This window comes from Lygodium microphyllum, chromosome 12 (assembly GCF_053477565.2).
Source record: "Lygodium microphyllum isolate KBCC chromosome 12, Lygodium_microphyllum_v1.1.10, whole genome shotgun sequence".
Lineage (NCBI taxonomy): Eukaryota > Viridiplantae > Streptophyta > Polypodiopsida > Schizaeales > Lygodiaceae > Lygodium > Lygodium microphyllum.
The window spans coordinates 84,033,309-84,177,487 of NC_141146.1; the positions used below are offsets into that span (position 1 = coordinate 84,033,309).

General features: G+C 40.0%; 1 protein-coding gene across 1 annotated transcript; it reads right to left on the minus strand.

The window, feature by feature from the left end:
• Positions 1–129,187: 129,187 nt before the first annotated feature.
• On the minus strand, positions 129,188–132,425 carry LOC148027991 (bifunctional nuclease 2-like). Its single transcript, XM_087689676.1, has 10 exons — positions 132,087–132,425; positions 131,445–131,615; positions 131,180–131,229; positions 131,027–131,083; positions 130,852–130,917; positions 130,100–130,177; positions 129,895–130,019; positions 129,709–129,800; positions 129,567–129,616; positions 129,188–129,481 (listed from the first exon to the last, which is right to left on the minus strand). Exons 1-9 carry the CDS (start codon positions 132,394–132,396, stop codon positions 129,567–129,569), a joined length of 999 nt encoding a protein of 332 aa, XP_087545802.1. The 5' UTR covers positions 132,397–132,425; the 3' UTR covers positions 129,188–129,481.
• Positions 132,426–144,179: the final 11,754 nt, after the last annotated feature.

Consider the following 144,179-nt stretch of genomic DNA (forward strand, 5'->3'; position numbering starts at 1 on the left):
CAGGAAAATGGGATTGAAACATGTGGATTTGTGGGTTGATGGGGGAATCTACCTAATTGACCCCTTAAACAATAGACCTCCAACTTTCTCAGGAATCACAAATTTACTGAAGTATGTCTGCAAGGGTGAAAATGGGTTACTTGGTTATACTAGGCGGCTCAATGATCAGGTGTTCAAAGTATTTACAACTTGTCAAGCAACCATAAAAAATTGCCATGATGTGATTGTTGCACATCAACTTCATAAACAAAAACTCATAGGACAAGTGGTACAGCTGAATGACACTATAATTCAACAAAATAATCAAATTATTTCAATGCAGGACACTATTCATGACATTGGTATCTCATATGAGGAGGCAAAGGCACAATTGGATGACTTGAGAAAGATCAATGGCAAGCTAACACAGGAGAGTAAACGAAAGAAAAAGCCAATCAATGAGTTAATTGTGAATAGTGACCAATCGAAGTGACGTATCAAAGCATGTAAGGTAGCTCAGAAAGAGAACCTATGTGAGGGTGAGGTTGGATCATGTATTAGTAGATTGATGAAGGCAAGTACATTGGAAAACACTTTGAGCAATCCTACGTTTCAGGCTGTGAAGGAAAAGGTGATTAAGTGCACATTAAAAGATGTGTCAAATGAGTTCTCAGCAGTGGATGCACAATCTATTTGTAACAGGGCCAGCATTAGCACAACGACTTACTCAAAGATATTTAAAGGTGTGAAGGCTGAGTTTGGTCATGTGCTAAAGAGAAATAGAATCGTGCATCTTCCTTAACCTTCAAAGTTAATAGAGGCCCGATGGTAACTTAATACAAAGGTTTTGGAGTTGATAGGAGATCCCATGCATGTTCTAAAGGTTGGGACTAAAAATGCATATGAGGTGAAGTTTACCGAACTCAACAATTACTATTTAGATTTGAATAAGATGCAGTCGGCAATGTTAATGTACTACAATATGTTTGTTGAGGAATGTAATGGTAAATTGCAGTTTGTTATAAAATTAGATGAAAGTGAGGTTGTCAAAGGAGTAAATCTTGAAAGAGTTAGTGTAACTCTGATGAATAGAGCTTTACAATTCGACAAGAACAAACCAGGGAACTTTAGTGTTCAATCTGAGTGCCATATGTGGTGGCTCGCTGCATTTGAAGTTCATAAGGAAACACTTGAGGTGCTATAGCTATTCTTTATACACACAAGCATTTCAAGCATCATTGATCATCAAGACCATGGTGAGATCCTCTCGGTTGAAGGGTATGGTCAATACTTGGTTGAATGGCATCTTGCAAGACCTGAAAAATTTAAAATGCATGTGTGGAATCTCCAATGGTGCAAATACAAAGAATCAATGCCTATATTGCTTGACAGAGAGGGTGGAAGGAAAGGACGGAAAGAAGAACTGGCGAAAGGTGACAAGTGCTGCACCGACGCACAATAGAGAAGATCCCACTTGGAAGCCCATCTTCAATATTCCCTTGAATCGTATTCACATTTTTTCATTGCATGCTTTTGTCAAAATCATTGAGAAACTTGTATATGAATACATTTTCTTTACTTATAGGATGCAACCAAAAAAAGAAGCCATTGCAACGTGTAGGAATGTGGAGCGAGTACTATTAGAAATTGGGCTACACAATCATCAAGTGACAATTGAAAAAGATGATAAGAGATCATGAAAATTTGGTAACTTGCCAAAAAAGCCTTGCTTTGGAGGAGCAAAGGCTAGGAAGTTTCTCTTAGTACCCATCAATGAGGAAGAGAATGTCATGGTTCGTAGGCTGTAGGACTACTATGGGTGGAAAAAGTTACATTTTGCAGTTCCTGATCAAAGTAATGGAGGAAAAACAAGATTGGCCAAAGCTAAGGTTTGGATAAGTCTTAACAAATTGGCTCCCTTACTTAGCAAGATGGTGTTTAACAATGAAGATAAGCAAAAAATTTTCAATGCTGTACATAGCTTCTACGAAAACATGGTGGAAGCATGGGGCAAAATCTCTATCATACATTACATGGTGCGTACTAAGTTAATATTTTAAAATTGTATAAATTGTATAAACTATTGAGTATAGTTTTACTCAGCTGTGATATGTATCTTTGTAGCATATCCTTGAGGCACATGGGCCATACTTTGTAGAAAAGGGAAGCATCAGAATTTGGTCCACACAAGGGATGGAAAATTCACATTGGATAGCACGTGGTGCGATGAAGCTAAATTCTCGCAAAAGAGAGCAAACAAAAGTGCTGATGAATCCACTGTAGACATGATGGAATCACGCCGTGACACTAAAAGAGTGCATTATGAAGCCTCAAGTGCCAAAGAAAACCATGCCAAGTGGCTAGAAACAAGGCTTCGACAAGGCAGCAAATGGGTTCCAAGAGAGCTAAGATAGTTAGATGAACAATGTGAGTTAGTGTGAATGCAATTCATAGTTTAAGAGAGAAAGAGAGAGTGTGCATCTATGTGAATGAGTCTCATAGTTTAGGGTTATATAAAAGAGGATTTCACTTTCTATCTTATTCATTGAGTTCTCACATCTCTTGTGCAGGAAAGATGGCTAGGTCTAAGGAAGTTGCAAATAAGCTTCCGCTCACAGCCCCATATTGTGTTCAACCCCTTGGAGCATCTACTAGCTCAGATGCACCCCCTTCTCAATCTAATCCACCTTCCTCAAGCCACCCTCACAAGGGTCCTCCTCAGCATCCCCACAAGAAACGCAAGTGGAAGCCAAGTATAGTGGCCTTGAGAGAAATTACAATGTATCAACACTCTTTTGATCCCATCATTCCAAAGGCGAGCTTCTCGAGACTTGTTTGCAAGATTATGCAAGACCTCTAACGCACAGAAAGCAGGAGGTGGTTTTTGGCACAAGGTCAAGATAGACCTAATCGCTTCACAAAAGAATGTCTTCATGCTCTACATTGTGTTGCACAGGCCTTTTTACTTTACTTGATGGACTGATGCTCAACGTTGTGCAATACATGTAAAGTGCATCACTATAACTCCCAAGGACTTCTAACTTGTAAGAAATCTTCAAGCAGTAAAGGATGCATTTGTTCCAATGGAATGAACACAGTTTGTAATGTTATCTTTTTTGGCATAGTGTTATCCTTATGCATTGAACATATGACTATGTCCCAATGCAAAACTATTGTATGTGCCCTTAAAATATGAATTAAAATTTTACACTTGTCCTTCACTCTCAACTTTGACTGTGCGTCTTCGCTGTATTTTCAATTCTTACTTATAGTTTTTGTTAGCATTGTCAATTTCAATAGGAATAACATGAAAAAAGTTGTCATTTCTTGTTGTAGACTTTACTCCTGATGCCTCTGTATAGTCTATGTGGTGCGAAGTTTCTAAGGGCCATTAGTTGCGATATTGATTTCTCAATTATCAATCCGTCCATAATTTTGGTGTGGGATAATTTTTAAAATACTAAACTATATCAGAATGCGACGAAACTTCACATGTGCACGTTAGGTGGCCAAGAGCCCTTTTTTTTAAAAAAAAAAGTGATTGCAGACCCCTGGTCCAAAGTCTGGCGTTTGGAGCCACTTTCCTTGCGCTTGGCCACATAACAAGTGTGTGTGTGAAGTTTTGTTGCATTTCGATAAAAGGTTATGGATTTACGATCACACGATGGACACTACGTATGAAGCTACATTAACCCAGTTTTGGGGTTTACATGGGTTAAAGTTCATTCTTCTTCTCATTTTCACATCTTGATTTCTTTGCTTCATCCATTTTCACATCCCCAACCTCTGTCTCTTCTCTGTCTTGCCATCCTTGAGCTTGCATGGCACACACCAAGCAAGCATGTCACCATTTTGGCCCTGGGAAGACATCACGCCAAGGCCCGCCACCTGAAGCACAAGGTGAAGCCTCCTTTAGTGCAGCAATAGGTACTCCCCATAGAGCACAAGGACCACCACAGAATAAGGGGAGATCGAAACCACACATTGTCGCCCTTCGAGAGATAAGGAGAATCCAACATGGATACGAGCTTCTCATCCTGAAAATTTCTTTTCATAAGGTTGTTCGAGAAGTCATGCAAGATGAGAGCGGAGTTTTGATGCCGAGAAGTTCTTAAAAATAGCTAAAAATTATGAATATCAAGGAAAAAATATTCAACGTCGAAGGCGGCGGCTCGATCTAGGACGATTTTAAGTGCCAAAGTGCTTTAAAGGCGTTGGAGTGACACTTGTTGATTTTTCATAATTTTTCAGATAGTCGTGTGGGTTGACACGAGTTACTGGCCAATGCGAGATGTCGAGTCGGACGCCCAGGATTTTTCAGAGCTCAATTCGGAGTCCGGACGAGGAAATGGCCAAGAAACCGGTCAAGATGCGAAGAGGTGGACAAAATTTGGCCAAAATGGGCAAGTGACCCTTGGGAGCCCAAAATTTAAATGTAGCATGAAACTTTTCATGCATATGAGTGAAAAAACGTGGAGAAAACGTGGAGGAAGATGACGCCCGATTTTTGCGCTTCTTGGATGGAGGAGGCATCATGGCTGCTGCAAACAACCCCCCCAATTGATCATGGGGCTTCAATCCCCCCTGTCTGTGGACTCTATCGCCTGTCTTCACTCCTCCAATGGTGGCCTAAATGCTGAGATGGAAATCTAGTCTTTCTCTCTCCTCCCTCTCTCTCCCCTAAAGGCAGATTCATGTGGTGAAGAGGAAGAAGAAGAATGGATGATGGATGCTTGTCCAATGAAGACCGGATTGCTCCATGGTGTATGAAAATGGAAGATTGCTGATTGTGGGCTGTCATGAGCATTAATGGTGGCTGGAAATCAGTCCCAAGTTATGGCAAATAAAAACCCGCAACCCGCAAAGAACGATAATCTCATTTTTACAAAGGAAAATGGTGTTTTTATGCAATTTGCTTCATGAATACTTGTTCCCATGAGATTTTTATGCATTATAATGTTTTTTGCAATGTCTTTCAACTGTTTATGATCAGAAAATCAGAAAATCATAAGTGTTGTGGATGAAATTAGTAGTATAAAACCCGTAAAACACACAAAATATGGAAAAATTGGGTGTTTTTGATATATCAATGGAAAATATAATAAGACACACCAACTAAATTTGTGTTTTTGCTGCAAATGGATCTAAGGGCCACAGCCCAAAACTCATTTTGAATTTTCATTCATTTAATATTGGAAAAAAATACAATAAAAATAGGGAAAATAAGAGAAAAATAGGGGGAAAATGGATTTTGAGTGCCGAAAATTAAGGAAAAATAAGATTCATGTCTGTGGATGTATGGGGGGTCTGAAGTATGAGGTTTAGCCTCAGTTCAGCCCTACCTCTATGTTTTAGTGAGTTTTTATGCATTTTTATACAATAAAAATGTGGAAAATGAACCCTAAACCTATGCACGATGCACAACCTAAACGGGTGAGGGGGTAGAGTGTATAGAAGGTGTTTAAATGCTGAATGAAATGATGGAAAGCTTGCTAGTTTTTATGCATATCATTTAGGTTGGTCGATAATTAAAAATCAAGAACCTAGTAGCACGAGGGTTTCTCGGTGCTGGGTTCGTGCAATGTCGCATACGAGTGATAGTCAAATTCATTGAAAGAATGCTTTTGCACTAAACACAAATGTTGATTGTCTGAATTTCTTGAGCACATGGACATTCACAATTTACATAAATCATAAAGAAACTTAAAAGTGTCAGACAATACCTCTTGGATGCATGGCAATTGCTTTCTAGAGACATGACCAACGTTGAGTGAGTAAGGTTGTCCAAGATGCAGGCCAGGCGTTGGGTCTAAGGGAAAGAAAGTGATGAAGCATGGTATATCTCCTAGAAATACGTGAATCATAAAAGAGAGGAGTTTGTGTTCATATGTGTTATATATGTTTAGCGATGCATCGAGGGGCCAATCCCCAAGGTGTAGGAGAGTCGCAGTGAGGTAGCGGCAGCCAGCCGTTGGAGGATCTCCTATGTTTGTGCTTCGTGCCATTTGGCAATGTGCTGGGACTCCCTCTGAGGAGTGTTAATTGGGTTAGATTTGGACTACGAGACGTGATACAAACTCAAGATGTTTAGGAAGATGATGTATGTGTCATCCACGCTCCTGGCCGCGAGGTTGTGGGGTTGTTGAGCGCATGATAGAGGTCCGGCTAGTGCATGAGCCAGTGCTGGCCCATTTTATGTCCCATCAATGGTGCGTCTGCCGGGAGCTGCCGATAAGTGGCGGTCTTCGAATCTTAGTCTCATAAGGGACCTGTTAGTTTTATTGGTCGATTGCCGCCTTGAAGTGGTGGCTATCAAGTTAGTTTGATAAAAACCTTGGTCATTAGTATGACGGTCAATCCAAGAAATCCCCAACACCCAAAGGATACTTTGTCTATCTTGAACAGCCTAGTGGGATCTTTGACACATCGGGTGATTGACTATTTTACCCTTTGCCCTGAAAGTGGTACCATGCTTGAGTTTGGGTCACTATGGGAAAACACCCATGAAGTTATCTCTAAGATTAACAGCCCATGGAGATTAGAGAAAAGGGAAAGTGAAAGTAGTGCTAAGATGACACAGTCATCTATGATAATTCATAATGATAATGTCATAGAAAAGACTGTGACAATGATGATTAATATGCACATAGGAGGACATGATGATTATGATCTAAATATACATCCAGTTCTAGTGCCCGACGCAGTTGGGTACCGTAGTGTGATTGCCAAGATCCATAAAGCATTGGATGATGTCCATGTGTGTGGAAAACCATTGTTAGTAAGGAAGACTTCATTAGGACCTATCCTAAGTTCTAGCAAAGTGGTGGCAGATGAGAATAGGCTTACTAGAACACCACTAGCAGATGATGGGATAGATTCCCTATTGCATAGTGTTGGACTCCCTAAACCACTTTGTGAGTTGGCGGAAAGGGAAGTTCATGGAATTAGTGACTCTTCCACACCAGTAAAGGTGGAAATGGAAGAGATTAAAGACCTTCACACACTGGTATTAGGTCAAGAGGACTATGAAGATTTTGATGACCCAGTCTTGATCCCAAAGGAGAGGACTAAATGCCCTCCTCTTTATAGGGATCTCCCAGTGTTTTATGGGTTGCCAAATGAGGATCTGATGGTGCATTTGAGAGAATATGACCTAACTTTCTTGGCAAGTGGATTCGACGATATACATTGGATGCTCGTATTCCAAAGTACCCTAAAGGGAGAGGCAACGAAATGATACTAGAGCCTCCCAAGAGGGTCGATCAAATCATTTGAGGAGTCTTGTGATAGATTTCTAGATGATTATGAAAAGAAGCTCCCTATGATTCAAGTCTTAGGGCGGCTTATGCAGTTTAGACAGGAGTCTTATCCTTCTATTAAAGAGTATGCTAGAGCCTTTGATAGGACTCTTAGGCTTTGGCCAAGAAGAGCTAGTGCACTACCAGATGATGTGCTATGTGAGCTCTTTTTGAATGGCTTAGAGATTAATACGCAAATCCAAGTGGGACTGCGGAATCCTAAGTCGTTAAGGGAAGAAAAAATGCATGCCATTGATTATGAGGGTCATATTCAAAGATGTTGGGAAAACTTTTGGAGTTTTCCCTGCTCAGTACAAGTGCATCCTAGCTTCCAATCATTTCTGCAAGGAGATAGCTCACTTGTTGATACCAAGGCAGCCTATGAGGGGAACCTTGGTGGCCAAAATCTCAAAGTAGAAAATGGCCATCCTATGAGTAGTAATAACATGCCTCTCAGTGAACAGGTGCCAAGCCATGTAAGTCCCATTAGCGCTTGCAACACTTCCACGAGAGGTAGTTGTGATGGCAACATGGATAGAACCAATGGGCCTATGAGTGTTGATAAGAATTCTGTGTGTGGTTCTAATTTTATTGCTAGTAAGGCTCTTGAGAGACCTTTGGTGTTGGAATCATGCTTCCGGGTGGATGTTGTTCCCTCCAGTGAAAGCATGGTTCTTATGGAAGAAAATTTGCAGTATGGACATAAACAAGTAAAGACATCTTTTGTAAAGAGGATGCAAAATGCTAAAAGTTCACCTGTGCTTCACAAAGTTCATAAGGATGTGAGGCCTTTGGCCATAGGGATAAGTTTGCATTGAGTTCGTTAGACCAGTGCAGCAAATTGAGAGAGTGCAAGAATATTAAGGGAAATGTGAGATGGGTTTGGAGACCCAAAATCTCCAAAAGTATGGCAGGAGTGTCGGATGCAAGGCCAAGGATCCCATCTGGATATATTCTGTTGAACCCCCAAGAGGATAAGACTGGATATACATCTGACAATATACACTACCTTGGGATACACCCATGTGATGTGCCTAGGCTTGAAGCTCTACCTAGTTTGGGTCGCAACACTGATTTATGTGAAAACCCAAATAGGGGAGGTTCGAATAAGTACAAAGCTATGATTCTTTCTGCCAAAGGAGCCACTCAGCCACTTGAACGACCAGTTTATTCGACTGACAATAAATGTGGGTCATGCGAGCCCATGGAGGCTGTTCATTCAGCTCATAGTGCCCAAGAAGGGATGGGCCTTATTGATGAGTTATTTGTGGAAAGGCTTGGACTTTTATCTCTTTTTTTTTAAAAAAAAACCTAAGATCAAAAAATACAAGATCAAGCTTTTAGCTAACTTGCATGAGTAGCATGGGGTTAGTCAACCTATGATATGCTATCCTGGGCACCTTGGGTAGTTTGATAAGGTGTGATGTATATGCCAAGGATATCAGTATTACGTGGACTACAATGACCTATCTAGTTTTAAGCTAGGAAGGCTAGTTGCTTTGGATATTATATCCAGATTTCGTTAGGCCAAGATGGCCATTTGTCTGTTTAGTGCGGGTGCGGTTAATGGTTTCTTGTTGTAGTTCTATGCTAGACAGGTTCGAAGAAGAGCTTGGAAGGAGCCTTTTGTTATGCGGAAGCTTCTCGTGGCCCTATCCAGGTGATATCTCTCCTTTATGAGTACCGTGTTTTTCTGCTATATGTGTCTGTGTAAATTTTGGGGGATTTTCTTTTCTTGTTGGGGATCGGCGTCCAATGCATGAAGTCCCAGGTTTAGGTTAAGTATGTCTGAAGGGAGGTCTGAGTAGTCGTTGCCTCCTGTAAAGACATTGTCAAGCATTGAAATACATGTTTTAGAAGGGGGTCCTAGTGACCCTGTTCTGCTAGCCTGCTAGGTAGCTGTTCCAGGCGTTCTTGTTAGTTGTGAGGCAATTAGAGAAGCCTGCCAAAAAAGAAAAAATGAGGATAAAGGAAAAGAAACCCTAAATATCCCAAAAGACAATAAATATATACAAAGGTGTGTAAAAAGGGGTTCTAACCCCTGCCAAAATAGAAAAGAAAAGAAAGGAAAATTTATAAGCAGTTGATCATCGCCTTGCGAAGGCCTGGTAGGTTCATGGGGCCAAGTCAGGCCCGGGGCCGATGCCTTGTCTTCCTAGGGGAAGCATCTTGCTGGAAAAGAAGAAATTAAGGAAGGTTGGAGCGAAAATAAAAGTAAGCGTTAGAAAAGGATTAAGTGTCGCCTTGCGAGGGCTTGGTAGGTTCTTGGGTGCCGAGACAGGACCTGAGGCCGATGCCTTGTTCTCCGTGGGTCACTACGCTCAACTCCCTCCTTTTTACATACCCAAGTATGAAACATAAAAACCCTAAAAGAAGCAATGTGTTAAAGAAAATACTTCTTGATCATGCTATAGGAGTCCTCGCCTAGTAGGAGCTCCTGGTTGTGTTGTCCTTAGTTAGGCAGGTAGTTCAGACCACCACTTAGGGCAACCTCTTTGATAGTTCTTTTTAGTTTGGCCGTATTGGAGCGGTTGGTTAGTGACTAGCTTCAGACCTTCTATCAAATTATGCTAGGCCTACTCGTTGTGGATGTTATGCCTTGGTTTTCTCAGGGGGTAGGGTGAGCATTGTGCTGTGTTTAATACGTATCTATTTTGTTCAGCTTGATGCTTCCTTTGGTTGTTTATGTGCAGATATGTTCGTGGATTCAACGGGCTGAGTCGCCCTATCCCATGGTCGCCAATGAGAGCGGAGTTTTGATTCCGAGAAGTACTTAAAAATAGCTAAAAATTATGAATATCAAGGGAAAAATATTCAACGTCGAAGGCGGCGGCTCGATCTAGGACGATTTTAAGCGTCAAAGTGCTTTAAAGGCGCCCGAGAGACACTTTTTGATTTTTCATAATTTTTCAGACAGTCGTGCGGGTTGACACAAGGTATTGGCCAATGCGGGATGTCGAGTCGGATGCCTAGGATTTTTCAGAGCTCAATTCAGAGTCTGGACGGGGAAATGGCCAAGAAACCGGTCAAGATGCGAAGAGGTGGACAAAATTTGGCCAAAATGGGCAAGTGACCCTTGGGAGCCCAAAATTTAAATGTAGCATGAAACTTTTCATGCATATGAGTGAAAAAACGTGGAGGAAGATGACGCCCGATTTTTGCGCTTCTTGGATGGAGGAGGCATCATGGCTGTTGCAAACAACCCCCCCAATTGATCATGGGGCTTCAATCCCCCCTGTCTATGGACTCTATCGCCTGTCTTCACTCCTCCAATGGTGGCCTGAATGCTGAGATGGAAATCTAGTCTTTCTCTCTCCTCCCTCTCTCTCCCCTAAAGGCAGATTCATGTGGTGAAGAGGAAGAAGAAAAATGGATGATGGATGCTTGTTCAATGAAGACCGGATTGCTCCATGGTGTATGAAGATGGAAGATTGTTGATTGTGGGCTGTCATGAGCATTAATGGTGGCTGGAAATCAGTCCCAAGATATGGCAAATAAAAACCCGCAACCCGGCGGTAATCTCATTTTTACAAAGGAAAATGGTGTTTTTATGCAATTTGCTTCATGAATACTTATTCCCATGAGATTTTTATGCATTATAATGTTGTTTGCAATGTCTTTCAACTGTTTATGATCAGAAAATCAAAAAATCATAAGTGTTGTGGATGAAATTAGTAGTATAAAACCCGTAAAACACGCAAAATATGGAGAAATTGGGTGTTTTTGAGATATCAATGGAAAATATAATAAGACACACCAACTAAATTTGTGTTTTTGCTGCAAATGGATCTAAGGGCCATAGCCCACAACTCATTTTGAATTTTCAGTCATTTAATATTGAAAAAAAATACAAGAAAAATAGGAAAAATAAGGAAAAAATGGATTTTGAGTGCCGAAAATTAAGGAAAAATAAGATTCATGTCTGTGGATGTATGGGGAGTCTGAAGTATGAGGTTTAGCCTCCTCTTTTTATAATTATACCATATGTTCAAATTAAAAAGAGAAAGAGAGAGTGTATATGGTTATGTGTGTTCAATTGAGAGAGAGAGAGAGAGAGAGAGAGAGAGAGAGAGAGAGAGAGAGATGATAATTGTACCCCCACTTTCCCTTCAAGAGAAAACCCTATTTATTTCTTGAATACCAAACTTCTCCTCCTTGTGCCACATAGGCTTGGAGCATTTTGGTTGGTTTGACATCCCCAATGCAAACCTCTAAATAATGTATAGAATAGATTCTTTAGAACTAATTTAGTTAATAAAGTAATCAAGTGTGCACTAGCATACATTAGGCATAGGATGCTCATAGATATACACAATCTTGTGTTTGTTTGAGTTCTCTTGTATGAGATTTTTATTCTTGTTATTGTTTGTCTATTATATTTGTTTGTCCATATATGAAGGGGTAGAACAAAGCTTTCCCAACATATATTAAACAACTTCTCTCTCTCTCTCTCTCTCTCTCTCTGTATATATATATATATATATATATATATGTAAGGAAAAATATTGGCTCTCTTACAAAAGATCTAGATTCTCTATTCACTCAAAGGGCCAAATTTTTGTGACTATGCTACTCGTATAGCCATTAAGAGGTCCCTCTATAGATATAGAAATAAAAAATAAATACTTAGCTTATTAATTTAATATAAAATCAATATTTATTAATTAGATTGATTAAATTTTCTTTTGTTAAAAATATTTCATATGAATTTTTTAAAATAAGTAGAGAGAGGAAAGAGAGAAGAGAAAGAGGTTAGAGAGGAGAGAGAAAAGAGGGTAGAGAGAGAAGAAAGTATAGAGGAGAGAAACTAGAGAGAGTTAAGAGTAGAGAGTAGAAAAAGTAGAGAGAGGATAGAGATTCTAGAGGGGAGAGAGAGAGAGAGAATGAAAGGACATCAAATTAATTATATAATTACTTGATTTTTAAATATAAATTATATTTAATCGAGAGAGTAGAGAGAATAGTGTGAGTTGAGAGAAAGTAGAGCAGGAGAGGAGAGATGGAAAAAAGAGGAGCTTAATATCTCAATTCTCCCCCTCAAGCTTAGCTCCATGATCTATACTCGAAGTAAGCTTCAAAAATACCAAAGTATTTTTGCTTCCATGGTCTTGGTAAGAATATTTGCAATCTACTCCTCTGTGCTCATATATATAAATTTAATGTCACCTACCAAGACCATCTCTATGATGAAATGGTAATGAATCTCAATGTGTTTCATACATGTGTGAATATATCCTTACACGCCTTATAAACAAGTCCTTAATGTAAAGTGGAATTCGCATGCCTCAATATGCATCTACCTATATCCAAATGAGGCTTTCTAGGCATCTGTATTTTTTGACTAGCAAGACCAAAAATATAACTCAAGTCTAGCCTTGTGATAGTCATGTAAAACAAACTCCTTACTATCCTCTTGAACATAGTAGAGTCTTCTATCCCATTCCCAACATTAACACTCAACTTCACATTTTGTTCCAATGGCACTAAAAGAGGTTTACAAGTTCTCATACCATACTTGGACAACATATCCAAGCCATGCTGCCTTTGGGATAGCCATATACCATCATCACATTTGATCATATCAATACCAATAAAGTACCTTAGCTCAACCAAATCCTTCATCTCAAACTTCTTCTTCAAAAGGCACTTGACTTTAACAATCCCATTGTCGCTATCACCTATAATAATCAAGTCATCCCACATAGATTACTATGATGACCATTGACATCTTTCTTTCTCACATAAAGTGAGTGATCAACATCAGAAACACAAAATCCAATGTTGATAAGATTCCTTCAATCTTATCAAACCATGCTCTAGGTGCTTGCTTCAGCCATAGAGTATCTTTTTTAACTTGTATATATATGTGGGATGCTCTAAATCATCATAATCTATTGGCTGCTCCATACATATCATTTCTGATAATTCACCATGTAAGAATGAATTTTTTATATCCATTTGCTACAAACTCCAACTTTTGGTTGCTACCAAAGCAATCACATATCTAATAGTTATCATCCTAGCACAACTGGACTAAATGTCTCTTCATAATCTATGCTATATATTTGAGCATAGCCTTTTGTAACCATCCTAACCATCTGCATTATGTTTAATTTTGTAGATCACTTACAGCCAACAACTTTCTTGCCCTTAGGCAATGATACTAGATCCCAAGTCTTGTTGGCCTCTAATGTAGCCATCTTCTCATCCATTGCTACATCCCAATGATCATGACCAACAACATCCTCAAGAAAAGCGGGCTCAACATCCTTAACCACCTTTACCATATAAGTATAATGGTAAGTTACATAACCTTCAAAACCAAATATTTTAACAAGCTATCTAATCTTGCTAGACCTACATACCACTAGATCACTTAGTGGAGCCTTTACATTACCATGTGCTCTCTCTACAATTGGTGCCTTGATTGAAGGAATACCAATCTCATCGTCCAAGCTCTTTGAACCACTAGAATCTCTATCAAACCCCAAATTATTAGTAGATGGCTCATTACTATCTGACACTTTCTTCTTCCTTTTTTCTTTATCTACAACACCGGTAGATGCATTTGAAGAGATGGGACTGCTACTTAGTCTCCTAGACCAAGGGAGGACCAAGGGCTAATTGTAGATGTAGTACCAAATAATGTTTCTGGTCCACTAAGGCTCCATGATTCTTACTTCTCTTTTTGCATATAACTATTATGATTGTGATCATCATCCAATGCATCACCACTAGATGCATACCAACTGCTCATCTCATTAAAAAAATATCCCTACTCACTGTGAACTCACCTGCAACAGGGTTACAACAATGATATTCTTTTTTTTTTAAAGAGTATCCAATGAAAATTATATTTTTCAACCTTTGGATCAAGTTTCTTTTGTATCTCATTTGTTACATGAATATATGTGATACAATCAAACACTTTCAAGTGTGATATATTAAGCTTCTTGCCTGTAAAGTATTCTTCGAGGGTCATCCCATGAACTACAATTATGGAAGTTTTGCTCATAATATAGACAATACTATGAAAAACTTCATACTAAAAATATTTTAGTAAATTTTTTTTAGCCATCAATGCCCGTGCAACTTTTGCAATGTGCATATTTTTCCTTTCTATAGCCCCATTTTACTGTGGGATATACTTGCAAGTAAATTTTATCTTTATCCTATGAGATCTTAAAAAGTCACTAAACTCATTAGAGAAGTACTCTCCCACTCCATTTGACCTCAAGTACTTAGCTTTCAAGCATGTTTCTATTTCAATAGTAGCCTTGAAAGTTTTGAAGTGCTCAAACACATCACTCTTTTTCTTAATGAAATGCGACCACCAAGAGATATTTTGTGTAGGTCCCCAAATATTTGTATGCACAATATCAAGTATATTCCTGCTCATATCTCCTATAATGTGAAAATGGTTATCTTGTTTGCTTACTAAACTAACATGCTTCACATACTCTATGAAATTTTTCAACTCTAAAAGCAAACAATCATGTAGCCAACCATTTGGACTATATTAATTTCAATATTTCCACATTTGCATGTCCAATACATTTATGCCATATTTCAATATCTGCAAACACTCCTTTGACTTTAGCATACATAGCAATATTCATTGTAGGAATTTTAGTATCTAAACTGTGCATGCAGCCAACTCTATGATCAACCTACACTTATCATTGGAATCTTTAGCAAAATAACCTTTTGTGTTAAATCAAACCGGCAACCCTTATTCTACTAAATTCCTTGTGATAGATGGTATATGTAATACTTTTGACAGACTCTTTGTCTAACCATCATGCAAGAACAATGAAACTTATTCAATTTGTGACCACTTCTTTTAGATGATTCACCCTATATGTTGATCTCTTTGGTGATTATGAGAGAGATCAACTCATCAAAATCTAAAAACGACTTCTGTACATACACAAAAGTAAGAAATATTTATTATATCTTCTCATTATTAAGGCCACCCAAAGTAGATGAAACCAAATAATTATCATTAGGCATTACATCAATAGCTCTTAAGATATGTGCACTGCTTTTGACTTTCAAAACACACTCATTTATAGATGTATTATCTTTCTTCAAAGTTTTCAACTCTTGCTTAAGTTGAATCTTTTATGCCTTTGTATTTACTAAAAACATGTTGTCCAAAATTATACAAGTTGTATGTGAAGTTTTTAGATTTTTTATATATCCTAGTATAGTATTATTAATAACTAAAAATAGCCAATATGTCACCATTTTGTCTTTTGCATTCCATTCTTTCCATGCCTTTAATTCTTATGCACTTGTAGGATTACTTTTTCTTTGGTTCCTTTTCTTCACCTCAAATAAACTCGTAGATGCCTTTTTCAATAAGGAAGTTCGTCACACAAAACTTCCATGAAGGATAATTGTTTATATCTAGCTTCTCAATGATGGGATTTCCACTCTTCTCTACCATTATCACAAAATTGATACAAAACAGCAAGCAAGTCTTCTACAACCTTTCACAAGAAGTGCACAGCAACACACCAAGTAGTCTTTTTCACTAATTACTCAACAATATGTGTAATTTGCAACCTGTTAGCAAATAGAAATTTTGTTTGCTTCTAGGAAATTCTTCCAAGAAAACACCTTAGATTTTACAATTTTGAAATCTATAACATATGCACTGACTTTTGGTCGACATAACTAAAATCGTAGTATACCTTGAAACTGCTATCTACAACATTGGTGGTCTAAAATGGGGCCCAAAATGGCCTCAAATGTGGCCAAAAAAGTAGTGGATGATCCTAAAGGGATAATTAGCAGAGTGTACTATCCTTTGCTTGCATACCAAATCTCACAGAAATCTAAGATTTTTACTTTGCCCTACTTTCAATCCCTCCATAGATACTATCCGAGAGAAAGAGTGGATAAATGGGAGAGCTACTTACCTATTGCTTACTTGCTCAAATCCTTACTTCTCCTTTACTTTAGCCGTCAAAACCAATCTTTCTTAGTGGTGCCACTTTAATACTATGTCACGAATCACATAGTGGAGAGACTTACTTAAGATGCTGCATCAAACACACACCATACACACAAGAGGAAGCTTACTCAAAAACACAAGAAAAGAGATGGAGGCTAAAACATTTTCTTGTTGGTTTCTTCTTCTTCTTCTTTCATACATAATACAATGTACACAAAGTATAATTAAGATACAACAACATAAAATAAAGTGGCCTACTAAGTTAAACATTGCATAATTGACTATACTAATTAATTGGAGCTATAACTATGCCAACTATAGGTAGGTAGACCAAACCAAATATAATAAGTGATAAGTCACTAGCCATGTGAAGATCATAATGACCATCAATGTCATAAGTATAGATATGCAAATCCATCTAAGTAGGCGGTCCATCATCAATATCCGCATGTGTTGAGCTTGCTATCTCAATAATCTATAAGTTTCTCTCTTAGATGAAATGATAGTGCACTTTAATACGCTTCATCCTTATTGCTAATGTTATCAAAATATATTATAACTCCACCATCTATCTCAATCCCCATATCACATAGAAGTAGTCTCAACCATGTCTCCTCACATGTTGCTAATTTTATATCTCTATACTCTACTTCTGTACTAGAAAAAGTAAATGTGGGTTGCTTCTTGCTACTCCAACTCATCATGGCTGAACCAAATAAAAAAGTATAACCATTTGTGAATCTCTTATTTATAATACTTCATTCCCAATCTGTATTTGTTTATCCAAATAATGTAGGCTTAATCCCTTTCTCATAAAATAACCCAAAGCTAACAGTCTTCTTTATGAATCTCAAGAGTCTCCTCATTGCATCCGAATGTGACTTACATGACCTTTGTATGAATTAACTTATCACTTCTACTGAATAACTCAAGTTATTCTTGTTATGGTTAGGTAGATCAAGCTATCAACAATCTTGACAACCATATTTTTAAACATAGTAACATCCTCAACAAATTGTCCATCATCCACCCTATTTATTTTTTGATCCAATGGTGTACCTAGTGGCTTACATGCTATCATCCCATACTTCTCTAGCATCTCCAAAGGATATTACATTTGCACAATTGAATTCCATGTGGAGTGTCACTCACCTAAATTCCTAGAAAGTGCCTCAATAAACCAAGGTCTTTGATATCAAATTCCTTATGTAGCCCATGGTTTACTTCAACAATCTCTCTTTTATAAATGCATGTAGTGATAATATCATCAATATAGATGACCACAACCACCATTCCATCCTTTGTATGTCTTACATAAAGAGAATAATCAACCCGAGAGCGGAATTTTAAGCCTAGAAAAAAGTGAGAAATGTGACAAATTTTGTTAATTTGAGGTGAAAATTGAAGCTTGCTAGAAGCAAATATGATGATTTTAAGTAGTCGTGGAAGGTGGGATTTAAAAGCACTTTTAAAGACGGGCCTTGTAGCAGCAGATTTTTTATAAATTTTATAAGTGACAAAATGAAGTGAAACAAGTTTCAAGTAGTGCAGGACTTCGAGATAGTCGTGCAAGAATTTTCAGATTGCATTAATTTTGACGTCGGAAGCTGGAGTTGCAGGTGCCTAGGCAAAAGAGGGTTAAAAATACCAAATGAGTGTAAAGTGAAGAGGGAAGGGGTGGTGATCTTTGGGCCCTCACCAACCCCCCAAATTCTCACATGATGGGGGAGGGAAAATTTTCTTTTTTGTGAAAAAGAAAAGGCCATGATGGTTGCATGACGATGGCAAAAATGGAGGGGGCATCATCCTCCTTCAATTTTTTGCTTTAAATCACTAGCGTCGACTCCACAAATGACAGTCTGCTAAGGAATATGGAAATTCAATATTTCTCTCTCCTCTCTCTCTCTTCTCTTGGGAGCAATTCATGTGGGAATTCTTGGGAGAAATTCATATGGAAATTCAATCTTTCTCTCTCTTCTCTTGGGAGCAATTCATGTGGGAATTCTTGTAAGAAGATCACGATAGGGATCGGTTGTCCACCTTGAATCGGATTGATGTGGAACCATGCCGACACTGAGAAGTGACAAAACCAATGCTATAGAAGTGAAAAAACCAATGCTATTTGGAAACCAATGGTGGGTTTTTTTGCTCTCCACAAAATCAATTCTCAATACCCGAAATATGAAAAATGGTGGTAAGCCTATTTTTTAATGGAAATTTGGAATTTTTTTTATATTTCATTGTGTAAATCTTGTTCATAAGTGATAAAAATTAGTTTGAAGATTTTTTGTGATATATTTTAAAGTTGTGAATCATAAAATGCAGAATCCATGTCCATGCATATCAGTTATTTAATTTTTAAAATCCTGAAATGTGTGTTTTAAGAGGAAAAATAATGTTTTTCCTGATTTTGGATTATCAAATCATGTTCATATGGGATGATATTAAATGTCATGGTGGATTATTGTTTAAATTAATTTTTTGAATCTAAAAATTTAGAAAATACAACTTTTTTCATAAATAAAATAAAAAATAGCAACAAATACGATTTTAAGACAAAAAATATGAAAAAAATAGTTTTTCACCACAAGGAAATGGGCAAATAGCAATGACCATTTGCAACGAAAAATAGCAACGTTCGTATTAGCATCGCCAATGCAAAGTAACAAAACCTTGAGTGTGGCATTTTCCACAAAAATTTTCAAGAGAGACCGACAGAGATCATGGCCTTGAGAGTGGGAGGGAGAGGAAGAGGGAAAAAGAGAGAAGAAGAGCTTCTCACCGCCGTTGCCGACACTGCCATATGCGAAGAAGAGGGAGAAGTGCAAGAGGGAGAACAAAGGGACATCACAAAGAGGAGACGAATAATCCATCTTGGGGAATTTGTAGTAGGTACATTGCCTCTTCTTGCTTTGTTCTTGTGTTTTTTTTCTTTTCTTTGTTTGTTTTTCTTTATAATGAGATGCATTGAGAGAGAAAGAGAGGAAAGGAGAGAGGGAAACGAAGGCAGAAATAGGAAGAGAGAATGAGAGAGAGAAAATAGAGGAAAGATAACAAAGAAAGAGAGAAAGAGAGAGAGAAAGGGAGGGAGAGAGGAGAACGAGTGACAGAAACAACGAGGGGGGGAGAGAAACAAAGAGAGAGGCAACAAAGAAAGAGAAAGAGAGGGGAGAGATAAAAATAAATACACAGTGAAGGGAGAGGTGGATAAAAGGGTGAGGTAAAGAGACAAAAGAGAGTGAAAAAAATAGAGAGAGCTAGAAAGAGAAGGGGAGAAAAATGGACAGAAAGAGAGGGAGAAAAAGAGAGATAGAGAAAAAAAACAAATAGAGAGCGAGAGAGAAAAAAACAAATGGAGAGCGAGAGAGAAAAACCGAAACAATGAGAGAATTAGAGAGAATGGAATGATAGAAAAATAAAGGGAGAGGGGGAAGAGAGACACAAAGAGGGGTGCGGAAACAAGGTCTTTCAATGTCTTGCTTTATGAGTTTTTTATTTTCTATCTTTGATTTTGATTATAACGAGATGCATCCAGTATGAATGGAGTGAAAAAGAGAGAAAGACATAGAGAAAAGAAGGGAAGGAAAAGAAAAGAGAGAAGAATTGAGAGTAGGGAGGGAAGATGGGGGAGAGAAAGAAACATTGAGAGAGAGGGGGGGTGAAGGGAGGCAAAATAGAGAGAGAGAGAGAGAGAGAGAGAGAGAGAGAGAGAGAGAGAGAGAGAGAGAGAGAGAGAGAGAGAGAGAGAGAGAGAGAGAGAGAGTGTGTGTGTGTGTGTGTGTGTGTGTGTGTGTGTGTGTGTGTGTGAGAACTTGAAAGGTGAGAAGAGAAATCAATAAGAAGGAAGGGAGGCAAATTAAAAAATGTAAAAGAGAGAGAGAAAGAGGGACAAGGAGAGAAATAAAAAGGGGTATAGATAAAGACAGAGAGACATGGAGAGAAAAAGAATGGATAAAGAGAGATGGAGGGAGGCAAACAAATAAAGGGAAAGGGAGAGAAAGAGGAGTAGAGATTAAAATGAAGAAAGATCATCAATGAGGGGAATAAAAATATGTTATTTGTCATAACATAGACCAAATGGATAATGATGATAGTCGTGATGTCCAAGATTGCGAGGCGTATCTTAATTAGCATGTCTCGTATCCTCGCTCTCAATGCAAGCTAGCAATCAGACAAAAGCATTGCTTGTCTGTAGAACATGTACGACACTTTAGTGAGTTTCAATCAAAGATCATTGATCAGGCGATCTCAAACTTTGAGCGAACGGTAAGAAAAGTGTGTATCCACCATGCCTTGCATTCGCAAAGTAATTTAATATCATATGCAAAAACATTAGACATACCCGTAAAATTTATACAAGGAGGTGACACCTCATCCCAAGGAATACACCTATTGCGGCCAATTAGAAGAGTTTGTGGACATGCAAAGGATGGAGTACCGAGTCATGGATGCCGAGTCATCTGATCCACTGAGAGAGGAAGCATTCATACCATTATATGATGGGTGTCAACTATGTTGCTTGAAGACATTGCTTGCGCTCCTAAGTGTACAAGCAAAGTACAAGTGGAGTGATGCAAGTGTGATCGAGTTGTTCAGGTACATTTCAAGCTCTTATGATTTTTTTGACTCCATTATAAAAAACACTTATTGTGCTTTTTCAAGGTGTCTTCTTATTTGTTTTCAAGTTGCTAAAGTATCATATATTACCACCTAGAATTGCGTATTGTTTTGAGGAGACTATGGGACTATGGAGACATGTCCAAAGTGTGGTGCTCACAAGTATCGACATAACTTGCAAGGGCAAACCATTCCTCAGAAAGTTCTGAGACACTTTTCACTTATACCATGTATACATCACATGTTTTGTACATTTGGCATGGAGAGCTTGACAACATGGCATGCATAGAATAGATCCACAAATGGAGTCCAACGAATATCAGCAAATTCACATGCATGGAGCCACATTGACTTCACCTTTCAAGGATTTGTATGAGAGCCAATGAATCTAGCTTGGTCTTGCTATGAATGGTGTGAATCCATTTGGTCTTTGCTCAACTTCTTATAGTATGTGGTCTATAGTCCTTGTTACCTAAAACATCTTGCCATGGTTTTCTATGAAGAAAGGACACATGATTCTTAGCTTGCTCGTTCATAGGTGCTACAAAGTCAAGAATGTGGACATCTGAGAGAAAGAGCGAAATGGAGCAAAATAAAAAGGGGTATAGATAAAGACAGAGAGACATGGAGAGAAAAACAACGGATAAAGAGAGACGGAGGCAAACAAATAAAGGGAAAGGGAGAGAAAGAGAAGTAGAGATTAAAATAAAGGAAAATCATTAATGAGGGAAATAAAAACCTTTGTTTGACATAACGTAGACCAAATGGAGAATGATGATGGTTGTGATGTCCAAGATTGTGAGGTGTATCTTAATTAGCGTGTCACATGTCATTGCTCTCAATGCAAGCTGGCAATCATATGAAAGCATTGCTTGTCTATAGAACACATACGACACTTTAGCAAGTTTCGATCAGATATCATTGATCAAGCGATTGGAGTTATACTGGGAGATTGACATGGGACCATAGGTTGGGTCATACTTGCATCTGCCTACTCAATTCGTTGATTATTTGCCTTTAAGGGTACTTTAGAATATGCATTTTAATTAGCATCATTTTTTTCAAAGTTATATTACTATGCTTTGTCTACATATTTATATTGATTATGCTAATATCATTTTTTGTTTGTGCAAGTTACCTTTCACTATACTTAGAGAGCAAGATAAGCAGAGGGATTAGCGATGAGGAGTTGCAAGAGATATTTACATGTATGTCTCCATATTAGATGGCCTGATTTAGAGATATGGCAGACTAGGAGCTCTCTTGGACACCATTCGGCCGTTCTATGAGATCTACTTTGGCATGCTATGATGCTTCGATTTCTAGTAGATGAGGTTAATGCTCTAAATTGGGCCCAGATGGAGGGAGTGGTTCTAAGGGGTGCTACAGAGATATGGATGCTATGAGCCTATGGTGGGTTCTAGATAGGGGTGCTACTCCTTGCTCTCATATAGGTTCCAAAGAGGGTGGCTTAGGTGGGTGTTGTGGAGGCACCGATGTAATGTATGTGTCTCATCATTTTGGTGGATACTTGTCACCTCTATGATTTGTCACAATTCTGGGAACATCTACTCTAGTGACTCCGGGTTTTGCTCAGCCATCCCCATAGGTGGCATCCCTATGGATGCTTCTCCAAGAGATACTATCCCCACGGGTGGATATGCCATATATATATAGCGGCCTCTTGGTTATGCCCAAAAATGTGGTGGTAGGTGGGAGAGGACACACCTTAGACATACCTCGAGGGATACAGATACCTCATAGATGATAGGATAGGTGTTGTAATCATGAATGATGATGAGAGGAGGGTGATATCTTGCATTAGAGAGTTGAGAAAAAAAAAACAATAAAACCCGGAGTGCAAAATTTGTCACAAACATTTTCAAGAGAGAGTGACAGATATCATGGCCTTGAGAGCAAGAGGGAGAGGAAGAGGGAAAGAGAGAGAAGAAGAGCTTCTCACTGCCGTTGCCACCACTGCCATATGTGAAGAAGAGGGAGAAAGGCACGAGGGAGAACAAAGGGATGTCATGAAGAGGAGACGAATAATCCATCTTGGCGCCTTTGTGGTAGGTACATTGCCTCTTCTTGCTTTGTTCTTGTATTTTTTTCTTTTGTTTTGTTTGTTTTTCTTTGTAATGAGATGCATTGAGAGAAAAGGAGAGGAAAGGAGGAAGGGAGAAGAAGGAAGGAAGAGGATGAGAGAATGAGAGAGAGAATAGAGAGGAAATATAACAGAGAAAGAGAGAGAGAAAGGGAGGGAGAAAGGAGAACGAGTGAGAAAAACAATGAGAGGGGAGAGAAACAAAGAGAGAGGAAATAAAGAAAGAGAAAGAGAGGGGAGAGATAAAAAGAAACGGGGAGTAAAGGAAGAGGTGGATAAAAGGGTAGGTAAAGAGATGAAGGAGAGTGAAAATAAAAAGAGAAAACTAGAAAGAGAAAGGGATAAAAAGGGACAGAGAGAGGGAGAAAAAGATAGACAGAGAAAACAACAAATAGAGAGCGAGAGAGAGAAAATGAAACAATGAGAGAATTAGAGAGAACAGAATGATAGAAAAATAAAGGGAGTAGGGGAAGAGAGACACAAAGAGGGGTGGGGAGAGAGGGTCTTTCAATGTCTTGTTTCATGAGTTTTTTATTTTCTATCTTTGATTTTGATTGTAACAAGATGCATGGAGTGTGAATGGAGTGGAAAAGAGAGAAAGACATAGAGAAAAGAAGGGAGGGAAAGGAAAAGAGAGAAGAAGTGAGAGTAGGGAGGAAAGATGGGGGAGAGAGAACCATTGAGAGAGAGGGGGGGAGAGAAACCAAGAAGGATGAAGGGAGGCAAATAAAAAAAGAGAAAGAGAGAGAGAACTTGAAAGGTGAGAAGAGAAATCAATGAGGAGGAAGGGAGGCAAATTAAAAAAGGTAAAAGAGAGAGAGAAAGAGGGACAGGGAGAGAAATAAAGAGAGGTATAGATAAAGACAGAGAGACATGGAAAGAAAAAAAACAGATAAAGAGAGATGGAGGGAGGCAAACAAATAAAGGGAAAGGGAGAGAAAGAGGAGTAGAGATTAAAATGAAGGAAGATCATCAATGAGGGGAACAAAAATCTATTATTTGTCATAACATAGACCAAATGGAGAATGATGATGGTCGTGATGTCCAAGATTGCGAGGCATATCTTAATTAGCATGTCTCGTGTCCTCACTCTCAATGCAAGCTAACAATCATACGAAAGCATTGCTTATCTATAGAACAGGTACGATATTTTAGCGAGTTTCAATCAAAGATCATTGATCAAGTGATCTCAAACTTTGAGCGAATGGTAAGAAAAGTGTGTATCCATCATGCCTTGCATTCGCAAAGTAATATATCATATGCAAAAACATTAGACATGCCCATAAAATTTATACAGGGAGGTGACACCTCATCCCAAGGAATACACCTATTACGGCCAATTAGAAGAGTTTGTGGGCATACAAAGAATGGCCTTTCTCCAATCTTGGAGCCTTAGATGGAGGCAATAATCGATGCATTGATGCCCATGGATGCAGAGTGATCTTATCCACTAAGAGAGAAAGCGTCCATACCATTATATGATGGGTGCCGACTATGTTGCTTGAAGACATTGCCTGCACTCCTAAGTGTGCAAGCAAAGTACAGGTGGAGTGATGCAAGTGTGATTGAGTTGTTCACGTACATTTCACGCTCCGTTGATTTTTTTGACTCCATCATAAAAAACACTTATTGTGCTTTTTCAAGGCATCTTCTTATTTGGTTTCAAGTTGCTAAAGTATCATATATTACCACCTAGAATTGCGTGTTGTTTCGAGGAGACTATGGGACTATGGAGACATGTCCAAAGTGTGGTGCTCACAGTTGCAAGGGCAAACCATTCCTCAAAAAGTTATGAGAAATTTTTCACTTATACCATGTATACGTCACATGTTTCATACATCGGGCATGGCGAGCTTGACAACGTGGCATGCACAGAATAGATCCACATATGGAGTCCAACAAATATCAACAAATTCACGTGTATGGAGCCACATTGACTTCACCTTTATAGGCTTTGCACAAAAGCCAATGAATCTAGCTTGGTCTTGCTATGAATGGTGTGAATCCATTTGGTCTTTGCTCAACTTCTTATAGTATATGGTATATAGTCCTTGTTAACTACAACATCTTGCCATGGTTTTCTATGAAGAAAGGACACCCTATTCTTAGCTTGCTCGTTCATAGGTGCTACAAAGTCAAGAATATGGACATCTACCTTCGTCCATTAGTTGATGAGCTCAATATTTTGTGGAAGGAGGGGATTGCTGTTATGGAAGACATAAGCAAGCACAATGGTTGATGATCCGCCAATATATGAGCCATTCTCATGTGGACCATGCATGACTTTTCGGGATATGGAGAGTGCTCAGGTAAGTAGGCTTCCATTCTGGTTGGTGATATCTAGCATAGCTCGTTCAAGTTTATGTTGACTAAATGGGGGGTGTTGGGATACGTCTAACATAGCTCGTTCAAGTTTATGTTGACTAAATGGGGGTGTTGGGATACGTCTAGTTACCTCACATTATCATGCATATCCATTTTGTGGGCCATAGTTAGACTCCCGAAGGTCATGAACCATGAAGAAGATAGTATATCAAGGATATGCTACTTTCTTGGTGGAGAGTCATGAACTAAGGAAAGGTTTTATTGGATGACCTCCCACATGAATGAATCTGCAAAGCTGGTACGAGTTGAAAATGGTCCACACGCAGTCACATCCAAACAGAATATGAAAGCTCTCAATTTTCTATGAGTTGTTGTATTGGACCCACTTATAGATCAATAATCTATTGAATCCCATGCATATTTTAAAGAACGTGAGCAGCTTATTATGGGACCACATCATGGGAAAGAGAGACATTGTGCAGGGGCACGAATGGATTTGAAGGAGGTAGGCAAGACGGAGACACTTTGGCCACAATCGAGCATTAATGGTTGCTTGCAACTACCTCGTGCTCATTGGGTCATGTCCACTAAAGAAGACAGATTATTGTGAAGAAAATTATCAAGTCTATTTGCACCGCGACAGATATAATTTGTTCCCTTAGGTCCACTTTCTCTAAGGATGACTAACTATCACAACTAAAATCCCATGATTGGCATAAGATATGTCATGTTTATCCTGACTACTCAGATTGCTTGTCTGTGTATTTTGCTATTTAGTGTCTAGTCGGTGTTCGTAATGCTTCTTCATTTGTGGAAAATTTGTACTACTGATCGCAATCGTAGGATGCCTCACTCTAGAAATACGTAACACGATATACAAGTTGTTGATATTAGTGAAATGGATTTCAAAGAAGGAGATTAAGACATCCTCTATTGAATCTCCAAGGCGAGGAGTAGTGGAGGTGATCTGTCTCTTTGAGAAGTACATGTCACTAGCATGCACACGGTACAAACTCGCCTCATAGTGCATCTTGTAGATGAAGTGGAGATTGGGGACCCATCCACACACAATGGATATTCTTCTTGGAGTGCTTCATAAAAACCTTGAAGGGCTTTGTGGGACAACAAGCTCAGCTAGAAGATAGCATGGCTAAAGGTTGGCTGGTGTCGGAGACATTAGTGCATATTTCATAGTGGCTACCAACAGTGGATTCAGACAAGAGTATGATATGGTCGTTGTGAAGGATGATGATAGACTGACTAGAGATATGGTGGTTGGAAATGGGGTAGAAAAAAGGATGGATGCTACAATGGAGGAGAAAGTGTATATGTTGGATCATGCATCTATGGAGAAATGGCTCACTAGGTATGAGTAGGCTAGGAAAGATCAGAAAGAAGAGCGGTCAAAATTTTAACACAGTACATACAATCGACTGATTCTTTATCCTGAGGATATGGAGGAGATACCCTGGTTTATGTCTATGTGGTGGTTACATGGAGCTTTGATCATAGCTTCTTGTGAAGGGGTAGATGTCTCTACTAAGGAGTGGGAATTCTCAAGGGGATATAGTTTGAAGGTGAACGCATATTTTATAAGCTATCGTATCTAGATTTTATATGTGTTAAATAATCTAAATGTTTCAATGTACAGTACAAAATCTACAGTGTGACATGGTCACATGGGTGACATTTTTGTATTGAGTGCATTGACAAAATGCGCTCCATAATGGATTGTGGTGTCATGGCAAAGTTCTAGCAAGAGAGCCAATGGTAGGCCATGGATCCAAATAGCATTACAGATGACATGGAGCATTTTGGGAACTTGCAAAGTGTTAGTTTAGTGGATTATCGTAGCATCTCCATGATCATATTCGATGTAAAGTGATTCAGAGTGGTATTGGAAGGAGTTGGAAAACCATCCGGCAAGGTCCATCTGGATTTCTAAAAATAGATTTTGAGAGAAAAGATGGACGGATCTACATGACATGTTTGTCCTCTTGGCTCATTGTAAACAGGTGCATGACCTTCTTTTTTTTAAATTCACAATACAAAATAGTCACAAATATTGATTCACTCTTATAAGTGATATTAAATAGGTAATTTTCTATCCAAATCCCCGACAACCTCGATGGTGGTATATTGTTCCATCAGCTCCTTAGAGTGTGAGACTGTATGATGAAAGAAATGTTTCTAGTGTGGATGAGGAGAATATGCAAGTGGAGGGGTCAATATTGTGGAGAGTGGAGGTCGAAGAGGGCTTGGAGCATGTAGAGGAGGCAAACATGGGTAACAATAACAAAAAGATATGAGGTCAGGAATTCTTTGAGAATGAAGTGGACTCCTCCTTATGTGATGACCTATCTATAGACCTTCTATTGTATGCAGAGTTATGCCAGGAGATTGACATGGGACCATAGGTTGGGTCATACTTGCATCCGCCTACTCAGTTTATTGATGATTTGCTTTTAAGGGTACTTTAGAATATGCATTTTAATTAGCATCATTTTTTTCAGAGTTATATTAGTATGCTTTACCTAAATCTTTATATTGATTATGCTAACATCATTTTCTATCTATGCAAGTTACCTTTCACGATACTTGTAGAGAAAGATAAACCGAGGGATGAGCGATGAGGAGTTGCACACGATATTCATATGTATGTCTCCAGATTAGATGGCATGATTTAGAGATATGGCGGACTAGGAGCTCTCTTGGATACCATCCGGCCGTTCTATGATATCTACTTTGGCATGCTATAATGCTTTGTTTTCCAATAGATGAAGTCAATGCTCTAGACTAGGCCCAGATGGAGGGAGTGGTTCCGAGGGGTGCTACAGAGATATGGATGCTATGAGCCTACGGTGGATTCTAGTTAGGGGTGTTCCTCCTTGCTCTCATATAGGTTCCAAAGAGGGTGGTTCATGTGGGTGTTGTGGAGGCACTGATGTAATGTGTGTGTCTCATCGTTCTGGTGGATACTTGTCACCTCTAGGATTTGTCACACTTTTGGGGACATCTACTCTAGTGACTCCGAGTTTTGCTTCAACCATCTACAGGTGGCATCCCTATGGGTGTTTCTTTGAGAGATACTATCCGCATGGGTGGATATGCTAGATATATAGAGGGGCCTCATGGTTATGCCCAAAAAAGTGGTGGTAGGTGGGAGAGGACACACCTTGGACATAACCCAAAGGGATATAGATATCTGATAGATGACAAGATAGGTGCTTTGTCATGAATGAAGAGGGGAGGAGGGTGATGTCTCCCATGAGAGAGTTGTGCCAACAAGTTTTTAGGCACAATGTCTTGGACCATTGGAAGAATATACCTAAGGGAAGCAAGGATTATATAGTGTCATCCTTGCACGAGGAGTTTCCGATATCTACCACAATAGAGAGGTTTTTCACTGGGTGGATGATGGAGTGTATACGTGTATACATATCGCATAGACAATCAAATGCACACAAGGCACTCAACAAAGACATCTCAAAGCCCGAGTGGCTAGACATAGATGATTGGCAGAGACTCTGGGAGGAGGCTATAGGTTCTCCATGAAAATCCACATAAAAATCCTCTCCATATTATCCTCAAGCCAATGGTCAAGCCAAATCCATGAATAAAATTTTGGTGGGTGTTCTAACAAAAGTGGTCTCTGCCTCGCACAGTGATTGGGACAACAAGCTTATGGTAACTTTATGGGCATATAGGATAGACTACAAAACAGTCGTAGAGAATAGACTTCGTTCAAATTGACCTATGAAACTAAAGTTATTTTGCCAATGGAATTCTTTATTTAAAGCTTAAGAATAGTAGCCCAAGAGAGATGGAAGGGCCAAGAAGCATGGATAAACCAGTTATAGTAGAGCTAGAACACCTATCTGAGACTCATCTCATTGCAACCCATGCTCTAATCTACAAAAAGGTATGCTCCAAGAGTTGGTTTGACAAATACATCAACCAATGAGACTTCAGGCAAGGAGATTTATTCTTACTATACTTTGTCAAGGGACATAAGTAGAAAATGAAGTTCAAGGGATTGGGACCTTTTAAGGTCTACAATGTTAGTAGAATGGGGAATGTGGAACTTGAAGCCCTAGAAGAAGAGGGTATAGATTTCTTCAAAAGAAGCCAAATCAGAAAGTATTACCCTCAGTCACATCCACTTCATGAACCTCTCTGATGATAGAACCACTTATGAATGCGAGGGTTGCAACCATCACAAAACTTGAGGAGGTAGATGAGGAAGCAATAGCACCAACCTACCTACAGATTACCATAGCCTCCCAAAAGGCATATACACTTGATGTGCTAATTGATGAGGGATCCAATACCAATATCTTAATGCACGAACACTAGACCGACCCAATTGCAACCAACCAATGTGAAGCTTAGCTCGTTTGGGAAGCAATCCTATCCACTCTTGGGGAAATGCAAACTAATGGTTTCTATCGATACTAAGAGCCTACCTATCATTTTCTATGTACTACCTAACAAGCAAAGTGTTGGTAAGGAGTCATTGTTAGGATGCGCATTCAAATAACAAGTTCATTGTAATATTGACTATGACTCACAACGCATCCACCTTGCCATTGATCATGTTAGAATAGTAAAATGACTTTCAACAAGGACACCACAGTTGTCCCAAAGCCTAGTAGTGCCACCCATATAGCTAAACCTAGTGTCTACCCTAAGGAGGGGGATATTACATCACAATGTACTCCCATAGTATCTTCACAATAGCATCTAGAAACCCCACTCAATGCTACAGTCCAAACACTCTCAAGTGGGTCCTTAAGCATAGACCACAGTTTCACAAAAGTCAATCATCGTTGGAAATGCATAGTTTCCATGTGCCTCAAGCTCTAGGCCTAAATAGCAAAGTTGTCACTCCTATAGTTCACATGTGACTGAGCGGTACTAGGGGTTCCAAAAGCCCTACTATGAGCTCAAGGATACTATGAGGAAACACCCTAATGTGGTTGCCTAAACTCTTGAGTGCTATGTATGATCCTCAATCTCATGCCCTAAAAACTAAATTTTAGAACCATCAACCAAAATAGGGGAGGAAAAAAACTAAAAGGAAGGGTGCTCAATTCTTAAGTTCTCAAATAGCCTATCAACCCAATCCTAGCACCAACTTGGGAGTAGAGCAACGCGCTCACCTAGTCTCAGCTAGCTTAGCCACACATGAACTCTCCTTACTAGGGCTTGGGCAGCCAGAATAGCAAATGCGACCACCTCAACAGGAGCCACTAAAGCTAGTCTAGGAAGAAGGGCGTGGCTTTGAACTAGACCACCAAGAGGAAGAACTATTTAGGAACCAAGTCCCCCTCTACAACCACAAGTACAGCAAAAAAAGCAAGGGGAGAGAGCAAGACCACATGAATGGAGGGTGGAGATGAGGCACAAGCACAGAGAGTAGGTGGAACACCTACAGCACCTCTTCTTGTACCTGAACTGGGTCCTCAAGTGTGGGACAACACCATGGGCTTGCACCCAACTCCCAGTTCCATTGGCACACAGATACCATGCACTACACAATTGAGAGGTAGACAAGCCCCTAGGTAGTGCACTTCCTTTTTCTTTTTAGGTACATTTGGCAACCTGCAATCAACCACCGACATCGGAGACCCCCATTACACCGACTCAATCAATCCTCGGCCTCTGTAACCTCTCTTCCATATTTTTTATGCTTCTTCTCCAGATCCAACCTCCCCAAGGCCCCATCATCAACACACATGACAAATCTTTCATTACCCAAGCCTTCACCAACAAGTTCCATGGGACTAGCACCCAACTAGGAGAGGGTAATGTTCCACTACCTTTAGAAGTTCAAGACGAAAAATCCCAAAAAATCAAAAATGGAAGACAACTCCAAAGTAAGAAAAATGGAAGAGAAAGGTAAGATTTTAAAAAATTCAAGAAAAGCCTCAAATATAAAGGAAAGCACACAATAATAAGTACACAAAATATTCTAGCAAGGAAACCCTTAGGTGCATCGTAATTTATTTTATAAAAGAGCATAGGATCCATCCTGTGCAATTTGCAAATGTAAATGGGTATGGGTGAAGGAACCATGTAAATAGAAAGGAATAAGGAGAGAGGACCTAGGCTAAAATGGTCGGTCATGTAAAAAAAGGGATGGGCGCCCAAGGAGGAGTAGGGCATGTATAAAAAGACAAAAAGTGAATGAAGAAGCTCATTCTTGTGTGTGGCTAAAACTAGCTCTCTTCTTCTTCTTCTTCTCTCTCTTTCTTGTGCTTGTGCTTGTGCTTGAGAGAGGGAGTGTGAGGTAGTGAGAAAGTGAGTGTGTGAGTGTGTGAGGGTGAGGGACCGGGGTGGAGAAGCTCTCCATCTTCTCCTCTCTTCTTCTTCTCTTCTCTTCTCTTCTCTTGTCTAATGTGTGGTAATGGAACTTGGATCTTGGATCTTGAGGATCGAGCTTGCACATTGGATCGTGGAGCTACCAAAGAGCTTGTGGAAGAAGGCAACTCAATTGAACATGACGATAAGCTCACTACACTTGTAGGTGTGAGAGTGCACATGCCAATGTGACAGGTAGCCATTGCACTTGGCTTGAAATGCTTGAAACGATAAGCAATCTGTGGGTCTTGGCGGTTGAGTGAGAGGCTCTAGAGCATCAGATTTTACTCAAATCAAATGTTATTCTAGTCTACATATAGAGGTATTGCATGAATCCATACATGGCCAAATTAGTTAAGGAATAGTTGGATTAACTCCTCTGAGTTAGATTCATTGCTCCAATGGATCATGCAAATGGATTCCCCAATTGTCGTTGTCCCAAAGAAAAATAAGAAATTGTGGAAAATTAAATACTACCACCCAGACCAATTTTCCATTCTATACCTCAATAGCATTCTAAATGAGGTGGTTGGCCATGAAATGTATTCCTTTCTAGATGGCTTCAACAAATACAATCAGGTTCCTCTAGAACATCACTCAATCTAAGGCTACCTTTATTACAGCATGGGGAGTATTTGTCTATACTATGATGTGGTTTGGCTTGAAGAATGCTCTTGCCTCTTTTTGGTGGGACATGTAATAAATATTTGGGACCTACTTAATCTACTTCATGATGGTGTTTCTAGATGACTTTAGTATCTTTGGGAAAATACTCCTATACTTGCATCACTTTCAACTCCACTTCACCAAATGTCGAGATAAGTCTCAATCTTAACTTCATGAAGTGAAATTTTGTTATAAAATATGGTGTTTTGTTGGGCCATATCATTTTAGAGATGGCATTGTTGTGGATGCAGACAAGATTGCTACCATTCTGCAAGCCACAATTCTAGATTCCCATCCACTGTGTTGTAGTTTCTAGGGCAAGTTCATTGGCATGAATGGCATCTATGCCTCCTAGCACATGTGGCCATTGCTTTGAATCAATTGGCCCGCATTTCTAAATTGTCCTGCACCTAGAATGAGGTGATAGATTTGGCATTCTGACGTCATCAGTTGTTACTTTCAAAGGTCCCAAGTCTGATCCCTCCATATTGGACCAAACTATTCCATGTATTTGTGGATGCATTGAATATTGCAATTGGTAGAGTAATCATGCAGTAAGATTCTAATGGATGATTTTGACCTATTTTTTATGTCAACAGATGGCTCTCCTCTGAGAAAAATTATTATGTCACTCAACAAGAATGGCTTGGAATGATCTATTCAATTAAGAAATCTCGGTATTATTTGATTGGCCATTCATTTGTTTTTCATGTGGATCATTCTACTTTGGTCTACTTGGTCAAGCAGAAAAACATCACATGTCACCTGGCTAGATGGATATTATTGCTCTAGGATTTTGATTTTAAAGTTGTGGATAGACTAAGATCTTCACATGTCATTGCAGATTTCCTCTCCCAAAATAACTAGATTGTGGAGAAACCCCTTCAAGAGTTGACAATGACTTCTTGGACACTCAACTCTTTTTCTACAGTAGCAACAACTGACAAAACTTGATCCACCTAACTCTCCCTGAATATGGTATGAGGAGATGCAGTTCAGTCTTGCTCAAGTTAAGTCTTGGACTACATTGAGATGGGCTAGCATTAACAACTAGCTCCTTGAAGCCAGCATTTGAGTCTAACCTAGGCTAGCTTTAGCGCTAGATGTTGTTTGGAGTCCTACAATATGTGATTCTCCCCATGGAGCAAGATGTTGTGATGGAAGAAGCTCATCAAGGAATTGAAGGAGGTCACTTTGTAACTAATGTCAATGTTTGGAAAATTTAGCAAGCAAGATTATGGTGGCCTACCATGCATGAAGATGTCAAAAATTTGTCAAAAAGTATGATTCTTGCCAACCGGCTTAGTCAATCCCTAGAGATTGGTTACCAATTCATCCGATCTTGCTACTAGAACCCTTTCAAAAATGGGGATTGGATTTTGTTTCTCCCATCAAACATACGACATCTTACACTAGGAATATATATATCCTCACCATAACAAATCATTGCACTAAGTGGATAGAAGCTCGAGCACTCCCAAACAATTTGGCTCAAGTAGTGGCTAAGTGTTTATTCAAGGATATATTCACCCACTATGGTTTCTCAATTGAATTGGTGAGTGATCATGATAGTCACTTTATTAATAAGGTCACTAAGCACAATATCTTGACACTTGTTCAATCGTGTGCCTCGATAGTGTTGTGCAATAGTCTAGGAAACATGTAATGAAGCATAGATTTAGGGAAGAGTATAAATGGATGAGATGTAGCATTGCTCATTATCCTTTTTCCTTTAATCAAAATTTTAATTGAGGAATCCTACTCTTGGACCTCCCACCATAGCTAAGGGGTGAGTACCTTGCTCCACCATTGCAAGAGGTGTGTATCTTGTTGCCATCTACATTTTCCACCATTGTATCTCTCATATGAAATTTGAGTATTAGCTATGGCCACCTTGGTTATGGGTTTTTTCATATTTCTTGGTTCAATTTGAGTATTTCTTGTTAAGAAGAACCTATCTTTCTTACATTGGTACCAGAGCATGGCTTAGATCCTATTGCAATGTCACCTTCTGGTTGAAATTTAGTTATAAATATTAAAGACAAGTAACTAGAGTTGAAGGCTCAATCACAAGGTTTGGTTCCATTAAAACCATGACTAGTCAACAACTTTTGCAGTACAATGTGACTATTTTGGAGCTTCTTGGAAGAAGACTTAAAGAAATGGAGCTCAGGTTGCCATTTTACAGATTGTGACCTTCTTTGAGCCCATTTTTCAGTGGTTCTTGGACAAAATGGGGTTCACAAATTTTGGAGGAGACTAAACAAATGGGCCCTTAAACATAATATAGTTTAAGATGTGGGCCTTTTGGATTGTCTGCCAATAGGAAGGCTAGATGTTGACATCCATGGAGGGGATGAATCTTCTCTCTCCAAATCATAGTTTTTAATTTAAAAAAGGGGTACTGGGGGATTAAAAAAAGGGAGAATGTATAGTACACAAAATTTGAGTCTCTCTCACCTCATATTTCCCCCCTTTTTGGGATAATTTTCAATTTTTTTTCCCTCTCACGAAATCAGTTTGACCCAAAAGTTAAGTAACAAACCACTTTCCCTCTCTTCTCTATACTGGTGAATTGTCATCTCCATTGAAGCTCCCTGGTGAGAGTAATTAGGGTTTTGATCATTCTACTTACCTCTGCACTTTCTTCTCCATGCAACTCCAAATTTTGGGCAAAACATAGGTGCCCATCTCTCTTTGCATTTTCTCTTGTTTGTTATTTTTTCAATAGGGTTTGATGTCGTTTCTTACTGTTATTGTTGTTTTATTGCAGAGGCTGTTTTGGATAGGAGGCAGAGGTGCTCAACATCTCTCTCTCTCTCTCTCTCTCTCTCTCTCTCTCTCTCTCTCTCTCTCTCTCTCTCTCTCTCTCTCTCTCTCTCTCTCTCTCTCTCTCTCTCTCTCTCTCTCTCTCTCTCTCTCTCTCTCTCTCTCCTTTCTTTCCCCCCTCTCTCTATGTGTTGTTTCTCTTTTATGTTGTATTTTCAATAGAATTTGATGTTGGTTCTAATTGTTGTTTTCTTGCAAAGTTTATTTGGAGCAAGAGACAGGTGTCAATCTCTCTCTCTCTGTTTTTCTTTTGCTATTATCTTTTCAATACAACATTATGTTAGTTCTAACCCTTGTTATTGTTTTGTAGAGATCATTTTAGGTGACATTGCATAAGCACTCGTCTCTCTCTTTTCTATTGTTTTTTTAGTATACCTTCATGTAAATACTAACTCTTGCTATTGTCTTTTGCAGAGATCAATTTGGGAAAGATTGGATAGGTGCTCATTTCTTTCTCTCTCCCGCATACTCACACACTTTCTCTTTCTTCCTCTCTGCATTTTCCCTCTTCTACTATCTTTACAATAGAGTTTGATGCTAGTTCTAACTTAAGGATCAATTGTTGTTGCAACACTCCACACAAGGTAGAGAAGAGATTCTGTAGCTCAATTTATAGGTAAATCTGCCATATTTTGTGGTGCCAAAATTTATTCATTTAATTGGTGACTTTTATGTTTGATGGGATTGATGTTTTCTTTTGTTCATCATTTGCAATGGGTTTTGATCAGCAACGATTCAACCTTATCTTCAGCAAATCACCTTATAGGTAAATTGGCCCTATTTTGTATTGCTTCTATTCATGCAGTTATGTAGATATTTTTTGTTAAAAGGAATTCATGCATGTATTTTTTTGTACATGCAGGTATTGTACAAGGTTTAGGTGAAGCACATAATTCTCGATCAACTATTTTGATGCGGTGAGTGATTTCTTTGTGTTGGATGATATGGTTCTGTTGGAAGTTGATTGTTCAAAAATCCTCTGCTTTATTGGTCTTGTGTTTCCATTCAGATCTCCATGCAAATTGGCAATGATCCATGAAACTCTTGTATCATATCATCCATATAATGCACAATGCGTTGAGTCATAGAATATCTCAGGTGTCAATCCAATGTGCCTATTAAGATTTGCATGTCATGTGGCTGCTATCCTTGTAACAACTACTCTATAATACCCATGTTTCATACAATGTATTGAGTCAAATCAGACTCTTATTCATTAAAATAAAATTTATTTTGGCAAAATTCTCTAAGTATTCTTGTGCTATTCTTTTCATTATATTTCATGTAAATGGTATGATCAAAGTGATGCATTGAAATTGAATCTATACTTTGTGTCGATGTACATATTCACATGCATTTTGATATCAATATTTATGTATGTTTACAAAAGTGTAAACATATCTTAATGCCATGTTGATTTGTATGGCATATTGGTGATTACTAGACAGACTTAAAATGCTTATTATTTAGGGGGTAATACATACTTCTTTGCATCTAATGCCTAGGCTATAATGCCTAAGAGCAAAACAGGTATTCTCTTGATAGAAGTACGTAACATAAAAGATGAAGAAGGGAATTTGATCACAGATACGTATCATTGCTTGTCTTGGGTACATATGTGTCCAAGTATGAAGGGAGCTTTCAGGGTGAAAGCATTTGCAATTGTAGATGTATCAAAGCACTAGAAGGGTAAAATTTTAGCTCTCAAACAAAAGAATGTTGATTCTTACCTTGTATCAGAGGCGTTTGTACAACATGTATTCATGCAAAAACAAATACATATTGCGCCCACTGTGCCCTTTAAGTGAAACATTGCAAACAATAAGTATTTGAAACTCATTGAAAATGAAAAATTTCATGATATCTATATAACTACTTGTCTCGTATTTATAGAAGTATACCCTTTGGATTGTTGTGAGTGGCAAAATGTCGAGAGTTTCACAGGTTCTTTTAAGTGTTACCACCTCAAATTTGGTAGACTACTCTTTGAGGGGCATACAACTAAGTAGCTCGTAGAGGACCTTGTTTTTTTTTATGACTCCAAGTACATATTGCCCAAGGGGGGTCGATAATATGGAGCCCTTGAGTCTATGCACATATTGAATAGCATAGAATGGCCATTATGTAGTAGCGACATTTTGCACATGTGTAGCACAAAAATTTCAGCAGACATATTGAACTCTATGAAGCCAAGCATCGGCTCAAAGAATGTACATCTAAGTTGGTTCATACCAATTGCAATTTTTGCACATATGTTCAAGGAATGTAAGGGTTTGAGACGTACCAAAAGCACATACGTCATAAAAAGTGCATTGGAGGATTATGTAACAAGGATTCTAGGAAAAACTTGGACATAAAAAATGACTCATAGTCCTGACACAATGGAGTGTCAAGTCACAACAAGGGACATGGCTTTCAGGTAAAAATTTTCTCTCTTAGTTGACTATTATCTTACTTTGGGATGCATCAGCTAACTTTCTTTTCCAATTGCAGGTACTTTGTAACACAATAGACTTTATGCCTAGTATTCAAGTATCGTAGATGGAGGGTGCTCAAGGGTAAATGGTTGTGCCGTGATCAAGACATGTGTAAAAGTGCAGCTGTGGATGTTACTATCATTTGTGAGGGCCGTGAGCCCTAAGTGTTGCAAATGGAGGATGATTATCCCTTGAGTATAATGTGCCATGAAATTATAATGTTAATGCAGAATCCACCTATTAGCTTCTATTTTAAACTAGATGGTAGGAAATTTTGAAGCCAAACTGAGGATACTATTACCAGTGGAAAGTGTGTGGCTCCACATATTTTAGAAATTATAGATTCTCCCTAAAAATCCCAACACCACAAGTTATAATATCCAACACTTGTAAATTTTTGTATTTTTTTTGCCAATAGAATATTATCGCTTGCAAACTTGCAATATTTAAAATTTATGGTGTTTATGCAAAATCATACACTTGTTATATACTTTTCACATCAACATATTTACATATGCATGTAAACTTTACAAAGACGTAAGTAAAGCCATAACTAAATATTGTATGCAAACAACCCTTAATGGTTTAAAACTTAAGGTTTTTAAGATAGAACTAGCTTAATTCTTATTTTATTGTTTCATTTCACACTTTCTCTCTTTATCTCTTTATATCCACCACATCCCTCCTACCTACTACAATGGATGCTCACGCACACTTTGACGAGTGGATACACGAGACTATCTTTGCCAGCCAGGGTGACGAGATATTTCAAGTTTTCTCTAAAAACTTCAACCTTGAAAGCATGCTCTCATCGTTGGATCCCCCCTTCAGGTTTTGGAAGACTTTATGAGCACCATTGCTATCTGCATATACTCCATCGAGGGATCCGACATGACCTGGGTGCCTCTAGAATAGCTCATAGTATTTCAGACAAGGAAGAATCACCAAAAAGTGGTGAATAGGTGTCTGGACCACATGGATCCTTCGCACAAAGTATATTTTGTCCCCATGGGTAGTGCACCAAGTATAGCACCTTTGGATATTGTGGAGTGTGATTACGCATTGGCAATTTACCTCCTTGCATTGGATACACCACTAGAGGAGGAAAGCGATGAAGATACAACTCCACAGGTTGTTGTTATCACATACACGGGAGAAGAACCAATTAAAGAGCTCATAAATGTTGAAGAGGAACATCAGGTGGTGGCAGATGGTACTATCTTCTTCACAACAGCTACAAGTCGACAAACCCAACCTTGTATCCTTGATGCCCATTGAAGTAGATGGTGTGTACAATCCTTGTTTCTATCAGATGTGTTGCAATACTTAAAAACGAAGGAAGAAGAGTTGTTTTTCATCCTAGTCAGGGATTCGATGGAAGACCTGATCGATTATGATTACATGAATATGCATCTGATGATGGCACAAATTGGAATATATGATGGCACAAGCTTAGATATAGTGAGTGCCATCATAGCAACACATGAGTATATTACCTCAGTTGAAGAAGATTACCTTGTGTTGGATGCTTAATTTGAAGCATTACAGCATGATCTATTCGAACCAAGGCTCAAGCTTCCTACAAGGAGTTTGTAGATCTCTCTTCCCAAAGAGGTGCCTCACTGACACACAAGGAAATAAAGATAAAATATGATCTGGAGAAGGTGAGATTTCTAACTACCATATATTTTTATGCAATGAAACTTGATGATAGGGTGCATCGGGTCTCTCAGAGTCCACACAGAAAATCTTAGCCAAAAATAATGCTTGCAGCTACCTTGTCTAAAGTCTGTGTCTAAAGTTTAGTGTTTGGGACCACAAAGACGCCAGGCAGCTGCAGGCATCATTTTTTGCCTTTGAGGGACCTGATACACCCTACCGTCAAGTTTCATCGCTTTTTGATAACTCTAGGTTAGTTGCTAAATATATTGTTTGATTTGACTTCAACATTCAAGAGTTACTGTATTAGATGAGTTTGCATCAAGGCAAGGAGAAGTTCGGCATGCGGATCGATGGAAGGATTCAGTTCTGAAGGAGTACATTGGCAACCTTGTTGCAAACTTGGTGGTCTTCCATAAGAAGTGCTCACTACGAGGGTAAGAAACATGAAAATTTGAACTTTGACCAAGTTTGGTGGACCTTTTCAAGCGATACATGTGACATCTAGCTTGGAGAAGGTGGTGCTAATCAAGCAATCAAAGCTTCTTTACTTATTTGACCAAACATGTAGTGGAGCAATGTGTGCTTGCTACATTAGGTGACCTTGCTAAAGTGTCAGACCTGTTTTTCTAGAGAAAGAGCTGAAGAGGGATCGTGTCATTTTTGAAGCAAAGAAAGAGCTTTTATTTTCATCAGATGCTAGCCCCTCCTCTCCACCGATGAAAAAGCCAAGGAACAAATGAGAGTTCTTGTTAGCTATTAGCTTTTTGTATCTGCCATCACTATTAGCCATCGCATGTATTTTTCTTGATGAATATAAGATATTTTACTTTATCTCTATAAATAAATATTTATTAAATAAATGTGTGGTTAGTGTAAGTGTGACAATAATGTGTGGTATGTGAATAAGGCATTTGCATACGTTAACATAATCCAATTTAATTATGTCAGCGCGTAGTACTGCACTTGTGATTGTACGTAAGCAATAACGTAACTCGTATCCGTACGTATTACTACTTTTGATGTGTGCGTACATTAAACAAAAATTAAGAGTCGTGTGTTTCAAGAAACAATACAAAACAAATTTACTCAATTATTTGATTTCAGTATACATCACATGAGATATTATGTATATATATATATATATAAATATTCCAATGTGGTAGAGTATACAAAAAATTTTGGCCTTCTAAGATGCTATGGTACTATAACACTCATTACAAAACCTTGCAACCCTAAACCCTAAACCTACATGAATGACACATTTGCATGGATGACCGATGAACAAGATGAACTTTATTGTGACATGCTTTGCATGGATGGCCACTAGCTGTGTATCATTGAATAAGTCGATTAGAAACTCCTCTGTAGTCGTTTGCAGGGTCTCCATAGCTGCAGTAGTCCACCTTCTTGCTAGTGGGTCATCCCGCACTCACACCCAAAATCTTCACATCCCTTTCAGCTCCAAGTCTTGCATGACTCCCTAAACAACCTTTTGAAAATATCTTTTCGTGTTGAGAAGCTTGTATCGGCGCTGAATTCTCCTTATGTCCCGAAGGGTGATAATGCTCAGTTTCCATCTCCTCTTCTTCTATGGTGTTCGTTGTGCTCTATCGGGGAGTACCTGTTGTTGCACTAGAGGAGGCTCCACCTTGTGCTCCAATTGGCAGGTCTTGTAATGAGGCCTTTCCGTGGCCAGAAAAAATGGCAACATGCTTGCTTGGTGCATGCCATGCAAGCTTAAGGAGGGCAAGATGGAGAAGAGACAAAGGTTGGGGGTGTGAGAATGGAGGAAGGAAAGAAAGCAAGATGCGAAAATGAGAAGAAGAATGAACTTTTAACCTATTTAAACCCCAAAACCGAGTTAATGTAGTTTCATATGCACTATTCATCGTGTGATCGTAGATCCATAATCTTTTATCAGAATGTGACGAAACTTCACACACTCACTCTTTAGGTGGCCAAGAGCCCAAATTATTTTTTTGAAAAAAAAATTCCTATAGACCCGTGGTCTAAAATCTAGCATCTGGAGCCACTTTCCTGACGCCAGGGACCTGCATGCATTTTTTTTTCCAAAAAAAATAATTTGGACTCTTGGCCACCTAATCAGTGCGCTTGTGAAGTTTCGTCACATTTTGATACAGTTTAGTATTTTTAAAATTATCCCATACCAAAATTATGGATGGATTAATAATCGAGAAATCAACATCGCGGCTACTGGCCCTGAGAAACTTTGCACTACATAGACTATACAAAGGCATCATGAGTAAAGTCTACAACAAGAAATGGAAAATTTTTGCATGTTTTTCCTATTGAAATTGATAGTGCTAGCAAAAACTATAAGTAAGAGTTGAAAATACAGCAAAGATACGCAATCAAAGTTGAGAGCGAAGGACAAGAGTAAAAATTTAATTCATATTTTAAGGACGCGTACAACAATTTTGCACTGGGACATAATCATATGTCCAATGCACGAGGAGAACACTATGCCAAAAAAGATAACATTACAAATTTTTCTCATTCCATTGGAACAAATGCATCCTTCACTGCTTGAAGATTTCTTACAAGTTGGAAGTCATTGGGAGTTACAGTGATGTGCTTCGCATGTATTGCACAATGCTAAGCAGCATCAGTCTCATCAAGTCAACTAAAAATGCCTCTGCAACACACTGTAGAGCATGAAGACATTATTTCATGAAGCGATCAGGTCTATCCTGACCTTGTGCCAAAAACCACTTCCTGCTTTCTATGCGGTATGTCAAGAATCGCGTGATGGGGGGACTTGCTTGAGCTGCAACGCCAAACACACACTGTATACACAAGAGGAAGCTCACTCAAGAACACAAGAAGAGAGATGGAGGCCAAAACGTTTTCTTGCTGGTTTTTTTTTCTTCTTCCACACACTATACAATGTACACAAAGTACAGATAAGATACAACATAAAGGAAAGTGGCCTACTAAGTCAAACAGTGCATAACCGACTACACTAATCAACTAGCGCTATGTCTTTGCCAGCTATAGGTAGGTGTAATAAACTAAATATAATAAGTGATAAGTCAGTGGCCATGTGAGCATCATAATGACCACCAACGTGCTAAGTGTAGACATGCGGACCCATCTAGCCAGGCAGTCCATCATCAATATCCATGCGTGTTGAGCTTGCCATCTCAAAACTCCCCCTCAAGCTCTACTCTATCTCTGCAACTCCAAGTAAGCTTTGGAACTTTCGAAGCTTCTCTGCACCCAATGCCTTTGTGAAAATGTCAGCTATCTAATCCTGTGTGCTGACATATACCAAGTCAATCTCTCTTGCAAGTACCTTCTCTCTCACAAAGTGGTAGTGCACCTCAATGTGTTTTGTCCTAGCATGGAACACTAGATTCCTAGCTAGTTGTATGCTGCTCATGTTTTCACAATGAATGACAACTGAACCATCTCCCTGCACGTCCAAATCACCTAATAACTTTTGCAGCCATACCACCTCACATGTTGCCATAGTAGCACCTCTATACTCAGCCTTTATTCTTGATAAAGCAACTGTAGGTTGCTTTTTGCTGCTCCATGTAACTGTTGCACTACCAAGGGAAAACATGAATCCACTTGTAGATCTTCTATCTGACATGCTACCAGCCCAATTTGCATATGTGTATCCAAAGACATATACATCCTTACCTGCCTCATTAAAAAGTCCATAATGTCAAGTGGACTTCACGTACCTCAATATACATCTAACTGCATCCAAATGAGGCTTTCTAGGTATCTGCATAAACTGACTGACAAGGCCAACAGCATAGCTCAAGTCTGCCCTTGTGATAGTCATGTAAATCAAACTCCCTACTATCCTCCTAAACATAGTAGGGTCTTCTATCTCATCCCCAACATCAACACTCAACTTCACATTTTGTTCCAATGGTACTAAAAGAGGCTTGCATGCTGTCATACCATACTTGGATAACATATCCAAGCCATATGGCTTCTCCTCATAATGGGGGCCTTACAACTTTGAGCACCATGGATCATTGGTAGCACCTAATGAGGGTGGGGCATTGATCATATCTAATACTCACATGGGTTACATAGTCGCGGATGTCCTCCTTCTCTTTCTGCTTGACGTTCATCAAGCATACTAGTAGGTTATCGGAGTATTCGGGCTCGGTGAATCTCTTGATGAAGAGATCCTTGAGGCCATTGAAGTTGGCTCGCTCTACAGCATCTAGGCTCGTATACCACGTCCTACCCTTGCCGCCTAGGCAAAGCCCGAATGATTGCGAGTGTTGAGTTAGGTCATTGAGGCCGTTGGCTTCGCAGACTTGCTCAAACTGCTCAACAAAGCTATATGGGTCGTCATGGGGTTGGTACTTGTCGAGTTGCTTGGCAATAATCGGTATTTTGGACTGGCTCTTTAAGCCTTGGTTTGCCCCTAGTCCTGCGAGTAGCGATGTCGCTAGTGCCGTGGCACTTTGTTCTACAGCCGTGTTATCTAGCAGTCACTTCATGAGAAGCTCACTCAACGTCAAGTCCCCCTCTAGGGCTCTCTCGTGATCTGTTCGGTTCCTACTTGCTAAGTTTAACACTCACTGCACCTCACGCAACTCTGTACTTTGCCTTTGGCTTCTAGCCTGCTGATCCCTATTGTACTCGGCCATGCTTTGCAATGCTTTGCGGGCTAGCTTTCTTTCCTCTTCTAGACCTGCGAGATGATAGCGTCTGTTGTCCTACCGCGGTGCTCATACAAGGCGTGTGTGTCGTAACTGCTTACCAGCTTGCTGAATAACATCCGAGAAGACGCTCAAATCAAGTTCCTCATTAGACCAACGGTCTGAGCTTTCCTCTGCCATTGTCAAGTTGTCTTGCTCCACCACGTTGTCGATCAGGTTCGGTAAACTTGTTAAATCTGTTAGATATGATCAATGCCCCACCCTCATTAGGTGCTACCAATGATCCATGGTGCTCAAAGTTGTAAGGCCCCCATTATGAGGAGAAGCCAAATGTGAGCCCGGACATTGGTTGAGTCCTGACTTGTATATCAGATGAGGTCTATGTGACCGGATGGCAAAAAAAGGTGACTGTTGTGGGTCTAATCTTTGGGTTAGACGGAGTGGTTAAGCTGGTAGCAACTCGAGGCACATTGCATTGAGTTGCGTGGTAAGGGAGTTAAAAGGGGCCCCTATTGTGGGGTCCGGGGGCCGCGGAAGCGGCCCCTGGCTGGGGGGTCCCAGGGGGGCCAGCGGCCCCCCTGGCGGGGGTCCGGGGGCAGCGCCCCCGGCCCATGGTCAAGGGAATATTCCCTGGAATATTCCCTGGCCGACTAGTGGAGGCTCATATGGTAGGTCGGTCAGCAGGCCGACCTAACGACCTTCGCGGGCTATAAAAGCTAAACCCCTTCGCAGCCATCTTACACTTATCTTTCACCCAGTCAGAGTTGTTGTTCCAGCTAGCCTTAAGCTCTTCACCTATCTTCTGTCTAGATCGCCATCTAAGCTTCATTCATTGGAAGCGCACGGGTGGACAGAGCCATCTTTGTATCAGTTGTTTGGAGTTAAAGAATTTTACTGATTCTCCTCTTATCTGTTGTGTACTCTCTATCTCTTTCTCAGATTCTGTTCGCTGCGCCGTGTAATATTTTTACATGGTATCAGAGCCCAGGGGGCTCTAGAGATCGGAGAGCGTGCAAGAGGCAAAGGCTTCAACAGCAAAGAGAAACGATGTCGACTCCGGGAAGCAGTTCTGGCGCATCCGGAAGCGGTGCAGGAGGTGGTGCTGCTGTACCGGCTATTCAAACACTGAGGATTCGTCCACCAACCTTCAGCGAAGGCAAGTTAGATGGTACAAACTACACCTTGTGGAAGTTCAAAATTACTACTATCCTTGATTCTTATGAGCTTCTGGAGACTGTGCTGGGGACTGACGCAGAACCACAGCCTACCCCCGACCCATCAAATCCTAGTGTGATGATTCCTCCGAATGCAGATCTTCTACGAGCTTGGAAACGAAGGAATGCAGATGCATTGTGTGCCTTAGTTACAAGCTGTTCTGACAGTGTTTTGACTCTGATTCAGCATACAACCAAAGCGTCGGAGGCTTGGAATGTACTAAGGAGTCAGTATGAAACACGAAACCAAACAAGGATTCAAAACTTGGAGAATCAACTAGCAGCGGAGAAGTTTGCTGAAGGAGAGACGGTTGAAGCATTCATCACTCGGATTAAGAATCTACGCGACCAGATGGCTGGCGCTGGGATACAAAAGACTAGCGAAGAGCTAGCTCGGAGGTGTCTTCGGATTTGTCCACAAAAGTTTGATGGACTAGTAACTGCCCTTAATACTCAGGTGAGACCTCAAGCTTTGACTTTTGAGGAGTTTTGTGCATTATTAATGGAGGAGGAGTTGAGGCTGAAAGCCCGAGAAGGAAGCAACAATGGAGATGCTGCATTCTCTGCCAATGCAAAAGGCAAAGGTGTTTCCTCCACCAAAAATGATGGTGACAAAAAGAAGAAGGGCGGCAAGAAGAAGTTTCAAGGAGAGTGCTTCTACTGTAAGAAGAAAGGACATGCAATTGCAGATTGTCGTGTCAAGAAGGCAGATGAAAAGAATGGTACCCTTAAAAGTAAAGGGAAAGAGACAGCCAATACGGCTGAAGCAGAGTTGGAATTATTCATGGCGACCATTGAGGAAGTGTGCTCCTCGGCGCAAGAAGAATCTACCACTGACTCTTGGGTGTTGGATAGTGGGGCCTCCCGTCACATGACCAACAAGAAAGGTCTATACAGTTCTATGCAGCCTCTACAAGAATCCATCACTGTGACGGTTGGAAATGATGCTAAATGCCCTGCTGCGGGCACAGGTACTATTTCTTTTGTTGCTGCAAATGGTGAAGTCAAAAAGCTTTCAAATGTGTTGTATGTTCCCGAAATCAGGAGAAATCTCTTATCAGTTGCTGCCATAACTGATCTTGGTCATGAAGTGAGGTTCAAGAAGACAGGTGCAGAAATTATTGATAGTGCTGGCACAATTGTTGGCAAAGGAGAAAGAAGGAACAACCTGTATGAGCTAAGTGCTCTTACAGCCACCGCTGGAGTGGGCACAAGTAAGCTTTGGCATGAAAGGTTTGGACACATCGGATTTGCAGTATTGAAGGAGATGCAAAAGCAAGGTATGGTTGCTCACCTACCTACAATAACTGAATTGAAGGAACCATGTGAAGCTTGTATGATGGGCAAGCAACAGAGAAAGGCATTTCCACAAGAAAGCAAGAATAGAGCACATGCTCCTCTAGAGTTGGTGCATGCTGACTTGTGTGGTAAGATGCCTACACAGGCCTTGGGGGGATCTTCTTATTTTATGTTGATTGTCGATGACTACAGTAGGAAGATGTGGGTGTACTTCCTTCGTGATAAGGCTCAAGCTTTTGGTAAGTTTAAAGAATGGCTAATACTTGTTGAGAATGAAACAGGGAAAAGTGTGAAGAAATTTAGAACAGATGGTGGTGGTGAGTTCAACTCAAAGGAGTTTGAAGGCTTTTGCAAGAGCAAAGGGATCAAGCGTCAATTGACGACGCCTCACACACCTCAGCAGAATGGTGTTGTGGAACGCAGGAATCGTACCATTGTGGAGATGGCAAGATGCATGCTAAAGGGCAAGGGATTGCCTAACCATTTTTGGGCTGAAGCTGTTAATACTGCAGTCTACATTCTAAATCGGAGCTACACAAAGGCTCTCAAGGGAAAAACACCTCATGAGGCTTACACTGGTAAGAAACCATCTGTTTCACATTTCAGAATTTTTGGATGTGAATGTTATGCACATGTTCCAGATGAGAAGAGAAACAAGTTACAACCAAAAAGCAGAAAATGTATCTTCTTGGGTTATAGTGATGAGCAGAAGGCTTACAAGTTATATGACCAAGAGGCAAAGAAGATCATCGCGAGCCGTGATGTGGTGTTCAAGGAGGAGCCGCATACAGTGGAGGAGGAGAAGGCAAGGTCTTCCACTTTATCATCAAGCGAAGAAGTAGTCCACTATGAACCTGTCCCGAGAGCTATCCCTATCCTTAAGGAGGAGGAAGCATCATCTTCAGATGATGAGGAAAAAGTTCACCAACCTGACATCACCCCACCGGAAAAGCCATTGCCGCGCTGGGTGAAGCAGCTCTATGACCACAATAATCCTATGCCTGCATCTGTTGAGGAGAAGGCAGACGGACCAAGGAGGTCTCAGAGAATAGAGGAGCAAAGGAGGGCTTCTGCTCACATAGTCAACATGGCCTTGATGGTTGAGATTATGAGAGAAGTAAAGGAGCCAACTGACTTAGAAGAAGCACTTGCAGATCCATCATGGAAGGCTGCTATGCAGGCGGAGTATGACAGCATAATGAAGAATGACACTTGGGAGCTAGTGGATCGGCCAGCAAAGCGGAAGATTATTGGCACCAAGTGGATCTGGAAGGTAAAGTACAAGGCTGATGGTACCTTAGAAAAGTACAAAGCTAGACTGGTTGCCCAAGGATTTTCACAAGTTGAAGGGTTTGATTTTCAAGAGTCATTTGCCCCAACTGCCAGAATGACCACTATTCGCACGGTACTTGCAGTGGCTGCCCACAAGAAGTGGCCAGTGTACCAAATGGATGTTAAGTCAGCGTTCTTAAATGGTGACCTCAAGGAGGAGGTGTACGTGGCTCAGCCACCAGGGTTTGAGGCCCCCCATTCTGAGAACAAAGTGTGTAAACTGAAGAAGGCATTGTATGGGCTGAAACAAGCCCCCAGAGCATGGTACCAACGGATAGATAGGTTCTTTTTAAACCTAAACTTCAAAAGATGTGCCTCAGATGCTAACTTGTATGTTTACAGGGATGGTAAAAAGTCTGTAGTGATTGTCCTATATGTGGACGACCTTCTTATTACAGGTGACTATGAAGATATGATCAACCAAACTCGAAAGGCTTTGAGTTTTGAGTTTGAAATGACAGACTTGGGCTTGCTGCACTATTGTTTGGGGATTGAAGTCTGGCAAGAGCCAGGAAAGATCTTCATCTCTCAGAAGAAGTATGCATGGGAGATCTTGAAGGCATTTGGCATGACCGAGTGCAAGGAGATAGCTACACCTATGGAGGTGAATGTAAAGTTATCCGTTGAGGATACATCAGCACTAGCAGACATTGGGAGGTATAGGAGGTTGGTCGGCAGTCTAATCTACTTGTGTAACACCAGACCAGATATCAGTTTTGCTGTTGGTGTTTTGAGCAGGTTCTCAAACAAACCTCATGAGAGTCATTGGAAAGCTGGGATGCGGGTGCTCAGATACTTGAAGAAAACTCTTGACTATGGTATCACATACAGTTTCGGAACTTCTCTTGTGGGGAACTGTGACTCAGATTGGGCAGGAGACATTGATTCCAGGAAGTCAGTTTCTGGTTATTGTTTCTCTTTGGGTTCAGGAATTTTCTCTTGGATTAGTAAGAAGCAACCAACAGTGGCATTGTCTTCTACCGAAGCAGAGTACAAGGCAGCTTGTTTTGCTGCATGTGAGGCCGTATGGTTGAGAAGGATTCTATGGCATATGGGAGTGCAGGATGAAGAACCAACTGTGCTGAGATGTGACAATCAGAGTTGCATCGCCATTGCCAAAAATCCAGTGTTTCATGCACGCACCAAACATATAGAGATCCAGTATCACTATGTGCGTGATTTGATGGAGGATGGGATAGTGGAATTGGTCTACTGTCCAACAGAGGAGAATGGAGCAGATATCTTCACCAAAGCACTTACGAAGGATCTGCTTCAAGTTCATCTTCAGAGACTCGGCATTGGGCCGAGGAGATAGTTCACCTATGGGTGGACATTGAGGGGGGGTGTTAGATATGATCAATGCCCCACCCTCATTAGGTGCTACCAATGATCCATGGTGCTCAAAGTTGTAAGGCCCCCATTATGAGGAGAAGCCAAATGTGAGCCCGGACATTGGTTGAGTCCTGACTTGTATATCAGATGAGGTCTATGTGACCGGATGGCAAAAAAAGGTGACTGTTGTGGGTCTAATCTTTGGGTTAGACGGAGTGGTTAAGCTGGTAGCAACTCGAGGCACATTGCATTGAGTTGCGTGGTAAGGGAGTTAAAAGGGGCCCCTATTGTGGGGTCCGGGGGCCGCGGAAGCGGCCCCTGGCTGGGGGGTCCCAGGGGGGCCAGCGGCCCCCCTGGCGGGGGTCCGGGGGCAGCGCCCCCGGCCCGATGGTAAAGGGAATATTCCCTGGAATATTCCCTGGCCGACTAGTGGAGGCTCATATGGTAGGTCGGTCAGCAGGCCGACCTAACGACCTTCGCGGGCTATAAAAGCTAAACCCCTTCGCAGCCATCTTACACTTATCTTTCACCCAGTCAGAGTTGTTGTTCCAGCTAGCCTTAAGCTCTTCACCTATCTTCTGTCTAGATCGCCATCTAAGCTTCATTCATTGGAAGCGCACGGGTGGACAGAGCCATCTTTGTATCAGTTGTTTGGAGTTAAAGAATTTTACTGATTCTCCTCTTATCTGTTGTGTACTCTCTATCTCTTTCTCAGATTCTGTTCGCTGCGCCGTGTAATATTTTTACAAAATCCACGTCGTTGGGGCCCCTTGCTTGGTCCTAATCTGCGCTTTGATGGTTTGTCTATGTCTTGGGTCCTCTCCTATTGGTGGGTTCCTTGAGTGGTTTATCTGAGTGAGTTCCTTTAGTTATTGAATACAAATCTCAATTTATGATCACTTAGTGCCTGTGTCATTTCTCATGCACTTGTGCTCAATCAAGCTTTCAGCTTTCTTAAGTGTACTTCAAGTGCAGAAATTCAATGTGAGTGTAGCAAGCAATTCCTTAGCGTCTTACACACTCTTGCTTGTTTCGGGCCTGATAGGCTTGTAGATCAATTTTCTGGCCGTTTTGTTAGGGTTTTGGGTTTTCTCGTATGTCGCCTTGTTCATTTTCGATCAATCATGTTTTACAGCTCAGCGATTAGCGTCAGTCCTTGGGTCACGCAACTGCCCACTTCTAGCTGCTAAGCGGCTACGCACTACGATTTTTCCTATTACGTGTGCCAGAATCAAGTTCTGAGTGCCTGAAGGGTTTCGACAATTTGCACTACTGCGTATTTGTCGGGTCAGGTCAAATTTCTGAAAAATTTGATAAAAAGTTGCACTCAGACCAACTGGTCCGATTTGCAGGGTCCGAGTAGGTCACTCGGACGGGCCGAGGCTCAAGGCCGAGGGTCGAATTTCAGGGTTAGACTCGAACAGTTTTGATTCGGACGGCCGAATGGCAAATTCGGACAAGGTGATTTGGATAGGCCAAATGGCACTTAGGTCGAGGACCAAATGTGGAAGGTGGCCGAGGGCCGAATTTGAGGCTCGGACGGGTCGTTCAGATGGGTCGAGGCCAAATGTGCCACGTGGCAAAAAGTTTTGACTCGGACGACTGAATGGGTTGACTCGGACGGCCCGAGGCCCAAGGGCCGGTCGAGTGGCCGAATGACAGGGGCCGAGGGCCAATTCTGGGACTCGGCCCAGGAAAGGCCATTCGGACGGGCCAAATGCGGCACGCGTAACCCGCGCAAATACGATTTTGATCGATTCACCAGATATAGGCAAGCACCATGGCCATGCACTTCCAGATCCTATCTAGGGGAGTAGAGGGAGAGATTCATATGCCTGAACGGGCCGGTAAGTGCATCGGTGATGCAATCAAATCGATGCGGGCTGGAGCTCTCTCTCTCTTTGTGAAATGGCACAAATGAGCTCTCCCTTGGCCTTCTGGCTCTGATACCCCTTCCCAAGTGTGGTGTTGATGCCCCCAATCACTCACTTGCCGATCTTAGGCATCACTAGCAAGCATTTTACCCATTTTTGCTCTGTTTTGCCTTGTTTTGAAACACTAAACCCTACCCTTCTCATGTTCGATTTCCTAATTCTAACCTACGCTAAATGCAACAAAAATCAAAGGCAAAAAACTGAAATAGATTCTCCATGCTTTCCAATCATCAAACAACCAAAATATCCCAAAATACTTACTTGTTTTGAAGATCAAAAACACCCAAACTTCCTACCTATCTCAAGCTCCGTTTCGGGGATGAATCCCCTACTTCGATGCTCGATATGAGGCGCGCAAGTACTCAAGCTTGAATCCATTGATCTCGGCAACGGAACCAAAATGTGGGAGCTTTTGCTCAACCGCCAAGACCCACGGACCGCTTATTGCTTCAAGCGTTTCGCTATCTCTCACCTACCCGACGCGCCGTGGATCCTACGAGTGTAGTGAACTTATCTTGATGGCGATGCGAGTAGCCTCCTCCCTCACACACCTCAGTAGCTCCACGATTTTTGATGCTAGCTCAAGCCTCCTCCATCTCCAAGCTCCATCCTCCATAGCCATGCACGCGAGTGAGGAGAAGAGAAGAGAAGAGAATAAGAGAAGAGGAGATGGTGAAGAGCTTCACCTCTTGATCCCTCACTCCCACACACTCACTCCCTCACACTCTCACACTCCCTCTCTCAAGAACACACACATGCAAGAAGAAGATAAGAAGAGAAGAAGAAGAGAGCTCTTGTTAGCCACACACCAAAAAATGAGTTTCCATTTACTTTTTGAACTTTATATACAAACCCTAAAATCCCATGGGCACCCATCCCCTTTTTTACATGACCAGCCATTGTGGCAAGGTCCTTTTTCCATTTCCCTCTTCTATCCTTATGCCTCTAGCCTATGCCCATCTAATATTTTACAATTGGCATAGAAGGGAGCCTGGAGCTCTTTTACAAGAGTTTTCCAAGCTTTTTGAGGCGCCTTTCATTTAAAATCGTGCCTTTGGTCTCGACTTAGCCTTTAGAGGTCGCTTACGTGTCTTTGCTCTTCTTACATGATTTTCCCACTTTTTCCTTCATTTTTCGCCATTTTCTGCCATGTCGACTTGGGGTTAACATTATCTTTCACATTCCACTCTTTCCATGCTTTTAATTCATCTGCAGTCGATACCCAGCTCTAGCTCCTTTTTTTCACTTGAGATAAACTCATAAAGGCCCTTTCCAATGAGGAAGTTCGTCACACGGAACTTCCATGAAGGGTAGTTATTCTTGTCGAGCTTCTCAATAATGGGATTTTCACTATTCTCTTCCATTATCACAAACAAGGATACAACACAGCAAGCTAGTCTTCTGCAATCTTCCACAACACGTGCACAGCACTACATCAAGCAACCTTTTTCACTGATTTCTCAATATTACATTTAATATGCAACTTGTTTGTAGATAAACCTTATGTTTTCTTCTTGCAAACACCTCAAAAATTACAGATTCGCAATCTATAACCTGTGCACCCACCTTCGGTCAATACAGCCAAAATCACAGTTATCCTAAAACTGTTGTCCGCAACCTTGCAGCTCTAAAACAAGGCCTAAAACGTCCTCAGACACCCAAAATAACTGTGGTAAAGCCCTAAAGAGAAAATCTATAGAATATATAGTGATCTGCTCGCACACCAAATCTCACAGCAATCTGAAATTTTTGCTCGACTCTGCTTCCTGTGCCTCCACACGCACTATCCAAGAGAGAGAGTGGAAGAATGGGAGAGCTCCTTACCTGTTGCTTGCTTGCTCGAACCTTGCTTCTTCTCCTTCACTTCAGCCTTCGAAATCAGCCTCTCTTAGTTGCGCAGCTCTAATACCATGTCAAGAATCGCATGGTGGGGAGACTTGCTTGAGCTGCGGTGCCAAACACACACTGTATACACAAGAGGAAGCTCACTCAAGAACACAAGAAGAGAGATGGAGGCCAAAACGTTTTCTTGCTTTTTTTTTTCTTCTTCTACACACTATACAATGTACACAAAGTATAGATAAGATACAACATAAAGGAAAGTGGCCTACTAAGTCAAACAGTGCATAACTAACTACGCTAATCGACTGGCGCTATGTCTTTGCCAGTTGTAGGTAGGTGTAACAAACTAAATATAATAAGTAATAAGTCAGTGGCCATGTGAGTATCATAATGACCACCAACGTGCTAAGTGTATACATGCAGACCCATCTAGCCAGGCGTTCCATCATCAATGTCCACACGTGTTGAGCTTGCCATCTCAACATGATAGAGGTCTTGCACAATCTCGCGAACAAGTCTTGAGAAGCTCGCCTTTGGAATGATGAGATCAAAAAAGTGTTGATACCTCCTAATTTCTCTCAGGGACACTATACATGGCTTCCACTTGTGCTTCTTGTGGGGATGTTGAGGAGGACCCTTGTGAGGGTGGCTTGAGGAAGTTGGGTTAGGTTGAGAAGGGGGTGCATCTGAGCTAGTAGATGCTCCAAGGGGCTGAACACGATATGGGGCTCTGAGCGGAAGCTTATTTGCAACTACCTTAGGCCTAGCCATCTTTCCTACACAAGAGATGTGAGAACTCAATGAATAAGATAGAAAGTAAAACCCTCTTTTATATAACCCTAAACTATAATGCTCATTCACATAGATTTACACTCTCTCTTTCTCTCTTAAACTATGAATTGCATTCACACTGAACACATTGTTCATCTTACTATCTTAGCTCTCTTCGAATCCATTTGTTGCCTTGTCAAAGCCTTGTTTTTAGCCACTTGGCATGGTTTTCTTTAGCACTTGAGGCTTCATAATGCACTCTTTTAGTGACACAGCGCAATTCCATCATGTCTGTAGCCAATCCAACAGTACTTTCATTTTCTCTCTTTTGCGAGAGTTTAGCTTCATCCTCTACTATAATCCTATACCACTAAGATAGTAATTGGATCATTGGATTGCTACCATTAATCCCTCCACCATGATTAGTCTCTCTTAGGTATGCACCATGCGCTATCGAATGTGAATTTTCCATCCCTTGTATAGACCAAACTCCAATGCTTCCCTTTTCTACAAAGTATGGCCCATGTGCCTCAAGGATATGCTACAAAGATATATCACACATGAGTAAAACTATGCTCAATAGTTTATACAATTCATACATTTTTAAAATATTAACTTAGTATGCACCATGTAATGTGTGATAGAGATGTTGCCCACGCTTCCACCATGTTTTCATAGAAGCTATGCACAACATCGATAAATTTTTGCTTATCTTCATTGTTAAACACCATCTTGCGAAGTAAGAGAGCCAATGTGTTAAGACTTATCCAAATCTTAGCTTTGGCCAACCTTTTTTTTCCTCCATTACTTCGATCAGGAATTGCAAAATGTACCTTTTTCCACCCATCGTAGTCATGTGGCCTACGAACCATGACATTCCCTTCTTCATTGATGGGTGCTGAGAGAAACTTCTAGCCTTTTCTCCTTCAAAGCAAGGCTTTTTTGGCAAGTTACCAGATTTTCCTGATCTCTTCTCATCTTTTTCAATCCTCACTTGATGCTTGTGTAGCCCAATTTTTGATAGCACTCACTCCACATTCATACACATTGTAATGCCTTCTTTTTCTGATTGCATCCTATAAGCAAACCAAATGTATTTATATACAAGTTTCTCCATGATTTTGACAAAAGAATGCAATGAACAAATATGTGAATACGATCCAATGGAATGTTGAAGATGGGCTTCCAAGTGGGATCTTCTCTATTGCGCATCGATGTAGCACTTGTCACCCTTTGCCAATTCTTCTTTCCGTCCTTTCCTTCCACCCTCTCTGTCAAGCAATATAAGCATGGATTCTTTGTATTTGCACCATTGGAGATTCCACACATAGATTTTAAAGTTCTCCTGCAAGATGCCATTCAACCAAGTATTGGCCATACCCTTCAACCAAGAGCATCTCACCATGTTCTTGATGATCGATGATTCTTGGAATGCTTTGTGCATAAAGAACAACTGCAGCACCTCAAATGTTTCCTTAGGAACTTCAAATGTAGTGAGCCATCACACATGGCACTCAGATTGAACACTAAAGTTCCCTGGGTTGTTCTTGTTGAATTGTAAAGCTCTATTCATCAAAGTTACATTTACTCTTTCAAGCTTTACTCCTTTGATGACCTCACTTTCATCTAATTTTATAACAAACTGCAATTTACCATTACATTCCTCAACAGACATACTGTAGTACATTACCATTGCCGACTGCACCTTATACAAATCTAAATAATAATTATTTTGTTCGATGAACTTCACCTCATATGCATTTTTGGTCCCAACCTTTAGTATTTCCACACATTGAACATGCATGGGATCTCGTATCAACTCCAAAACCTTTGTATTAAGTTGTTGTTGGGCCTCTATTAACTTTGCAGGTTGAGGAAGAGGCATGATTCTATTTCTTTTCAGCACACAACCAAACCTAGCCTTCACACATTTGAATATCTTTGAGTAAGTCATTGTGCTAATACCGGCCCTATTACAAATGGATTGTGCATCCACAACTGAGAACTCATTTGACACATCTATCAATGTGCACTCTATCACCTTTTCCTTCACAGCCTTAAACTTAGGATTGCTCAAAGTGTTTTCCAATGTACTTGCCTTCAGCAATCTACTAATACATGATCCAACCTCACCCTTACCTAGGTTCTCATTCTGAGCTATCTTACATGCTTTGATATGTCGCTTCCATTGGTCGCTATTCACAATTAACTCATTGATTGGCTTCTTCTTTTATTTGTGCTCCTATGTTAGCTTATTGTTGATCTTTCTCAGGTCGTCTGATGGACCTAAAAATGGGCCGGCACTGGCTCATGCACTAGCCGGACCTCGTCACTATGCACAAGACAACCCCTCGGCCTCGCGGCCAGGAGCGTCTATCAAAATCTCTGCCTTCCTAAACATTGCGTTTGTAATACGTTGTAGTCCAACTGATCCTAACCCAATATTGCTCCTCAGAGGGAGTCCCTTCCACATAGCCAAAAGGCTCGAATCACATACACATGGGGTTCCTCCTACGGCTGAATGCCGTCAACCCTCTGCGACTCTCCTACACCTTGGGGATTGGCCCCTCGATGCGCCGCTCAACATTTAGACATTTCGCACAAACGTCGCTCAAGGTACCAAATAAACGTATCCAGGAATGTACCATTCCCTCACTTGCTGTCCCCTATAACCCTCGTCTATCCTACAGCATAGGAACCTCACGCTCTCAACGGTGGGTCACAGGCCTACTGAAAACAATTGCTATGCATATCCAGGAGCTAACTCTGATACTTTTAATTTCCTCTAAATGATCATGCAAAGAGGTGGATGCCTAGTGCTCAAACATTTTAAAAACCACCAGCGTGCAAGTGCAAAACATCTCTTTCATGCTTTTCTTTCTAACCGCTTTGTACTTCGCTGCAACACCTAGCACCGAAGTGATCTTCGTGCTACTAGGTTTTAATTCTTATCATTATTATTCCGTCCTAGATGCAATGCATATAAAATCAGCAAATTATTCCTCATGCTCAACGGCATTTAACCATTTTTTCCACAACTCTACCCTTCCCCGTTGATAGGGCATCATTGCATTCATTTCTTTTAGGGTTTCCTTGTCATTTTATGTGGAGAAAGGAAGGAAACACGCACTAAAACATATAAACAAGGCTGAACTGAAGCACAACTTCATGCCCCAGCCTTGCTATACATCAATAAACATAAATCCTATTTTTCTATATTTTTCGTAGCCCCAAATGTATTTTTCCCCTATTTTTCATGGTGTTTTTATCATTTTTCCCCATTTTCTTCATTTTCTTGTATTTTTTAAATTGCTGAAAATGAAAACCAGTTTATGGGCTGTGGCCCTTAGTTCATTTGCAACAAAATTGAAAGATTAGTTGATGTGTATCGACGGTTTTCCCCATTTATACGCCCAAAACCCTTGTTTTTCCCCATTTTTCATGGTTTTCGGGTTTCTTGACATTATTTCGAGCCATGAAATGCATGTTTTTCATAATTTCTAGTTATAAACAGTAAGAACTCAGAAGAATCAGCAACATAATCAAATCTTAGTCCATATGAACGGCATTCCATCAATCAAAAGCATAAAACACTAAATTTTCTTTGTAATTTTTTAGTTTACCGCTTAAACGCGTGTTTCGGGTTTTGTATCCATGGCTGTAGATTTGGAAAACAGCAACACTTCATGTCCAGCAACATCCCAAATCACCATTCTCAGCCCGTGTAGCAATCCGGTCCATGCCGGACAAGCCTCCATCATTCTTTCTTCATTGCTCCTTCCCACACATGAACTGCCTCTTAGAAGAGAGAGAGGGAGGAGAGAGAAAGACTAGAATCAGAAATTTCAAAACAGGCCATCATTCCACGGGCGAAGGGCGGCGATAGAGTCCACAGACAGAGGGGAATGAAGCCCCATAATCCATTGGGGGGGTTGTTTGCAGCAGCCATGATGCCTCTCATCCATTCATGGCGCATTTTTCGGGCGCCATCTTCTTCCACGTTTTTTCATGCCTCTTCATTCTCTCTCCACGTTTTTTGCTTCATAAGGTGCATAAATTTTTTGGGGGGGGTCCAAACTCAAAAGGCATGCTCAAATTTGGCCTCCCAAGTGTCCACCTTTTCATATCTTGACCGTTTCCTTGGCCATTTTCCTGTCCGGACTCCGAATTGAGCTCTGAAAAATCCTGGGCATCCGGCTTAGCATCCCGCATTGGCCAGTAGCTTGTGTCAACCCGCACAACTGTCTGAAAAATTATGAAAAATCAACAAGTGTCGCTCGGGCGCCTTTAAAGCACTTTGGCGCTTAAAATCGTCCTAGATCGAGCCGCCGCCTTTGACGGTGAATATTTTTCCCTTGATATTCATAATTTTTAGCTATTTTTAAGCACTTGCCGTCTCCTAAATTCCGCTCTCATTGGCGACCACGGGATAGGGCGACTCAGCCCGTCGAATCCACGAACATATCTGCACATAAACAACCAAAGAAGCATCAAACTGATACAAAACAATTATTATCATAAAACTCAGCACAATGCTCCCCCTACCCCTAGACAGAACCAAGGTATGACATCCACAAGGAATAGGCCTAGCATCATCTAATAGAAGATCCGAAGTGAGTCACTAACCAGCTGCTCCAACACAGCCAAACTAAAAAGAACTGCCAAAGAGGTTGCCCTAAGTGGTAGTCTGAACTACTGACCAACTAAAGACAATGCAACTAGGAGCTCCTACAAGGCGAGGACTCCTATAGCCTGAGCAAAGGATATTTTCTTTCAGTATATCTCTTCTTTGAGGGTTTTGATTGGATGAACATACTTGGGCATGTAAAAAGGAGGGAGCTGAGCGTAGTGACCCAAGGAGAACAGGGCATCGGTCTCACGACTTGTCTCGGCACCCAAGAACCTACCAAGCCCTCGCAAGGCGACACTTAATCCTTTTCTAACGCTCACTTTTATTTTCGCTCCAACCTTCCTTGTTTTGATATTATTTTTCCAGCAAGAAGCCACCCCGAGGAAGACAAGATATCGGCCCCGGGTCTGACTCGTCCCCAGGAACCTACCAGGCCTTCGCAAGGCGATGATCAACTGCTTATATATTTTCATTTCTTTTCTTTTCATTGATAGGGGTTAGAACCCCTTTTTACACACCTTCGTATTTATATTCATCTTTTAGGATATTCAGGATTTCTTGGCATCATTATTATTATCTTCTAGCAGGCTTCTCTAACTGCCTCACTACTAACAAGAACTCCTAGAACGGCTGCCTAGCAGGTTAGCAGAACAGAGCCACTAGGACTTCCTTCTAAAACAGATCTTTCAATGTCTAACAATGTCTTTACAGGAGGCAATGACTACTCCGACCTCCCTCAAACATACGTAGCCTAAACCTGGGACTTCATGCCTTGGTCGCCGGTCCCCAACAAAAAGTATCCCCTCAACAAGTACAAATACACATATAACAGGAAAGAAAGGTACTCGTAAAGGAGAAGTATCACGTAGATTGGCCACAAGAAGCTTCCATCACAGCAAAGGCTCCTCCAGGCTCCACCAAATTCCATGAATCACAAAACCTGTCCAGCACAACATTTAAAACAAAAACCCAATTAAACGCACCCGCACTAGACAGGGAAATGGCCCTCTTGGCCTAATGAAATAAAATACTTCACTACAAAACTAAATCGGCCCTCTTGGCCTAACAAAATCTGGAGGTAAAGCAGCTAGCCTTCCTAGCTTAAAACTAGATAGGCCATTTTAGTCCACGTAATACTGATGTCCTTGGCATATACATCACACCCTCTCAGACTACCCAAGGTGCCAAAGATAGCATATCATAGGTCGACTAGCCCCATGCTACTCATGCAAGTTAGCTAAAAGCTTGATCTTGTATTTTTTTTTCTCTTTTTTTTTCCTTTTCTTCTTTTTAATCTTATGGTTTTCTTCTTGTAGAGCTACAAGTCCAAGTCTTTCCACAAATAACTCATCAATAAGACCGATCCCTTCTTGGGCACTATGAGCTGAATGAACAACCTTAGTGGGCTCGCATGTCCCACATTTATTGTAATCCGAATAACCTAGTTGTTCAAGCGGCTGAGTGGCTCCTTTGGGAGAAAGAATCATAGCTTTGTACTCATTCAAACCTCCCCTATTTGGGTTTTCACGTAGATCAGTGCTGGGACCCAAATTAGGTAGAACTTCAAGCCTAAGCATATCACATGGGTGTGTCCCAAGGCAGTGTATATGGTCAGATGTATATCCAATCTTACCCTCTTGGGGGTTCAACAGAATATATCCAGATGGGATCCTTGGCCTTGCATCTGACACTCCTGCCATACTTTTGGAGATTTTGGGTCTCCAAACCCATCTCACATTTCCCTTAATATTCTTGCACTCCCTCAATTTGCTGCACTGGTCTAACGAACTCAATGCAAACTTATCCCTATGGCTAAATGGCCTCACATCCTTATGACCTTTGTGAAGCACAGGTGGACTTTTAGCATTTTGCATCCTCTTTACAAAAGATGTCTTTACTTGTTTACGTCCATACTGTAAATTTTCTTCCATAAGAACCATGCTTTCACTGGAAGGAACAACATCCACCCGGAAGCATGATTCCAATACCAAAGGTCTCTCAAGAGCCTTACTAGCAACAAAGTTAGAACCACACACAAAATTCTTATCAACACTCATAGGCCCATTGGTGCGATCCATATTTCCATCACAACTATCTCTCGTGGAAGTGTTGCAAGCCCTAATGGGACTTACATGGCTTGGAACCTGTTCACTGAGAGGCATGTCATTACTACTCATAGGATGGCCATTTTCTGCTTTGAGATTTTGGCCACTAAGGTTCCCCTCATAGGCTGCCTTGGTATCAACAAGTGAGCTGTCTTCTTGCAGAAATGGTTGGAAGCTAGGATGCACGTGTACTGAGTGGGGAAAACTCCAAAAGTTTTCCCAACATCTCTGAATATGACCCTCATAATCGATGGCATGCATTTTTGCTTCCCTTAATGACTTAGGATTCCGCAGTCCCACTTGGATTTGCATATTAATCTCTAAGCCATTCAAAAAGAGCTCACATAGCACATCATCTGGTAGTGCACTGGCTCTTCTTGGCCAAAGCCTAAGAATACTATCAAAGGCTCTAGCATACTCTTTAACAGAAAGATAAGACTCTTGTCTAAACTGCATAAGCTGCCCTAAGACCTGAATCATAGGGAGCTGTTTTTCATACTCATCTAGAAATCTATCACAAGACTCCTCAAATGATTTGATCGACCCTCTTGGGAGGTTCCAGTACCATTTCCTTGCCTCCCCCTTTAGGGTACTTGGGAATACAAGCATCCGATGTATATCGTCAAACCCACTTGCAATACAAGTTAGGTCGTATTCTCTTAAATGAATCATCGGATCCTCATTTGGCAACCCATAAAACACTGGGAGATCCCTATAAAGAGGAGGACATTTAGTCCTCCCTTTTGGGATCAAGACTGGGTCATTAAAATCTTTGTATTCCTCTTGACCTAATACCAGTGTATTAGGGTCTTTGACCTCTTCCATTTCCACCTTTACTGGTGTGGAAGAGTCACTAATTCCATGAACTTCCTTTTCCACCAACTCACAAAGTGGTTTAGGGAATCCAACACTATGCAATAGGGAATCTATCCCATCATCTGCTAGTGGTGTTCTAGTAAGCCTATTCTCATCTACCACCACTTTGCTAAAACTTAGGATAGGTCCTAATGAAATCTTCCTTACTAACAATGGTTTTCCACACACATGGACATCATCCAATGCTTCATGGATCTTGGCAATCACACTACGGTACCCAAGTGCGTCGGGCACTAGCATCGGATGTATCTTTAGATCATAATCATCATGTCCTCCTATGTGCATATTAACCATCATTGTCACAGTCTTTTCTATGACATTATCATCATGAATTATCATAGATGACTGTGTCATCTTAACATTACTTTCACTTTCCCTTTTCTCTAATCGCCATGGGCTATTAATCTTAGAGATAGCTCCATGGGTATTTTCCCATAGGGACCCAAACTCAAGCATGGTATCACTTTCAGGGCAAAGGGTAAAATAGTCAATCACCCAACGTGTTAAAGATCCCACTAGAGTGTTCAAGATAGACAAAGTATCCTTTGGGTGTTGGGAATTTCTTGGATTGACCGTCATACTAATGACCAAAGTTTTTATCAGACTAACTTAATATCCACCGCTTCGAGGCGGCTATCGACCAATAAAACTAACAGGTCCCTTATGAGACCAAGATTCGGAGACCGCCACTTATCGACAGCTCCCGGCAGACGCACCACTGATGGACCTAAAAATGGGCCGGCACTGGCTCATGCACTAGCCGGACCTCGTCACTATGCACAAGACAACCCCTCGGCCTCGCGGCCAGGAGCGTCTATCAAAATCTCTGCCTTCCTAAACATTGCGTTTGTAATACGTTGTAGTCCAACTGATCCTAACCCAATATTGCTCCTCAGAGGGAGTCCCTTCCACATAGCCAAAAGGCTCGAATCACATACACATGGGGTTCCTCCTACGGCTGAATGCCGTCAACCCTCTGCGACTCTCCTACACCTTGGGGATTGGCCCCTCGATGCGCCGCTCAACATTTAGACATTTCGCACAAACGTCGCTCAAGGTACCAAATAAACGTATCCAGGAATGTACCATTCCCTCACTTGCTGTCCCCTATAACCCTCGTCTATCCTACAGCATAGGAACCTCACGCTCTCAACGGTGGGTCACAGGCCTACTGAAAACAATTGCTATGCATATCCAGGAGCTAACTCTGATACTTTTAATTTCCTCTAAATGATCATGCAAAGAGGTGGATGCCTAGTGCTCAAACATTTTAAAAACCACCAGCGTGCAAGTGCAAAACATCTCTTTCATGCTTTTCTTTCTAACCGCTTTGTACTTCGCTGCAACACCTAGCACCGAAGTGATCTTCGTGCTACTAGGTTTTAATTCTTATCATTATTATTCCGTCCTAGATGCAATGCATATAAAATCAGCAAATTATTCCTCATGCTCAACGGCATTTAACCATTTTTTCCACAACTCTACCCTTCCCCGTTGATAGGGCATCATTGCATTCATTTCTTTTAGGGTTTCCTTGTCATTTTATGTGGAGAAAGGAAGGAAACACGCACTAAAACATATAAACAAGGCTGAACTGAAGCACAACTTCATGCCCCAGCCTTGCTATACATCAATAAACATAAATCCTATTTTTCTATATTTTTCGTAGCCCCAAATGTATTTTTCCCCTATTTTTCATGGTGTTTTTATCATTTTTCCCCATTTTCTTCATTTTCTTGTATTTTTTAAATTGCTGAAAATGAAAACCAGTTTATGGGCTGTGGCCCTTAGTTCATTTGCAACAAAATTGAAAGATTAGTTGATGTGTATCGACGGTTTTCCCCATTTATACGCCCAAAACCCTTGTTTTTCCCCATTTTTCATGGTTTTCGGGTTTCTTGACATTATTTCGAGCCATGAAATGCATGTTTTTCATAATTTCTAGTTATAAACAGTAAGAACTCAGAAGAATCAGCAACATAATCAAATCTTAGTCCATATGAACGGCATTCCATCAATCAAAAGCATAAAACACTAAATTTTCTTTGTAATTTTTTAGTTTACCGCTTAAACGCGTGTTTCGGGTTTTGTATCCATGGCTGTAGATTTGGAAAACAGCAACACTTCATGTCCAGCAACATCCCAAATCACCATTCTCAGCCCGTGTAGCAATCCGGTCCATGCCGGACAAGCCTCCATCATTCTTTCTTCATTGCTCCTTCCCACACATGAACTGCCTCTTAGAAGAGAGAGAGGGAGGAGAGAGAAAGACTAGAATCAGAAATTTCAAAACAGGCCATCATTCCACGGGCGAAGGGCGGCGATAGAGTCCACAGACAGAGGGGAATGAAGCCCCATAATCCATTGGGGGGGTTGTTTGCAGCAGCCATGATGCCTCTCATCCATTCATGGCGCATTTTTCGGGCGCCATCTTCTTCCACGTTTTTTCATGCCTCTTCATTCTCTCTCCACGTTTTTTGCTTCATAAGGTGCATAAATTTTTTGGGGGGGGTCCAAACTCAAAAGGCATGCTCAAATTTGGCCTCCCAAGTGTCCACCTTTTCATATCTTGACCGTTTCCTTGGCCATTTTCCTGTCCGGACTCCGAATTGAGCTCTGAAAAATCCTGGGCATCCGGCTTAGCATCCCGCATTGGCCAGTAGCTTGTGTCAACCCGCACAACTGTCTGAAAAATTATGAAAAATCAACAAGTGTCGCTCGGGCGCCTTTAAAGCACTTTGGCGCTTAAAATCGTCCTAGATCGAGCCGCCGCCTTTGACGGTGAATATTTTTCCCTTGATATTCATAATTTTTAGCTATTTTTAAGCACTTGCCGTCTCCTAAATTCCGCTCTCATCGTCCAATTGTGCCTTTGCCTCCTCATATGAGATACCAATGTCATGGATAGTGTTTTGCATCAAAATAATTTGATTGTTTTGTTGAATTATAGTGTCATTCAGCTGTACCACTTGTCCTATGAGTTGTTGTATATGAAGTTGATGTGCAATGATCACATCATGACAATTTTTTATGGTTGCTTGGCAAGTTGTAAATACTTTAAACGCTTGATCATTGAGCCCATTTTCACCCTTGCACACATACTTCAGCAAATTTGTGATTCCTGAGAAAGTTGGAGGTCTATTGTTTAAGGGGTCAATTGGGTAAATTCCCCCATCAACCCACAAGTCCACATGTTTCAATCCCATTTGCTTATAACTCTCTCCCATAACTAACTCCTTTTTTAATATCAAATTTGGTTGAAAAAGACTTCTTGAATGAAGAGAGAGAGGGAATCTGAGTATATCTTTGTAGATAGTATAAAAAAGGAAAAACAATATTGCAAAAGTGGAGAGAGAATAGGATTATTACTATTCTTCTCTCCTCTTTTTCTTGTTTTAAGGAGGAGAGAGGGGGGTTAAAAGGCCCATTTGCGATTTCATTTTTTTCCTAATGAAGTTTGACTATTTTTTAAAAAACCCTACTTTTCCCTTTCTTCTTCAAGATTCCTTCAAGTTCAATGGAAGAGTTTAGTCAATATCCCTCTCCCATGATTTCTATTGCCTAAAAATCTTGTCAAGCTTGTTTCTAGAGGCATCATTTAGAGCTCATCAAGCACTAGGTTGAAGGTAGATAGTTCCATCTGGAGCTACTACAGTTCAATGTAAGTTGTGCTACCTGATCAGGTTGAATCTCTTCATCTCCTGCATCACGATTTCAATCTTGCTTGGATTGATCCTTTATAATGTATCATAATGCTTAATATTAGGCATTGTGGATTTATCTACCACTATCAATGATCATAATGATTCCCATGAACTATTGGCCTCGATTTTAAAGCTGAATACATAGGATAATAGTGGTGGATATCTTTCATCCTCATCATCATTGGATCTTCAAGTTTGGTTGTCTACTCTTGAGAACATGTTCTATTCATTTCCAAGAGGCAATACAAGCTCTCTTTCTCACCATTCAAGGTATCGTTTCCCTCTTACACTCTATTCAAGCTCTCTTGAAACAGTTTAAAATAGAGGAGCCATGGTTTATGGATTGGAACTTCAAGTATTCTTGCTCTATTGAAGGGGCTTTCACTCAAGAAGCTTCAAGGAGTATATCTACAACATTGCCAGCCATTATGGGGTAAAGATTGATGCAATCTTTCAAGAATGGGAGCATTATTACTCTCTTAAAGACTATGGATAGAAGGACAAGATTCTACTCTTGTGGAATTGATGGGGCTTCTAGCATAAACTTGCTTTTGGAGTGTGTTTAGGCTCAAGAGCAATTATTTCACCCGACATTGGATCATTCTACCAAGATTTCAAGCTTTCCCTTATTATGGACAATAGTGCATAGAAATGCCACTCAAGAGCACTTAAAGAATTGAAGATTTTATCAAAAAAGTGATTAATCTTGGCAAGGGAGCAACACTATAGAAAACATTGATGATTTGGACCCTTTTGAAGAAGGAGAATTAATCGACGATTGGTTGTCCATCAACACTCTTTATTTCTTATCAAGAGGTAAGTGTGATTTTATTCTCTTCAATGTCTCTTTCTATCCATTTTTTTGGCCTATTCCACTTACTAAAAGCAATTAAGAGGCATTCCTTTACATTGGAATAGCACATATGGCTTATACTAGGACTGAATGTGACTATGCTTGCTTTTACCTATCTTGTCCATAAATTTTAGTGCTCCATTGATGCTCAAATTGATTCTTGGATATCATTTTTATACTTAGCACTGATAGCTCTATTTGTGTGTTTCATTGATCACTAAGATTGGAAAATAATCATGTCAATAAGAGGGAAATTTTATAAAGTAGTGAGTCACTACTATTGAAGTGTAATTCCCTACCTCTTTTCATCCTATTTCAACCTCTTCTACTTAGAAATCCTTGCATATCATTAAAGAGCATAAAGAATCATTTCATCCCAACCTATTATGCAACTTTGCTTAGACTTAGCACATACTTGAGATGTATATTTCCATGAGGAAAGGTGGATGCCAAGTCAGTAAGACAAAAGGGAGATAGCCCTCCCCTTACCGATCATGACTCTCAAAGGGATGCACCGTCCTTGCCCAAGAGGAACTTGCAAACACTTGCTGATCTAGAGCCCATAAAATTGCAAGTGTAGGGACAAATTATGGGTTGATTTGGGGCTAATCCACATACTCATTGGTACTCAGCATTACACACTCACTTATAGGATCACCCATTAAAAATCAAACCATTCTCCTACATGTACTACTAGTCATTATAGGGTATTTATAGGGTATAGCAAGGTTTATAGCCTAAAGTAGAGCTAGAATAACATTCTAAATAGTTCTAGATAGCTTAGAGAGGTTGGTTTTAGAATAGGTACTTGCAACTCTAACAAAAAATAGACATTATAAGTGGTTTGAGACTTCATTATGAAGGAATAAAGTCAAAATCACCTCAAATGGACATCGATATTAGAAGACATTGACAATTTTCTACTTGCTAGTCATAGTAAACAACATCTATCAAGCATGGCTAAAAACAAAAAAGAGGATCAAATTATGGAAACTATAAATGGAGCAACAACACGCACAAATTGGAAGGAGTTGAATTCTTTACTTCTTTAGTCCACAATGCATGCAAGAACTAGAGAGTGTTTGTTAAGAGCAGCTATAGTTAGCGGCATTTAAAGCAAGGTGGCCAGTGGTGCATTGATGAGCAAATGGGTATAGCAATAGCTATGGTCATTGACGCAACATGTGGGCAAAGAGAATATTGCAGCCAACAACAAGCTATAAAAGAAAAAGGCCCGCTCAAGCAAAGGATTTGTCCTTTTGGCTCATCTGTAGTAGGGATGTTGTTCATCTATTAGTGTCATCTAACCTTCTCTTTAACTAGCATCCTAAGTGCTACAATAGTAGTAGCATAGCTAATTCTCCTTTGTATGTCCTAAGTCATGATCATTGGAAATAGCATTGCCTTCCCTTTTATATTGCATTTTGCATTTTTCTCTAAGTCCATGAAGCTATGCTATTCCTCAATTCTTGTCCCTATGCATTCGAAAAATGCCATGTCGATCTCTATTGAGACTATTGTATTGGATTCAGGTATCAATATGCACTTGGGAGTTCTTGTTTGAGTATATTTTATTTGTCTATATCTTGTTTTGGTGACGTCTATCTCTGCATCTTAGACACTAGTTGTAGATTAGGATGTGGCTGTCCACCTATGTCAATTCTAAGTATGACTACTGCACTATGACAGTGACGCTTAAACCCAATTGCAGATGGTGACCACAATCATTGTTCCTATGTGCACTAGGCTTACTTTGTATGCATTTGCGAGGTCCTCAATGCATTTCTAGCTCTTGACCAGGATGATGATCAACACCAAATGGCACCATCTCCTAAGGCTCCTTCTATTCTTAGTGATGATGCATCTTGAGCACACTAATCCATTTAGCCACTGCAAAAGTACCAATTGCATTCCACTCCTAGGAAGGGCAGTGAATCTACACTCTTGTCAATCGCTCCCACTACTACATTGAAGCTAGTGAGTTGTTTCTTTTCTTCTACTCAATATAGTTGTTATCCCACCAATATCCCCTTGCCGATTTTTAGTTCCTAATAGAATGGCCCACCAAACCAATATCCCATTCCCAAAGCTCTTCAAATCTTCTCATGAGGATTCGGATGCGTTCATCTGCCAATTTGATGTTGCTTACACTATCAACTTCCTCGATCAAGGTCAATGAGCCTCAAAAAGTCACTATACTAGAATGTTTGATGCGCAAAAATGTCCCCCACATGGCTAGCGGTGAAGCATGGATTGCCCACCTAGAATGACGCACTAAGTGCATTTTGAAATAGATTTCAACCTAAGCAAACATCTACTCAAAAGCTTCTCTGTGGTTTAAAACAATGAGATAAATCAATCTACTCTTACATAGCCAAGTTTACAATCCTAAAAAGTAGAATTAATCCAAATACCCCATGGGAATTCACTATATGTATACCCTCTATATCACATGCATTTAAGGCCTATTTATCCTTATCTATGAATTTTCCCTTAATAAAACATAAACCTTTTCTATTCAATCTATAAGTAACCCCTTTATATGGGACCCTTCTGTATGTAAAAAATGTGTAAATTATGTATTCTTAGAATCCCTTATATTGAACCCATGTGATACATACATATATTTATAACTGATCTCCCCCCAAGAGCAAATACCCAACCCCATGATGAAATGCTAAACACCCTTTATGTCCAAGGCTTCAATAAACCAATCTAGAAAACTTTTGCATCTAATGATTTGTCTAGCAATAGTATAAATGGCTTTTATAAGAAAGCTTTTAGATTGGAATAATTCCTATCCAAAGAAAATTTTGAAAAAGGAAAACTCCACAATGTTCAACCCAAAAGAAGTAGGATGATGATACTAGTATTTTGGACTCTAATTCAGATCTAGGGGCAAAAAATAAGAGTGAGGAAGATGACTTTGAGGATGAGGAGGAGAAAAATCCCACCAAGTCTAAGGAAAAAAAAAGAACAATAAATTCTTAGATGGCACTCCAAAAAACGAAATCAAGAATCTATGGTGTAGACAATGCAATAATTTGGGCCACGTATAGAGGCTGAATGTAGCCTGAATTAGTGGTGGTGTAACATTCGTAATATGGCCATCCATAATACGAACTATTACCGGTACAATGGTAGATATCAAATGGTTTGCTTAGGAGGATGGCAAGGTACTAGAGCATCCCACTCCCAACCAATGGAATCCCATGTTTGCCAATCAAGCTCAAACACCCACAATAGCTTACACAAATCAAGAGTATTAGTAACCTGACCATGGATTGGCATACGCAGTGGGGGAGGAAGAGGCCAAGGAAATTTTTGGCCATTTTATAAACATTTTTTCTTCTATATACAGTAAGGGCACTCACGATTGGAGTGTCTCAAAGACACCATGTAAATGATGCCCAAAGAAGCCAAGAGCAAGGCGCGGCATCCATGTCTAAAGCCAACACAATGGAAATCAAGGAGCTACCAAATCCATATGTCAACGTGATGTTTCTAGAAAAACTTACAAGGAGATAGCATCAAAACCCACATGTACTTCGTGGGCAAAGCAAAAAAGAGTCTGCCACTAATTGGCAGGATGGATAGCAAGTGAGAATCGATCGCAATAAAATATTTGCGGGGAAGAATCCTCCATAGTGAAATGATGGTCAAGATGATAGAACCCTAAAAGGAATTAATGGAAGCTACACTATGATGAAATCTTTGCAATTTAGTTGGCAATGGGAGGCACAACCCCAGCAGTTCAAGGATTACAACCAGGTGTGAAGATAAATCTACACCCAAGTTCATGATGGAATTAGCAAACCTAGAGAACGGCCATGGGCCCAAACTATGAGGTCAAAGCCATAGCAAGAGAATGTTTGAGAAGTACCAACCTCGCAACAAGGTAAAATCAAGCAAGTTGCGAAGGAGGATATGCAACCTAGTGGTGCCACCAAAGTTTCATCCCCAAAGGCGAGAACCCACACACTGTGAGGATTAATCCGCAATTTCAAAATCTAGAGTCTATTGCAGAATAACACTGAACCAAGAGGGTTATCCTGGTAAACATAATAATAGTACGCCAAAAGTTTATCCCAACAAGGAGCAAGAAAAGAATCTAGAAGATCATCTCAAAAAAAAGCATGGTAATACCCTAAAAGCTAATACAAGCAATCAGCACCACTAAAAGACTAATTCTGATTCCACAAAACAAAAGGGAATAGACCATCACAATTGCAGCTATTTTGGACTCATCCAAAGAATCAATTTGATGGGGACCAATTAATATCACTATTCCATTAGAAGATCTTTTAAATCTTGTACTACCAACTTTCAAGGATCGTCTACTAAATCTTATCTAGCCAAATGGACTAGTGTTACCAGAGCCCCAAGTAACAATTATGACTATGACTACTCATGATATCCTGATTGGAAGTGAAGGGGTCTTCAGAGGAGGGTGGATCATTGGGATTATGATCTTTTCATCCCTAATCCTTGCCACAATCATCAGGATTTGGAAATTCTTCTCCATAATATGGGTGTGATTATTTTTTCTTAGCTTTGGCTCTCAACTTGAGGTGAGCATTTTCGTAGGGGGTATGGGTGACTAGGATGAGGAATGCCAACCATCTTAGCTTTGGCTCTCCGGAGAATTTGGGTAGTGTTTTGGTGGGGGGTATGGGTGATTGGGATAGAGAATTCCAGCCTTCTTCATTTCCTAAGCCACTTTTTTCTATTGGTGTTTCTTTGGAATGTGATGTAGATCAAGTTAAATTTTTCCTTCTAGCCTCGGTCTAGGACTAGCACTGCCTATTGTAAGACATGAATCCACTCCTCTGCCTCAACATTTTGTTGCTCTAAAACTTGGCAATGCTTCACACCATCATTTTCCACTTTAGATCTACGAAGCTAGTGTTGGTAGAGAAGTCAACAAAGCTCGTAGTAGTCAGAGCTTATGGTGACACATCCTTGTCACTTATGGTGGTGTTGAGCACTTCTATGGCAATCTACTTTTCTTTTCTTAGAAGTAGGGGTGTGGGATGCTTTGTTGTTGTCCTTTGATCCTTGGGCAATTGATTTGTGAGGATTTAGAGAGTGACTAGACTGGTTTGGAGTAGGGCCACAAGTTTGAACTTGGTAGTAGAGCTAGAGGAGGCAAAGCGGGAGTGAGACTGGGGTAGAACTAGCAGGAGTGCTTTTACCTTGCTAATGGTTGACATGCAAAGTGGTGGTGGTGGTGGGGCTAAGGTTGATGGGCAGGAGGGGTAGACTTGGCATCTATATTTGGCTCATCTGGTTTGTCAAACAAGGGAGGAAGCTTGGAGCAAGAGTCCATCATGGCAGCCTAGAGTTCTTGTTTTAGTTTTTCCTAGTGATTGAGCCGCTCTTGCTAGAGTTTCTCAATGGTCTCCAAGCTAAGGGGGGTTGTGTCATGTAGGTGCTCTGACCATGCTACACGCACATGAAGAAAGACATTAACCTTCTCTAGTTGTTGTGCTTTATTCTAGATGTCATCTACAAATGCTAATGCACCTGTTGACATGTCTCCCCATCCTTTGTTGATGGTCACGGAAGGCAGTGTCCTTTTGCTAGATCTATTTGGAGAGGGTGGTATTGGCTTGCTTGAGGCGATCCACTCAGGTAGTGAGCTCTTGATGCTAATGTGGCTACTAGGTCAAGGACCCATTGACAAAGTTGAGGGAATGGCAAGCCATTTCCTAGTTGAACTCTAGAGGGATGAGGACAAGTTGATAGGAAAGAGGAGTAGAAGATGAAGTGGTAGTGGAGGAGGTGCCATCTAGACTTCTGAGTATCGTTGGAGTGGGTACGAGGTTCTTGTTGACTTGGTAGTGTTCTTACTCCCAGTGCTAGTGCTTTTGACCCTAAGATTTAAGGAGGACAAGTTTGACGGAGAGACTAGTGGCAAAAATGGACTTTTGTAGTGGGTTGGGAGGGTTGGCTTTCCTTGGGTGGCAGCTGTGCACTAGTGCTAGCTTGGCAATTTCTTGATCTGCATGATCCCCTTTTTTGAGGACTTGGTCTTCAAAGCACTACACCATTGGGTCTTAATGAGAGTTAAGGCTAGGCTCATGTGAGGTTCTAGCCTCAAGGTGAGATTGGATGATGTCCATCATTGCAAGGGCAGTTTTTGCAAGGCAAGCTATGGAAGTTGTCGGGCTGGGTCAATTAGAACAAGCGGGGAAAAATGTAGAGTAAAATATTTGCTGCACATCACCTTCATTGATTTTGTGCTAGTTGGCTTATGGACTAGGAATTTTGCCTCTATGAAGGGATGGTTACAAAAGACATGGGCCTAGGCAATAGGAAGAGAAAAAGAAAAGAATACAAGGGAAGCTACCTTTTTGGATACACTGGACACCTTAGCTTCTTGCAAATACAAGGCCTCCACAAAGAAATTCAAGATATCATGCTTGACTTGTGGGGGTTGAAGAGACTGGTCAAGTGGTATTCTTTGTGAAGAATCAAGTAAAATACATCTTTGATGTTTGAGGTGGAAAGCAATGGAGGGTTGGGATTGCCATTATTGGGGAGGCACAGCTTCTCGTGGACCTACTTGGTGGACAAGGTGTACTTGTGACCTTAGGTGTAGATGGTTGTAATGCCTCTGATATTAAACATTAATTGTTGCCCCCACTATAGTTCTACACATATTTACTAGTTTGCAATTGGACTCAAACAAACATGAATGTATATTATCTCTGCACTTAAGATCAATTGTGCCTTCATCTCCCCCCCCCCCCCTGTACGTACCCTAACATCAAGAGGAAAGTGCTCTTTTTTCTTCCTACACATGAACCCACTCTATAGGCCATTTAACATTTTATGTTAAGGTGGGGATATTTAAAAAAATTGCAATAAGTTCTTTTTTTTTTAAGAATGACAATTTTTTTATCTCCTTCCCCCTGTCGATGCCAAACAAGTGGTAGGGGGGGAGAAGAGAAGATAATGAAGATGATGATGATGAGGGGGCGAGGCCACATTACCTACCACCCCCTTGGTTGTCTTGTCCAGACCGTAGAGCACCTAGGGGGTTAAGGACTCCCCTGCCACCATGCATACGCTGATGGGTGGTGGGTGGGGTGAGACACCACCGCCACCACCCCATACCACCTCCCCCATTATAAAACCTCCTCCCTCCCCCCATCACAACAGAGGAGACGATATACCTAGGCTGTCACTACACACACACACACACACACACACACACACACATAGAGAAGGTTCTAGAAGGTTTCCCTTTTTTCCCCTCCTTAGAGGGAGACCACATGCACCTTCCCTTTGCTTCTACCCCATGAGCTTATTCCCCCTATTTTCCCCCTCTATTTGAGCAAAAGGCTACTGAAGTTCCTACGAGGGTTGCATCTAAAAGAGAAGAAGATCAAGAATGGCCCCCAAGCAAAGAATGTCACGTGCGAGTGGCAATCCCACAACCAGCAATGAAGCTCCGGGCGAGGGTATCACTGTTAATACAACTACGGTACCTAATATAAGTAATACATTTCCAAATTGTTATATGCTTGCTTTGATTTTCGCATGAGATACATTAAGTCCCGTACTATGCCGCATGAGAACAAGTCATTGAAAGGGATAAATTCCATCTTTATAATTGTAGGATGTATATTGAAGTGCAAGAGTTAAAATTATGAAAAAGAAAATTGCACTCATCCATGTATGATAAATAGATCTACACCTAGTGTAATTAATGATGCAAAATGTGTACTTGACTGTGATTAATTAGAATCATGTGTACCAGATGGGATGGATAGGTTAATCTAAACTAAAGGGGTTATTTCACCTAGGTTATCATAAGCATCCTCAAATGGCACAATAAACCGTGGACGATAGTTGTAAACTTGCTATTAAGATAATCAAAAATATTATCTATGATCAATTTCCATAAGAACATTGGTTTTTACCTTCATGATAAATTAGAAAGATCACTGAGATGACGATCTCCAAGATCGTTTTCATAGAAAAACATGCAATTACCTATAGGAAATGGATGACCACTATTGCACAAGTTAAGATTCTTTGCATTTATCTAATCTCCGATAAAGTTACTCTTGTTGGAAAAGAGGATTGCATAATGATTTCCATCATGATAAAGTTACTCTTGTTGGGAAAGAGGATTGCATAATGATTTCCGTCATGAAATCAAGAGACAAGAAATTCTAAAAAGTTACTTAGGGACTTCATAGGTTTGAATCAAGATATGAATGGCCAATTAGAAACTTAGATTGACTTACCTAAGCTTCGTACAAAACTTTAATCTGGGAGACTTTGTAGATGTTGAAATTTGAACCTAAGTTCAATAGTTTGGATGCTCAATCAAAAAATAAGGATAAGTATCCTCTAGTACTGGCTTGATCATATCTTACAAGGTAGTGCTTCTATGAAGCCTTAACATGCAGCATAGGCAAAAGAAGGGAGCGTTATGCGAAACTCGCTCTTAGATCCCAAGGGGGAGAGTGAACATGTGGGTGAAAATGTTATCGCATCTATTCTTGCATTGTTTGGAAAATATAAGATCAACAAAAAATGGGCATGTAGTAAAAACTAAAATTTGAGGAGAATTTATAGGGATAAAATATAAAAGAGGGATACTACCTAGATTATAATTGAGGATGGCAATATACAAGGGTAATCAATAAGAAATTAGGGTATAAGATAGGATATCATGAGGATCCTATGGATAGATGGAACATCAAAAATCAAAAACTGAAAAGAATCCTCAGTGGATAAGGGTTTGTTAGCAATATGGTTCAACACTTGAGATCTCAATTGCTAAATATCTGACTTATGAAAGACACTCTGTGGACAGCAAAGATCTAGAACATCATCCTCCCAAGGAGGATGCCAATCATAGCCTCTACACCACAATGTTTGTTAATGATGATAATTCTTCAGGCCATCAGCCAAAGTCATTTTAGCAGAATGTACATACATTTCTGCCTATAAAATCACAGTTCCTACATAAAGATTCATGTCCTCCTCATCAGGGATGTGTAGATCTCCTCGAAGATACATAAAGGATGATAATTGGGCTTCATGAGAGATTAACTCATCAACAAATCTATCAAATGCTACTTTGATTAAGCTTGTAGACCACATGTTCTGCCACCCATCCTCTGGAGGTCCTAAGTCCACATTACTCAAGAAAATGTACAATGTAAAGCACTGATGTTGATACTTAATCAACATCAGAAGGACTTAGAAGGATGATGGAGGTGATAGTGATTTAGCATTGTGGATAAAATCTTCTTGAACACAATTCATACACTACTAAAGGTGCTTTACCTTAGCAAAAAACCCATCACACAATTTAGCTTTTTGTTGCAACCAACTGATCTAGCTCTTCCTTAGAAGACAACAGAGATGACATCACTGGGGCTAGAAGAGAAATAAAAAGAGTAGCAATTTTTTGGTTATGTTCTTCAATAAACTTCTTCTGAAACTCTACCATTACTTAGGAATGCTGCAATTGTCCCTCACATATACCAAGATTACGAGTTGATTCTATCATTTTCTCAAGAGCTACATTCTTCTCCTTAATTAAGGACACATTCTCTGCTTCTGAAGTGGCAACCTTAGCTTCTAACTCCTTAATCATGGCTTTCTGTGAATCCATCAAATCGGTAGTTACAGTTATTTGTGTATGGATATCACTCAAAGCAGCCTTCTCAGAAGCTAAATCCTCTAGAGCCTTGCTAAGTGGACTGGTCAAAGAGTCCGCTTTAACTTGCAATGAGGTGTACACTCCAGAATAGATTGTCTAGAGGTAGGAAGTCATGGAGGTCTCCAAAGTAGACTGAACACTAGAAACTAGCTACAAAAGCATAGATCCAAAAAGCACTATTTGCAAGAAAGGAGGAATCTCAGGATCCAGTTGTCCTTCTAGTTGCGCTACAAAGAGGTTGGTACAAGATAGGAATGAGAGAAGGGAACTACTAGACACCTCATGTATCAGAATCTATACCACGGGGGTTGGAACAAGGAGAGGATCAAAAGGAACCTGTGTATGGCACTTGTTGCAAATTATTCTAACAGGGGGTACATTTGCTAAATCTGAATTGGCTTCTATAGGAGGAGAAGGAATAGAAGGAGAAGACTATTGCGGAAGTGGAATAGGATTAGGCACAAGAATGCCACCTCCTAGGGACGTGCCAATTGAAGGATCTTTTGTAGAAAAACCCCATAGGAAACAATACTGAGTTGACCTTTTGTGACACGCTGAAAATGTTGTTCCATTTTAGCCAACAAAAAAGTTATCCAATTAACCTTAAGGAGCATGTGCAGGGGGGTAAGACAAGAAGAGAGGAAGAGAGAGAGAGAAGGAGGGGACGGATAAGAAGACAGTTGGGGAGGGGGAAATTTTTTTATTTTATTTTATTTTAGTTTAATGATTGTTTTTTGTTTTATATTTTAAAAAATAAAAGTGTGTCCCCCTTATCCACCGTCCCACGCACGAACGAGGGCAGGGGGTAAAACAATTTGCGTTGACAGGAATAGCTGGGAGCGAGGGAGAGCCCGAATGACTAAACGCAACACGGCAAAAGATGGGCATGCGTGTTGAGGCAAAAATTGGTTGTTTATGCGACATGCGAGGAGAAAAAAATCAAAAAGTGGACAAAAAATTTAGTTCAAAGATATCCAAGCATTAGGGATGAACACGCCATAAAAAGTAAAACTAGGCAAGACAATAGGAGGAATGGCACGGACAATGTGTTTGGCACATTTGTCAACAAATAGGGGATTGATATGGAAAAAGATGAAAAATTGGCCACTAAAAATCACACGAAAGTTAATTTTGCAAAATTTTTCAGTCAAAACAAAATGCAAAAAGAATTCAGGTAAAAAATGTCATCTGTTGCATCTTGGAAGGGTTGGACTAATGATTCAGCTGATCTGGAATACAAGGTGCTGCCACCTTTCTCCGCAGCTTCCTATCCAAGGGTATTGGCCACCTTTTCTTGAAACAATGCCTATTATGACATGGAATTTCTTCCTTTTCTTCCAAAATAGTTTTTATTTTTATTTTTTCTCCTTTTTTTTCTACTCCCAAGGGTGTTTCCACCTTTTCTCGAAGAATAGGTTGGCATGACAGGGACCGAAGTCCTTTTCTCTCATCACCAATATTTTTTCTTCTTCCTTTTCTCTAATAATTCTTTTCAAAGAGTAAATGGCAAGAATACCATGTATCAAAACCATCCTCACCACCTCTACTAGATCAGATGAGAAGGGAGTAGAGGAGGGGTGGGAGGTGGCTAGGAGGGGTTAAAAGAATGAGGCCACCTCATCAAGATAAGTTGGAGAGCTATCAGGAGCAATAGTCAAAGCCTTACCAATTGACATGCAAGGGATGAAGGGGCTATGAGCAGTGATTGTCAAGATCCCCATGGAGGGTAATGCTTCTTTAGATGATAGCCATTAATTAGAAAAGGATCATCAGAAGCATCAACGACCTGTATCTAGAGTGAGCCATTTTAAGGTTGACCACAAGTACCTTGTAAGGGCCCATCCAATGTTGTTGGATCTTTCATAGAAACTTGCCAAATCTCAAGTTGTAGACCAGGACTAAATTGCCTTCCTTAAATTCCTTATGCTTGATGAAGCTATCGTGATAAGCCTTTCGTCGTGCTTGTGTGGCTTCCATACACTGTAAGGCCATCTTGCGAGTCTCATCCAAGGGCCATCTTGTGAGTCTCGTCTAAACATTTTAAGTGCAAGAGACAATACTGCACAGACTCATGATCGCCCATGCATTCTTTGATAGCCACGTGCAGAGAGAGTAGCTCTAACTCAAGAGGAAAAATGGCTTATGTACCGTACACCAACTAGAAGGGTGTTTGTCATGTAGTAGTAGCCTTATGGGAAGTTCTGTACACCTAGAGGGCCTCTATAAGTCGTTCATTACAAGCATGGTGATGTCCAACAATCTTCCTTATCAAAATTGAGCAGAGGATGCGATTGGTAACTTCAACTTGGCTGTTGGATCTGGGGTAGTAAGGCATGGATTTGTGATGGTGGATTTTGTATAGCTCTATTAATTCTTCCATAATCTTGTTAAGGAAGTGAGTACCTCTATCACACTTACTAGCTCTAAAGGACTTCCAAAATGGGTGATGATGTTCTCATATAGGAATAGTGCCACACTATTGCCATCTTCCTGCTTTAGAGCTTTTGCTTCACACCACTTTGTCGCATAGTCTATACAGACCAAAATGTATATATTTTGCTTCCTTCTGGTTGGTGGATTGATGGGGCCAATGAAGTCAATTCTCCACTTCTCGAACAGCTTTAGAAAAAGGATGGGATGTAGTGGCATAGTGCTAGTTTTGGTAGGCTTTTCCATCCTTTGACAAGCATCACAACATTTACAGTAGTCATAGGCATCCTTATGGAGGGTCGTGGCCACCAATATCCTGTGAGCAAAGCCTTTCTAATTGTTGCTTATCCTGCAAAGTGTCCTCCATAGGGCTCATCATGGCATGCTTTCAGAACTATCCCAATGTTATCTCAAGTGTGGGACATTAAATAAGTCGGTGGTCTTAGACCCAGTGTGAATGGTCCTACGGACCTTAGTACTATTGTATACGGTTACTCTTTGTGTGTGGTTATGGTAGAATGAATGAATGAAGAAGATGAGAGCATGCTTGCTCCTCACTCCGTCTCTGCCTCTCTCAATCTCAACATGGTATCAGAGCACCCATGGCTGGGCTCTGTGGAGTGAAGAATTCGGGAGTGAAGACATATGTTCTTGAAGTGAAGAGGGCTCACTGCCATTGACTGTTATTGTGTGTGCAACAAGGTATGCATTTTGATCAGATGGAGTCTGTGCTTCATGTTAGTATTTGAGGCTTTTGTGGGAGCTTTGGGGAGCACCCTTGAGCATATTTGAGTGTTCATCATCACCATTACCATCAACAGTAGCTGCTGGTTCAGGATCAGCAAACAGCGTGACTGCGCCTGTTTATGTTGTTGCCCTCATGGTCTACAAATCATCAACTCCAACATCCATGGACTAACACACAGCTTGTCTATGCTCTCTGGAAGGTCATTGAAGTCCTGGATATGTCAATACTTGATCATGAGCTCATCTATGAGCTGTGACAATTGACCACAAATCTGAAAATAGTGAAGACCTGCTGTAATCAGTGAGTATACAGCATACACTTGACTCTACTCAAGAGCCTTGAGCTTCTTGGCATGCTTAGGAGAACTTGTTGAAGCATATACATGCTCTGGGAACCATATGCATTGTCTGACATGGTTGTGGACTGAAGTTATTGACTGAAATGCTCAGTTTTCGGAAGTCAATGATAGGCTGAAAACTGTCATAAAACTATCATCATCATATAGTCAGTGCCTTGAAGAAGTACAGGTTTTTTGTTACCTACAAGGAGTTGTATGGTACGGGATATGAATGTTGAATGCTATAAGCATTGATATGAGCATTGGAAGCTCTTAAAAACTAAAGTTTGAATCTGGAAACAAATGTATTCACAGGGTATTGGCTGGTCATAAATAGTGAATGCATTATATGACATTGCCTCTTACAGATAGAGTGTCTACGGATGCTTGTTTGGTCATGTATTGATCTATACACACAGTGGCATATGTATGAAGTGGTTTGAGGTTCTCTTGGATTGAAATACATCTTGGTTTGACAGTTTATTGGCTGTATACAATCTGTGAGCAGATTTATGTCACTTGTACTTGCTGGATATGCACTGTTTTGTGTCATATGGTTATGCTTGGACTGCTACATGTACTAGTAGCTGTCTATGAAGGTTTGAGACATGTATGACATGGATATGACTCAGTTTTGGCTTTGAATAAGCTGCTGGTTACTAACAGTTTACAGTTTTCAGACTGTATGTATTTATCCTAGCAGTGAGGTTGCAGGAGTTTAAGCTGAAGCAACTCCAAAGCATATGTCTTGACTGGTATACTTATGAGTTAGACCACTGATTTGTGGACTATTTTGAGCTGTCACTCGGCTGAAATACCCTGGTTTTTTACTGCAATTAATTGTAAAAAACTATCATAAATAGTTGAGGATTGAACTTGGTCAGTCATACTTGTTGACTTGCAGGAAGTCAGGCAGTGACTAAATAGTGTATGGTACAACATGGCAAATGTAGAAAGGACTGACAACATAACCCAGATAGTGGGGGAAAAGCTTGACAGTAACAATTATGCCATATGGAAGTTTCGCATGGAGAACTTCTTAATAGGGAAAGGCTATTGGGAGTTGGTGACTGGAGCGGAAGTTGAACCTGAGCTCCCAGATCGACCTACGGCTGATCAAAGACGATTACACCGAGCTTGGACAGAAAGAGCTCATAGAGTCTTGCACTAGCTCTCTTTATGTATCTCAGATGCCATGGTAATGCAGATAATGAATTGCAACTCTCCTAAGGATGCATGGGACATTTTGGTCAAGTATTATGGCAGAACCACAAGTGCCAGGAAGATACAGTTGAAGCAGAAGTTCAACAACATGGAGAGGAAGAGCAAATCTATACAGGATTATGTCACAAAGGTTAAGACCATTGTAGATCAGTTGGCATCTATTGGTTCACAGGTTGAAGATGAAGACATGGTTGTTGTGACCTTGAATGGCTTGGGGCTTGAGTATAAGTATTTTGACACTTCTGTGTTTGTGCGGGCTAAAATGCCTAATTTCAATGAGCTGGTTGCATTGCTTATCCATGAAGCGGTTAAGCTTGGTTTGGCTGCAGGATCTAGCAGTTCTAAAAACAAGGATGCAGTTTTCTATTCCAATCAAGTGGCCGTGGAAACCATGGTAGAGGCTATGGATTTGATAGAGGAGTCCAGCAAAATGCATCCTATGGAAATAACAACCAGCATGTATCAAATGCAAGAAGTGGTGGAAACTTTAGAGGCAGGGGGAGATCTAGCCCTAGAGGTAGAGGCTCATGGCAACAGCAGCGTCAATCTCACAATCCGAACAAGGATAAGGATTGTCATTACTGCGGGAAGTATGGGCATATTACCAAGGACTACTGGATGAAGCAGGGCAATCAGAAAGGCAAACAACATGGACATTTTGCTACATCTAGTCAGGCAGATGATACTTCAGGAGATAGATTGTTTGCCATGCAGTATGTAAAAGACAAAGTTGTTGAAAAATGCACTAATGATGCAGTTTGGTACATTGATTCAAGGGCATCGAACCATATTACTCCTCATGGTGATTGGTTCACTAATATGGTGGCTGAAAAAAATGGCTATGTCTGTACAGGTGATGACACGCAGCATAGCATTGAGCATAAAGGCAAAGTGCCTCTTGTGGTTCATGATGGCAAAAAGAACCTACTGTGTCTGTGTTAGATTCAATAAGCATGGTTGCTTTATTGAAGAGTTTGGTAATGGATGCAAGTTGATAGCTCGCGGTCACAAGAATGGCAGAATGTTTACTCTTGATGCTACCTTGCCATAGCTGAATTCAGCTATGTTTGCCCATGGTTCTGGCACTATCAGAGACTTGGAAATTTGGCACAAGAGAGTGGGGCATGTAAATTTGCAAAGGCTACAAATTATGCAGAAAAAACAGCTTGTTACAGGTCTACCCAAGTTCTAATATTCAGATATTGGTCATGTATGTGATGCTTGCCAGTTTGGTAAGCAGTCGAGATTGCCATTTTTCAGGCATGTAAGGCAGAGTATACGTCCGCTACAGTTAGTGCACTCTGATGTTTGGGGGCCATCCCATAATGCATCCATGGGAGGCTCGAAGTATTACATGGCATTCATTGATGATTATAGTCGCTATACTTGGGTTTACATTCTGAAGACAAAGAATGAGGTGTTTGCTATTTTTCAGCAGTTTAAAAAGCAAGTTGAAAAGGAATTTGATTGTTATATCTCTTGCTTGAGATCAAATAGCGGTGGGGAGTATGTATCAAATGAGTTTGACAATTTTTTGGCTCAAAATGGCATACGCATGCAGCTTACTTGCAGCTACACTCCTCAGCAGAATGGAGTAGCTGAAAGAAAGAACAGGGTCTTGATGGAAGTTATTCGTGCCATGATGAATGAGAAGAAGATGCCGCTCTATTATTGGGCTGAGGCAGTTATGACAGCCATGTATATCTTGAATCGGACTCCCACTGCAGGTATCATGAGATGACACTGTTTGAGAAGCTGTATGGCTATAAGCCGGATGTAAGTCACATGAAAGTCTTTGGCTGTCTTGCTTATGTGCATATTTCAAATGAAAAAAGGAAGAAGCTGGATCCAAAAGCGCATAAGTGTGTTTTCATTGGATATTTGCAAGAGAAGAAGGCATACAAATGCTATGATCCCTCTACCAGGGAGACCTTGGTGAGCAAGGATGTTATTTTTTATGAGATGGGTTCTTGGTATGTATCACCGGCAATAGTGCCATCGGATATGCCTTCCACTCATGTATCTACAGTTGATATGCAGCAAAGCACTGCTATCATAGGACCTAGTAGTCAGACAGTATCCCCATGGATAGGGAGATTGAGGAGCTCACCGTCCACTGACACCAGTATGTCAATGAGGGGGAGATATGATGTCGCAGATAAAGGAAAAGAGAAAGTTACTGAGGATGTATCTAGGATGATGGCACCTGGTAGAATGACTTCTGGATATGAGTCTACTGACACTTTAGACAATGAACTTGGTATTCCAACTGTCTATATGCCTAGCGCAAGGCAAAGCAGGTACATTCCACCTCATGAGAGAGGGGAATCGAGCAGTGCACCACAGCTTAGATGCTCACAGAGAGTTAGATACCCTGTTGACAGGTTGACATATAGTGGCTACACTGCAAAGCATTATGCTTACATGACAAAAGTGATGGAGATCAAAGAACCAGATACATATGTTGAAGCAGTGGAAAATGAGAACTGGTGTGCAGAAGATGGCAACCATACGCACTGTGATTGCCTTAGCTGCTGCTAGAGGGTGGAAATTACAACAGATGGATGTTAAGAATGCATTTCTTAACGGTGACTTAGCAGAGGATGTCTATATGGTTCAGCCAGAAGGGTATGTTCACCCTGATTTTCAACATTATGTATGCAAGCTAAAAAAGACATTGTATGGGCTGAAGCAGGCTCCGAGAGCTTGGCATGCTAGGATCAGTAACTACTTGCAGAGGTTGGAATTTACTGTTGGTAGGGCTGATCACAGCCTATTTACAAAGAAGACCGACAGTGGCTTGGTAGTGCTAGTCATATATGTTGATGATGTGATAATCACTGGTGATGATGACTTGGGCATATGGCATGTAATGAAGATGCTGAAATCTGAATTTGACATGAAAGATCTAGGTGAATTGAAGTACTTTTTGGGTATTGAGGTAATCAAGGCTGAAAATGATTTATGGCTGATGCAGAAACATTATGCCATGGAAATGCTGAAGAAGTATGGCATGGCTGAATGCAAACCATTGGATACACCCCTTGATCAGAATGTCAAGCTGGACATTAGCACTGGAGCTGAAATTCAGGATGTGACTATGTACAGCAAGCAGATGGTTGGAAGTCTGATCTACTTGACCATCACTAGGCCGGATTTGACTTATGCAGTTGGGCTCATAAGTCAGTTTATGCAGAAGCCCAGGAAGCCACATTTGGATGCTATTAGGCGGATTATGAGATATATTAAGTCCACTGTAGATTATGAGTTGTTCTATATAAGAGATAAGCCCTTGAAACTGGTTGGATACACAGATGCGGATTGGGCAGGATGCTCATATGATCGCAGATCTATGAGTGGTTATGCTTTTGGCTTTGGAAGTGGCATGATCAGCTGGAGCAGCAAGAAGCAACCAACGGTTGTATTGTCTAGCACTGAGGCAGAGTACAGGGGTGCTGTATTGGCAGCATGTAAGTTTTCATGGCTGCTCAAGCTTATGGCTGGTTTGGATATTCAGGTGGATGCTCCAGTGACCTTATTATGTGACAATCTCAGTAGTGTACTCCTGGCAACGAATCCAATTTACCATGCTAGGACAAAACACATAGAGGTACACTACCATTTTATCAGAGAGATGGTTCTTGCAGGGAGAGTAGATCTTATGCATGTGAAGACTGATGAACAAGTTGCAGATATCTTTACCAAGTCTTTGGGTAAATATAAGTTGAGTAGTTTTAGATAGCTATTTGGAGTTCATCATATGATTTAAGCTTGAGGGGGAGTGTTAGAATATCAAGCTCATAGTATACGTGACCGACATTTGTCTTGTCTAGTTGTATCAGCAAGTGTGGGACATTAAATAAGTCGGTGGTCATAGACCCAGTGTGAATGGTCCTACGGACCTTAGTACTATTGTATACACTTACTCTTTGTGTGCAGTTATGATAGAATGAATGAATGAAGAAGATGAGAGCATGCTTGCTCCTCACTCCGTCTCTACCTCTCTCAATCTCAACAATTTTGTTGTGAAGTTTGTTTTGGATTGATCTTCTTCTACGATCTAGACTTGGTTATATCCATTGAATCCATCCAAGAGGGAATAGAGCTCATGTCAAACCACCGTGTTTACCAGTTGAGGTCTATGAAAGGGATAAAGAAATTATCTTTTTTAGTCTTGGAATTCCTCTTTTGGAAATCCACACATATTCATAGCTTTCCATTCTTCTTGGATACTACCATGATGGGTGAAACCCATTCACTATTAGCCACTGGTGGATAAATAAACTCAGCTTCAAGGAGCTTCAGCAATTTGGCTTTCATGAGAATTGAGTAATTTGGATTCATAAGCCTGTGTCTTTGCCTCACAAGCTTGGCATCAAGCTCTAGGTTTTTGGTTTTTGGGAACATTCAATGGCTAAATGTCCCGCTTGATGGCACTTTCCACACCATGTATTAGATTGCACTACATCTCTTCCACCTCCTGTAGGACTGGATATGTTGGCAGTATTCACCTTCAGCATCTACAACTGTTCTGTAATCACATCCATCAACTCCTTCTTGATGCTTGCAACTGAATTAGATAGATATTCCTTCAAATTTTTTCCTCCTAGAGTACTCGCAGTAGGGTTTTGGGAAGCCTCTGTAATCATCACATAGACTGGTTGGGTTGATCCAAAGGGTCCTCTATTTTTTTATTACAATTCAAAGCTCCTATTGACACCGGTGGCTGTTGGTTCCAGTTTGGTAGGGTTTCACTGTTGTTGTTGAGTTGCCATTGGGGGAACTATTTGAGGCCACTATTATTATGGTTGAACCTCATTTGAGGTACTCTTATATGCGGCCCCTGTGGATTTGGTGCACTATGCTACACCACTGTTTGCATCTGAGGGTAGGGGTGGGGAACAATCCTTGGGATAGCATTTGGTGGAAATACCATTCCTGGCATGGGAGGGGGTAAGACTCCTCTTATTGAGGTCATTGATAGTCTCACTTTAACTTCATCATACAGTCTTGTACCTTCCATTGTAGCTTGCAGGTTGGGTGGTCTTCTCAATTCCACAAACTTACAAACTTCTAGTTGTAGGCCTCTAAGAAAAACTCCCTTCTAGATGCCTTCATCCAAGTGATGGTTGGTCCATCTCTTCAATATGGATTCTATTCTAGAGACATATACTTCCACCCGTTCACCAAAAGACTAACTCAAGTTTAAGTTCATGAACTCCTCTCACATCTACTCTTCAAAACCTTCACGCCTAAATTTAGTGAGGAAGGCCAACTTCAAGTAGTCCCATGTGCCAAAAGCTCCTACTGCTTGTCTCTCATACCACTGAAATGTCGCACCTTTGAAAGTGGTGGAAAATATTGTCAACCAATGCTCGAGGGTTCTAGCATTATTGGCTAGACATGCTACCATGAACTCAGCTACATGAAGATCAGGGTCTTCATTGTACTCTCTCCCTTAAAAATGTGTGTGACTACATTCGTTGGCATGTCACCAATATTTCTAGGATGGATCTGACTAGGAAGGGGATCTTTTTGGTGTACCAAATATCCCAGGTATCGTGCTGTTGAGTTTTCACTAATAGATTCCAACTCTTTTCCTTCTTATCTTTGTGAACTTCAATAGACCACAACTCCTAAAGTTTCTTCATAATCTCCCACTTGATGATATCTCGAAATCCCTCAATAAAGGCCAAATTTTCCATCATGGATGGTCACTATCTCTATTTTTACTTCACTTTTCAATTTTGTGGGAAACAATTGGCTATTGTGATATAACTTTCTGTAGCTTTGGAGGACAATGGGATCAATCTGTCACATAGAGCCCACATCAAGTTAGTGATATGCTTCCACCATTGAGGGATGCACTTCTTGTAGAAAGTGGCTTTGGAAATGAAGATCTCCCATTCTTCAAGAGTTGCAGGGATTCTCCAATCTTCCATTGCTTTTTTTCCTCTTCAACAGTGCTACTTCTTCCATTTTCAGCCTCTGTTCATGCTTGTTAATGACAATTTTTCCCAGTGGAGTCCCAAAAGGAAAACCAAGAAAAATGAAAAATCTACTACAAGAAAATCTATATTGTATCATCAACAATCATGTTTTCCATATTTATATCAACCAGAAGAAGAAAAATAACACCAATTTTCTCAAATCTTCACGCAACTTCAAATAACAATTTTCCCACAAATTTATCACAACAAAACTTCAATACATTCTTCATATTCTTCATCAAAAGAACAAGAGAACACAAATTAATTCTCCACTTTGAATTGAAATCATCACATAGTATTCATCTTCAATAGCTTCATAGTCTTCATAATCTCTCTCGTGATTTCTCATTCATAGATACATTGTTTTGCACGAAAATTTGGCTCTCTCTCTCAATCTCTATCTCTCTCACACATGCTCTCTCTCAATAGTACATTGGAATCATCAAGAGTAATCATCCATAACCCCTCTTTGTTCGTGGATACCCCTCCCAAGAGGTATGTTTGATATGAAAGGTCACCATAGACATTGCAGTGTCTTTGCGTAGCTCAATAGTGTCATTGTCACTTCAGTCTTCACTACTCGAGTCTTTACCAGCTACTTATTCTGCTTATTTGAGCTATTTTGAACTTTTACTCATCTCTTTTAAAGATTAGGAAACTTCCCCAAGCTACACACTCATCCCATAGAACACTTACACAGGCATACAGAGCAAAAAGAAAACAAAGACAGAGGCTCTACAAACGGTCAACATAGACTTAACAAAAAGTCATCAAAAAGCATTTAGCTCAACTAAAACCATTCAAAACCATCAAGAGTCATTCAAAAGCTTCCAAACACTCTCAAAACTCCATCAATCATCATTCCAACCTCTCATATATAAGGAAAACAGAACAAAACAAAAGCTTAATAGAACCAATCAGACACTCAACAGAACCTATCAGCACATCATATCTCCATTGAAAAACATCATGAGCTTCTCAAACCTATTCAACCTTACCCAAAATCTACAATTGCATTTGATTTATCATGGCTCTAGAAACTTCAACAATAATCCAATTCTTCATTTCTATTATACCATTGTACTATGGTATATATTGAAACATAAATTGTCTTTTGATCCCATGATCCCTCAAAGTAGTCAAAAAATTCATTAGACGTATATTTATCCCATTATTTGATCTTAGGTATTTTATGTATGATCCAAATTTCTTTTCTACAATTTCTTCAAAGTCCAAAAACTTCTCAAATGCCTCACTTTTATGCTATAGAAAGTAAACACAAGTCATTTTACTAAAATCATCAATGAAACTGCTAATAATAATAAACCTACATTCTCCACTCAATTGATTGTTTTAACATGGATCCCATATGTTTGAATGTACCATTTCCAAATGATATGTATAGACTCTCCCCTCTCTAGAAATGGGAGCCTTAATTGTTTTTGAAACTAACATGCCTCACATATATGCTCATAATTTACATAGCCAAAGTGTGGAAGGCCAAATACTATCTGTCTAGACTACATTTGCTTCAACCTTTGCAAGTTTATATGTCCAATTTATCTATACAATAATTTTATATCCTTGTCTTTTTGATGTCTCTACCTCTACATACATAGACCTTTGTACAATGGAAGTGCCACCATCCAATGCAAACAATCTGCCTTTCTTTTGTCCTCTTGTAATCAATCTACCAAGTTTACCATTTCTCAAATCCTCAATGAAGCAAACATACTTATTAAACTTGACTTTAAGCCTTGGTCAACAACAAAAGTAACATTTTTTATTATAATACACGCATATAATACATCTCCCAGGTCTATTCTCAATCCTATCTCTAGTGATTGACCAATGGAACACTACCAATATGCACAATCTTATGTAGTATATCATCTTTAGTGGCTATAAACTCCTCACTATGCATTTCTTGTTCCTTATCAAACTATTTCTTGTTCCTTATCAAACCATTCTTCATGATGTGTCACGTGGTTTGTAGCCCCTGAATCCAAAAAGTAGTCCTCACCACTAGGTGGATGAGTCATTCTAGTAAGAACATGCTTCATGGCAAACAAATGTATTGTAGTTGATCAACCTAAAGAGACATAACGGTATCTACATAGCCACTACATAGTGGTCATACTAAGTCCTTCCTTGATCTTTAGACATAATGTTCAACTTATGATAGCATTCCTCCTCATAATGGCCAAATTTTCCGCAATAATGACATACACCATCTCTATGCAGACTAGACTCTCCTTTACCTCTAGAAAAGGATCTCCCCTACCTCTAGCCATGAAATCTTCCCATCCAAAAGAGCTATGACCACAAGTAAAGGCATCTCCTTAACCATAAGAAGATCCTCATCCCCTTAAAGGACTACCACATCCTTTCTGATGATAAAATACACTATCACTACTAGTGTTTTTACCATTGTTGGGTGCATTAATTCTAAGCTTTGTTTCTTCTATAAGCAAAAAATAAATTGACTCCTAAAAATCAAGCACAAAGCTGCCTCACACAAAAATAGAAGTATACAAGGACTTGTATGTAGGGCCAAGTCCATTTGTGACCAAAATTGAGTCATCATCATCAAGTGCATTGACCAAAGCAAGATCCTCTGTAATCTACTTAATTTGTGCAACATAGTCACTAATGCTTTAATTATCATGCAATGCACCATGTAGTATTTGTTTTAAATAGCTTTCTTACCTTTGTACAAGTACCATGCAACTGTTCAATTATCTCTCATGCATCCTTACAAGTACTTGCCTTTTTTATGTGTGGAATCAAAGTCTCCAAAATGCATATGGAGATCCAATTGATTACCTTCCTAGTTTTACATTCCCAATCCTTATATACTTGTTTCTCTTCCTTGAATGGCTCATTAGGAAGCTCAAACATGCATCCCCACTTGTAGTGAGGTCCCAAAGACATGTTCCCATAAGAAAATTCCCCATATGATACTACAGTTGTCCTTTTTGTCAACTTGTCTCCAACAATCTGTGTTGTTATCTTCACAATTTTGACATTATGATTGCCATTATTTTAGAAAACCAAAAATGTACAATATGCCAAATCACCACTTACTACATGAATTAAGCATCATCCGCATAGATTCCAAGACCAAAAACCATTAAATAGGCCAAAAAAAGGCATGTAAATTGAAATCCAAAGAAGTATCATATATGTGTCCAATTATAGCCAAAATATCATTACAATATATACATGATGTACATCTACCGTCTAGCAAGAAATGCTACATGCAAAGCTCAAACAATGCTCATACGACCCAAAACGCATCAAAATACAAGTCTAAAAATCCCAATTTTGTGCTATATTTTGTAAAAAAAGTTACTGACAATGAATCCCACATAAACCTCGACACATCATAATTTTTCTAGAGTTATTTTGCAATTCTTTTGCCTTCAAAATGGCAATTGAAAGTTATATAAGAACTATCATTTTTTCTCTTCAAAACAACTAGTTTTCTTTTCCTATAGTGTGAACACTTAGATCTGTGACCCAATTCAAATTTAACTAGTTCAAGACAAGCTTGGTTTGAAAGCAAATTTTAAAATAACTAGTTCAAAGGAAACTCGAGTGTGAACACATGATCAACAAACCAATTTAATCCTTAATGTATGAAAAGGGTCTAATTGGAAAGAGGGGTGCAATGTTATGTGAGCAATACTAAGACTTTAGATTAAGACTAAAGAGCCTTAGTAAAAACAATTTTTTGGAAGTAGGGTGGCATCATTCATTGCCACCATCTATCCGTCGCATGCACTCGCATGGTTGATTCCATCCCAAACACACTCAAGTACTACTTGATCAAATTCGGAGCTAAGGCCCCTCTCTAATCAATCAAGCAATCATTAAACCCTCCTTCTCTATCTCTATTCAATGAACTCCCTACTTCTTTTTTTCAAGCAGGCCCTGTCCTTCTTCTACAAGCTGCCCCCTATGCTTTTGAACTCAAGCAAGCCGCTTAAGCAACCCCCTTACGTCTGTCATCCACATGTGACCCGATTCAAGACCAAAAAACACTTGAAACCTTGCTATCATGCATGATTTATAGCCTTCAATGGCTTCTCAAATACATCTCAAGTGGGCAATAGAACCCTCGAATTCAAGTTATAGTGGCTCTTTCAATCCAAACACCTATTTTGAGTTGATTAGATGAAGATTTGTACCTAATTTAGTTGTGGATAGCAAGCTTGCATTCAATATAGACTCAATTGATGTGCTTCTCAATCGGATTCTTCACTCTTGCTTTTATTTCAATCAAAAAGACTCAAGATAGATGCAGAATGGAAGGGAAATAGGCACAAGATATGGAGGCTCAATCCAACTTCTTCTTTTTCATTATTCATTCTCTTCTTCTTCCATTCTCCATGCTCTGTAAGAATGAGTATCTCACAAAGTGGATAGATACTCTTTTGACTTTATAGTCACTTTACTCACAATCTCACTTTATTTTATGCATACATAAGATAGGAGCATTACCTAAGATTTTGGGGGGGGGGGGGGGGGGGGGGGGGGGGTAGATTATGTGCACAATGCTAATCCTTTAGATTAAGGCTAAAGAGCCTTAGTAAATATATATATATTTGTAGGACAATTGTCTACCCATGGCATGCACTTGCATGGTTGATTCCATCTCAAACACACTCAAGTACTACTTGATCAAATTTGGAGCTAAGGCCCCTCTCTAATCAATCAATCAATCATTAAATCTTTCTTCTCTATCTCTATTTGGTAAAATCTCTATTTTGTTTTTTCAAGCAAGCCCTATGCTTCTTCCACAAGCTTCCCCTGTGCTTTTGAGCTCAAGCAAAGCCCCCCAGTTAAGCAGGCTGCCATGAGTTGAAGCAACCACATTACTTCTATCATCCACACGTGATCCAATTCAAGACCAAAAACCACTTGAAACCTTGCTATCATGCATGATTTATAGCTTTCAATGGCTTCTCGAATACATCCAAAGCAAGCAAATAGAGCCCCCAAATTCAAGCTATAGTAGCTCTTTCAATCCATACACCTATTTTAATTTGATTAGATGAAGATTTATAGTTGATTTAGTTGTGGATAGCAAGCTTGCTTTCAATATAGACTCGCTAGATGCACTTCTTAATCGGATTCTTCACTCTTGCTTTAATACCAACTAAAAAGACTCAAGATAGATGCACAACAGAAGGGAAATAGGCATAGGATATGGAGGCTCAATCCATCTTCTTCTTCTTCCATTTTCCATGCTCTCTACAATGAGTATTGCACAAAGTGGATAGATACTCTTTTGACTTTAAGATCACTTTACACATAGTCTCACTTTATTTGATGCATACATAAGATATGAGCATATCCTAAGACATATTTCTCAAGAAGCTTTTTTATTAGGCTTTTTATCACCCTTGGTTTTCTTTCTAAATGTTACTTTTGTTTTATGCTATTAAATTGGTGTGTTATTTTTCTCTTTCATGTTTTCAAACTAGCCAAATAATATTTTTCTTTTTCACAAAACCATATAAGAGAGTATGTAACCTTTTTCTTTTAAATTGCAAAAGCCTTGGGTATGCTATCATGCCCCTTAATGCCCAAAACCTCAAAGTATGTGATTTTTGAAAGCTCCCGATAAGAATTTTGATGCCAACCCTCATTCATTTCCATCTGAGCTCTATCCACTATTTCTTGAAGCCAAACTCATGATCTTTAAATCTCTTAAATATGCCGATATGAATTATCAGTGTTCGAACACCATAAGATCCTCGAGTTTTCAAAAATATAATTGTCTTCTTTGTACCTTTAATGTGATACACCTAAAGAAAATATTATTTAAAACTCAACAACATGCTCAAAAAATCATGATTTTCAAAGAAGTGCATAGCAAAAACAATGCCATGCAATGAAACACATAATGCAATACACAAAGAGATGGATACACTCAGAAAAACCATGCTTAACCTAGCTATTGTACATGTGTGTCATCAAATAATGCAAACATAGTTTCTTGATTGGAATTAAGGTCTTTTACTATCATCCATACCTCTCAATCAAGAAGAAAATGATAGCACTCCACTCCACCTGTTGTCCAAACTCACAATCACTCAAGAAAAGAATTGTATATTAATGTAGACCAAAATATTATCCACACTCATCACGAGATCGTGGAGTCCTACATCCCTTGAACTCACATTCCTCTTTGCCATCTCAGCCCCAAGGTTCCTAATTTACAAAATTCCAATGGTATGCTCTCAATGTGCAATCTAAGCTTTGGTGCATATAGCTACAACAAGCCTCATCTATGTAATGCTCAACTATGGTGCATCATACATCAACCCTTCCCTTGGCATAGAAGTAAATTTGAAGGAATAGGAGATGACTCCAAAGTGTAATGAAATGGAAAAAAGTGCAAGGAACATGCAAGTGAACCCATTGTCCTATGAATGTGCAAAGAATGTGCAAAGAAAAGAAAAAGAAAAACATAGGGGGGACTTGCTTGAATTGTTATGTCAAATACGTACAATACATGTGAGAAGATTACTCAAGAATACAAGGAAAGAGATAGATATCAAAGCGTTTTCTTAATGGTTTTTTTTCTTCTTTCACCCTCACATTATACAATGTACAAAAAGTGTAGATAAAGGTATAACATAAAGAAATGTGACCTACTAAGTGAAATAATGCATAATTGACTATATTAATCGATTGGCACTATAAGTATGCCAGCTACTATAAGTAGATGTAACTAATCGAATATAATAAGTGATGATTCAATGGCCATATGAGGACCGTAATGACCAGCAACTTGCTTGAGTGGATACATGCAGACACATCTAATAAGGCAATCCTTATCTATGTCTACACGAACTTGCCACCTCAATAATTTCATCCAATCATATACACATGTAAATACACATTCTTTGTGTACAAACACATTTAAATACAAACAAATCCACGTTCCAACATATATGTATCTTGGACACACAAATGTACAAACAATGAGAGTGAGAGAGAGAGAGAGTATATGTGTGTATGTATAAAGGTTAAACTTTATAAGTAGCCTAACTACCCCTGTTTGCATGGGGTAGTTAGTCCTAGTATGAAGTGAGTGAGTGAGTGTGTGTGTGTGTGTGTGTGTGTGTGTGTGTGTGTGTGTGTGTGTGTGTGTGTGCGTGTGCGTGTGCGTGTGCGTGTGCGTGTGCGTGTGCGTGTGCGTGTGCGTGTGCGTGTGCGTGTGCGTGTGCGTGTGCGTGTGCGTGTGCGTGTGCGTGTGCGTGTGCGTGTGCGTGTGCGTGTGCGTGTGCGTGTGCGTGTGCGCACCAATAACATGTCATTATAACCAAGTGCATCGACATTCCAAAAGGGTAATTCAATTACAATATGCTGAAAGCTACAAGAGATACACAAGCCAATTTATCATTAGGGGGGAATATGGACTCAAAAAGGATCTCCTAAGAAATTGATTAGGAATCCTTAATTTTAGATTACTCCTTCTTGCATGGTCATCATTGCATGCCTTTTTGTCCTCTAACCCCCCTCCATTCTTAGGCTCCATCCTCCAAGATGGGATCCACCACTCTGTAAAAAGTACCATATCAACAAGTCGGATTTATGTTTTCCTCAAAAATGACTTTTTTAAGTTCTTCATAGAGAATGGATTTCCTTTTTTCAAAAGGTGCCCAATCATATTGCAAGTTTAAATACTCATTTTTTACACACTTTTTTGTATTAAATTTTCTTCAATTTAGTTTGCTTGTTCTAATATCTATACATGTGGTACCTAGGACAAAGGTACTTACATAGCCACTTTATGCTCCATTAAGTCTCTAAGTGCCGCATCAACAAGGCATGCTAATTTTGACCCCAAAAAGTGACTTTTTTCCTCCCCTCTCAAAAAATGGTATTTCCATCTCTAATGGTGCATAACCATATTTTATATTCATCTAAGTATTTTTCATTCTCTAATTTTTCCTCTAATCTTTCTAAATCAATGTTGTACTAAAAGGCTCCATCTACATCATTTGCTCTCCTACCTTACATTTCATAATGGAACCATTTAGGAACATAAGCAACAGTAATATTTGCAAGTTCGAGTGGATGAAGAGTATGTCATTACAAAGACCTCATATAGCAAGTAGAGCCTAGATGCAACAACTACTTTCCAATATCATTTAGAGAGAACGAAAAATATTGATCTTTGGGTAGATGGTTCCTTTTAATTCAATTTCTTTCTTGCTCACTTTTGTTAGGAATGGTGAACAAGGTCTATTAGTTTATTGCAAACACTTAGGTGGCAATATTCATATGCATAAATTTATCAATCAATGATATATAACACTCACCAATCTTTGTTACAATCCTAGGGTTCTTTAAACGTATTGCAAAAAGCCTTACAAGTCTAAGCAAACAAAGTGCAAAAACTTGAAGAAGAATTGAAGCACTTCAAAGACAAGGAACAAAATATGATAGAGCATGTGCAAAGACATTCGATCTTAGACTAGAAGAATGCTTCATTTAAATCTCTTCTAGAGAAAATGGTGAAGGATAAGAACATTACACAAGCGAAGTTACAAAGATACAACCAAACTCCCATAGGTTACAATGAAAAAAAACATCAATTACTACAAATGCTATCACTATTCTTGAATTGTGGAGCACAAACAGAATGTGTGCAAGCACTAAGGTTCATAATCTCTCATTGAAAGACAATCTAACGTTACTGCATCCTGTGATAATGTGTCTCTTTTTAAAGGAAATTTTTTCATAATGCTAGAGACCAAGGTGAGGGTTAGTAGTTGGAACATCTAAAGGTGTTCTTCAAACACAAGCATCTACTTGCAATTTTGATAGACCCTCAACATTGAGCAATCTACCTTGCTACTTTAAATGAGATTCTTGTGTATATCCTTAATAGTTTATCAGTGAAAGACGTATAAATCGCTTGTGATATATCTGGGGTTAGTCGACAAGGTTATAAGACCATATATAACATGATTTCAAATACATCAGCTCGCAACAAGATAAAATATATGATCTTTCCCCATCCATTTCAACTTAAATCTATGCAACAAACACGAAACGCGTCAAGTAGAGAGTCCATAGAACAATACTTTTTTATCCACTGGAGAATATGGAAGTATAAGAAAGCAAGCCCAAAAACACTACTTCCTATGAATATGATGAGTTCAACAATATTTTTGTTGATCTAATTAGATTACAGTGCACAATGGCTTGTTTCTACAAGGTGCAATACACAAAAAGTATTGACTTGTGGCAACATAATATTGATAATACAATACAATGCACTTATATTATACTATGTTTATGGTTTAGTATGTTTATCAAGCACTAGTTCAACTTTGATGTTTTTTTGGAAGCTCGATAAATGCCCATGACAAATGCCCAATTATAAAAGGACACAAGCTAGAAAAAGTAGGTCTTACGCTAATGAACTATGTGATGGCCTATGTCAAAGATAAAAAACTCGTTTCTCTATTTAGTGTACAATCAAAAAAGGAAATTAGATAGTTAGTAGTAGCTAATGTGCCTAAAGAGTTGTATAATGTGCCATCATGGATCTTTCAACAAACTCATTATTTTGATATAATTGTGAGGCAAATGGTGAGAAGCTCTATGTGGACAAAGTCAAAGAATTTAATATCAACTAGTACTTGGGTGGTGATTTCAAAATACTCAAGTGTATGTTTAATTGTGACACTAAGGCACTAGCGTTGTTATCTTATTCATACTATATGAAAACAAATAATTATTACACATCCTTGGAACATGTCATGTGGAATGAAGGAGCACTAGCATGCACTAGAAAGTTGCACCCAAGAGGTCATGCCTTGACCCATATTTCCAATCCACATTAATAATATTCATTTCTACACTCTACATTGCCTCAAGTGCACCTTTGATAAGCTCTTGAAGTTGTACATCATTTATATGGATATAATGAAACCTTCTTCTAGACACCAAGTGGCTATGGAGAAAACTTGGGAATTGTTGAGTTTCATTGGAATGCATGGAGGCAAGACAAAGACCGAAAAAGACCAAAAGGCACCATGGCTAACTCATGATGTAGCCCAAAAGATATCTACGAGTGGGACAAAGGCCAAAATATTTCTAAGTAGTATGATCAACAAGTTATTGTTAAAATACTGAGAATGCATGCTATGGAGGATCACTGATGAGCAAATAGACAATCATAATGAGGCAAAAGCATTGAAAAGGAAGAACAACTAATATTATCCAAGCATAATGCAAGTACAACTGATTGATAATGACTGATAGAATGAGTGTGGGGATGAGTGCCTGTTATAGGCTTATAGTAGGTGGTATTGGTAGGTGGAGATAGGTGGAAAGGGACCATGGTATTCAACAACCATGGTTTTAATAAACCATGCATACATGACCTAGTCTAAGGCTTTATTTGCAGTCTGTTTCTTTGCCTTGTTTGTCCCATACAAAGAGGCTATGGTGGATGTGATTGCACATTTCTCAACACTCATCAAAGCTAAAGTGGAAGCTTTGAAAAGATCTTTGCAATTGTAGTACAGACTTGGAAAGAAATTTCAACATTGAGAATTCTCATGCCAAAGTTTGACATTTCTTTGATAAGATTGTGTCTATAATGTTGAAACCCTCAACAAATCCTTCAACTTGATCTAAATTCCATCAGTAGTTGAAAATTTCACAAAATTAGTTGTCAATGCATAGAGTGAAATAAACATCACCCATTATATCATATAATATCAACTTCATGCCTTCTGCTTTATTTTGAGGGTATAATTTAGTTTTGCAAATCTAATCTCAATAGCCCATATTTTTATAACATATATTGTATGCCCACATATCATATTTTTTGGATAAATATGGATACTTGGAAATGTGGAGCACACAAGGTATGCCAAAGTCACATTACTATGCTTGTGCTGCATATTTTAAAGATACTCGCCATAGAGGAGATCGCCAAAACAAGAGCTACCTCATCAAAATGTTCAATTGGTTCTATACATGCATCTTTGGTCATTCAATCACATTGGAAAATTCAAGGGCCACTGCTCTAGTAAAATCTATTAGAAACAAAATACAGGCTTGCAATAGTGAAATATGGTGGACTAGTAATGTAGTAGTGTGAGGTGCCTCCTCCAACAGACTTGGAAGAGTCCTCTAGTAGTCGACTGAAATTCATATCCATGCACATCACCATCCCGTCTCCCCATGAGAAACCTTGGACTTAGTTGAACATAGGAATCTCAGTTCTACTTCACAGGGGAAGCATGGACAAGTTACCCCTAGCAGCAATCTAACACCCACCTAAGAAAGAACACTTTGTAATCAATCAAAAGTAGGAGTGAGGTTAACACCCCACTTGGTTCAAAGAGAGTGAGAGACGGGGGAGACTGTAACTCGATCCCCCTACCGATAAGGTAAAATCTCAACTCCAACTCCCTAAAATGGTGTTAAACCTGGTAACTAATCCTACCGGTATTGGGAGGGTCACAATTTAATCAGCTCTATCTAGTGTTGGAAAGTTGCCCAACTTATTGGGTCCACAATCATCAAGATCGAAGCCTCCTACGTTCCTCGATGGGTTTGCTTAGTTTTCTAATTAGCAAAGCATACTACCACGCTGTTTGGACATATAAAATCAACTTCCTTTTATTACTCAGTTAGACTAGGTTCGTTGAACTCAATCTTTAACACATAATAACAATTCAGAAATCAGATACTTTATTTCACCATCACTCCGTAGAGTGATACAAAACCGTCTTTTCGCAAAAAGACACCGTCCAGCCTAGGATAGGACCTTCCAATCCCTCGGGATTAGGATGTATGTGATCACACTCCGTCCGTGGTCAATAGGGAAATTTACTAGCTCAGAGCCCCTCTAAGCTTCCCTAAGCCTCAGGAGCCGTCCTATATAACAAGGGCACTTACCACTCGGCCCTTTGCCCTCTCATGTGCTCAAGTGATCAAAATCAAAAACACCTATCTCCCTCGGGAGCGTAGGAGCCCCACCCGCATGTGAGTTTTTCCACACTCCACAGAGTGTAAGGGAGCATTGGGTTGGGGACCCCAATGTCCCAAATCACCACAATCCACAATTTGTGTGTCTGTGCAAACCCGGAATCATAAGGGCCATAATTCATCATTCACAAATCCAAAAGCAGTCATAACCATAAGACATTTTAACACAGTTGTCAATGCGATGTAATCTATCCTCTTCATCAATTTTCGTGTTCCTTCCTAAAAAGCACTTGATAATACTAATGTGTTTTTACAAGTCTACATAATTTCTAACTAATCATGATCCATATCTTAGGTACTAACTTGATTATCTCCGTTTGGCCATCCATCGTGGCTACGGTTTATAGCCGCAACCTCGATTTGTTGTGAGATGGCTGGCTCTTCGGTTTGAATGGGTTCGAGGTTAACTTCTACTTATGCTTCAGCATTGTGTTGAGTTTCATCAGCAACATCGATGACCACTTCCACGTGTTGGGGAGGTCTCTGAGTGTGACCTCGCTCACCATCTCGACATTTGTTGGGAGCCATGGAAGAAGCTTATAGATTTGAGCAGCACTTTCGCATAGGTGCGGATAGAGAGGGAGAGAGTCTCTGAGCGTGACCTCGCTCAGCAACTTGACGTCTCTTGGAAATCATGGAAGAAGTTTGATGGGTTTGGACAGCACTTCCACGTAAGAGTGGAGAGAGAGAGAGAAAGAGAGGCTCAATTGATTGCAGCAGAGTTTCGTCGCTTCAATAGTAGCAGAGAGACATCTGTATGAGTCGTTGTGTGTCTATGTGTATTTGACGTGACGCCCTACCCCTATTTATATAGTAATCGGGGGGGGGGGGATAAAGAGAGGACGTCTCCTTTTGGCACTTTTGATGACATCATTGATGATAAAGATTTTTGTTTATTTCTGCCATGCAACTTGTTTGGATCATAACTTCGTCGTATGAACTCCAAATATAGTTGTTCGAGTACTCAAAACGACTGGAATACATCTGGTCGACAAGCTTGCATGGGTAGAATTGCAAAAATTCATCAAAAATAGGAGAAAATGACAATTTTTGTAAATCGTGTTATTTTAATCAATATTTTGTCTTGGAGGACTTATTTCCTTCAAAATAAGTCATAGTATATATTTGAATCTATCTAAAGTGGAAATTAAGTCATTTAAACATGATACTAGAGATTTCAGACTATTTTAGTAAACTAATCCTACTTCCTGTAAATCTTGTAGAGATTCTACAGTATTTTTCTATGTGTGAATGTGCAACATAAATCAATTTTCTTTGGAATGTATATGCACATTGTTCATTAAAATAAACTAAGTAATGGGGACATTACATTCTTCCCTCCTTAGAGAAATCGATATGTCCTCATCTCAAGAGAAATTGGGGGTTTTCTTTCATGAGGGTTGCCTCAACGACCCAAGTGGCATCTTCTTCAAGATAATCCTTCCATTGTACTAGGTGTTCTCTTAGAATTCGTTAGAGGTTTCTCCCTTGTATCTAGGATCTTCTCGGGTTGCATTTTCAAAATCCCTTGGGTAGGCATGACTATTTGTTTGTCATTAAGCACATGATCGGGGTTTGGTACATAAGGTTTCAATAGGCTTACATGAAATACATTGTGAATCTTGAGATGGGGTGGCAGTTTAAGCTTGTAGGCTTTCCTTCCCATTACTTTGATTACTTCATATAGTCCACAGTACCTTGGACTAAGCTTTTTGTATTTCCCCAAGGATAATGAGCTCTTTTCGAATCTTACCCTTAGAAACACCATATCACCTTCCTTAAATGTTCTAATGGATCTTTCAAGATCTGCATAGGATTTTTGTCGATCTTGAGTAGCTTGGATGTCATGTCAGATCAATTGGATTTGTCGGTCCATCTCTTCAAGCATAGCCTTAGAAGCCTCTATCTGAGAAGTTTAGAGGTGTACGACGTTCTTGCCCATACAAGGCTTGGAATAGAGACACCTTGATTGTTTGTTGAAAGGCACTATTATAAGAAAATTCCAATGTTCAATCCATCGTTTCGGTTCTTTACCACAATAAGACCTTAGAATATCTTCAATGGTCTGGTTCACCCTCTCAGTTTGGCCATCAGTTTGAGGATGATTAGTACTAAAGCATAGCTGCATTCCAATTGCTTGGAATAGGCAAGTCCAAAACTTAGAGGTGAATCTAGAGTCTCGATCACTTATTATGCTCTTTGACAATCCATGTAACCTAAATACTTCTTTGATAAAGACTCGAGCAATGTCAGATGACTTATAGGTTGTTTTGACTGGGATCAAGTATGCAACTTTTGTCAATCTATCAACCACTATCATAATGGAGTCATATCCACCAGCAACATAGGTAATCCAACAACAAAGTCCATACTTATTGACTCCCATTTCATTTGTGGAATGTCCAAGGGTTGTAACTCTCCAAGCATCTTGATTCTTTCTACCTTGACTCTTTGACAAGTTAAGCACTAAGTTACATACTTTAATACATCTCTTTTTAATCCTGGCTAGTGATAGCTCTTACGAACTGCATTGAGTGTCTTGGCATACCCCGGATGTCATGCAATGGGGCTGTCATGTGCTTCCCATAAGATCTTGGCCTTCACTTCTAGTTTTTTTGGGATACAAAGGTGGTCACGGTAATATAGACAACCATTGCTAGCACGGTCATTCTTAATCTTAGACCTTTCTTTGCCAGAGCTTCCCCCTTGAAGTACCTTAGCCAAAAGTCCTTCATATTCTTTATCTTGAGAAATAGCTTGGCATACAAGCTCAAGAACAAGATTATCAGGTACGGATACGGTTCTTAAGCTTCAAACTTCTAGAATGCTATTAAGAAAGGCTTTTTGGCTTAATGCATCTGCAACAACATTGTCCTTCCCTGGATGATATTTGATTTTAAAATCAAACTCTTGCACTATCTCTATCCATATTCTTTGCCTTATGTTTAGGTCAGCTTGGGTGAAGATCCACTTAAGACTTTTATAATCTGTCACTAAAGTGAATTCCCTTCCCAATAGATAGTGTCTCCATAGTTTCAAGGCATGGATTACTACAAGTAACTCAAGGTCATGAGTAGCATAGTTGGATTTGTAGGGTTTCAATTTTTTGGAAGTATAGACCACTTGTCTTCCTTCTTATACTAGCACCCCACCGATTGCGAGTCCGCTTGCATCAGTGATCACTTCACATGGTTGATTAAAGTCAGGGAGCTTCAATACAAGTGCAATGGTTACAGCTTCTTTAAGCTTATCAAAGCTTTCTTGATGCTCAATGGTCCAAAGGATTGCTATATTTTTCTTCAAAAGATTTGTCAAAGGTGCAGCAATGAGGGAATAATCCTTGATGAAGATTCGATACCATCCTGTCAGTCCCAAAAATCCTCATATTTCTTTTACTGTCTTAGGTATTGGCCATTCTAGGATATCTTTTACTTTGGTAGGGTCTAGAGAGATCCCATTAGCGGAAACAATGTATCCAAGATATTCAATCTTGTCAGTGAGAAATACACATTTACTCATCTTGGCATAGAGTTGATTTTCACGAAGTGTTACTAGGGTGATCTTTAAGTGGCCTTCATGTTCCTCTATTGATTTGGAGCATCAAAAAATACTAGCACAAAATCATCTAGATATGGTCGAAAGATATCTTGCATTAGATGATTGAATGTAGTTGGGGTATTAGTCAATCCAAATGGCATGACTAAAAATTCATAATGACCATACCTAGTGCTGAAGGCAGCCTTTGGGATATCTTGTTCCTTGATTCGAATTTGATAGTATTTGGGCCTTAGATCAATCTTGGAAAAAACCTTGGCTCCATATAAGCGATCTAAAAGTTTGTCTATCTTGGGTATAGGGTACTTGTTTTTTATTGTAACCTGGTTTAGTCCTCTGAAGTCAATGTAGAGTCTAAGTGTTCCATCCTTCTTTTTCTAGAAGAGAATAGGCACTCCCCAAGGTGAATTACTTGGGCAGATAAATCCTTGTTCTATCAATTGCCTCAGTTGTTCTTTAATCTCAATAGCTTCAAGAATAGACATTTTGTACGGTCATTTTGACACTGTTTCGGCTCTAGGAATCAATTTTATTTCATGACCAACCTCACGCTTTGGAGATAGTTGAGTCAATTCCTCTAGGAAGACTTCCTCGAAGTCATTGATCCACGAAGGTAGAGTGCCTTCATTAGTCTTTTCGACCTTATTCAATCAGATCATGTAGATTGGTTGACCTTTCTTCAATCCCTTACTGAGTTGACTTGCCTTGGATAGTTGGACTCTAGTTCTTCCAGATTCCCCATATGCCTTTGCGGTTTCTCCTTCCAAGTCTTGAAAGATTATTTTCTCTTCAGCACGTAGAATCTGAGCTTTATTCTTCTTGAGCCAATCCATTCCCAGAATACAATCATAGCATCCTAGTGCTAGGATTTAAAATTCTATTTCAGTTATATGGTTGTCTAACTCAAATTGAAGTTTTCCTATAGTTTCGGTTGAGGTGATTTCCTTCCCACTAGCCAATTCTACTATCATTTTCCTTGTCCCCCTGGATTCTAGATGCAATCTTTCAACTGACTTGAGTGCAAGAAAGGAATGCATGCTACCACAATCAATTAAGATCATAAACGATGTACCCTTGTAAGTAGTTGGAGATTGAATTACTAAACATTGGTGGTCCGCTCCTTTCTTTTCTATGGTAGCATGAATGGATCCTCTTTCAAATTCTTCACTTAACGTGCATTTCTCAAGCTATCCAATTATGGTATTTACCCGAGCACCGACTGTTCTTCCACGTTCATGGCCTGGGTTATTGTTGTCATTCCCTCAGCCTCTTCCACCAACCTGTTTTGAGCTAGGATTTTGAGGACGGTTAGGGCAATTTTCCCTTAGGTGTCCAATCCTTTAGCACGTGTAGCATTGCCTGATTCCTATCCCATTTGGTCCTTGGGTGATTGCATTACCTCTACTATTTCCTGTGGCATTGGTCATGCTCACAAACTTGGAATAGTATCCTTCCAAGGTTAGACTTAATTGTCGTAAGTTGTAGAATTCATTCATCTTGATTGATTCAAAAGATGGGGGAAGATAACGTCCTTTCACAACTTCTTTGATCTCTTGCCAAGTTTGGGAAGCCTCTGTTACCCCTTTATCTCGGCAAAACTATTTCCACCAAAGCTTAGCTTCGCTAGTAAGACGAAGGCGAGCAGTCATGGACTCATTTGCAACAATAGTTTCAGCGGCTACAAAATAGTTGTCCAAAACCTCAATCCATGCTTCTGCATCTTGCTCCACCTTGGGTCCTTCACCACTAAACCTAGGTGGTGGTGTCTGCTTGAGAAGAAACTTCTTCTCTTGGAGTTCCTTGTATGTTTCGTCAATTTGCACTAATTGGAGATTTTGATTATCTCCGTAACTTATTTGTTACAAAACGAGGTGTCTCTAGGAATTAATAAGACTTTGCGATATTGGGATACTCTGGAAGCTCATAAATTTTTGACTTTGCACTCTCGCGTAAGGGTTATTCTATCAGGAGAAATAACCTTTGTATATTGATCATACACCCATTTATTTCTCATTAAAATTTTTCAATCTATATATCTTACCTTATCATTTTGAAGAATATTGTACTTATAAAGTCCTATCAAATTGAGGTCCTCAAGCCATTTCAACAACTTGAGATGGACTTTCACATCTTCATTTACAGAGTTGAGTCTAAGTACATGTAAGGGTCATCCCTTCCCTAAATTTGGGCTCCAGTTTTAGCCCCTTCGTAAGCTTAAACAATTCCATAGACGAGTCTTCTCTAAGATAGCCATTATGCTTTCTCTTAATTCCAATATGTTTGACTAGCACACAAGTAGTGGAATACATGATCTCAAAAATAACTTGCATAAAGCGTACTTCATCATTAACTTGTCAAAGCAACTCAATTATCATCATAAGCTCATAGCTTGCCCTTTTCAAAAACAATAATGAGACTTTATATTTATGAAAAGTACTTACAAAGATGTATTTGATCATACTATGATCTACCAATACATCATCTCATGGATCCTTTCCTCATGAAAAGTATCAGGGTCTATATTCTCATATCTTGGGGGATTCTCATGTACATGGCAAACAACATAATGTGGTGGTTCCTGGGGATAACCAAAACATCCAGTACCAAAATAAGGCCTTCTTGGTACTACAAAAACCCTCTCAGGTGGTACTATTTGTAACACTTTCCGATATACCCACAAGGTTTCAGATACAGGCTCATCCCCAATGTCTAGTAACCATTCAGCAAAGTCACTGAACAAAAGATATATCTTAGCTATCCTTAGTTGTTTAGCCCATCGAATCCTCCATAGTTCATAATGAAAAAGAATGTTATGCTCACAATATATCTCCATATGTGACCCATTCCTTGGCCATAAATCTTTCATGTACCATGAGATAGGATAAGGTTGCATTACAATTGGAGGAATAAAGATCATCTATATTATCTAAAATATAGCCTCACGGTATGAGAATTTATTCGACCCTAAGGCTACTTGATACATGATGGGAAAAATATCCCACAAATGTGTAGCTTCCTCACCACCAAGTTCTTGATGAGCACAATGTGTATGCTAGTGTTAGTGCAAGATATTCAATAACAGTTTTCTTCAAACAAGTATGATTATTTTCTTAATTCCTTTTATAGTTGACTACTTAACCTTACACTAGAAGCTCTTTTGAAACCTAGGCTCTGATACCACCTATGAGATGCCTCCTCCAACAAACGTGGAAGAGTCCTCTAGTAGTCGACTGAAATACATATCCATGCACATCACCATCCCCTCTTCCCACGAGAAACCTTGGACTTAGTTGAATGTGGGAATCTCAATTCTACTTCACAAGGGAAGTGTGGACAAGTTACCCCTAACAGCAATCTAACGCCCACCTAAGAATACCACTTTGTAATCAATCAAAGGCATGAATGAGGGTAACACCGCACTTGGTTCAAAGAGAGTAAGAGACAGGGGAGAGTGTAACTCGATCCCCCTACCCATAAGGTCAAATCTCAGTTTCGACCCCCTAAAATGGTGTTAAACCTAGTAACTAATCCTACCAATATTGGGAGGGTCACAATTTAATCAGCTCTATCTAGTGTTGGAAAGTTACACGACTTATTGGGTCCACCCAACCACAGGCGTCCAATTGTCAGGATCGAAGCCTCCCAATTTCCTTGATGGGTTTTCTTAGCTTTCTAATTAGCAAAGCATACTACCACGTTGTTTGGACATATAAAATCAGCTTCCTTTTATTACTCAGTTAGACTAGGTTCGTTGAACTCAATCTTTAGCACATAACAACAATTTGGAAATCAAATACTTTATTTCACCATCACTCCACAGAGTGATACAAAACCGTCTTTCCGTAGAAAGACACCGTCCAGCCTAGGATAGGACCTTCCAATCCCTCGAGATTAGGTTGTATGCGATCGCACTCCGTCCGCAGTCAATAGGGAAATTTACTGACTCGAAGCCCCTCTAAGCTTCCCTAAGCCTCAAGAGCCATCCTACATAACAAGGGCACTTACCACTCGGCCCTTTGCCCTCTCACGTGCTCGAGTGATCAAAATCAAAAACACCTACCTCCCTTGGGAGCATAGGACCCCCACCCGCATGTGAGTTTTTTCACACTCCGCAGAGTGTAAGGGAGCATTGGGTTGGGGACCCCAATGTCCCAAACCAACACAATCCACAATTCGTCCGGCTGTGCAAGCCCGGAATCATAAGAGCCATAATTCATCATTCACAAATCCAAAAGCAATCATAACCACAAGACATTTTAACACAGTTGTCAATGTGATGCATAGAATCTATCCTCTTCATCAATTTCCGTGTTCCTTCCTAAAAAGTACTTGATAATACTAATGTGCTTTTACAAGTCTACGTAAGTTCTAACTAATCGTGATCCATATCTTAAGTACTAACCTGATTATCTCCGTTTGGCCATCCATCGTGGCTACGATTTATAGTTGCAACCTCGATTTGTTGTGAGATGGTTGGCTCTTCGGTTTGAATGAGTTCACGGTTAAGTTCTACTTGTACTTCAACATTGTGTTGAGTTTCGTCAGCAACATTGATGACTACTTCCATGTGTTGGGGAGGTCTTTGAGCGTGACCTCGCTCAGCATCTCGACATTTGTTGGGAGCCATGGAAGAAGCTTATGGATTTGAGCAGCACTTCCACATAGGTGCGGATAGAGAGGGAGAGATTCTCTGAGTGTGACCTCACTCAGCATCTTGACGTCTCTTGGAAATCATGGAAGAAGTTTGATGGGTTTGGACAGCGCTTCCACGTAAGAGTGGAGAGAGAGAGAGAGAGAGAGAGAGAGAGAGAGAGAGGGAGGCTCGATTGATTGCAGCAAAGCTTCGTCGCATCAATAGCAGCAGTGAGACATCTACATGGCTCGTTGTGTGTCTATGTGTATTTGACGTGACACCCTACCCCTGTTTATATAGTAATCGGGGGGAGGGGGGATAAAGAGAGGGCGTCTGGCTTTTGGCATTTTTGATGACATCATTGATGACAAAGATTTTCATTTATTTCTGCCCTGCAACTTGTTTGGATCATAACTTCGTCATATGAACTCCAAATATAGTTTTTCGGGTACTCAAAACGACTAAAACACATCTGGTCGACAAGCCTACGTTGGCAGAATTGCAAAAATCCATCAAAAATAGGGAAAAAATACAATTTTTGTAAATCGCATTATCTTTATCTATCTTTTGTCTTGGACAACTTATTCCCTTCAAAATAAGTCACAGTATATATTTGGATCCATCTAAAGTGGAAATTAAGTCATCTAAACATGATATTAGAGATTTCAGACTATTCTAGTAAACCAATCCTGCTTCCTGTAAATCATGTAGAGATTCTGCAGTTTTTTTCCATATGTGGATATGCAACATAAATCCATTTTCTTTGGAATGTATATGCACATTGTTTATTAAAATAAACTAAGTAATGGGGACATTACAGGTAGCAAATGCACATATTGCATGGTACAATAGCAACAAATGATACCAAGACTCCAAATGGGGCTCTACGTCAACCCCATGAACCCCCTCCCCCCTCAAGGTGAAGCGTTCATTGACCCATTACCCTTTAAATAGAAAGTATGTAGTTCATTATCATGCTTCACTCTTATTTATCTCTAGGATTTTGAACTTTCTCTCTACAAAAGAACGGCTCATACGAAGCAAACTACATGATCCCATCCACTACCTAGGCAAAACTCAAAGCTCCCACTATGGCAATGATGAAATTTTCCAAATTTCTTATGCCATGAGACTATTTTCTGCCTTTGGTCAAGGTCACCTATAACAATGGCAAAGAAGACTATGCTTGATAAGTACAAAGGGAAGAGGCCATGAGAGGGTGAGATGAGGACACCTCCACCGATAGTGAGACATATATGCCACCCAATGAGGGTGGAGATGAGGGGAATGGAGATAAGGAACACACTTTTAGGAGTGAATAAACACACTCAAATACAAAGTGCCAAGATGAAAAGGAGCACCATGGCCATGGCAAAGGGCTTATGGGAATGCTGGCCATCAAAGTGCCACCTCGTATGCAACAACCCCCTTACACTTCCTGCACCACAGTAGCAACCCCCTCGCCACAAAAAACCCCCAATGATTGCACAAGTAGCACAACCTCATCAATGGAGCCAAAGAAGACCTCGTGAAGCACAAGTGCCAAGGCAATACTTAAAAGCCTTGAGAGAGATCAGGAAATGTAAGAAGAGCAAAGAGCTCTTGCTCCATAAAGTCCCCTTTGCTTGACAGTTAAAGAGATCTTGTGGAACTATGAGGATGACAAGCATATAAAAGTCACAACCTTAGAAGCCCTACAAGAGGCAGTAGCAAAGGCTTACTTATTAGCCTATTCAAAGATGCATATCTTTGCATAATCCATGCATACACAAGTCGAATAGAAACAAGATCAAGACACATTTTTTGCAAATAGAAGTCATGTAGAAAGAGAAAAGTATGTTTATATTATAAGTTTTTTACGTCAAATGGCTTCTAAGCTAGGCACTAGTATAAAGCTATGAAAAGGATACAAAGCCAATTATATAAAGGTAATCAATTGCTCCATAGAGTCAACTTCTTTATGGATTGAGCCGCTTGTTGAGATGCTACCTGCAATCATCATTGCACCATGTTGGCCATGATCTCCAAATTTGGAGCCTCAAAAGCACTCCCCAAAGCCACTAAGTTAATGATTCTCCCACAAATGCGTGCCAAAAAAGTGGCTCGCGAACTCTTCCAACAAGGATGATCTTATTAGCATTCAGAGTGGTATTGAAGACAAAGCACCTTCAAAAGCACTTTGAGAACCATGGGAAGTTGGTGTGGATCAAAGCAATGTATTAAGGGGGGATGCACCCTATGTATTGACCAAGGGTAGCATCTCTTCCAAAAGCCCCTCGTCCCCCTTGTTTATATTGGCAAGCTCTACTATATCCAATACGGCCTACAACCATGAGAAAAAATATTAGTGGAATTTCATAAAACTCAATAGAAATACACATATGAGCAATTCAATTTACCTCCTAGGCTTCATCAGCCTCAACCTTGGCCTCTTGGATTATACCATGTTGAATTTCAATTCATCTATCATGCAAAGAGGTGGTACCTCAAGTGTAGGAGTGGAGCATCTCATCACATACACCTTAGTGCAAGTAGCCTTGAATTACTTTGTCTCAATAGTAGCTTGCTCAAAGGTGTCAATTATAGCCACTAGGATATCAATTGCACCCTCAATCTCTTTGAGCTTGGGAGATGAGGCAAGAGCTGCTAATGTTAGCATGGTGTCCAAAGGAAAATCATGTGTTATAGCTAGCATGAAGAGTGCCTCGTCCTCTCATCACCAAACATCTTCATGTCATGGAGGAAGACAAACTCTATTAGGCTAACAAATATCTCAGCTAGGCTAGATGGTTTTGTGACCACATCCTCACTCTCATCTACCTAGTATTAAGCTATGGACTTGACTTGGAGCACTCTTTGAAGAGGAAGGATCCCTCAGCGGGTCACTCCCCCTCACTAGCACCAATGGCCACCACAGATGAGTCCTCGAGGGTCGCAAGAACTATGGCAAGCTCTTTGGTTCTGCAACCTCCTCTTCCTATGTTAGGTTTAGCGGCTCTAGTGGCTTGGGATTTGGGGTATCTTTCAACAAGCCACCAATGTGACCCTCTTCATTAATCTTGATAGTAGGTGGATGTTCTTTCTCATGAAGGAGGACAAATGTGGCTATCACATATGAGAGAAATTGGTGAAAAAAATGCATGAATCCTAAGTACCCTGGCCTCTCGAATAGTAAGTTACCTGTAAAAGATAGGAGTAAGGTTCTTCATGAACTTAGAGAGTTGCTTTTCAAAGGCCTCATCTTTCTGGATATACTTTAGGAAATGAAAAGGTACCCAATTCTCCAACGATCCCTCAAATAACACCACATACTCTCGAAAGTGGATGTTCATGTATTCAGCAGGCCCTTTGAGACTAGGCTCATGACCTCTAAATTCTATCCTCTTCAAAAAATCCATGAATTTGCTTAGTTGGGAGTCCATGCTTGGGTATTATGTAAGATACGGGGGCAAGGGTCCTATGGTGAGAGGGAGGCAAAAAGCAAGTTGTGAAAAATGAAAATGAGACTCTTGGACTTATCTATATGGGATCCATTATAAGACCATTTAAAATTAAATTCTAGAAAAGATGAATATTTACAAACAAAACAAAAACTAATGTAATGGAAAAGCATAATATATCATTCTTTGATTTCAATTCTGTCATCATCAAATTGTACAACTCCATGTAAGCACTAGATACCATGAGGGTCTTCTCTATCTTTTTCCCGCTTGGAAAAAAAATCAAAACTACTAGCAAATCATTAAAAAACTCAAACAAACACGCCTTTCTGTATTTGACTCTAAAGCTAAAATTGTTGAGAGAGAGAGAGAGTACGAGAGAGATACACAAGACATGCTCCCAAAGAATGATTCATATTGATGTAGAGTTAGTATATATAGGTGAGACCCAAGTCAAGTGAGAGATGATATATATAGTTGTAACATCCCCACTCAAACAAAGGTCTCTAGCTGCGAGTGAAAAAACCCTTGGGGAGAACAAGGGAAAAACCCGAGCCCCTACACATACCTACGATACAAAAATGATTTACTATAAAGTTTTCTTGAATACAATGATACATGCCTCAATCAGTGAGACAAGAACTTGGAACAATACCAAGTTCATGTCTTAATGAGCTAAAGCGAGCTTCACTAAGAGCTTTTGTGAAGATGTCTCCAACCATTTGATCACTGGGACAATGCTCCACCATAATGGAACCTTTCTTGACTTCATGTCAAACATAATGATAATGAATAGCAATATGCTTTGATTTACTATGTTGTATATAGTATTTGGTAAGACTAATAGCACTGTGGTTATCACATCGAAGAGATGTACTAGATGATGAAGGATGTCCCAAATTTGCAAGTAGTTGTCAAAGCCAAACTAGCTCGCGAGCTGCTAATGATGTAGCAACATATTCGGCTTCAGTTGTAGAAACCGCAACACATCGTTGTTTCTTGCTGGACCAAGAAACCAAACATCCATTTACAAAGAAACAATTTCCACTTGTAGATCGCATGGATAAGTGTGAACTTGCCCAATCAGCATCTGTATATCCAATAAGGTCCAGAGAAGTTGAAGAAGATAAAGAAGAATCCTCTCAACGACGATAAATAAGACCAAATTCCTTAGTACCCTTGAGGTACTTAAGAATACGTTTTGCAGCACTCCAATGAATAGTGGAAGGGGAAGAAAGATACTGTCCCAAAAAGTTAGCTGCAAATAAAATATCTGGTCTTGTGTTTAAACCAATAAATTGAAGACAACCAACAAGATTAGCAAAAGGTTGATGAATGGCTGATTCTTCATTGCGTGTTGTAGATGTACCCTTGGTAGAGCTTGAAAGAATGGGAGTGTTAGCAGAGTGCGCATTTGTCAACCCAAACTTCTTAACAATATCATTAATAAACTTTGTCTGGCGAAGAAGAAGAATGCCTTGTTGTCGGTGTCATTGAGCTTGAATACCCAAACAAGAATGTATCTCACCAAGATCCACCATTTCAAATGCAGTCGATTAAAGCTTCTTCATAGCATCCAAGAAAGCAATATTATTTGACACAAGAATAGTATCATCAACATATAGAGCAAGAATAATAAAATATTTGTCCTCCCTTTTGATGTAAAGATTTGGGTCAACAAAACATCCAACAAAACCTTTAGATGTGAGGAACTGATCAATCCTAATATACCAAGCACGAGAGGCTTGCTTCAATCCATATAATGCACAATGAAGCTGACATACAAGATGCTCCTTTCCTGCAATCATAAAACCTTCAGGTTGCTCCATATAGATTTCTTCTTCAAGATCTCCATTGAGAAAAGCCGTTTTAACATCCATTTGGTGAATTTCTAGATCAAATAGTGTTGCAAAAGCCAAAATCATACGAACAGTTGTGGAGCGCACAACGAGAGAAAATTTTTCTTGATAATCTACTCCTGCAATCTGTGAGTAACCTTTTGCAACAAGTCGTGCTTTGAACTTATCAAACGATCCATCAGCTTTGGTCTTGGTTTTATAAACCCATTTACATTTGATAGAAACATGATTTGGAGGGAGTTCAGTAAGAATCCATGTACCTTTGGAAATTAAAGAATCGTACTCAGCTCGCATAGCTTCTTGCCATTGATCCCTTTGAGACGAATTGATAGCTTCCATATACGATATTGGATCCTCTTGGACAGACATAGCATCATCAAAGACATCATATTCAATAGAATAGAATCCATGCTCTATCTCAATAGGAAGATGAACATAGATCTCCAAATTTTCATCAATCTTGTTTGGAGGTGGAGGAGGTTTATGATCATCAGAATTAGTAGAATCACAAAGCAAGTAAGGAAATGCACTAAGCAAAGATTGTGTATCATCTGAAACATCTGACGACCATGTGCCACCTATAGTCTTCTCATCAAATATAGCATCACGACTAATGATAACCTTTTGAGAAGAAGGATCATAAAATTTGTAACCTTTGGAATGATCTAAATAACCAAGAAAAATAACCTTCAAACCTGGAGGATCCAACTTATGTCGAGTGTCCTTGGGCACATGAATATAAGCAATGCAGCCAAATGTGCGAAAGTGAGAGACTGAAGGTGTCTTCCCTGTCCAAATTGTTATAGGAATTTTACCAGCAGGTGCAGTAGTTGGAAGATGATTTTGAATAAAAACAGCTGTTAGAAGTGCTTCAGTCCAAAACTTTCAAGACAAACCAGAGTGTATAAGCATGCAACGTATAGCATTAAGAATCGTGCGATTTTTGCGCTCAGCAACACCATTTTGCTGAGGAGAATAAGAAACTGTAAACTCATGATGAATACCTTGATCCTTACAGAAGTCATCAAATAGATTGGATACATATTCACCGCCATTGTCACTGCGAAGCGTCTTTATAGAGAATCCAGTTTGAAGCTCCACACTTATCTTGTATTGTTTAAATATAGATAAAGCCTCAGACTTATGTCGAAGAAGATAGACATGTGTGTACCGTGAGAAATCATCAATGAAAGTTATAAATTATCGATATTGAGACTTTGAGGCAGGAAAAGGACCGCAAATATCGGTATGAACCAAATCCAAGAGAGCACAGGAATGTGATGAAGTAGAAGTGTGGAAAGGCGAACGATGGTGTTTTCCAAGTGCACAGTACTCACATATTCCCATACGTGGATGAGATTTAAGATCCATACCTTGCACAAGACCATGACGATGAAGATCAAGAATTTTGGCAAAATCGGAGTGTGCAAATCGTTGATGCCATAATTTGCAATCTGCATCTCCAGGGGCAGTAACAACATTTGCAACTGTATCATTCAATGATAGCTCAAATAGATTACCATGTCGAGGAGCCACTGCTATAGTATGCCCGTCTTTCTCTATACGACATTGATTATGATCAAAGCCAACAAACAAACCAAGATCAACTAGACAAGCAACAGAAAGAAGATTTCTTTGCAAATCTGGAACATGAAGAACTCCTCTTAATATTCTAGTGGATGAAACAGTCCCCAGATATAAATCACCCACTCCTTTGACTTGACAAGTCGTATCATCTGCAAGGTAAACAAACTTCTTGACAGGAAGAGAATGATAATTGTGAAGCCACTGCGATTGGTATGTCATGTTTCCAGTGGCACCTGAATCAACGATGAATAGAGAACCATCATGAACATGAAGTACCTTTTCTGGAGAGATATCATAATGGACGAAATTGAGCTCCTGATGAGTATGATCATCATCAGTTGTAGTTTGTTGAACAATATAAGCTCGAGAACATTCTTCATCATATCTGCGTTTATAACAACGACGAGATGGATGATCTGTATGTGCACAATAATCACAAGGAGGAAAACTTTTGGACGAGCGAGGTTGCTTTGTAGTAACTCCATGCTCCTCATCATATTGGCATGCCCAGCAATCAGAAGCCACATGACCTTTCTTATCACAATAAGAACAATGTTTATTAGGATAAGCAAGACGAGAAGATTTACTACCTGGATTAGGGCGTCCACCCTACTGAAAACGTGAAGCAGGACGCTTGCAAGCAACAAAAGCAGCATCAAAATCCCTTTGTTCCCGAGTGACCAAAACAGCATCAGATTTTTCCAAATGATGCTCATGACGTTGAGAATATTCAATAAGAGATATACATGCTTTGTCAAAGTGGATATCATCCTTGTTAAACAAAATAGTGATGATATTGTCATATAAAGGATCTTTGATGGTATGAAGAAGTTGAGTAATAATCTGATTTTTAGCAATAGGAGCGCCGGCAGTACCAAGCTGATTGATAATGTCTTTAAAAGCCTCGATATGAGAGTGCATAGAGGTACCAACCTTATATTGAAGATTCTTCAAACAAGTTTGGAGATATAAAATTTCGGTGACCGATTTATTCTCAAACGTTGAGATAAGATACTCCCAAATAGCATGAGAGGTTTCCAGATGAAAGACATCCAACATAAGTGAGTCAGGAAGTGCAGACAATATATAACGACGAGCCGCTTTGTCACGATGAATCCAATCAGTATGATCAATTTTCCATTGTTCAAATAATGGACCATCAATAATCACAGAATTGTTATTCATCACATCAATAGGTTGAACTGGGCAAGACAGGTCACCCAAAACAATATCAAATAATTCGTCACCTTCAAGAATTAACATCATCTTTGCTTTCCACCCAAGAAAGCCTTGTCCTTGGAAGAAGGGAACCGAACGTTGGCCAGACGGATATCCATTAACAATTGCGCAATTGGCCATGCCTGTATGTCGAGAGAAAACAAATAAGATGAGATCACAGAATCTGCAAACCATGATCAAGACGAGCGTAGTTGAGACGCATGACAATCAAAATAGGGATATGCACGTAAGAACGACAAAAAGTATTGAGTGACTAAAAAGAAAGCCCGAAATAGAGAGGCGTAACGTGCAAGACGAGATGACGCATATAAGAAAAGTGCTATTTCGGTCAAGCAAAGAACGTGAACGATAATAAAACATCGCTAAAAATAGCAAGATGTTTGCTTGTCGTAATCAACATCATTAACGAAGACGAGCGATTAATAAACTGTAATTGGGGATTAACGAACTGTAATTAGAAATACAGTTTTAAATAAAAAATCACAGATTCGAGCAGAATTGCTGTCTTGAATCGTGAACTGTTATAACTTTTGATCTAGAACTCCGATTGACAAGCGGTTTTGACAGGATTCGAGAGCACGACGAGAGCTACGCACCTGGACTTGGTTTTGTTTTTAAATACAAAATTAACTAATACTTCTAATTTGAACAAGTTCATGTATCAAATCATCACTTGTGCAAAGAATTCAATCAAGTATGAACAATGAAACAACTTATCTTCCTTGTTATTGCTACGCATCCATAGCTCTGATACCATGTTGAGAGAGAGAGAGAGTACGAGAGAGATACACAAGATATGCTCCCAAAGAATGATTCATATTGATGTAGAGTTAGTATATATAGGTGAGACCCAAGTCAAGTGAGAGATGATATATATAGTTGTAACAAAAATAATTAGTATCTACACTCCCCATCAAAGTTAGATGTTCATGCATATTTAATAAGCTCCAATACTTGCTCACCAAGTCTTTCGCTACCAACCCATTTGGCAATGCATCTCAATGTCAAAGGTGGGTTCCCATCTATGTTGGACTTTAGAGGGATCAAATTTCCCGCTTCTTTAATTCACCATTGATAATGAAAGTGCCTATGTAGTGAGGAATATGTAATCAAGTACTGAAATATAATGTTAGTCCTAGGCACCCTACATGACTACATATCACCTCTATGCACATCGTCCACCAGATCCCAACCTTCTTTGAAAATAGATATGAAGAATGCTTCACCTATACCTTTGCAAATGAACATAGAAGGGCAATGATACGGATTAGTTGCCTTGAAAATATGCATGAGAATTTGAATTGGCACAAACAGAAAGGCCCACCAATCTTGAAGCTTTGGAGAGCTTCATGGAGTTATGAATATCCTTTAACATCTTTGTTGATAGCAATTGAATTGACCATTGCTCAAGAATTGACCACTCAATTGTGTCGAATAGCGAGCAAGGAAGAAGTTCAAGATTACCATATGGATTCAAAAAGATAGACATCATCTTGTGTCAACCCACATCACAACGCCACAATGCCATGGCATGGCATCTTGCGATGCAACCTACCATCTAAAGGTGTGATGTGGCTTTCCCATGGCACATCTATCACAAAAAGGTGAAATGTAGCTTCCCCATAGTAGCGACAACCCCAAAGCCGAGGCACGACTTATTCATGACACACCACCTAGAGCCAAGGTGCAGCTTCCCACAACAACATGGAGGACAATGCAAAGAATGCACCCATTTCACCTACAATAGTTGAAGAGAGGAAGAAGAGAAGGGGGGCAAGAGTAGACAAAAGCCTAAGAAAACAAGGTAATCGCATTAGAGAAGAAATTAGAGAGCACGTCATGCCTATTAAATTTGATTTGAAAGAGCATGCAAATGAAGGAAGAAAATGATGAAAGATGAAGAAAAAATTAAGAAGAGCAAGGGTACATGGAGTGAATGAAACAACAACAAGAGAAGGAGAAGAGACACAAACTACAAGAGGAGATAGATAGATTGGCAAATAGTCCAGCTATGGAAGAAGCACCTAGGAGGTCTCAAGAGATGAAGAAGGACAAAGAGAAGGAATTTGAAGTAGGAGACAAGAAGAATGAAAAGAATAAAGACAAGAGACAAGGTACCAATGATGGAGAGGAGAGTGAGAGTTTAGGAGATAACTATGGAAAGATCAAGATGCCCCAACCCACCAAGTACAAGGGAGAGAGAGATGGTTTGATTTTGAAAAGTGGATTGGAGAGGTAGATAGGTACTTGAAGTATGCTAGCATCATTGAAGAGAGGAAGGGATAAGTGGTAATCATTTATGTCAAAGAGGATGCAGCTAGTTGGTACTTGTTGGAGCAAGAACAAGGTTGTACCATCTTCTCATGGGAGAAACTACAAGAGGAGCTTAAGGATTGCTTCATCCCAAAGATTGAAAAGCTCAAGGTCAGATGAGTGGAGAAAAATCAAGCAAGCATAAGGGAAGATGAAGGAAAATGTTAGCAAATATAGACAATTGATACTACAACTCCCAAAGATGGACATAAACACAAAATTGTGTGGATTCCTATTCTACATGCAGGAGTGGGCCAAAAGAGATGTAGAGAGACAAAAACCAACAAGTCTACTAGCTGAGGCCATGAGAATGGCTGAAAGACTAGTAGATTTGAAAGAAAGGAGAACCACCCAAGGAAGCCGATCGAAATTCAGCACCAACTTGACCACCAACTCTTGGACCACAAGACCAAATCGCCCAAGAGGACCCATCTCAAAAATTAGAAGTTAAATCTCAAGGGTGACCCTAGCCACATCACAATCCCACCTTGGTACTAAGGGGAGCATTTGGAAGGTGGGAAAACAATCACTATAGACCAACTCCAAGCATATCTTACAAGTCAATAGCGTCAAATACATCATGATGGATATCTAGGCCTCAACCACAAGAGTTAGATGTTTCAAGTGTGGGGGACAACACTACCAAAATAGATGTCTCATGGAAGACATAGCATCCACAAGTGGACCTAGAGTAACAACAGCAAGTGCTTACAAAGGAGAGAAGCCAAAACCCCCGTGCATTTAGGAGATCCCCAATGGAAGTGAGGAGAGCCTAGATCACTCAATAGTGTGCGCATCCCCAATGTATGGTAGCACGAGTAGCTGCAGTGCACCACTTGTACTTGAAGGGAAGTGTTAGTAAAAGGATCAAGAAATCATGGTGGATACACGAGTGACTCACAATTTCATCACGCCAGGGTGTGCAACAAAGCATGCACATGTCCAAGGCCCCATAAGGATTAATAGTAACTTTTGTGAAAGGAGAAGCAAAGTAAGTGAAAAAATTGTTTGTAGTGCAAGTGGAAGCAAGGAAATGGAAGGCTAGACTCAATTTTCTAGAGATACCTATGGATGACTTTGAAGTCATGTTGGGCCCCTGAGTTCTATGACAAGTATGTGATTGCAATGTTCACCAGCAAGGAAGTCAATGAGATGCTGCTAAATATGCAAGGAGGTGTATGAGTGCCGTGTGAAAGAATGTAACTCCTAGGAAAAACGCCAATCAAATTGCAAATGAAGAAGAACAAACCAAGAGTCTCTTGCCAAGCCACAAAGTCAAAATTTAGCAACCCAAGAGCTCTAGTTGCAGTCCACACAGCAACTTGTCATAACCATCAAACCTCGCACAATGACCTGGAATGCCACATAGGTGGAGAAATATATAAAGCAAGGGGATATGGTGTACCTATGCATGCTAAGACCCATGGAAAAGGAGGTAACCAAAGGCCCAAAACTAGAAGTTGGCAACAAAGAATTAGAAGAAGTGCTTAAGGAATATGTAGATGTGATGCCCACAAAACTAGCCAAAGGATTACCCCCCAAAAGAGATGTAGACCACAAGATCAAGTTGATCCTAGGAGCAATCCCACCCACCAGGGCCCCATACCGAATGAATCACATTGAATTGGTGAAATTAAAGAAGCTGTTGGGGGCAAAGGCTCTTTTGCGTAGCCGCCCGTGTATTACTACACTGACAGTACCTACCACTGCACATTGCAGATGGCAGGTGCCCATCACCATCACTTTATTCTTTATTCTTCTAGTGATAGTTTGAATAAAGAAAGGCCCGGTCACACATTGTGACTGTTGGAGTTCCCATTTTGTCTCTCTCTCTTTCTTGCTCTTGCTCTCCCACCATAGCTCTTCCAAGCAAGCTTCGATCCTTCTCATCTTTCAACTAGTATCGGAGCATGGATTTATGACTACTCAAACTTGGTTTGTGACTCCTTCAGCTTCCTACTGATTACCTACACTCATTGGGTCTCCTTCCCGCCAGGCCATAGCCAACTCTCTCAAGCTCCCGTCACTCCCCGGCTTCTCGAGCACCTTCACGGCCCCTTTGGGCACTCATAGGGAATTCCAACAAAGGTATTCATTCATCTTCTTCAGGGTTTCATGCTAGTTATAGGTCTACATGTTTGAAACGAAGAAGGGGGCATCACCATTGTATCTTGCTGGCTCCATATCTTGACATAGGCCTTTGTGGGGCACCTTAGGCGGCTTGTTGTGTGCCTTCTTTGACACCCCCTTGAGCTTCCTACCACCCTGACTAGCACAAAAATGTGAGAAGAAACTCCATACAGTCAACATGAATTTGCACCAGTTTATGGCAGCTCCTGGATAGCTCATCCTAGTCTCATTGGCAGCCTCATTTGGGCATTATACACTTGGTTTATGCGTGGCATTTGATACCAAGCCTTGTCATTGAGCATTGATGTGATTTACTTTAGGTTTGGGACTGCTATACATAGTTTACAAGCAGCCCATAGTAGTGCCACATTAGCATTTTATGTCTGGACCACTTTGGCATTAACATTGGTTGCCCGATTGGTCCCGAATGCTCCCCGAATGCTATGTGAATGTATGCCTCTAATGTGAGATGCTTTTGGGGCCTAATTTACTCAGTCATGGATTGTTTTTCACATTCCACAGGCAGCCCAAAACAGGGCAAAGTCCCCCTATCATTACATTTTATGCTTATGTTACATGGTCATTTGATACCCGATTATGCCCGGTTGGTGCAGTTGGTGCCTATACATATGGGAAAGTATGCCTTTGGCTTTGAGCTTGGATTGAGCCACTGTTTGCTCAGTTTTGGACATTTCTTTACTGCTGGAATATTCAGGGCTAAATCTCATTTGCTTATGTTTGGATATGCCTATTGGATTCGAGCTATGACTTGGATGTATACATTGATGTAGTGACTCTCGAGGATCGACATAGAGCTTGGATTTTCTCTCGGATCATTGGTTGAGCTTGAGCTCACTTCACATAGCATTTGGATCTCTGTCTTTGATGTACTTATGGTATGTACTTTGTTTATGTCTGACCGGTCTTGATATGCTTGGCTTATGTCACTTATACATGCTAGTTACATTGTCTTGGAGTTGATTGCTACTACGGCTTACTTGGGCTTGCGGGATATCTCATTGATGCTTGAACTTGGACACTTGTCACGAGTGCACTCTTACATGCTTTGTTCGAGCTTTCTAACTTGACATTTACAGCTTTTGTGCTAGTGGGAGCGTCTTGATACGCTTGACAGACATATACAAGTGGGTTTATGCTACTTGAGCATTCAAATACTTGAGACTGGGATCTTCACTTGGATGTTGCATGGTTGATATGCCGTGGTCCTCACAGATGTACTTGGGCTGATTTGGGCTTTGCACTTCTTGAGCATACACCTATTTGTGTCATGTCTTGCAAGTGTTGTGTACACTTTGCCCTATTACACAGGGGGTGTGCCAGCTTACTGACGAATTCATTTGACATGCTTGGGTGTTTGCTCAATGTCCGTATGACTGTCACATGCTGATTTATGCTCTCTTGATATTGCTTATGCTTTGACAGATAGTGGTTGACTTGGTACATTCATTTTGCCTACATTTTGCTCTCATTGTACCTAGCTGTAATTTATTACAACAAGCAGTTATACATGGACTGTGATGTATTTTTCATGCTAAATCATCCTAATTTATGTACTTTTGATGGTACTTGGTGGGAAGCATCATTAGCTATCAATTCATGGTCATTTTGCCTTGTTTTTTGTGGTATTTTGGCTATTTACAACAGAAAACAACAAGTAGTTTTGAACTGTCTGCACCGTTTTGGACTACAGTATGGCTTCTTCGTCCACTAACAGTGCTATCTTCAACATCACTAAGCTTGATGGTATGAATTAAGCCTATTGGAAGAGCCAAGTTTGGCAGGTATTGGTGCAAAAATCACAGATAAAACCACTAAGGTTGCATGGAGACCAGCCTGAAACTATGATTGATGACGAATGGATGGAGCTTGATGAGTTATGCAAGTCCACCCTCATCTTGTCTCTCATTGAACAGCTGCATTACAATGTGGTTGAGGAAGCACATAGTGCTTGGCAGCTTTGCAATAAGATCAAGAACCTCTATGACAAGAAAAGTCTAGCAAATCAAATGTATTGGTTGAAACAGCTTATGGATCTACGCATGAAGAAGAATATGACGACATCTGCTCATTTAAGAAAGTTCCATGCTATTCTCAAGAACTTGACTTTGCAAGGCATTACTTTCAATGATGAGGTTACTCCATTGTTTTTTCTTGGGACTCTGAGTGGGTCATGGGATGTATTCTGCACTGCCTTATGTGCTCCTACTACTATTTTGAACATGGTTGATGTAGAGAGTGCTCTTCTGTGCAGGAAGAGATCAACTGTAAGAACTTGGATTCCTCTCGTGTGTCACATGCTTTGACTGTTAGAGGCAGAGATGGTATTGGGAAGAATGATCGTGGGTATGGACATGGTAGAGACTCGCAAAAGTCTAGGTCTAAGTCACGTGGTAAGTCGCACAACAAGTCTCATGGGAGAAATGCTAATGTGACATGTCATCATTGCGGCAAGAAGGGTCATATATGCCTGCAGTGTCATGAGTTGTGCAATGAGAAGTGCAAAGAGAATGGGAAAGACAAAGTACAAGAAAAGTCCTCTAATCATAGCATTATGCCTATGAAATCCAGTGTGAAAATCAAGGAGATAAATGTCATGCAAACTTATGACTCCGATGGGGAGTACATACTTGTAGGTGGTTCTTGTGATGTTACACCGTTGACCAAGGTTCACTCTATGTATGCGAAGTGTGGGCTTTTGGATTCTCGTGCTTAATTTCATGTTACACCATGCCGTGAGTGGTTCCATTCCTACCGCACTGTCTCTGGTTCAGTTTGCTTGGGTGATGACAAGTCACTTGCTATTGTTGGCATTGGGGATGTACAGCTACAATTCTCTACTAGCAATACTTTTCTGTTATAGGATGTACGTCATGTATTTGTGCTTACACGCAGTCTTATGTCTACAGAAGGACAGCTTGATGATGCTAGGTTTCATGTCTCTTTTGGGGATTCTGTCTGGAAGATCACACGTGGCAGACTTGTGCTTGCTAGAGGTGCCAAGGTTGGCAACCTCTATCCTCTTGTAGTTGATGGGTCCTCTATTGACCATGTTTTGTCAATGGGTTCCATCCCACATGTATCTCTTTGACAATGCCTATTTGGGTCATGTCTTTGAAGGGAATGAAAATGCTTTTTGGTTTGTAGTACTTACTGCCCCTTGACTATTCATGTTTTGATTCATGTGAGCATTGTCTTTATGGCAGAGAGACTAAGAATACGCATAAGAAGTCTAGTAGGACACGCATGGGTGAGCCCTTGGCATTGGTACATTAAGATATCTATGGGCTCATGCCTTGTCAGTCTATGGGTGGTGCAAAGTGGCTTGCATTAATTGAGAACCAGAGTAGGCTGAAATGCCTTAGGACTGACAATGGGGGAAAATATGTGTGGTGTGCCTTTGAGCAGCTATGTGATGAGAGGGGTATTAAGTGTTAGTTGACCGCCCCCTATACCCCACCCTAGAATGGTTTGGCTGAGCAGATGAATAGAACCATCCAGGAGCATGTACACAATATGTTTAGCCATGCAGGCCTACCACAGAGCTTTTGGGCTGAGGCAGTCAATACAAATGTGCATATCATAAATAGATCACCTTCTAGTGGTTTGGATTTCCAAGTTTCAGAGGAGATATGGACTAGGGAACCTTCGCCTTATGTGCATGTATGTGTCTTTGGATGTAAGGCATTTTTCCATGTGCCCAAGAACAAGCATAGTAAGCTGGATCCTAAGAGTGTCAAATGCATTTTCCTTAGCTATGAAGATGCAGGCAATATGGATTACCGCCTCTAGGATCCGCGGGTGCAGAAAGTCATCCGCAGCCATGATGTAGTCTTCTATAAAGACAATATGCATAGGTGGCCTGAGAAGGTGGTAGAGATACACAGGATTATATTCCAGGTGGAGCCATGTGCTCCTGTATAGCCAATTGGACAATCTGCCAGCTGCAACAATTGATACACATGGCTAGGGTGTTGGACAGGATGTTGAACATGCAGCAAAGCCTGTAGTGAGATGGTCTACTAGAGATAGACGTCCACCTACTAGATTTGAGCCAGATGCGGGAGAGCCTCTCACCTATGATGAGGCTATGCACATGTGACAGTCACTCCTGGGAGAGAGCTATGCAGTCTGAGATGGACTCCCTACATAAGAATATGACTTGGGATTTGGTTGCATTGCCTAAGCGCAAGAAGGCTTGGCCATGCAAATGGGTCTACAAGCTGAAAAGTACCCCTAGGCACCCCAAGCCAGCTTATAAGGCAAGACTTGTTGCTAAGGGCTTTACACGGGAGCATGGAGTTGAGTTTGATAAAGTCTTTTCTCCTATGGTCAAGATGACCACCCTACACTTGGTTTTGGCCTTAGTTGCACAACTTGACTTGGACATGTATCAAATGGATGTTAAGGTTACATTCTTGCATGGGGATTTACATGACGAGATATACATGGAGCAGCCTAAGGGCTTTGCAGAACTTGGCACGGAGCACCTAGTATGCAAGTTGAAGAAAAGTCTTTATGGCTTGAAACAGGCACCTAGGGAGTGGTATCACAAGTTTGATGCCTCTATGCAGTCACAAGGCTACAACATGAGTGCTATGGATCCGTGTCTTTACATGAAGAAAGCCCATGATGGCTCATTGCTTATTTTGGTACTTTATGTGGATGATACACTGATAGCAGGGAAAGCTCATGATGAGTTGGATGCTCTTAAATCCAAGCTGAAGAAGAGCTTTGAGACGAAGGATTTGGGATAGGCCTCTCACATTCTTGGTATGCGCATTAAGTGTGACAAGCATCAGGGACTACTATATCCTTCACAGAGGGAGTACATTCATAAAGTCCTTGAGCGTTTCCACATACAGGATGTGAAGCCTATTGGTTGTCCATTACCTTCTTATGTGAAGGCCTCACATGCTTATTGTCTGCAGACAGATGAGTAGAGGTCCGAGATGGCCAAGTTCCCTTATGCATCAGCCGTGGGCAGCTTGATGTATACCATGATAGCCACTTGACTAGATATTGCCTTTGCAGTTGGTGTTGTGGCACACTATATGGCTACACCTGGCAGGAAACATTGGGATGTCGAGAAGGGTATCATGAGGTGCCTAAAGGACACAGCATATATGTGTATTTGCTATGGCACCCAGGATATAGGGGTTGTGGGGTACATAAACTCCGATTATGCAAGACATGTAGATAGTAGGAAGTCCACTTCTGGCTATGTATTCACCTATGCTGGAGGTGTTGTCTCTTGGATGTCTAGGGTTCAAAAGTATAATGACCTTTGGATGCTATACCTACGTTGCATTTGGATTCTATGAGTGCTATTCAACTAGCCAAGAATCTTGTCTTCCATGCGAAGATAAAACACATTGAGGTGAGGTATCACTTCATACGTGGGGTCATGGAGGACAGGTGTGTTGACCTTATCAAGATCTCCACTGACGAAAATCCTACATATCTGCTCGCGAAAAGCCTCACTACTGAGCACTTTGCCTTCCTTAGGAGACTGATGGGCATTAGATGAGATGACATTTTTCCCCATCCTATTGTACATGTGTACATTGTATTGTCTTTTCTTTTTTCTTTTCACTCCTCACTAGGGCAGCTTCATCTTTAAGTGGGAGGTTGTTAGGGGTAAAGGCTCCTCTGCCTAGCCGCCTGTGTATTACTACACTAACAATACCTGCCACTGCACACTGCAGGTGGGGGCGCCCGTCACCGTCACTTTATTCTTTATTCTTTTAGTGACTGACAGTTTGAATAAAGGAAGGCCCGGTCACGTATTGTGACTGTTGGAGTTCCCATTTTGTCTCTCTCTTTCTTGCTCTTGCTCATGGGAGAGTGATCAACAAGCACCCTTTGACTTGGAGTGTATGAGCCAAACACTCATACTCAAAGTGCCAAACTTCACCAAGCCATTTGAGATCTCAACAAATGCATCTAATAATGGCATCAAGGGAGTATTGATGCAAGACGGTCACCTCATAGCCTATGAATCCAAGAAATGCATAGACGCAGAAACTTGGTGGAGTACTCATGAGAAGGAGATGCTAGTAGTAATACATTGCCTTAGAAAGTAGAAGCACTATGTACAAGACAAGCACAACCATTTTCACGAATAGCATCTCTCTCAAATACTTCCAGTCACGACCCAAGTTGTCCACTAAACAAGCCAAATGGTTGGACTTCCTGGTAGAATTCAAAATGGAGATCAAGCATAAGCTAGGTTCCAAAAATGCACTAAGTCTAAAAGCAAACTTAAAAGTAGTAAGCATGGCCAACAGTAACTTCCTAGAGTTAGTGAAGGAGACCCTAGAGCATGACAAGGAAATACATAATCTATTAAAAGAAGTGAAAGCTTAGAAAACACTGCATGACATGTATACACTAGAAGAGTGGATCCTTTTTGTGGACAAATGGTTGTAAATCCCCAATAGTGTGGAGCTAAAGAAAATCATCTCGCATGAGGTGCATGACAGAAAACTAAGGGGACACAAAGGTCAAAGCAAGTCCCTAGAGGCCTTAAGGAAACAATTCTTCTAACCAAACATAGAGGAAGTTACAGACTATATATCGACTTGTCCCACTGACCAACTACCAGCGAAAGCTGCATGTATTAAGCCAAGTGGCTTACTTCAAACAATACCAATGCCAAGCCACCCATGGGATATCATCAATATGGATTTCATTGTGGAACTCCCAGAATCCCATGGCTATATTATCATCTTTGTACTAGTGGACTACTTCTCCAAGCAAGCACACTTCATACCTACCACGCCACCATTGAATGCATAGAAGGTAGCCCACCTCTTTCTCACTCCTGTCTTCAAGTTACATGGGCTACCCTTGGCCATTGTATCACATCAAGATGGTTGCTTCATGAGTGACATGTGGAAGGAACTCTTCAAGACTCTAAAAACACAACTCAAATTTTCATCATCCTTGAACCTAAAGATAGATGGGCAAACAAAACGAGTGAACGAAGGGGTTGAAGACTATCTCAAAAGTTATGCTTGGGTAGACCAAAAAGATTGGGCCTTGTACCTTGTGCTCAAGTTCCACTACAACAATTCAATCCATTCAACAACAGTTTACACGCCCTTGTGAGTTAGCCACAAGGAAAGAAGTCATCACACCATTGGCCTTAACCTCAAGAGCTGCCAGAGCAAAGGATCAAAATGCAAAAGACTTCTTAAGAAAACAAAGAGAGAAATTCAACAGTCGAGTAGAGTTTGGAAAAGAGCAAAATCATCATGACGAAACAAGCAAATAAGAAGCATAAAGCAATTCTTTTCACGAAGGGAGACATGGTCCTTGTCAACTCCAAGCATTTGTCCTTACCAAAGAATATAAGCCCCAAGTTCAACTATCGATACTATGGACCATACTGTATCACCCAAGTTCTCAATGAGGTCACCTACAAGTAAGACTGCCAAAGAGCATCTATGTACACAATGCCTTTCATGCACACCTCTATGCAAATTCTACCTAGATACCCAATGGGGGTGGCACGTTCCACTACTTCATTCCAATGGCCCCTTTAAAGTAGAAGCAATCCTTCAACAAGGGCACAAAGGTTACCCCCCAAGTATTTTGCAAGTGGAAAGGGCATCCTCTCAAAGAATCTACTTGGATTTTCAAAGCGAGGGCTTACGAACACAACAAAGAGGCCTTTGCTACCTAGCTCAAGGAGAACCCCAACAATACTTCCAATGTACCTTCAACCATTACTTAGATTGTTATAGAACTTTGAAGCCTCCACTCCTCAAATGTGATTGAGTTTGATACACAAGAACAAAACCAATAAAAACAAACATCGGCCAACTTGATAAGAAAAGTTGTACTAAGACCCCAAGTCATAGTGCAACAAACACTAACCAACACAATAGAAAAGGCTATGTTGAGACCCCACTAATGAGTTTACAGACACTAACCAGCTTCATAGAATGAGCTGTGTAAAGACCATGAAATGTCAAAAAAAAAAAAAAAAACACCCTTAGATTACAAAGGATAGCAATCCATTGTGCAAGGGTGTGTAAGAGCCATGTAGGTATACCATGGCATTGCCTACAAAAACACCTATATGAATAATAGTAATGACTCTAAGCCCTACTTGGTTTCTACACTACGTGACACCCCATAGCCAATGGTGAACCCTCACGCAACGTCACTAGGTATGGTCCTAAGATATGCCTATATTCTACCATTCCTTTAATTGAATAATACAATAGTATACCTTGCTCTCACATATTGTGTTACCTTTCTATACAATGTTGAGTGATTGAGTGCAAGTGCATTATGAGAGAGAGAGAGAGAGAGAGAGAGAGAGAGAGAGAGAGTGTGTGTGTGTGTGTGTGTGTGTGTGTTATATAACATCCTTTAAGTCTCCTCATAAACTATTAAAGCTAAAAAAGGTATTACATAGAGCATGATCCTAAAATTGTTTGGCATACAAGGATTCATTTTAAGAATCTTTCACATTGTATTAGTATAGATATCAAATATCATGTGATCTAACAAACTTACCTTTCAATCAAAGCTAAGTCTTTATGAATTCATCTATGATGACTTGCCTTCTTAATAGTAACCTACAAAAAATCCTCTTTCCTAGCTCCCTTCATCTTGGCTATCTCACTTAATCATGCTTTGGGTTGAGCTAGTAGATTTAAACCATCAAATGTCTCCAAAGTTGATTATTTAGTTGCTTGGCTATTCACCATGTGATAATCATGTTGAATCCTTATTTCCCTCATTTTGGTCTAGGCTTGTCTCCAAAGGGTTTAGGCACCCCAAAGTGGATTATATCTCAATTTCTGACTAATTTATGGTGTTGGTCTTACATGCCTATGAGGCATCTTGAAAACATCAATACGATGTCCTTTCATGCTCTCTCATGTAGGCCATCTTAAACACATCAGTAAACGGTTCTTTCATTTTCTCTCTAGCCTATATGACTCCAAACAATTTCTTTCATTCATTCTCTCTCTAGCTTGTGTAGCTTCAAACATTTCTGAAAATCGTCATCATCTAGACTAGTACTAGATCTTATGTTTCACCTTGCATAGAATTTCAAAGTTTGGCAAACAGACTTTATTCCCTACCGAAAAATGTTTTCATGGCTCGTTCATTTACCTTGTTTCTTTTTTAAGCTTCCTTCCATACTTCATGCACTTATCTTCATCTTCATCTTTAATCTTATTATTTGCATTCACCTCCATCACCAATGAATCTCGGATTAAGATGAATTAAGGCTAGAATGCACCTGCAGGAAACAACAGGTTGAAGTAGCAACTGGCCAAAGACTGATAATAGAGACCGATATGTGCAGGATTCGCATAAGCCTGTGCATACACACACTTGCCACAGAGATTTCATCAATTTTCTGCTGAAATGTGAGGCAGCTATGACATCTAATTTGAAGGGCCTCATCTAAAAATTATAGCTGCTGGCTGTAGACTGTTGTGAGCTTTATCACTTTTAACCCCATCAACTCTCATCAGGAAATATTTTGCCTGGCACATCTCCCCACCTATCTCCTCGCGAGATCTGTACCATCCATAGCAATGTATATGCTAGGTTTCCCCTACCTATCTCCTCGCAAGATCTGTACCATCCATGGCAATGTATATGCTAGGTTTCCTCTCAGAGGTCATAACATAATATTATACAGGAAAGCATTTTTCTCAGCTAGCTAACTTTTTCTAGACATTTACAGCTTTGGATATGTCTACAACTGCTTCGTTCCCCAACAAAGCATTTACTTCTTCAGCAAGTACACACATTCTATAGTTTTACAGGCTTGATATGTTTGCCATCTGCTTAGTTCTGCAACAATACATTGACTCTGGCTCAACTTTTTGCACACACCCTGAATGAACCCTCACATCCTCGACAAAACCTGACCATTCAATTCAATACTTATTAAATTCGTAACCTTCATAGCTGTTCCTCATAGGGCCTACTGTTTCCAGCCAGTAAAAGGGAAGGGAAGCGGGTGGGAAGAGGGGGAAGGGGCCACGGGCAGCATGTGGTGAATAATACAAGGCACACAGCTTTATTATCTCACAGCATACTATAGCTTTGAAATGCACAATTGAATAGAAAAACTAGAAATCCATGAGCTTAAAGAATTGATTGCCTTTCAGGCATCAGATAAATTAGTAGCAATCTATGATTCTTTCATGAAGGCCCCTTGAAAAGCCTGGCATGGTTTGTACGCGTGCTATAGTAAATACATGCTGTACATATTTGACATTAGGAACTTTATCCAACAATACTTGCTCTTGAACAAAGGGGGCCCAGAACTAGTATGTACAAACAGCTGAGCCCAACACTGTACAGTATGAACACCTAAGAATGTAATGTACTGGTTCATAATCACCAGAAGAATCAATGTACACCTACAAGTTCCCTTGCCTGCACACAAACAAAAGATCAGGTTCCGCCCTGCAAACTAGAGATTCAGAATAACTCACATCGTGGGCTGCCCCGGCTCACTCACCTAATTACGCTTTTTGGACCGGAGTTCCCTCAATTCATCTCTGATGCGTGCTGCAAATTGAGAAGGCATAGTAATTCAATATAGAGGCTCAAGTAGGTAGCAAATTACAACAAAAATCAAGATCCCTTATATTGCACATTACCTGCATCAATGTATCGCTCTTCAGCAGCAGCCATCAACATGCTTCGCACAAGCACAAACTCCTCAGCTTCAATGCAGGCTTCAGTCTGAGGTCTGCTCTTGGACAAGACACCTTATTAGAGGAGAAAAACCATATCCAAGAATTTTAGATGCAATTAAACAAGCAGATTAAGTCTGAGGACTACACCTGTCGAGCTCAGTGAAAACTGACACTCCACCAGAGCGCTGAGTGCGGGAAGGTAGCCTTGCAGGGTCACTAACAATTCTTACTCCATCACCATAGGCAAGCTGCCGATTGACTTGAATAGGAACCTACAGGTGCCATAAAAGCACTCAATAAAATAGACCTCAAATCCTCAGGTAATTGTCAAAAACTGCTGCTTCAACTGCACCTGGCATCTTGCTGCAATGTTGATTGCATCAGATGGTCGCAGGTCCAAACTCAGTTCTTGGATTTCCTCGCCAACTTGCTGAAACAAGAGGAAACAAACATGTTTAACATTTAAATTCTTCAGAAAACACCTATAGAACAAAGGTGATATTACTCTAATCAATTCACCACTCAAACCAATCATATCCTGAGCCACAACTGTGCAAAGATGTCCACTTGTAGACATCGGATGGTCAGTGGTCTAAATCACCCATTAGCTAAAATGAGTAAATAAAAAGATATGACATCAGTCCAATCAATCCAATTCCTTTTCCCATTTGGCCTTTCCTAGACTATGCCTAAATCTAGTTAAATACTCAAGCATATACTGTAGTTGCAACTATCCAAACCATGAAAAGCATAGTTGGCAACATTAGATGATCAATCTGTGACAAGCAGTTCACCGCATACAGAGACATAGATAATGCACTGCACATGTATCATTTAGCAGATCGCTTCATTGTAAGAACAGAACCTATTGTTCTAAAGATTGAATATCACCAAAAAGTTAATTAATGTAACTAAGCTGGCAAACTTGCATTGTGAAGAGCAGAATGGAAATTCTTGGAGATAACAACAACAGGATACAGCTGTAAATTTGCTATGGATTTTCAACATCCAAAAAATAGAAGTCAAACAGCTTTAGAAGTTTATGCGACTTGGTTAAACTTTACAACGTACATGGCCCAAAATGTTTCAATGTAAAAACTGTACCTTCGACAAATAGAGCTGTGCATAGTAAGCCTCCTGAACTCTTCGTGTCACCCGAACAAGTTTGGCCTAAATATCTCAACAAAACAAATGGGAAGTCTCAACCAGAAGGGGAGGCAGGAAATCTAAACATTATCCACCAGTCCAGCAACAGCCAAACAAATAGGGAGGACAATACCTTATATCCCATAAGCTCAATCATATTCCTAAGCACTTGATAAATAGTGGGCCTAGCCTGCAAAAGGTGCAAACACACGGATTTGGTAAAAAAAAAGGGCAACCACCTCAATACATGTAAAAAGTCACTAGGGATCTTATCATGTATACTTACAATATGAACATTTCGAACAGCCTCCATTAGCATCGTGCATGGCAGCTCCACTGAATAGGTGAAAATCCCAAGAAGATATCAGGATGAAAGGACATACACAAGAGAAAGACAAAGATAAACATAGCTGCATCAAGCGACCCACACAAATCGATGACAGGTAGCAACCTAAGTTTTCAGACAACCAACGCAAGATTACATGAAAAGTCACCCAGGAGAGCCAAAATGCAGAAGTCCAACTACCCTGAGATTAGGGAGAGTGACATACACACAATGATTGGAAGTAAAAGATCGCTGCCATCTTCCATCTTCAGAACAATAGCAGGTTGGGGAGCATAGTCTGGTAAGCGAGTACCATCAGGGTTATTATGTACACATTTGATATACCTTCCATCACGCATCTTGATGAGGAACCCCTCAGATCCGCTTTTGACTTCCACTGGAAGTATCGAAAAAATGGACTCATTAATGAAAGAAATACAACTCTCCATGTCAAAAACTGTAACAGATGATTCTCTGTTAATATGTGTACTTCATACTCAAAGTAGTTCGTGCTCTAACAGAAGAATTACGAGTCTCCATGTCAAATAATGTCCAGACGACACTCTGTAAGTTTATGCCTCATACTCAAGAGTAGTTTATGATCTACACGGACGGTAATGCACATAAACCCACTCCGATGTTAAAGTCCCAATTAGCAGAACCTCAAAAGAACAGCTTACGATGCAGTAAAACTTCAAACGCAATACTCCACACACACACGCACACACACATGCGCGTGCCCACGCGCACACAGGCAACACATTCACATAGGCAAGTGGCAGACATAGTAAAGATGGACAGCATAAATCTCCTCGTTACTGCAAATAGAAGACATAATTGAATTTGAGCTTTCTCTTTAACCACTCACCAGCTTCAAGGACGCTCGACTCGACGTAGTCCTCGTCTTTCTCGCTAAATCCCTCAGCGCTGCTCCCACTTCCGCCCGACGATGTGCTACTGCTGCTGCACGCTCTTATGGTGAGAACTTGCGATCCAAGTTTGCCGGACGACTGGTTAATGGCAGCCACTCTGCGCACCCTGCTGCCCCAGAGAGCAGTCCTGCACGCGCTGGCCCTGGCTCCTGTACACATTAGCCGCGGGAAAGGCTCGTGCTTGGGGTGCGTGGCTGTGAGAGCAGTACCGCCGCCACAAATGACAGAACCCTGCAACGCTGCCATATTTCGGTGTTGGGGGGGGGGGGGGGGGGGGGGGGGATGAAGGAAGAAGGGCTATTGGAAACTAATATGTACACACGGAAAACTACACACAGAGAGAGAGAGAGAGAGATAGAGAGAGAGAGAGGAGGGATGTAGGGGGGTGGGGAAGGGGGACGCAGGCAAGGCCGGCAGCGGATTGAAAGAGAAGAAAGAAACATATACATGTACATATACATACACAAGGGATGGATTTTTGGGTAAGGGAGTCTGATTGGATGAGGGCGACCAAAGGTGAGGCTGAGAAGAACCTTAATAATACATACTAATTTGAATTGTAATTTAGCCAAAGATTGTATCTAATCTAACCTAATAATAAAAGGAAGGAAAATGCATTGAGATTTTGTTCAATAGTCAGTTTTCCTAATTTAGAATCCATGTAGTCGTGGTATTTCATAAAAGTTAAAAAGATCCCCTCCTGCACCTTTTTGAAGATATCATGTTAGATACCCCCCTTTCCCCCTGACCTCCTACTCAACCAACTCTTTTGTCCCCACCCCTCCCCACCTACACATATGCACATGATAGCCTATGCTCCTCATTCCTTCCAACTTGCATCCAACATTTTAGTGTTTCAATCAGCCCCCCCCCCCCCCCCCCCCCCGTGTAGGCCTTTTAGATAGTTCCATAAGCTCCCTTAAGCCCCCCACCCCATTCCCAATGAGAAAATAAGGGATCCCTATAATGTTTAGCTTGTAGATAGATGGGTGAATGTTTGATTGATCAAGAATAATGAGTTTGAAAAAAATTAGATGAATATAATGAGAAAACCCTATTTTTGAGTTGTTTTTGGTCGAATTTTAGAACGATTTATGTAATTTTTTGTATACATGAGTTATTGTTTGAGTTTTTAAGCTTAAACTTTTAGAGTGATGACTAAGAAAAACCCATAAAAAGAACCTTTGGGCTAAAACTCACCCCTGATTTTTACCATGCTCACTATGTGTAAGTCAATGGCACAGTCAATATTGATTTATGCATTGCAAACAACAAATATAGGCTAGTGGATTGTAACTTCTATCGCAGACATGCAAGTGGATACTAGGTGGAGCTCACCTATTCTAATTTTGTTGAATGTGGCTTTAAGCTGTTGCAAGTGGAGCTAGCACAAGGAGCAAGAAATACAAAAAAAAAAAGGCAAAGTAAGTTCAGGATAACTTAAACAGGGATACCCTTGCCATGTGGCAAGGGGAATACCCCGTTTATGGCCTATTCCAGTAAAGCATGTTTACTATGGACTACAATCAACACATGAATAGGCTCTAAACACACATACAATGTATACAATGTGTGATTTCTTGTTAGCTTTGCCTTTCAACAATGTAAAGCCATTTGTATAAGAAAACATTGGGCCTTAGCAAAGGAATAGACACTTGGGTGAATAACTATATCAAGCACACATCTATTGTGATGCCATCATGTACTATGTACATGAAGGCTTAAGATATATTAAAGAAAAGGCAGGGGTAACTTTTGGCAAATCCTAATATTGTCTCCTAGATCTCGAGTTTGTGTGGCTAATTTGCTTTCTAGCAATCGCAAAAAGGAAAACATATGCTCGCTTGCCTTCATGCTTTCAAAGAGTGTTTCCTAAACCTCAAGTATATGTACGAAAGACCAAGTTGTTCCTACAATCATCAAAAGGAAAACTTATGCCAACTTGATTCCAAACTTACAAAGAGTGTTTCAAAAGAAAAATGAGGAGTGTGCTCGTGTGCAAGTGGAATCTTTAGTCCCATAATAGAGCATTGTTGCAACTAACTAAAGCAACTACAAAAAGGGGGATCTCTAATTTTGTGTCAATTTAAAGTCAAGGCTTTCCATAAGAGGCTAAGTTATTACACAAGCTTGAGCACCATCATCAACATACTCTTCACCCATACCTTATCCTTCATATCATACATCAACAAACTAAGCATACATCAAGCATCTCTTCAAATGAATATGCAAAAGCTCTCAATGCGGTTTGCAAAAGCTATCATTGGCCAAGATTGAAAAGAGATGTGCTAAGATATATAACCCAATGCTTGACATGTTAAAGAGTCAAGGCTGAAATGATCAAAATACTTTGAGAATTAGAACCCTCGGATATTCCACAAATGAAATGGGAATCCATAAGTATGGACTTTGTCATTAGATTACCTACTATGTGGTGGGTAGACTAACCAAGGTTGCACATTTGATTCTCCTCAAGACAATCTATAAGTTATATGATGTTACTCGAGTCTTCGTCAAAAGAATATATAGATTGCATGGACCACCAAAGAGTATAGTCAATGAGATCCATACTCCAAGTTTACCTCTAAGTTTTGGACTTACTCGTTTCAAGCCATCAAGACATAGTACCACATATCATCCACAAACTAATGACCATACTGAGAGGGTAAACCAAACCATCGAAGAGATATTGAGGTCTTAATGTGACGGAGAATCGAGACTGTGGATTGAGCGTCTACCTCTGTATAATTTACTTATAATTCTGTTTACCAACAGATAATCAAGATGTCTCCATTTTAAGCTTTGTCTGGACAAGAATGTTGTACATCTCTAAATTTCATGGATCTCATTGTTAAGATGGTAGCATCCAAGGCCATGCTTGAAGAGAAGGATCAACAAACGCAATCTATTTGACACAACATTAAAGCTGTCCAAAAGCAACACAAGTCCTATGATGATTATCAAAGGTCCATAAGGACATTTAAGAAAGGTGACATGGTTTTCATAAGGGTGAGACCTAAAAAGAACTCATTATCCTTGGAAAAGTATAAGAAGCTTAGTCCAAGGTACTGTGGACCTTATGAGGTGATCAAGGTGATGGAAAAACAAGCCTACAAGCTTAGACTACCATCCCATCTCAAGATCCATAATGTAATTCACATAAGCCTACTTAAGGCTTATGTCTCAAACCACGTAATGATGGACAGAAAGTTATGCTTACTTGAGGAGTTTTAGAAATGCAAATCAAGAAGATCATAGAGACAAGGGAAAAACTCCTAAGGAGTCAAATCCTGAGGAAACATCTTATACAACATAAAGGCTACCTTAAAGAGGATGCCACTTAGATTAATGAGGCAACCCTTATGAAAGAACACCCCCAATTTCTCTAGAGATGAGGACATCCCTAGTTATCTAAAGGGGGAGGATGTAATGTCCCCATTACTCAATACAATTTAATAAACAATGCACAACAATGTGTAACAATGTGCATCTCTCAAAATAAGTTAAATTATGTGTAAAAATTACGAAAAAAAATATTTTCATTAATGGACTATGAATACTTGCGACATTCACGTGTTTGCATATAATTAAACACAAGCATATTTAGAAAAAATTAACCTACAATGTAAGATATAAAAAAACTCACACATTTAAAATCATGCCATTTAATGTTGAAGACTAGAAAAACTAATAGCATAGATACGTTTCTCTCAAAAAATTTAATCATTCTTTAATTTTACAAAATATTACTATGATAAATGGAATATTATTAGACCTTATCTGCAAGAAACTAGACAAAAACACTTTTGAGTTAATAAAAATTTCATAAGGAAAAGGGCAAAACAAATTAGAGTGAAAATTTTTTGAATTGGCTTTTGAGAAAAAATAGAGAAGCTTAAAGAGTGTATGCTTTTTAGGAAGAGGATACTCTCAATAAGGCCAATACTTAAAAAAAGAATTTTTTTAAAAAGGGGGGAATGAGGAGAGCATGGTATGCTCAAAACTCAAAAAAGTATGCTTTCCAAAAAGTAAGGAGCAAAAATAGAAAGAGCATATAGTGTACTTCTCTCTCTCTCTCTCTCTCTCTCTCTCTCTCTCTCTCTCTCTCTCTCTCTCTCTCTCTCTCTCTCTCTCTCTCTCTCTCTCTCTCTCTCTCTCTCTCTCTCCCCCAAAAAAAAAATTCTATATGAACCTCTCTCCTTGGTTAATATGGGCTTTAATATTCAAAGAAGCCACTCATGCCTCTCCTCTCTTAAAGTATGTTCACATCCCCTCTCCTTTCCTAGCCACTTATTCTAAGCCGCTATTTATACCTATAACCCCTGGAGATCATTGGAAGGTCTAAATGATGTCCAAAGGAGCCAAAAAAAATTATGGAGGTTGCTATAGCCATAGTCTACCCCTATAATAGTAGACTTGGGTCTTAAGGTCTATTCATGATGCACACTTGTGAAACCGCATTCCAAAGACTATTTTTATAGCTCTCAAGAGGTGTAAATAAAGAGATTGTTCTTACTGAGGCTCAACCTAAGGCTGAAGTTTACCTTGAAGAAGTCCTTGAACCCATGCAACCCAAAGAAACACACATCGCATGCCAATCCAAAGTTTTAGTCATACCACACAACAACGATGGATGCCCAAGTGAATCAAGTTTGGTGCAATAATTAAAGGTTATTTTCAAATTTTTAGAAAAAAATTATAAATTTATAATTTCTTTTATTATCATTGCGGTCATTCATACCATCTCACAATAACTTAAAAAATAACCCCATGATAGTAGAAATCACACATAGGATGAGTCTATTTGCTTTATAAAATTAAGTGTGGCTATAATTTACTCAGAAAAAAGGTAGGAAATACTAACAACATGTTAAAAGTCTTATTTACTTTTTAAGAAAGAACAAAGATTCAAAAAAGAGTGGTTTACAAGTATTGCACATGTTAAAAGTGTTCTAAAAATAATGTTTTATTGTTATGGCTATTTTGGATTTGGATATGGATATGCGATGAGATATATATATCTTATGGCCCCCTGCTTGTAACAACAAGATAGATTGAGGATTATGGTAGTTTAGGATATTGGGATCCCTAGCCTAACGCTCCTTAGCATTTTGTGGAATACTAGAAAACTCACTTGTGGGTGAGGGTCCTACACTCTGGAGGGAGGTAGTTGTTTTTGGCTTTTTTGATTACTCGTGTACTTGTGAGAGGACAAAAGGCCAACTGATAAGTGCCCATGTTATGTAGGATGACTTTGGAGGTGCAAGAGATCTTAAAGGGGCTATAAGCTAGTAAATTTTCTATGACCATAGAAAGAGTGTGATCTCACATAGCCCAATCTCATAGGATTGGAAGATCCCCTCCTAGGTTGGATGGTGTCTTCTGTATCAAGAGACAGTTTTGTACCACTTTATGAAGTGATTGTTTTGATTAATTTACTATAAAATAAAATATTAATTTTCAAAGTATTTGTTATAAACTAAGATTGAGTTTAATGAATCTTGTTTAGTAGGCTAATAAAAGGATGTTGTTTTTACGTATCAAAACAATGTAATAACATACTCTACTTAATTAGGAACTAAAGCAAACCCAAATAAGGAAAATGGGAGGCTTCGGTCCTAAAAATCAAGCACCTACAACTAGTGGACCTAATAAGTTGGGTAACTTTCCAACATTAGATAGAGATGTTTAGTTTGTGACCATTCCAAATTCAGTAGGACTAATAGCTGAGCTCAACACCATTTTAGGGTGCCAAAGCCGAGATTTTACCTTGTGGATAGGGGGATTGAGTTACACTCTCCTCCATCTCTCACTCTCTTTCAACCAAGTGCAGTGTTAACCATGCTCTCACCTTTGATTGATTACAAAGTGATCCTCTTAGGTGGGCACTAGACTGCTATTAGGGGTGACCTATCCATATTCCCTATGAAGTAGAATTGGGATTCTCATGCTCTTCTAAGTGCAACATTGCTTATGAGGAGATTGGGCGGTACTATGCATGGACATGAATTTCGATCAACTACTAGAGGACTTCTCTGGGCTTGATGGATAGCATAACTCACAATATTCCTGCTTACATCTCTATCATGTGAAAAAGGTTGTCTTGCTTGCTTCCTAACAAACTGGTGCTTCATAGACCTTGTATTAACTTTGCAACTCTAAATGTAGATAAATATTAACCAAGATTTTGGATTTCATTGATTTTTGATATTGCAAATTTGCATGCCAATACATTTGTATTATATTTTAATATCTATAACTACACCTTTGCCTTTAGCATACATAATAGCATTTACAGAAGGAATTCCAATATCTAAAGTAAAAATGAGGCTAATTGTGCTTTCTTTTGTAATCAACATGTACTTATTATTAAAGTCCAACAAAACAACCCTTCACTTTAAAACTAACATCCAACCCTACTCTATCATTTGTCCAATAGATACCAAAATTTTTGTAATGGAGAACACATGTAATACATTTGGCAAACACTCTGTGCAACCATCATGCAAGGACAATGATACTTTTGCCAATGTATACAATTAGACGGTATGAATCATTACTCTTTTTCTTTCTTATTTCTCACATAATATAATGTATACAAAGTATAGATAATATATAATATGAAGGAAAGTGGCCTACCAAGTGAAACAATCCATAACTGACTATGGTAATCGATTAGTGATGTAACTATGCCAATTATAGATTGTGGGCATGTGAGGATCATGATGACTACTTGTGTGCTAAATGTAGACATGCATATCCATCTAACCACATGGTCTATCATTAATGTCCGCTAGTGTTGAGCTTGCCATCTCAAAACTTCCTTGGGGCTCAAACAGAGCAACTTGTGTGATTATGGACATGTGCCTTATGATCAATCGGGAGCATCGTGGTGTATTGATTTTGGGACACTGAGTCACAACTTGTAGGGCATGCATAGGATTGGTCATTGTATGTATGATGGCTAACTATTCACAAGGCTTGCACTTAATTGTTTCAATAATTTTGAATCATTGGTCCACTCCTTAGTTATAGTAGACTCATGGTCACACATGAGTCACAATGGGAGGTGCTAATTAATAACATCCACAAATGTTGATTAATAGGATGACTCCTAAGAATGCATGACAGTTGACTTATCTTTGCTAAAAGTTTATGTATGCCACGAAAGTTGATAGCTTGTTTCCCCCATTTAATTAAAAAAAAGGAGACTTATTTGACATGGGGAGAGTTGGTGATGTGGCCAATCTAAAATCCTACGGTAAATATCTAACAATTTATGACTTAGGAACTATACTATCTCCAATAGTGAACAATTATTCCATGTTATTAAACCTTGGTACATATCTCAACAATCGACATGGCTCAATGATGTGGCTTAGCACTCTTGAGATTAATTCTTGCCCTCATGTCACTATCACACCGTAAGTCGTCACACCAATCAACACTGGAGTCATGTTCGAGCAGTTCACTAACCAATACATGGATGTCATGGTTAACAGATGTCATGGGTTGTTTTGTGGTATGTGGGTGGATCTTCAACACCTTGTGGTGAGTGATACAAGTCATCAATGATGACGAGAAGAAACAAGGTTCATTCACCACACACATATGTAAGAGGGCCACTTGAGGAGTACAATGGTTGTAACCCATGATGTGATTGTTGACCTTAATCATATCATAAGATATGGCGCCATTTAAAAAGTAAATAAACTCTCTTAAGCTATGAGTAGTATCAAGCTTTTCAGCTTGAGAATGCCTTTAGTATTACTTAACAAGGTGGGGGGGGACATGTTTTGTTATAAAGTAATATATGTCGAGCATGCTCATTCAAAAGCAATTGGAGGTGGATCTCGTTCAAGCCAAGCACACATGGTTTGATGATTTGCTAAATGCATAGCACCTTTGGAAACAAGATATCAAGGATTTATAAATGTATCCATTTCAGGATTTGTCTAGAAGTAAACAAGAAGGGCTTTGGTAGAGAGCTCATTTGAATTGTTTGCTTGATATGTAAAAAGCTCATTTGAATCCTATATTTAGCATAATTTGAATCTACTTCTTGTTATTTCATTCAATCTAGACTTGTGCTTGATTCGATCTTGATTCAGTCATTGTGTTTGAAGCCAACACTTATTGGGCCCTGATTTGAGTCATTGGTCACTCGATGTGAGGTGCCTCATCTAATAAGCCCAAAGGGGTATTCTAGTAGAGCTAACCGAAATCTACATCGATATACATCATGCTAGTCTCCCCTTGGAAAACATTGGACTTGGTAGAGCATGGGAATCCTAGTTTGACATCAAAGGGGAAGTATGGACACATCCCTGCTAACAATAGTCTAATGCCCACCTAAGAAAGGTCACTTCACAACCAGTAAGATATGAGGGTAGGGCTAACACTACACCTAGTTAAAAGAGTGCAGGAGACAAGGGAGAGTATAACTTGATCCCTCTACCCATAAGGTAAATCTTAACTCTTATTACTACCTAAAATGCTATTAATCCTAGTAACTATCTTATCAAAAGTAGAGGGTCGCATATTTAATAACTCTATTGAGTGTTAGGAAAGCTAGCCACCTTATCAAATCCACCAAGTTATAAGCAATTGGTTGTCGAGATTGAGGCCTCCCACTTTCCTTGAAGAGGTTTGTTTTTATCTAATTAGCATATCATACTATCACATTGTCAAAATGTATAGAAAAAGTTTGTTTAATTATCATTTTAAACAAGTTCATTAAACTAGCATTTAACACATAACAAACACTTCAAAAACAATACTTTACTTCATATAAAATATATACAAAACTATCACTCCACAAAGTGCTACAAAATCCATGTCTCTATGTAGAGAAGACAATTGCCTAGCCTAGGATAAGACCTTTCAATCCCACAACATTGGGCTATGTGATTGCATTTCCTCTACAATCAATAGGGAATTTAGTGGCCCAAAGCCCTTCTAATTTTTCTCGAGTCTTCAAAGTCATCCTACATAACAAAGATACTTACCACTCGGCTAGTTGCCCTCTCAGGTGTTGGGGGTAAAGGCACCTCTAGCTAACCACTCATGTATTCATTACACTGACAATACTTGCAAACTTGTACATTGCAGGTGGCGAGCATCCATCATTGTCACTTCATTATTTATTCTTTCGTTGATTTTAAAATAAGGGAAGACCGATCACACATCGTGGCTATTGGAGTTCACACATATGGTGTGTGTCTCTATTGCTCTCTTGCTCCATTCGCCATAGCTCTTGCTTTGCTCTTACTTTTGCTTGTGTGCTTCCACTTAGACTCTACCTTTCAACTAGTATTAGAGCCAACCATTTGAGGAGCTTCTTCATCCTTTGCATCAACTTGGATTCAAAGATTCAGCTTGAGGTTTCATGGCCATTCTTCCTCTTGAGATATGCATTGAGTCTTTCATTCTCCCCGGCCTATTCTAGCTTGATCTTGGCTTGTCAAGGAGCTTGATAGGGCTTGGCTAAGCCTTGTTGAGTGCTTATTGAGCTGAGGAGCAACCATTTTATCCCTTTTGAGTGGATATAGAGCATGTTGTAGAAGTCATGGACAGCTATGATAGCTTGACAACACTGTCGTATTTTGGTGATAACTTTTGCATGTGGTATCGGATTTAAGCATTCTAGGTACTCATAGAGTTGATTCTATGTATTTTTCTATTCTCCGTTTCATATAGGATAGAACAATTTTTGTTTGGACAGCAAATAATAAATTTCATAATGTATGTTTGATGCTTTGGGGATGCTATTATTGGTGCTCGGATGGTATGGTTATGCTTTTGGGACTAATTTAAACTTGAAATAGCTCAAATTTCACTATCATTTCAATACTATAATGACAGGGCAATAAGCATTTATAAATGAAAATCTTATGTCTAATGCTCATTGATGCTTTATGAGATACTCAGTGGTGGATGTATTGCTACTTCGATTATTATGTATACTTCTCAATATACTATGGCATGAGGCAGAACCCTACCTCTTAGATCTATTGGCTGAAGCAACTCATGGACATTCGTAGAAAGGAGGGGACCTCCATGTCTGTCCACTTGAATGAGTTTCATTCTATTTTTGGCCACTTGTCTTTGCATGGAATTGAATTTAAGGACAATCTTCCTCCTTTCTTCTTGTTGATTACATGGCTTGAGTCATAGGACAAATTTTGTACTACTATGTGTGCAAATATGTCTACTGATGGGTTGAAATTGTAGGATGTAGAGAGTGCTCTCTTTAATGAAGAGATTGTTAACCCCAGTGCAAAGAAAGCAAAAAGAAAATTTAAAAGACGTAAGGCAAAGCAAAAAAAGGCAGCTTAGCTAAAGAAATAGGATAAAAAAAGGCCAAAGGTATAAGGACAACCTTAAAGATTCAAGACAAGCGCAAAAGAGAAAAGGTCCATTTTAAATATAAAAGCACACTCTAAATCCTTGTAAGAGAACGCCAAGCTCTCTCATGTGCAATTTGTAAATGTAGATGGCATGGATGAAGGCACAATGCAAATATGAGAAAATGACCTAGGCTAAAATCACTGGTCATGTGTTTTGTATAAAAGGGAAAAAGTGAATGAAGAAGCTCATTCTTGTGTGTGGCTAAAGCTAGCTCTCCTATTCTCTTCTTCTTCTTCTTGTTATTTCTTGCTTGAGCTTGTGCTTAAGATAGGGAGTGTGAGGGAGTGAGGTAGTGAGTATGTGAGTATGTGAGGGTGAGGGATTGTGGTGGAGAAGCTCTTCATCTTCTTCTTTTTCTCTTCTCTCCTCTTGTCTTGCGTGTGGCAATGGAGCATGGAGCATGGAGCTTGGAGCTTGAGGATCAAGCTTGCTTGAGCTTGCACCTTGGATCATGGAGCTACCAGAGTGCTTGAGGAAGGAGGAACTCGATCGAGCATGAAGATAAGCTCATTACACTCGTAGGTGTGGGAGCGTGTATGGCTATGTGAGAGGTAGCCATTGCACTTGGCTTGAAACACTTGAAACGATAAGCAGTCTGTGGGTCTTGGTGGTTGAGCGTGAGCTCCCACATTTTACTTCTGTTATTGGGACTAATAGGTTCAAGCTTTAAGTGCTTGCGTGCTTCGAATCGAGCATTGAAATAGGGTTTTCCTAGAACCGGTGCTTGAGGTAGATAGATAGAAAGCAACAGAGTTTGAAGAGATATTTGATCTCCTTAGCAAGTAAGTTTTTTTATTTTTTGGATCTAGATGAGTAGATTGGATTAGTTAGGCATTTGGTTATGATTTGAATGCATTAGGATAAAGAAAAAACAAGGAAAATAAGGTTATACACAGGAGGGTTTTTGGTGTTGTAAACAGGCCAAACATGGAAAAAGGGAGAGAAAAAGAGCTTTAATGTGTAATGCATCAAAAGAAGAAAAGGGAAAGATTAAAACTGAGTAGAGAAGGGCTTTAATAGGCTAGGAACAGGTGGGAGAGCTCATTTGCTCATTTGAGAGAGTCGACCACTCGGACAAAGCTAGAATCCGAGAGTCCGATTCTAGGAATCGGATGATTGATACTCGAACACTAAAAATAGAACTTGAGAGCTAATAAAACTAGCATACCCTAGAGCAGACAGAGCCCAACTCGAGCAACACCCTCGTAGGCCTCTAGGCACATCGAAGGGCTCATAGAGTCTCCAAAGTCCAAAAATCGTGACTTAATGGCTTAGGAAGCGATTGTGAATACAACCTGTCAGACCACCCATTCGAAATGTCTTAAAGGACCCAAACGAACCTATTAGATGGCCACCACCTACAACAGGAGTGGACTGGAAAAGTGTGTGTTACACCACATTGTTTTCATCATAGTCACACACTGCATAAATAATCACTTGAAGTGCACCTAGAAAGGTGAAAGACTGATTCCGCACCACACACGAAAGGAAGCACCCCATGATCACGTGAGTGTACTTAAAATTGAGAATTGTCTAAAATAACAAGGAATTTACATGCAAGATAAGCAAAACTAAACGAACCCACTAATAGGAGAAGATCCTTAGATCTTGAATGCGCA

What these genes read in the sequence shown, in the direction of transcription:
- LOC148027991 (XM_087689676.1), bottom strand. Translation starts at nt 132,396, where the DNA reads ATGGCAGCGTTGCAGGGTTCTGTCATTTGTGGCGGCGGTACTGCTCTC. An exon ending in TTTACTTCCAATCATTGTGT is followed by an intron (nt 131,230 to 131,444) that starts GTATGTCACTCT and finishes TCACCTATTCAG; the next exon opens with TGGAGCTGCCATGCACGATG. An exon ending in CTGTTCGAAATGTTCATATT is followed by an intron (nt 131,084 to 131,179) that starts GTAAGTATACAT and finishes CACCTTTTGCAG; the next exon opens with GCTAGGCCCACTATTTATCA.